The sequence below is a fragment of the Protomyctophum parallelum genome (assembly GCF_964188405.1).
Source record: "Protomyctophum parallelum genome assembly, chromosome: 18".
Taxonomy (NCBI): domain Eukaryota; kingdom Metazoa; phylum Chordata; class Actinopteri; order Myctophiformes; family Myctophidae; genus Protomyctophum; species Protomyctophum parallelum.
The window spans coordinates 36,084,461-36,228,639 of record NC_139716.1 but is presented as its reverse complement, the minus strand read 5'-3'; the positions used below and the strand labels follow the sequence as shown (position 1 = coordinate 36,228,639).

The 144,179-nt window shown below is 42.8% G+C and overlaps 9 protein-coding genes across 10 annotated transcripts; 7 read left to right on the top strand and 2 right to left on the bottom strand.

The window, feature by feature from the left end:
• Nucleotides 1-1,406: 1,406 nt before the first annotated feature.
• LOC310875844 (T-complex protein 1 subunit zeta-like) lies at nucleotides 1,407-3,002 on the top strand (the record flags this gene model as incomplete). The annotated part of the gene is made up of 1 exon (XM_083789243.1): nucleotides 1,407-3,002. The coding sequence occupies one exon, from the start codon at nucleotides 1,407-1,409 to the stop codon at nucleotides 3,000-3,002; it is 1,596 nt and encodes a 531-aa protein (XP_083645369.1).
• A 5,952-nt stretch (nucleotides 3,003-8,954) lies between these two features.
• Nucleotides 8,955-15,591, top strand: LOC310875567 (uncharacterized protein). Its single transcript, XM_083788847.1, has 3 exons — nucleotides 8,955-9,260; nucleotides 12,877-13,274; nucleotides 13,696-15,591. Exons 2-3 carry the CDS (start codon nucleotides 12,948-12,950, stop codon nucleotides 14,467-14,469), a joined length of 1,101 nt encoding a protein of 366 aa, XP_083644973.1. The 5' UTR covers nucleotides 8,955-9,260; nucleotides 12,877-12,947; the 3' UTR covers nucleotides 14,470-15,591.
• An 11,655-nt stretch (nucleotides 15,592-27,246) lies between these two features.
• On the bottom strand, nucleotides 27,247-82,175 carry ap1s1 (adaptor related protein complex 1 subunit sigma 1). The gene is made up of 7 exons (XM_083789324.1): nucleotides 81,973-82,175; nucleotides 74,371-74,510; nucleotides 73,539-73,717; nucleotides 67,589-67,697; nucleotides 66,646-66,783; nucleotides 65,403-65,449; nucleotides 27,247-27,317 (listed from the first exon to the last, which is right to left on the bottom strand). Coding segments are annotated over exons 3-7 (474 nt in total). The 5' UTR covers nucleotides 74,371-74,510; nucleotides 81,973-82,175; the 3' UTR covers nucleotides 27,247-27,316.
• On the top strand, nucleotides 46,235-49,751 carry vgf (VGF nerve growth factor inducible; the record flags this gene model as incomplete). The annotated part of the gene is made up of 1 exon (XM_083788914.1): nucleotides 46,235-49,751. One exon carries the CDS (start codon nucleotides 46,235-46,237, stop codon nucleotides 48,545-48,547), a length of 2,313 nt encoding a protein of 770 aa, XP_083645040.1. The 3' UTR covers nucleotides 48,548-49,751.
• Nucleotides 57,949-63,186, top strand: LOC310875893 (kinesin-like protein KIF11-A). Its single transcript, XM_083789325.1, has 3 exons — nucleotides 57,949-60,902; nucleotides 61,176-61,315; nucleotides 61,878-63,186. Exons 1-3 carry the CDS (start codon nucleotides 60,756-60,758, stop codon nucleotides 61,984-61,986), a joined length of 396 nt encoding a protein of 131 aa, XP_083645451.1. The 5' UTR covers nucleotides 57,949-60,755; the 3' UTR covers nucleotides 61,987-63,186.
• Nucleotides 82,176-84,070: 1,895 nt separating the features above from the next.
• On the bottom strand, nucleotides 84,071-90,459 carry serpine1 (serpin peptidase inhibitor, clade E (nexin, plasminogen activator inhibitor type 1), member 1). The gene is made up of 8 exons (XM_083788769.1): nucleotides 90,341-90,459; nucleotides 87,827-88,074; nucleotides 87,118-87,342; nucleotides 86,678-86,872; nucleotides 86,210-86,408; nucleotides 85,944-86,044; nucleotides 85,542-85,628; nucleotides 84,071-85,326 (listed from the first exon to the last, which is right to left on the bottom strand). Exons 2-8 carry the CDS (start codon nucleotides 88,071-88,073, stop codon nucleotides 85,196-85,198), a joined length of 1,185 nt encoding a protein of 394 aa, XP_083644895.1. The 5' UTR covers nucleotide 88,074; nucleotides 90,341-90,459; the 3' UTR covers nucleotides 84,071-85,195.
• Nucleotides 90,460-113,708: 23,249 nt separating this feature from the next.
• Nucleotides 113,709-115,678, top strand: LOC310875244 (metallo-beta-lactamase domain-containing protein 1-like). Of its 2 annotated transcripts, XM_083788423.1 has the most exons (4): nucleotides 113,709-113,912; nucleotides 114,345-114,665; nucleotides 114,970-115,210; nucleotides 115,544-115,678. In XM_083788423.1, exons 1-3 carry the CDS (start codon nucleotides 113,829-113,831, stop codon nucleotides 115,207-115,209), a joined length of 645 nt encoding a protein of 214 aa, XP_083644549.1. In that variant the 5' UTR covers nucleotides 113,709-113,828; the 3' UTR covers nucleotide 115,210; nucleotides 115,544-115,678. The 2 variants fall into 2 exon arrangements, with proteins under 2 accessions (XP_083644549.1, XP_083644548.1); XM_083788422.1 differs by having other exon boundaries at nucleotides 114,970-115,672.
• A 1,871-nt stretch (nucleotides 115,679-117,549) lies between these two features.
• On the top strand, nucleotides 117,550-122,859 carry LOC310875380 (metallo-beta-lactamase domain-containing protein 1-like). Its single transcript, XM_083788587.1, has 4 exons — nucleotides 117,550-117,629; nucleotides 121,211-121,531; nucleotides 121,847-122,087; nucleotides 122,839-122,859. The coding sequence occupies exons 1-3, from the start codon at nucleotides 117,552-117,554 to the stop codon at nucleotides 122,084-122,086; spliced, it is 639 nt and encodes a 212-aa protein (XP_083644713.1). The 5' UTR covers nucleotides 117,550-117,551; the 3' UTR covers nucleotide 122,087; nucleotides 122,839-122,859.
• A 13,616-nt stretch (nucleotides 122,860-136,475) lies between these two features.
• On the top strand, nucleotides 136,476-143,012 carry tm4sf21b (transmembrane 4 L six family member 21b; the record flags this gene model as incomplete). Its single annotated transcript, XM_083789563.1, has 6 exons — nucleotides 136,476-136,838; nucleotides 138,557-138,625; nucleotides 138,871-139,007; nucleotides 141,371-141,554; nucleotides 141,650-141,660; nucleotides 142,913-143,012. The coding sequence occupies exons 1-6, from the start codon at nucleotides 136,647-136,649 to the stop codon at nucleotides 143,010-143,012; spliced, it is 693 nt and encodes a 230-aa protein (XP_083645689.1). The 5' UTR covers nucleotides 136,476-136,646.
• Nucleotides 143,013-144,179: the final 1,167 nt, after the last annotated feature.

Genomic DNA, 144,179 nt, shown 5'->3' with positions numbered 1-144,179 from the left:
ACTCACAGTTGACAGTCTTTGTATTGAGTTTGTGCTTAAAATGTACTGTAAATTCTACAAACTGTTAATAAATATTTCAATCAATCAATCAATACCCTTGAATGGAACAAATTGAATTTCCCTCTGGGGATATAAAAAAGTACTCCGCTTCAAATTTTCATGTGTCCCTCTCTCTGTGGTCATTTGGCATCATGCTGTTATGAAAATCGATCAACCCTTCATATATTTCTACTTTAAAAAAAGAGATTACAACCTTTAACCTTACTACTACTTTGTACTACTACTACTTAGCAGAGGAAAATATGTAAAAAAAAAAAAAGTTTCATGCAAATTTCATGCACATTTATAATAATTATTACAATACATGAATAATTTACATTTCACAATAATAAATATATTACAGGCATTTACTTACTTTTTTTCAGGGTTGAAGGTCAAAGGTTAAAAATTGTTAAAAATGAGTCCAGGGATTTTTAAGTTGTGTGAATTACTGCCTCTGTGGGGGGGTAGTGTTTCTCTATCTTGTGAACAACATATTTCAACTCTGGATGACTAGTGTGTAGGCCTATGTCTGTACATCTGTAATCCACGTAACTCGAGAACCGTTAGCCCCACGGACTTCAAATTCGACACACACGCTCCACACCACCACAGGGAGTGCAGTGCCCGGTGTTGAGTCGGTTGGACCCACGGTTGTCCAGAACCGCCCCAAAAAGGCCTCTGCCCGGGCTCTGGACCGGGCCCCTGCCCATGGTCCATATATGGAGCTGGCCTGTTCTGACCTCACAGCACTCCATATTTGGGCATGCCTGCCACAGACCTCCATAAGCTGGCCTGTTCTGACATCCCAACACTCCATATTTGGGCATGGCTGACACAGAACTCAATAGGAATAAAGGGGTACAGAGAGACACATACAGAAATCTGACATCATTATGACGTTGGGCATAAAAGGGACAGACGTAATATCTGGGTGGGGCATTCATTTCCAACTTGCATCATTCCAAGAAGGCCAGTGCCCAACGGGTGCCGCTGTAGAGGCCCCACATGCACCTCTAGTTACTTGTGCAAGCAGAGCATGCAAGTATTGTGCGTGTATGCACGTGTATGCTCGGATATATACTGATGTCGATGGTGACGTAAAGATATGTTTCAATGTCGGTTATAACTGGCTGTCGATGGTGACGCAATTAATCTGAAACTTTATTACGTCACCATCGAAAGCCAGTTATACCCCGGCATTGATATATCTTAATTACGTCACCATCAACATCAGTATATATACCTCCGAGCATATGTACATAAAAAAGCCAACCGACTACACAGTATAGTACTTTCAACTTACATACATACTACGTTACCTGTTACCCAACCAATATTGAATAGTGGTCAGTTAATTATCTAATATGACTGCCGTAAAAGCTCTGAACCCAAAGGCCGAGGTGGCCAGGGCACGAGACGCGCTGGCCGTGAACATCAGCGCTGCCCGTGGACTTCAGGACGTGTTGAGAAGTAACCTGGGACCCAAAGGGACCTTGAAGATGCTCGTGTCAGGCTCCGGGGACATAAAGTTGACCAAAGACGGCAACGTCCTGTTGCAAGAGATGCAGATCAAGCATCCCACTGCGTCGCTCATCGCCAAAGTGGCCACGGCGCAGGATGACGTGGCGGGAGACGGGACCACCTCCACCGTTCTCCTCATCGGCGAACTCCTGAAGCAGGCCGACGTGTTTGTGTCGGAGGGCCTCCATCCCAGGATCATCGCTGAGGGCTTTGAGGCCGCGAAAGAGAAGGCCCTTGCCCTCCTGGAGGAGCTGAAGGTGACCAAGGAAATGGACAGGGAGACCCTCATCAACGTAGCACGCACCTCCCTTAGAACCAAGGTCCACGCAGAGCTGGCAGATCTCCTCACAGAAGCTGTTGTAGACGCTGTGCTGGCCATCACCAAACCCAACGAGCCCATCGACCTGTTCATGGTGGAGATTGCGGACATGAGGCACAAGACGGACAACGACACGCAGCTGGTCAGAGGTCTGGTCTTGGACCACGGCGCCAGGCACCCGAACATGAAGAAGAGGGTGGAGGACGCCTACATACTGACCTGCAATGTCTCCCTGGAGTACGAGAAGACGGAGGTCAACTCCGGGTTCTTCTACAACAGCGCAGTCGAGAGGGAGAAGCTGGTGGCCGCCGAGAAGAGGTTTATCCAAGACCGCGTGCAGAAGATTGTCGCCCTGAAGAACGGCGTCTGTCCCGATGGGGACAAGGGCTTTGTCGTCATCAACCAGAAGGGTATCGACCCAAACTCCCTGGACACGCTCGCTAAGGAAGGCATCGTTGCTCTGCGCAGGGCCAAGAGGAGGAACATGGAGCGTCTCACCTTGGCTTGTGGTGGCCATCCTATGAACTCTTTGGATGACCTGTCCCCAGACTGCCTGGGATACGCTGGGCTGGTGTACGAACAAACACTGGGAGAGGAGAAGTACACGTTCCTCGAGAATTGCAGGAACCCTCGCTCTGTGACACTGCTGGTAAAGGGACCCGACACGCACACCCTCACGCAGATCAAAGACGCTGTCAGGGACGGCCTGCGGGCGGTCAAGAACGCCATCGAAGATGGTAGTGTAGTGTCGGGAGCGGGGGCGTTCGAGGTGGCAGTAGCGGACGCTTTGGTCGCTTACAAGCCCAAGGTGAAGGGCAGGGCCCAGCTTGGCGTCCAAGCCTTCGCCGAAGCTCTCCTGATCATTCCCAAGGTGCTGGCCCAGAACGCAGGCTACGACCCGATGGAGACTCTGGTCAAGCTGCAGATTGAGCACAAAGAGTCGGGGCAGCTGGTGGGGGTCGACCTCGACACAGGCGAGCCTATGGTCTCAGGGGAGGCAGGCGTGTGGGACAACTATAACGTCAAGAGACAGCTCCTCCATTCATGCACTGTAATCGCTACCAATATCCTGCTAGTGGATGAGATCATGAGAGCCGGAATGTCGTCTCTCAGAGGTTAACGGTCGTTCTCGAAAGTTAACGGTCGTGAACCAAAAAAAATATTCTTGGAACTTATTGCTGAAGGACTTGCCCTATATCAATTAACTTAATGATTAAGGTGTCGGCAAGCCACACAAAAAAATAAAACAGATACTCGCCAAAACCGAGACCACCGAATGGCCTGCTCATTCCATTCAAGTGTACTCTCGGGACCTCTGACCAAGAAAGTGTAGAGGCCACTCACATGGGCGAGCGACAACTATAGAGGTCACATGGTTTTCACGCATCCGCTGTGTCGTGGCCTGCCCCCCTTCCTCCTTACCCGTGCCTCCCCTTCTCCCCCAGCGTATCCGGCACGTTGCCACACACAAATCTGTGGGTGGCCCCTAGGCCTCAAACCAGGGAGCCACTCCGTTCCCTTTTTTGTTTGTTTGTATATTTTATTCTGACAAAAAAAACCTCAAGCACAGAACACATATCTAACAATATAACAAGAAAATAAAACTGTTTTTAAAAGGAACACGTGGGGGGAACGAGCCATAGTGTCTTTTTTTTTTACACACCATTATAATGTTCTTATTTGTTCACAAGACCCAATCATTGAATGAAAAGTTCTCAAGACTCCAGGTTTTCTTCAGAATATGTATGACACTTTTGTACATACAATACAATACAATACATTTGTCACACTATGGCATATATTACGAGTCTGACTATTACTAGTGGTTCTCAAATGTTTTATTTTTGCAAGGACCCCCTTAACTCTGAGAGTGTCAAACTCACAGATTCATTTCCAAAGTGATCACATTATTTTGACACACACTACCTTGTGATTGTCCTCATCAGATATGAACTCAAAAGTGAGTTTCCGGAAGTAAAAAAAACCCAAATAAACAATTCCTTTTATTCATATGGCATTTTATTTTATTGTATTATCAGCTATGATGTTTCTACACTGGACTGCTAGTCCAGTGTAGAAAAGGTACTCAATTGTCACTAAAAATAACTACCAGTCACACTATGCCATACTTACTTTAATAAACATAACATAACATAAAATAATTTTCCAAATATTCTCATGAAAATAATCAGTTGTTTTATGGTATGAATAGAATAGAATGAATAGAATACAATAGGAGGATTAATCAGGAGCGTGGATTTGTTCCAGGTTTAGAACTCTCAATATAAACATTTTCTGAAACATCAATGAATGGGATTTGTGAAAAAAACATGGCAGGGACAGTTGCCAGAAAAATTGAATTATACATAAATAAAGTAATTCGTTAATTATGTTTTTATGCTGTTGTTTATTCTTCCTTTTTGACGGGCATATATTCAGCTATTAGTGTAGATTTCCATCTTACACAATGAATGGAGAATATACGTCATATGTGGACGAGCAAATCGGCTATTCCTGACCTACACAAAGTTTACACAAAGAATTGACATGTGTCTGAGCAAATGATAGCAATTCTTTCATAATTTATTCTTAGGCTATTGTTTTTGTAGGCCTTTTTTAATTTTGGGTGCAAAGCACTTTTAGTTTCACTTTATGTATGAAAAGGTGCTATAAGAAATAATAAAGATTATAATCTAGTAAATTGTCAATTGACACAGGGGTGAAAAATGGGTTACAAAATCGTGGGATAAAAAATATATTAAGAAAAAAAAAGCACACACAGTAAGCTTGCACTCGTATCAGGGACATCCAGCTTCCGCTGAATCACCTCCGTACTAATACAAGCTTACTATGCACACCTTTTTTGATGTGGTTGTGCAGCTGTGCCTGGTTGCCCTTCCGAAGCCTCGGCCATACAGCCTGAGCTATACAGCCTCTGGTCCGGCTAAACCACCATACAGAACTACACAACTGTAAGCCTGCAGAAACAGATATTTATGGGTCTCTATCTGGACAGTACTGTCGGTCATGGTGTCAATTGGGAAAACTAAATGTGAAAAGGATTTTGTGTAAATCCAGGCAAGATTTTCCACATTATTGCATTGTTGAGGAAACAGCATTTGATAATTAAAAAAAGTAAGAAAATACAAAAAAGTTAGTAATGCACAAATGCATGTTGGGTAACCGGGTAGGCATTGTGTGAGTGAGGATTGGTGGAACAGATTACAGCACTTCCTGCCTGGCTCCCCACCCACCTCTTGAAGAGTTTACTTTCGTTATTGGCCCAGTAACAGTTTTCTGACCGTTGGATGAAGTAATCTTTAAGATTACCCCACTTACATTGTTGTCGTTATCTACGCTGCTGCATTGTCTAAAGGAAGCCAAAAATGTACCTGCATGTACACAATAAAGTACAACCTTGAATCTTGAACCTTAAGTAAAAGTAGCAATAACACAGTACTTAAGTTAAAGTTCTGCATTCTACATTTCAAAAGTATTTAGCATTAGCCTATGCAGAATCATAACGAAGAGTCAGTGAGCACTTTGGGGGGAGAAGAGTGCGGGCACTGGGCACCAGCAGGAAGACCGTGCATCATAATGCATAAATGTTGGCAGTTGCTGGAGTGCTATTTTTATTTATTTATTTTTACCTGCAAGTGAGTCACACGTACACTCACTATAGTCCGATGTAGTATCCTATAGCATGCTGCTATGTTGTCGTTGGAAAGTGATTGATTGAACCAAATCAATGGACCATAATGGAAACAAGCTTCTGCTTTTTTGTGTATAGTCCATGTTGGCGTTTAAAAAAAGATTATGACACTGTAATTTCTTAAACTGCCAATAAAGTATTCTATCTATCTATCTATCTATTGAATACATTATTAACAGTTTGCATGGGCAGACAGACACACGGAAGTACAGTAGTCTGTGAAAAGGATGAATCCAAGTAAGCCCATTGGCTTGTTTCCATTGGGGTCCTCGACGTGTACTCAATTTATAAAAAGTCACACCCGTGTGAACAAAGTGAGTTGTGCAATTCCGTGTTGGGGTTCCCAGAAGTTCCAGACTCACAGGATCGTGGCCAGTGTGCCGGCCTGCTTTCCGGCGAGCCGCCCTGCGTCTGAAACGGCTGAGAAATGACAGAGTTACCGTGTGGGGGTTGAGGCCTTGTTCAACAGTCTAATGGTAGCCAGGCATGGAAACAGCATTGTGAGCTTGCTATTTTCGCCTTGTGTTCGTTCGACTATTATGACATGTCCAGAACAGGGAAGTTATAGGGTTCATGTGGTTGACCCAGATATGTCAAGTAGCTAAAGGCAAAGACCTGTGGTGGAAAGTAAGTACAGTACTCAAGTACAATATCAAGGTACTTACCATACTTGTACTTGTATCTACATCTATTAATTCAGCTCATGTGTTCCTTCACTGCTACCTACTGTCCGGTTATTGAGCCAACACTGCCACCTACTGGCTATTTTTCATTTGTAGTCACACCAGATTATCAAACATTTGAATAGAATAAATGTTCAAAAATAAATATTTAACTTCAATTTATACCGTATGCTATGTTGTATTTCAGTGTACATTTAACCACTTAAATGTGAAGCAACTGAAATATAAACTAGTGTGAGGGTAAAGTATTTCAGACCAAATTTAGACCTGGAACATCAAATGATTACAGTTGAATTCACCTGTAGAATAATAATAATATAATATAAGCCTTAGGCCTACATGTTTAAAGCAGCACTATGTAACTTTTTTCTTCTACCCCGGATTTAATAAAATACAACAACCACATAACTTATATTGTATTAACATACTCTACCATACCGATTGGACACAATTACATTACAGGTTAGTGAGGCTTAGGCAGTAGCACTACAGATTAGTGTTCCAGGAATTTAGAACCACTGAATAGCTACAATCAAATATTGGTAGTCTGGTAAAATAGTCTGGTCAAACAGAACATTTGCTAGTCATTCAGCCTCCACTGAACTTATTCACATATTCATTCAAACTTACTATGGGTGTGACATTTTTGGTGTAGGTTTGTGTTTCAAGCTGATTCAGGCTCACCACAGCGATACCACAACTGCTTCACATTTTATATTTTGTGTAGACAGTTATACAGTATATGGGTCTCTATCTGGACAGCACTGTCGGTTATGGTGTCAATTGGGAAAAGTAAATGTTAAAAGGATTTAGTTTAACACCAGGCAGATTTTTCACATTATTGCATTGTTTCATAAATTGACCGCAGATTGCTGGGCGAGCGCTGGCGTTTTGGCATGGGGGGGGTCAGATCAACATATGGAATGAATTTTGTATTGGCCATATATGGAGTGTGTTTTAAGTGTAGAGGGGTTTGATGAGGTCAGATCAACAAATGGATTGTCAGAACAGGTTAGCTCCATATATGGAGATCTAAGGATGGCAGCGGGGGAAGTGTATTGAGTGTACAGGGTTTGATGAGGTTTGATGCTGCCGGGCACGGCTGCACAAGGGGGCGGGCCCGTCTAGAGTTTAAATGGACAGGTATCAGTCAAAAGGGAGACATCGAAGAGGAAGGATGGATGGGGTTAAGATCAACATATGGAATGTCAGAACAGGTCAGCTCCATATATGGAGATCTAAGGGTTTGAGGTGAGATGTAGATATGCATATCTAGGTGATGATCCAGTCTTCTCCATGTACAGTATGGCTATCCAGGGTTTGATGAAGTCAGTGTCGTGATCTTCATATATGGAGACGGCCATATATAGTGCCGTATATAGAACGTCGCAGTCCCACCCCCTTTCAGAACGACGAGTGGCCCAGGAAATGAATCCCGATGCATTTTGCCCATAGGCTTTTCTTAAAGTATTTATTTAAAGACGGTTACGCCGCGGACAAAGCCAACTCGGATCGTGACAAATCATGACAATGAACACAATATTTTGGGCCGATCAAATCATTAGAAAGAAGAAAATAAAGACAGGAGACAACACTATTTGTTTTGTTTGGCTCAAAACATAGTGTCGTAACCGTCTTTAAATAAATACTTTAAGAAAAGCCTATGGGCAAAATGCATTGGGATTCATTTCCTGGGCCACTCGTCGTTCTGAAAGGGGATGGGACTGCGACACTCTATAGTGTGACCATATATGGAGGTGTGAGGTTTTCATAGTAAACTGCGACCTATGGTCGCAAAAAAAGATGTCCATTTAAACTCTAGACAGGCCTGCCCCAAAGTTATTAGTGCAGCCGTGCCTGTGCCCTGCAGCCGGCCGTGCAAACTAGAGTTCTTAACAGGCCCGAAAATTAAGATCTTACCCCTCATGCCCTGCATGCTCGCCCAGCAGTCTGCTGTCACCCAGGCAGATATGTTGATCTGAAACCCCATTCCAAAGTGCCAGCGCTCGCCCAGCAGTCTGCTGTCACCCAGGCGGATGCGTGCACGGCACGGTCGCTTCTCGCCCTCAGGCGTCTTACTGGTTAGTAAAAGTAGAAATAGCACAGTGTAACAATACACATATTAAAAGTAGCTTGTATAGCATTATGCAGAATCAATTGGATAGATAGTTAGAGATCATTTTAATGACTGTAGGTACTGATGGGTATATTAAAGTGCCACTATGTAACTTTAAATTAAAAGAAAGAAAGAAAGAAAGAAAGAAAGAAAGAAAGAAAGAAAGAAAGAAAGAAAGAAAGAAAGAAAGAAAGAAAGAAAGAAAGAAAGAAAGAGGGGGGAAAGTCATTCCAAACCTATATTGAAACCTACTATACATTCAATACTTCATCTCCAATCCATACTTCATCCAATTGAAACATCAAATAGTTACAGTTCACATAGAGAATATATATTATTTTTTAAATGAAACCACTAAACCTGTAACCTCGCGTCAGCAGGCTTTCCACCTCGGATGAAAACTAAACTGAACTGGGAACCACACACACAGGTGGCGATAGGCAACATTTCACAACCATGCCTAGAATGGATTCTCTGTTGAGCATGCGCGAAACACGCTGACCCGGAACTCTACTGATGGTTGTGTTTTGTTTACATTCTGGTCCATTCTATTCTGATGAAGACTGAGGAATACAAGTGAATACCTGTAGGCTGTACAAGTGAAACATCTAGAATGATACTAATAAATCACTTAAAATGTGTAAGATCGAGTCTCTTAAGTCGTCGGTAAATTAATAATTGGCGTCGGATCAGAGAGAATATGTGTTTTTTTGGGGAAAATACAGCTGAAGCTTGGTCAGTGTTTGTCTTTGTCAGACAGCGAGCGCCACCCGGCGGCTGCGGAGCGATGCAACCTGTTCCAGAGAGCTAGACGGGCTACAAACACAACAAACTGAATCCACACATCATTCAAACGACTTACAGCAGGTTGGTTAAATAAAACACACTGCCAGTGGACAGTGGTATTACGTATTACGCATTGTACATTTCATTTCACACAGTACATAATAATCTACACTGTTGCACGGTTGCACCACACATAACATAACCCAAACTAGAGTAGGACGTCTAAAAGATGAGACAGAAAGTCACAGAAAACGGAATGCGACATGAATGCCCTGCTGGATGTTTCTGTGTCTCTGTAAACCACCTACAGGGTGCCCAGTGCCCACATCTTTTTGACTTTGACCAGCTCAACAACATCTACCCCACCAGCCACCAGTAAACGTATCCCATTGCTGAAAATAGTTAAATATAAAAAGATATAGGCCTATAGTAATTTTTTACCTGAGGGGGCTTTAGAATAATGGTCTGTCTGTCCTACATGATACCATGGGCAGTGTTGCCAGATTTAGCGAGAGGAATAATCACCAGGTGTACTACAACAAGCCCAAAATAAGTGACTATAGGGCCATGCCATGATCATCAATATATATTGGATAAAATAAACATTTACATTATAGAAACAAGCCCCAAACTTCCAATTATATTTATATTATATTTATTATATAATATATTAATTATATAACAAGCATTGCTTATAATAAGCAGACTTGGCAACACTGGCCGTGGGTGATGACAATGATTCATATCTTTGAGCGGTGCAACCACTCCTACAACCAGCAAACCAGCAATGTCCGTATCTGTGTATCTGAGCACCAGTATATGACTAATTAGTACCAGTAGGGGGTGCCAGAAACAGAGAGAGAGATAGTGCTGCTCTGTTGCCAGCTAGAGAGAGAGAGAGAGAGAGAGAGAGGGAGGAGGGGGGGAGTTGCACCACTCAGTTCACACGGGTGTGATTTTATGTTTCAACACACTCTGTGGTCATGATGCCACAATGCATGGGACGCTAAATGCAACTTTGTTTTATTTCAAGGACCCCAAGTTCTGGTATGGATCCCAATAACTCTTGAGTGTGTACAAATGGAACCAACTGTATATTGTCCCATTTGATTCAATTTGTACTTTCTCAGCAATTTGAAAGGGTCCCATTTGGTTCCTAACTAGTCTCACGTAGGCAGACAACTATTCCATGAGCTCCGAATGCTAGAGTCTGGAGCCCCAAATTGTGGGAGGCAACAGTCTGGCCACACAAGACTAGTTAGTAGTTCCTAACTATCAATAATTTAGCTGGGAACATCTACAATGGTGACCAGTGGAGCGAGCCCTTCCGTGAGAGACTCCAGAGTGCAGCTTGATAACAATACGGCAGAAAACTGATTTTTTCAATTCAACAGTAAGACTTACAATACATTACATAATGGTAAAAGCTCCAGCAGCAGCAAACGGAGATTGCGTGCACGCGTCCGCCTGGGTGACGGCAGAGTGCTGGGCGAGCGCTGGCGCTTTGGCATGGGGGGGTCAGATCAACATATGATTGAATTCTGCATGTATGAATTCTGTACTGGCCATATATGGAGCATGTCTTGAGTGTACAGGGTTTGATGAGGTCAGATCAACATATGGAATGTCAGAACAGGTCAGCTGCATATGGAGATCTAAGGGTGGCAGCAGGGGCAGTGTCTTGACTATTGAGTGTACAGGGTTTGATGAGGTCTGGCCATATATGGAGCGTGTCTTGAGTGTACAGGTTTTGATGTCAGATCAACATAATATGGAATGTCAGAACAGGTCAGCTCCATATTTGGAGATCTAAGGGTTTGAGGTCAAATGTAGAGTTGCTGGCCGGCTCCATATATGCAGATCTAGGTGATCCAGTCTTCTCCATGTATGGCTATGCAGGGTTTGATGAGGTCAGTGTCGTGATCTTGCTACATGGAGAGGGCCATAATATGGTGGTCGTGTCATGACGTGTCATGAGCCGTGATACCATGGAGGCATGACTGACGGGCAATGCAGATTTTCATATTAACCTCCGACCTATGGCCGTAATATACATACTAGCATAGATAGATAAATAAATGTCAGCAGGCTATACAGCTTATTGTGTGTGTGTGTGTGTGTGTGTGTGTGTGTGTGTGCGCGCGCGCGCGTGTGTGTGTGTGTGCGAGAGCAGCATTATGGAGACAGCTTTTGTCATGGAGTGTGTGGAAGAGGAGCTGGAGCCAGTGCAACACGAAGATGAGCTCGAAGATGTTGATGAGCTCAATCCTGGTGCGTATGCATATCTCTGCTGTCTGGAAGAAACCACCTAACTCCAAAATGTTCATTTTTCAGGAAAAATAAAGAATAACAAAACATCCAGCTCAAGTTGACTTAGTTAGAAGGTTTTTGTGCTTTTTTAATACTTTTCATTAGTTGAATATATGTTTTAACCAACACACATACGTTAAGGGTGTTCACTTCAATAGCATCGATTTATGACAAAATAAAAATACAAAAAAATCAAAAAATGGAGTTAGGTGGTGTCTTCCGGACAGCAACGATATGTAGCTCACTATGGACACCGACTGAGTGTAGGGGTTGTAAGACTTAATTGAGCTAATCAATTATAATATGATGAAATTATTGATAGGCAACAATGTCTTATGCAGGGCTCAATGTACTCCGAAAAAATGCACACAAAGTGCACAAAGACCTGCACACCGTCTGCACTTGCAATACGAACTTTATTGAGGCAACATTTCGGTCAAAGACGCCTGAAGAACAAATTATTGATGAAAAAACTATTGATGAAAAAAATATATATAGCCTAATAGCAAAAATTGCAGATATACAAGCTCACAATGTTTTGCTGGTAGATCCTACACGAGGCCTACATGCGCCATCCAAGGTCAGAACTTTGTTCGGACCGGGTAGGTTATTAACTACAAAATGAGGTCAAGAAGAACTTCAGATGGGCGGTCGGTCTCAGAAGTTTCTTCCGATGCTCCTGCACACCTGACTGTCCATCAGTGTTGATTTCGTCGACTAAAACTATGACGAAAAATGTTTGTCGACTATTTTTTTCACTGACGAAAACTAAATACAATCTAAAGAAAACTAGGCTATGGTGACAATTTCGTCAACAAAACTAGACTAAAATGTTATAGGGAGGGACTAATGGAGAGAGTCATTTTGTTTGCGAGCTTGTAGATGTAAAGTGTAAAATCAGGCATTATGACGGCATCAAGGCCCGCCAAAACACATTTTAGTCGACAAAATCATCTGTAGATTTGGTCGACTAAAATTTTACGATATATAGTCAACTAAAACTAGACTAACAATAAAACATTTCATATGACTAAAACTAAATTAAATTTGTATACTACTTCAGTATACAAATATACTGAAGGGAAGAGACAGAGTGATTGGATTCCCCAAAATGTGCGGCAACAGGATAATTCATGTTCTTGCACCTAATGGTGCTGTGGTGCTCTGCTATACAAGGCTTTAAGTTAACGGGTAGTCATACCCACATATGCCTTGCCACACGGGCGTGTAAGTAACTAAATTACTACTTTTGTTGTACAGGTGATTACACCTCTGATGGGGATGACAAAATCAACACTACTGTCCGTACTAGTTCACACAGTGCGATTGGTCAGGCGTTGGGTTGGCCGTGTTATATTTATTTTTGTTTACGCATTCTTCCCCACAGCTTTCCTACCAGTGCAGACGCTGCGAAACGGCAGCAGAGAACAAACGGAACGAAGAACAAAGCTGAGCGCGATGGACGTGTTTGAAGTGGCATTATCCGAGGAGGTCAGGAAGTACAAACACCTCTACAATAGCTCCCTGAGGGACCACAAAGACAGCCGGGCGGTAAACAGTTCGTGGACGGAGATCGCGGACACTCTTTCCGCCGACGCAACGTATTGCAGGAAAAGGTGGCAAAACCTACGAGACAAATTCACCAAGGCGCGTCGGAGGATGATGACCTGGAGACGACGTCCAGGTGGCAGGAACAGGGTTCCAGTGCTGTACACAGTGCTCCGGTGGCTCGATTGTCACATCAAACCCAAACCATCAATGAAAATGACCATCTCCCAAGCCGAGGTAAGCCGTTTCTGTTATTAGGTCATGTTTAACAGACCGCCAAGTTAACCTGAGACTATTCTCATAAGATGTCATGTCAAGGACGTTTTCTTTTCTTTGTTTCTAAAATAGAATATCTACAAGCTCTTCTCTTATAGCTTCTCCATGTCAAGCTATATCTAAAAATTCATGTAGACAGGAAAATTACATCGGTTAAATTACACCACTATCCTTGGCTAAATGCTTGAAACACCTTTGCCACCTTGTGGGTGCATACAGACATACAGGCAAGAATTATTATTAACAAAAAAACATCACCACTGAGGGTGGATTAGTTAGAAACATTATGAAAAGATTGTGTTGTGTAGTAGTATCCTTTTAGGATCTTGAGGTTTTGTTAAAACACTCTTGTTTTTATTTTGCCCCCCCACACCACACACAGTTTGTCTTGAAGCAAGAGCAGCCGTCCCCAAGCTACCAGCCCATCTCCCCGTCCACCGATCTAGAGCTGGAGTTGTCTGCGGTGAACGAGGATGAATTTGACTACCCCGCAATGGACCCGCCGTGTCCAGCACCGTCTCCCGTCCCGACTCCAGCTCCATCGATCCCTATTCCTGATCCGCCCCCAACTGCTCCTCTGCGTCCACCTCCAACAACACCCACTCCCGCTGCAAGTTCTCGTCCTGTTCCTTCTCCACTCCCAGCTCCATCTCCGTCTCCAACTGATGACGCCGCTTCATGTCCCGGTCCTTCCACTACTTCATGTCCTGGTCCTTCCACTACTTTGTGTCCTGGTCCTTCCACTACTTCGTGTCCTGGTCCCTCCACTCCTTCATGTCGTGGTCCAAGTGCCGATCGTTCCGTTCCAAGGTCAAGGAAGCGGAAGAGGACCTCAGAGCCAGAAGGCCTCAATTACCAAAGTCTTTTTGCTGCTCTCGACCAAAGGAGGGCAGAAAGGGAGGCGACTATGGAAGCCGGACGGGAGAGAAGAACTGCCGTCATTGGAAGACTGCTGGAACAACGGGACGAATGTGACAGATACGTCCTTCACGTGGCGGACTTCATGAGGTCTCTGCCATCGGACCATCTGTCCGAGTTTAAGTTTAAACTACAGAACCTCATGCGTGAGACCGAACAGGCAGTGAAAAATGAAGTTGTGGAGAACGGATTCGCTGCAGTTAAAGGAAACGGGCATCAGAACGGGGAAGAAAGGTGATTTAACTGACTTTGAGCGTGGCGTGGTTGGTGTGGTGCGAGTATTTCAAAAACTGCTGATCTACTCGTATCTTTCACTCACAACCACTTCTAGGGTTTACAAAGAATGATGCAGTGAAAAACAAAACAAAAAAACAGTGAGCAGAAGTTCTGTTTTGGCAAAAATGCCTTGTCATTGATATTCTCTAACGGTGAGGCATTTATTGATCATATTAATGATAAAAGATGTTTTCAGTAAAGTCAACCTGTAACATGACAAGTACACATCAAGACTGGGTTTTGCTAGTGTGTGTGAGATGCCCCTTCTTTGTTATAGAAGAGTGCCAAGGTATGACAGGGGTTCCCAAATGTTTTAGCTTGAGACCCAAAGGAGAAATGTGTTGTCTCCTAAGGACCCAAACGAGTGAAAATAGCCGATCTACAAGTTCACAACGAGCTTGTAGATCTGCTAGTTTCACTCATTTTTAGTATAACATTTATGGAATTTCGTATGTATGAAAGATTTGTTGTTGAGGAGTTTTTAAATATTGAGATTTTCTTTTAAATCTTTTAAAATAACAATTTAAATATTTTCTTGTGACCCATAAAAATTGGTCTGCGACCCAAATGTGGGTCTGAACCCATTGGTTGGGAAACATCGAGTTAAGGTATTGAAAATAGCTGATCTACAAACTTGTAGATCGCCAATTTATGAAAGTTCTAGTTTTAGTTCAGTTTGTTCTGTGTTTTGGGAATACAAGGTTTCCACCCAACAGTAAATGATATATTTAACTGACATTGTATACTGACAGTTGGAGTTCTCAACCTTTTGGGCTGGGGACCCCCAAAAATAATGGCCACATGTCTTGCAGCAGGAGACAATTTGGACAAGTTAATTATACCATTACTCTACGTCTGATTGACGTAACATACTGCCTGCAGGTACAGTATAACTTGTCATTGCTCTCTGTCAGTGTGAAAGCCATACTGTAGCTATTTTGACTCTAGGATAAAGGAGGAGGTAAAGAGAAATGTAAACTGTGCCAAGTGGAAGTAAATAGTGTTTCTCCTTACATAACACATGGCTTGGTTGAGAGGGGGGAACAATATGTATTATTATAATATCTTTTTCTTATCCTGCAATATTTACACTACACCGGAATGTTGTTCATTTGTAAATAGTATATACTGTACCAATAAATTATTTTATGAAATGAACCGTTTTTTTTTTTGTTTTTTTTTAAATGTTATAAAATAAATACAGTATTTCTGTGCTGATGAGCCGAAGGAGACCAGGGAAGATCATTCAGCTTTAAACACAATGAATCAATGAATGAACATTGAGGAACAAATATTGCCATTGTGGCAAAAGCTTTGTTCTAAATGTTGCACTGAAGCAGCACATGAAGACCCGTACAGGGTAGCTGCACAGTTTGTGACAAAAGCTCTGCTCAAAGCAGAAGCCTGAACAATCACATTAAGAGCATTCACGTGAATAAATGACAAATTTCAGACACTAAAGCAGAGAAATCAAACAATGTAAGGAGATAGAAATTATGCATGCACATTAACAATGTAATATAAAGTAACTAAAAATCACACCTGTGTGAAGTGAGGGGCGCTAATATATTAAACTCATGTTGATTTGTGATGTTAAACAAACGGTGCCAACACAAACATTAAACGCCATTAACAATAAAGAGACAATCTGACGTAATGAGGCACATTATGACATAAAGTTTCCCTTCATTGTCAATGGCGTTTACAAACAAACTTTGAACTAAAGACAAACATTAAACCTGTGTAGGCCTATAGGAGGAAAGTAAGCCACTAAATAATAGGAATGTCATTTTTGTATCGGGATATGATGCAGTATAAAACAAAAAGGCTTTTAATTTCATGACAAAGCAATGTACGTAGATTCGACAGTTTGGTGTTTGCTCCATTGAAATTATTATCCGCTATCTTCGCTGAAGGTTCACCTCAGAATACAGACACTCTTGATCCAGAGCGACTTACATTAAGCAAAAACAAAAGCATGGCATACATCACATATATAAAAAGTAGTTATCATGAATCATGTATAAACTAAGAACGTAACAGTGTAGTATCTATGTCAACTATACTATACAATATTATATACAATATACATGTGTACTATAAAGTGCTATGACTACATAAAATGCAATTCTAGTGCTGTCTACGTAACAAGCTATAAGTCTGTCTAAAATACTATCTAAGTCTACATAAAGTGCTATCTAAGGGGCTAGGCTAGGGCAAGTGCCTAAACAACATCAAGTTCCCTAAACATTGAACTCCTTAGACTTGGCCGCCGGGGCTATAGCACCCTTCAAAAAGGTGAAATTTGTACAAAATCTCATTCACCCTGCAGCCATAGCATAGTTTGGGCTGAAACTATGATCGACAAGGAAGCATGCAGTCACTATATATGCACCACTATATCAAGACAACCACAACTTTACTGTTTGTAATATCGTTAGAATTGAAATAAATCACACTTGTGTAAAGTGAGCAGTGCCCTTCATCATGATGATGTGTGACACATGACGTCACAGCTGGGGGAAGGGCATTCTTTTAGTCAAGAATTTAAAACATTGAGGGTGTTACTATCAGTATGGTAATACAGCTCAAGGGTTACATAAGACAAAAAAGGTTGGGAACCACTTCTCTCGTTGACTCGGGAGCTGATGGTCCGTAATCGGGCGTTCTAGCTTCCTGGACATTTAGCCTTTAGTTTGAAATCTGACTGAGATGCTCTTTCCTGGGGAAGAACTCTCCAATCTGTACACATCATCCCACTTCCTCTATCTCGCACAAATACACTGAGGCGTCAGACGACCAGCACCTGAACCCAGGGTAGAAGGGTTCCAAGAATGTGGATTGTACATTGTAGAGGTGTGTCCACGTGGCAGGGGAAACTCTGTAGAAGGACATAGTGCCAGCGGGCATGTCCAGATACACTCCTACTCTGTTGGAGCCAGAGGGACAGACGGGAAGTTCAGTCATATTCCCGTTGTGATTGACTTTGTAAAAGTTCCCATGGGAACCATCATTACATAATAGATACCAGGACTTTGTCACCGATATAGAAACCACTCCGCTCCACTCTACCTCCCAGTAGCAGCGTCCAGTCAGACCCTCTCTACACCGAACCTCCGGCAAATAGACAAATCTGTGACAAGGATAAGACTGGTTGTTTGCCACACGTGTCACCTTTCTGTCACTCTCAGACAGAGCAAGGTAGGGGTTTACCGTTGCGGGGTCCAGCGTGAGTTTGTGCGCATGTGATGACAACAACTTCCTCTCTTCCTGCTTGATCTTCTGCTCTGCAGAGAGAAAACATTCTGCCATATGTTCCTTTCCTTTTACGAGTTGGAGTCTCTCCTCCTCCCATGTTGTGTCTTCCAAAGCTTCCTTTTCTTGAAGTAGATGGAGTCTCTCCTGCTCCGATTGGTCAGCCAAAGCTTCCTTTTCTTGAATAAGATGGAGTCTCTCCTCCTCCGATTGGTCAGCCAAAGCTTCCTTTTCTTGAAGTAGATGGAGTCTCTCCTGCTCTGATTGGTCAGCCAATGCTTCCTTTTCTTGAATAAGATGGAGTCTCTCCTGCTCCCATTGGTCAGCCAAAGCTTCCCTTTCTTGAATAAGATGGAGTCTCTCCTCCTCCCATTGGTCAGCCAAAGCTTCCTTTTCTTCAATAAGATGGAGTCTCTCCTGCCCCGATTGGTCAGCCAAAGCTTCCTTTTCTTGAAGTAGATGGAGTCTCTCCTCCTCCCATTGGTCAGCCAAAGCTTCCTTTTCTTGAATAAGATGGAGTCTCTCCTCCTCCCATTGGTCAGCAAAAGCTTCCCTTTCTTGAATAAGATGGAGTCTCTCCTCCTCCCATTGGTCAGCCAAAGCTTCCTTTTCTTGAATAAGACGGAGTCTCTCCTGCTCCGATTGGTCAGCCAAAGCTTCCTTATCCTGAATAAGATGGAGTCTCTCCTCCTCCCATTGGTCAGCCAAAGCTTCCTTATCCTGAATAAGACAGAGTCTCTCTTGCTCTGATTTGTCGGCCAAAGCTTCCTTATCCTGAATAAGATGGAGTCTCTCTTGCTCTGATTTGTCGGCCAAAGCTTCCTTTTCTCTAATCAACTGGAGTCTCTCCTCATCCCACGTGTTCTCCAACGCTTCCTTTTCTTGAATCAGTTGGAGTATCTCCTCTTGTTTTTTCCTCTTCTCCCTGCTCAGTTCCTCCTGGAGGGACACGATCACCTCGATTCTACACTTGCTCCGCAGCTGAACGTGCTCCATCTTCTCTTCCATTTTCAGGATCGCGTCCATCACGTCTTGGTTCTTCTGCTCTGCGGCGAGTAACTGCTGTGACAAACCCTCTTTCTCCCTAATGAGCTGGAGTCTCTCCTTCTCCCATTTGTTCCGCTCGTGGAGGAAGTGGAAGCAGAGGAGAAACGGATCTATCAGGAAGATGATCCTTTTCTCCCTAGCTTCCACTTCCAGGCTCTTGATCTCTACGGTCGTCCTCTCTCCCTCCATGCCTTTGAAGGCCTGGTTAATTCCATCTTCATCCACGGCCTTCTGGAGGGTGCTTGGTCTTATTGCTCTTTTCCGCATGTAAGAGTACCCGACCATAAGTGTTACCGCTGCAACACCGGCACTGAAAACCTTCACATTTAACATCTGTAATTAAATTTAGCTAGTTACTTTAATTACAGATGCAACTCTACTAATGGGATGGTGTAATTGTAATGAACCTTTGGTAGTTACTCTAATTATACGTGCAACTCTAACACTGGGTCAGGGCACCACGCTTATATCCTGTGCACTGAGTATTTTGACAACGTCATGATATGGTTTTATATACGATGTCATCATGATATGGCTTTATATCATGTCTTTTGAAATTACTCAGTGTGCCTATATCCGAACGTGCCTCAAGTCTATGGACTTTTAATGTTTGTTTAGAACACTTTTAACAAAACATTGACGTCATGTCATGTGGCAGCCACAGTAGGCACCCATCACTTCACACAAGTTTGATTTCTTTACACTGTCTGTGGCTCTGTAAATTACTGGCTGTGGTCCACTCATAATTCTGACAAACCCATTAATCCAACATCCCAATAGTCGGACAAACTGTACGTTAGTGTGAGGTTATATGGGTTACCGCCAAATGAATGTGTTTGGCCATGGACCCCCATCTGAAAATATTTTGTGCCAGGGACCCCATACAAGATGTGTGTCCCACTCCCAACACCTCGCTACACATTGTGAGCTTGAAGATCTGCTATTTTCAAATGGCGGATGCAGGGTTAAAGAGGTTAAAGTAAGACATGGTGACGTGGATGTGGTACATATGTTGTTTACATATTTTGGGGTGTTTTGGGGTGTTTTCGCTGGGGACCCCCCTGTAACTTCCTGCAGGACCCCCGGGGGTTCTTGTGACCCCACATTGAGAACCTTACTATTAACTATGGCAAATAGAACAATGATTATTTTAATGAGACGTATAGGCTAAGCTTTTATAGGCTTTTAACTTTATTATTTATTATTAACGTTTATTGTAGATATTGTGCAATGGTTTTGTTGTATTGCGTTAATGCCAGTACTTGATTGTTCAGCAACAATAAAGGATATGGTACCAATAAACTACTCACAATCACAATCGTAGGCTCCCCATGATTATTTTATTCAGTGAAAACCAGTGGTTCTAACTAACTCAATAAGCGACCTGTAAGGGTTTCTGTATGTTTTGCATTTTGCCACCAGGGGTCCCTATTGTGTCACATTTAGGTACCCGAGGCCTCCACAACAGTAACTGCCAACTGGACACAGTCAGTGGACAGTTCTCTGGATGGAGGTAAATGGAGTCCATTGATCATGAAAAGTTTTCAAGGGCAAAATCGAGGTGGTGAGGTGTTTATTCATGCAATGGATAAAGACTAGAGCATGCATTGATTAATTTGCCACCTTTAATTCACCAAACCTTTGTGTATGTATGTGGTGGTGATTTAAAATGTATGGCTACAATTACTTATAACAATATCATTCCTGGCAGACAATAACTAATTACTTTGTGGTCAGAGCAACTAATCCTTAGATACTTTTCTAAATTCTGCAGCTGAGAACATCTTCGGGTACCTTTGAAAGAGTGAAGCCATGAAATATTCCTTGTGGCTTTATTAAATTGGATTGGATTTAACACAGGTCTGGCAAGTTAATTGTGTTGTGAGCTGTTGACCAGCCACACTACACACTTTACTAAATGTTCAGCCTGTGTGTGTGTGTGTGTGTGTGTGTGTGTGTGTGTGTGTGTGTGTGTGTGTGTGTGTGTGTGTGTGTGTGTGTGTCGTCGACTCGTCGCACACAGGGGGCGGTGGAGGGGGATTAATGCATGGTAACGATGTTGTAATTCGGTGGTTTGGCTATATTTGGGCACGGTCTCAGCCCGGTTTGAGTGAAATAGACGTATGAAATTAAATCTGAATATTGCAAAAAATATAAAATGTTGAAAAAAGAGAATGGAGCTATTACCTTGGACTGCCGGAAAAGTTTGGCACTGATTGGGGTCCAGTGGTACGCAGGTAAGCCCTGGAGACAGATAAACAAACAAATGGCAGATGTAGATTGCTTCTTACAGAGCCCGCTCTTATCATCATACATCACATTCCGTGTTTAGCCAATCAAATCATCACAAATGTCATTCTGGCCAATCACTTTTGTCATCTTCACTTTTCATCTTCAATATTTACTTTGCTCAGCCAATCAAATCATCGCTATGGTGTGATCAGCCAATCATCAGCCAATGTTTGTGTTCACACATACCCGAAAAGCTGGGCATAGGAGGGGCTAACGCCCCTCAAAAGGATGTATCCTTTCCATGTGGCAAAGTACAGGACGTGCCACTGCTAAGTGCAATATTGTGTGAGCGGTATTGTAGGTTCCTCTGGACCATGGGATGCTACTGCACCTCCTCTATCCGACACAGATACACTGAGGAGTCATACCAGCACCAGAACCCAGGGTAGAGCGGTTCGGTGAATGTGGACTGGAAGGTGTACAGGTGTGTCTGAGCGCCAGAGGAGACTCTGTAGAAGGATAGAGTGCCGGCAGGACAGTCCAAATACACTCCTACTCTGTTGGAGCCAGAGGGACGGATGGGGAGGATGGTCGTCTTCTGATTGTGCCGGACAAAGTACCAGTTGCCCTGGTGGACTTCAAAACAATCCAGACACCAGGACATGCCATAGTATCCAAACAGACTATCATCACACTGTCCCCTCCTGTTGATTCCTCTGTATGTCACTGCTATAGATACCCCTCCACTCCACTCCACCTCCCAGTAACCACTCCCGGTCAGACCCTCTGTGCACAGAACCTGGTGCCAAATTTCAAATCTGTCCGGGTGAGCAGGATGCAACTGATTCTCTCTTGCGTGTGCCACCTTTCTGTAGTTCTCGGAGAGAGAAAGGTTTACATTTGCTGTGTTCGCGTCCAGTGCGAGTACACAAAACTGTGTTTTCCACTTGTCTGTTAATTGGAGGCTTGTAGTCTTCTCTTCCATCTTCTAGTGTGGCATAAGAGTGGCACTGGCACATTTATTCATATCCCAAAACTCTCCTAAGTTAGTGCATCACAGCTGCACGTTGATTGGACAGAGCATGTTCATGATGTCACGGAAGTGGTGGTAGCCTAGACAGATCACTGTTTCTCAATGTTGGGTCTGGGGACCACTAAGTGGATACTCTCTAACTTTGAGAGTGTACAGATGGAACCAAATAGACCCATAAGGTCCATCTGAGAGACACACAAAGCTGGGCATAGGATGGGGCTAGCTCCCCTCAAAAATCACACTTGTGTGAAGTGAGAGGCGCTCTTACATACATACATCATCGCATTCCGTGCTCAGCCAATCAAATCATCACATTCCGTGGTACAAACACACAAAGCTGTGCATATAGGAGGCTCCCCTCTGGGGTATTCACAAAGCCTGAGTAGATGACCAATATTTCTTTTTTTTTAAAGAAATAAACTAAGCAGCCTTTATAGAGCGCATCCCTTGTGCTTTCACTTATGCCCATAGTGGGTGCCACACATGTGAAATGTGTTGTGATGCTGTGAAATGTCCATATTTGTAGGGGGTCACTGTTCTAATAGTTTCTTACCGGTATCCGTCTATAATATGGAGTTTTCACACGCACGCACGCACAGTCACATAGAGGAACTGATGCTACGTGTGTGCAGTGCACGCACATGGAAACAAACACACATATCCACAACAGTAGCAGCAGCATGAGATGATTATTATGGGAAATGTCTCCATGATGAAACCCATTAGACAATGGGATGCTGGGAAGGAGGCTGCAATTATGATGCTGTTACATTAAGACTCGTCACAGAGAGACACAGAGAGACACAGAGAGAGAGAGAGAGAGAGAGAGAGAGAGAGAGAGAGAGAGTGTTACCGGTATGCAACTAAACCCTATTTCAAAACTAGCAAGAAGAGCAGATCTACAACTTCACAATGGGTAGCAGGCCCGGCTAAGCCATTTAAACCCCAGCATCCGTATTATGGGGAAAGCTTTCGCTGAAAATACCGGATTGATAAGCTCATGCACACACACACACACACACACACACACACACACACACAGGTCGACATAGCCTGGAAACCAGACAAATGTGCCTGTGCCGATGTGGTTGTGCCCCGCTCGCTGCCAGCCAGGCTAGGTCAACGTACCTCCCATCAGTTACTGCATTTCCCCGATGACACCTGAGTGCCTCAATGCCCAATGTGCCACTTTGTGTGCTTTGTGTGACACTTTGATGTCGGCTATTTGCGTCTGCTAAAGCTGGGAGATGAGGACTGAGGAATGGTATGTCATTGTGCACCAATACGTGGCCTTTGAACTAGATTACATCATATGGCAGCCAAGTCTATGGGTTGTTTAGAGTACTTGTGATGTAAATCGTTTGACAGTCAAGTCTATTTAATGACTTTAATGTTTGTTTAGGGCACTAAATGATGACGTAAAATATATATTTTATAAATTTTAAAACAAAAAAAGTAAAAAACACAAAACAAAAATAATTAAGAAGTAATCAAAACAGCTGATCGACAAGCTCACAACGTTTCTGCATGCGCTTGTAGATCTGCTATTTTCACTATAGTCTTGTGGGTCTCGAAATGAAAAGTCAAATCATTTGGGGACCCCAGAGGGGTTGACCTTTAACCCATTCTGACCGGGCACCCATTTTGGTGTTGGCATCATGTTATGCTTTAGCTATTTAAAAATAGCAGATCTACAAGCTCGTATCGCGCCACCGAGTGGCGCGATACGATCTTGTAGGTCTGCTATTTTTTGAAAAATCGAAGAGCGACTGACATTTTTTGAATCTGATCTCAGGTCAGAATGGGTTCATCAGACCAGTGTGTGTCCGGCGGAAACCTTGTATGAATCTGATCTCAGGTCAGAATGGGTTAATGACCCGTAATGTCATCATTATTTTAGATAGATAGACCTATTGATCCTGTCAGAGGCAGCACACCAGTTGAGATTATAGGCCTACAGTTAGACCCCATGCATGTCCATGCAAGCGCATGTTTAAAAAAAATAAAAAAATCCATTTGAATTATTTTTGTGTCGACTCGTTATCATTGATCAATTGTATAGCCTACTGTGTTATGGGTAAGAGCGTAATCTATAGTTAGGAGCAGTGCATGGCCCTGCTGACATTTGATGACATTTTTGGCAGCAGCCGATGCATTGATGTGTCCTGAGGGGCCTCTGTTGGATAATGGGCCCCTGACACTGAGGACTCCAGAGATCATGGCACTTTACTCAAGTACTGTACTTAAGTAACATTTTTAGGCATTTGTACTTTACTTGAGTGTTTCCAATTTCCAATACTTTTACTTCTACTCCACTACTATATAAATATAGTACAGATTTTGATCATAACTATACTTCAGCCCTACATAAAAATACGTATGAAGCAGTGGTTCCCAAAGTGGGGTCCTTCAGGGAGTTCCAGGGGTCCCCAGGTAATGAGTTAGGAACCAAATGGACCCTTATGGGTCTGTAACTCTGAGAGTGTACAAATCAGAGGTAAATTCATAATGATTTTACAATATAAATTGAGGTCTCAGAGATAGAAGTGCCATGAAATTAAACGGGTTGAGAATCACATATCTTTTCAAATGGGGGTCCGCGGGCTAATTGGTGTCAATTTGGAGGTCCTTGACAGGAAAACGTTTGGGAACCACTGGTATAAAGAATGTAAGTATACTTTAACCACTGGTATAAAGAATGTAAGTATACTTTTTCCTCCACAGGAAGTGCAGAGAATGTTAGAAAAAAGGAAAAGAGGCCGCACAGCTCGTAGTCACGATGCAAGAAACCTTTATCGAACCGACGTTTCAGGCAAACAAGATGCCTTCTTCAGGGGCTGAAATCCCCTAAAGGTACACTTTTGGCCAAAAATTGCAACAAAACAAATGCATTGAGAACCTGTATAGATCAGCTATTTTTTTGGACATGCTACTGGGGATGCAGCATACGACATTCAATTCTATACGCAAAAGGGTTAGGAAGGAGGGTTCGGGAAAAGGCAATTCTCCTGAATGCTGTCTTCAGGTATGACATGGAGAGGGGGCATTTGTAATTTCTTTCACCATAGTAAATGCTGCATTCATGGTCTGGTGTTCTGGCAGTTCTTTTTTTTTACAGGCGGGAAAAACAGCAGGGGCTCAAGCTCCCTTTGATGTGTGTGCACGACGTGCCTGCCTGCAGAGAGAGTATACAGAGTCAGTTTGTATTTTAAACCCACCCACGCACATACTGTACACACACTCATACAAGGGCATCGTTGACTTTATCAGCCACCCAAACATGATGACTCACACATTGTGAAAAGACTTAACCAGTGGTGGAAAAGGTCATCACATTTTCAATAATACTTACAAGTAAAAGTCCAGAATTCAGCATTGCACACACACACACACACACACAATATTTGAGTAAAAGTACAAAAGTCTTGGTATCAAAAAGTAAGCCTTTGCCTACAGTGAATCTGCGCGCACACACACACACACACACACACACACACACACACACACACACACACACACACACACACACAGAGTGAAGGAGAAGGAAACCAATGCAAGACACACCATGTGCTCACATGCATGTGTGGGCACCCTTGCGGTGAGTTCTCTGGGGTAACTGTGGAGTGCGGGACTCTGCTCCCCATTCATTCATTCATTGTCTGTGTTTTCATCCTAACTAAACCCACACCTGCTGCTGCTTGATCTGATGACTGTGACTATGGCAGAGAGAGAGAGAGAGAGAGAGAGAGAGAGAGAGAGAGAGAGAGAGAGAGAGAGAGAGAGAGATAATGATTGGTGATTGAGAATGAGAATGGTGATTACCAATTTTTTTTTAAAGCATCTTTTGTGTGTGTCTGACAGTGAGATGAGACAGAGAGAGAGAGAGTACAACAGACAGAAAAAGAGAAAGTGAGACAGTTGAGAGAGAGAAAGTGAGACGGTGAGAGAGGACAAAGACAGAATGTGAGACTGAGTCTCACTGTCTCACATTCTGTCTGTGAGAGAGAGCGATAGACTATGACAGACAGACAGACAGACAGACAGGAGACAATGAGAGAGGACGACATACGGAATGAGAGAATGAATGAGACAGTATGTGAATTGTCAAGCTGTAATTAACTGCATACAGCCCTCTTGACTATCTCCTCCTGCACAGCCCTGTGTGTGTGTGTGTGTGTGTGTGTGTGTGTGTGTGTGTGTGTGTCCTCCACCAGCGCCTGTGACGCACAAAGCTGCAGCGGTGAGTCATACACAACCCCCAGGAGCCTATACCCCTCCTCTCTCTCTCTAACACTCCCCCCCCTCCCTCTCCCTCTCTCTCTCTCTCTCTCTCTCTCTCTCCAATCTCGTTTGCTTTGTCCTGTTCTCCACTCTTTTGGGTCTCTCCTTTTAAAGCCAGATCACAACGTTGAATAAAGACATCTATGCTTTGCTTCATTTATGCTGCGTCGTACGACGGTGTCGTGTGCCTGTGCCGCACATAACCATATACACGATGTCATGGCAGGCTGACACACGTTATGCCTGTACGTCTGACACTTTCAGCGAACCACGACACTGGCACACAACACAGTTGTGCAACATACAACCGCTGAATGGTTTCTGAACTGCCCACAGCCCTCCTCCGAGAGACAAAGCAAGACAGAAATGTCGTATAATGACAGTATATAACTATATATATATAACTACAGTATATGAAGATAATGGTCAAAGGTAGCAACTTTTCCTCTCACCTCACCTCACCCCACCCAACATGCGCATGCACAACGTCGAACAAATGGACCCCAATTTGTACACTCTCAAAGTTAAATTAACATTTATTTTACAATATAAATTGGGGGTGCCAGAGATAGAAATGCCATTAAATGGGGGTCTGTATAGACTAATGCATGTCAAACTGGGGCCTTGAAAATGAACGGGTTGAGAATCACTGCTAGAGCCGTGAAAATCACTGGCACTGGCAATATCTTGGGGGGTCCGCAGGCTATAATTAATGTCAATTTGGGGGTTCTTGACATGAAAAAGTTTGGGAAAGAAACACTGCTTTACACCACTGCTCCTCAGTCCTCCTCCTTCTCCTCCTCCTCCACAGCCATGTCTCCGTCGTCCGTCCCTTCTCCTTGTTCCTCTTCTCCCTCCGTTCCGTCAGTCTCTCTGATGCGCCGCAGGGGGAAGCCGCGTGCACAGCCGCGTAGCTACAGTTCCCTGCATTGGGGACCATCGACGGATCCTCCATCCAGCTCCTGCAATATTAATCAGTGGTTGAAAGTACATTTACTTAAGCACTGTACAATTTTGTTGCATTTGTACTTTACTTGAGTATTTACAATTTCCAATACTTTTACTCTATACTGCATCTCAAAGGCAAATATTGTTATCCACTACATTTATTTGAAGACTTTAGTTACTATAGTTACTTTGCAGATTTTGATTATTATTACAAAACACATTAACAACTTCAGAATATACAGGTCAATGATTATTGTGCCTAAAATGTATGCTTCGTTGTGCGGGGAAATAGCCCCTCTCTCTCTCTCTCTCTCTCTCTGCATACATCCCACTCTGCGGGACATAATCCTACAAAGCTGACTCAACTACATCGGCAGCAGAAGTAAAGGGCTTTCCTCTCCCTCTCTCCCTCCTACGCTATAGGATGTTCAGGCATACCCCCCCCCCCCCCCCCCAACCCCCTCCCTCTCTGCCTCTCTCCCTCCTACGCTAAATAAAGTTCAGGCATACCCCCCCCCCAACCCCCTCCCTCTCTGCCTCTCTCCCTCCTACGCTAAATGATGTTCAGGCATACCCCCCCCCCCCCCCTCAGTCGCTCTCTCTCTCCCTCTGCCTCGCCCTCCTTCCAGAGGCTGCGGAGATGGAAAGAGTTGTATCATCTCTATTCACTTCCAGAGGCCAATTACTTTACTTTACTTTTTGGCTATGCTACTGTATATATATGCTCCGATACAATTGAATTTACGATACAATGTATTCCTTTTTAGTCTAATCATCATCTCTGGGGCACGGTGGAACAGTCTCTATAGTGCTGTTGCCTCACAGCTAGAAGGTCCTGGGTTCCATTCACACTGGGGACGCTGTGGGCGCGCTCGTCATCAGTGCCCATATACTGTACACCATATACCCGAGGCAGGGTTGGCGAAAGGGCCTTTCTGTGTGGAGTTTGCATGTTCGCCCCGTGTCCCCTATAGGGTAGGTAGCCAGCCAGGCAGGCACCCACACACAAGTCTGTAAGAGAGTGGCTTGCACCACTCAAAAAAAATATATAATCATCATCTCTAATCCAGCACCCCCAGGCCCATCAGTGTGTATTTAATTAGAGCAAGGGCACGTCCTGTAAACAAGGTTTTACGGTTTACAGTTCCTTGGAATTTGTTTGGGTGTGCTCAGAGATAACAAGAATGTGAAGAACGCAGAAGTAGTGCTTGCCATCAGGGTGATACATTTCAAATGTTGAATCCCAATAATGCGTGTTGATGAAAAAATACGACTTCAGCTACAAAAATACAAAGCTTCAAATATGCTGTGTATAGCTTTGCATCTTTGTATCTTTTGCATCTGCCAGTGTGAGTGCAGCATATGGTATGTCCCGTGGCTTTGTCCCTGCTGAGCTGTCCGCCTGGGAGGACATTCTTAATCGCATCGCTTCTCAACCAGGAACCCCTGCAGTTTGATATGCATTAGACGAGTGGTTCTCAAACTTTTCAGGGCGTGACCTCCAAAATAATAATATTTGAACTGTTTAACCACAATCTTCTGGGAAGCACACCTTGTTTAGAACTGCGGGTTCAGACAACCTCCGCCCTGACGCAGTTCTGATGCCGCAAGAAGCCAAAACAGTGTCCTTAAGCCAAGCGGTTGCCTCCTGGTCTGCTGTATGGAGGGTGATTAATCCTCCTTCCAGTCTTTGGAGAGGACAAACTTCTATGATGTGCTCCATAGTTTGTTCCTCACCACACGCACACAGTGGGCTTGGGCTACTGCCCCATTTGTGAAGGCTGGCCAAGCAGGGGCCATGTCCAGTCCTGAACCTATTGAGCGTACACCACTGTCTCCTTGGGAGGGGTGGTGCCAGGGACCTGTTGGTTGGGGTCTGACACCAGGTGTCTGTTTGGGACCTCTTTGGACTCCCATTCCCTTTTCCAAGCTGATTGGATGGTGAAGTCAGCTGGTGGGGGGTTCCTCCAAATAGGTCATCTCGATGGGAGTCGAGCAGTGGGTGGGTTGAATATGTCTGCATGGATTGGTAGATGGGGAGAGTCTTTGACCTTTTGAAGCATCCTTTGAGATTCTGCTGCTCGCCGGATGTGTGGGGGTGTCATGTTTGATAATACTAGGAGCCAGGGGAGTGGTGTGTAACAACTTTGATAGCCTATTATGGACTACGATTGAATGCTCATTAGTGTCTTGCCTTATTTCTCTCGTTATGTATAAACTTTATTTTATTATTATTATTATTATTATTATTATTAAACCATATAGAGCGCCGAAGTCCTGACGTCTCTCGCTCATCCCTTGGTTCCAAGGGGTTCGTGGAAGTTTTTCTCTAAGGAGAATAACATGGGGTCATCTTAAAATCGTCTGATATAAGAATTGTGGTCTAAAAATAAACAAACTGTCCTGGCGACATTGTCAAGAAGCTGTCTCTGTATCGTTTACGATAGTCAGTAAGTTATATTTGATACAGTCTGTTTCTAGCAAAATATTAACTAATTCAGCAGCAGTAACATTAGCGTTTTCTTGCAGTTAGTTGATTCTTCATATCCATATGAATAAAACGGCCTGGGCGATTTGTTTATTTTTCAAACAGTTCTTATATGAGGTGATCTAAAATCCCCCTGGGGATTACAATGCAAATAAAAAGTTCACGAACCCGTGGAACCCTCCGGTGCTCTATAATATAAATAATTGTTTGTCATTTCTATCTTTTAAGGTTTTTAGTACCTAAGGTTGTTAAGGGTATACATATTTTTCTTCAGCTTCCGAAACAATTGCTGCAGGGCCAGTGCTGAGGATATTTCGGAAAAAAGCAACAACATTATCAGACACAGTATATGAATTATGACACCAAATACATTTCCAGTAGATTTCCAGTGCCTGGGTCATGTGAGGGTGCGAGGGTGGGCATATTGTGTCTAGATAAGTTGTCAAAACAGTGCGTACATCCACACAGAACGTGAATAAAATAAAGAATAAAAAACAATTCAGGCATCGCCAAATGAATAGTTTGATGACCACCACTGACAATGACATATGAATCAGTCTTTTCTCTGTCTCGGTCACTTGTCCCTCATGTCTTGCTTCTCTCTCCCTCATTCAGCTTCCATCACGCTCCACAGAGCAGGTTTCCCATTTTAGACTTGACAACCCCCCCCCCCCCCCCCCCCCACACACACACACACACACACACACACCCCACATATCTGACTGCCGACTCCTAAAAACGCAGTCAGTCAGTGCTTGGAAGAAGTACTCGCGTGAAGGCTGAAGTGGTTAATGTAGGTTTTGTAATAATAACAATCAAAATCTACATTGACATTTTGGAGAGAGGATGGCCCGGAGAGACTGCGACCCGGGGTGGAGAGGGTTGGCAGCCCAAACCACTTCTTCCTTGATGAAGAACCCAAAAAGCTACAGAATGCGGTAAAACATGCAAGGAGGGCTTAAGAATCCATCAAGGCAGAATGAGCGCAGAAGCATGCTCACGTCTGGTCAGACAAAGGGGGAGCCAGGCCCGGAGGCAGGATGATATAGCAACGGGTGCTGCTATCATCCCAAGAGACAGTGGGGGCTGTAGCATGCCACTTGGACACAGGCCGGGGTCTGATCAGCCTTGGTCAGTACAGTACAGGTCGACTGTTGCAAGACCCGAAACAGCCAGTGACTACCAGGAAACAACACTAGTGGTGAGGTGTCCAAGTTTGTGCATCAGTAGAGTAGAAGTAAAAGTATTGAATTCCAGTGAAATAAAAATACCTCAAGTACAGCACTCGAGTAAATGTACTTACTGCTTAGTTACTTTGCACCTCTGCTCAGAGTTAAATAAAAAGCTTATTCCAGTGACCAGAAGCAAAGTTTGAGTGAAAAATGTTCACTTTCAAAAAATATATATTCAAAGATTTGCACAAAAAATAGCAGATCTACAAGCTCATAGCACATCGCAAAATATAACATGGTATAAAGTACAAATAAATGATTAAAGTGGTTAACATATAGCTACAAATCTAAAATTAACACAGATTCTTTCCCGGATGGACTGGGTTAAGACGGATGAGGCACAGACACAGAGAGTGCATGTAGTCAACACCCTCTCACTGGAGGGAGCGAGGTTAGCGTTATGAGTTATGACAGAGTGCAGTGGTAGGGCTGTCACCATTATGACATTTTATTTGGCTTGTTATTTATTGTCGCTCAAATCATGGTGTTTAACAATGCATTTCTGTATGTTACTTATGATGTTATGTTAATGGACATCACAATCACATTGGACGAACCAGATGCATTGCTTAAAGTGTTTATAGCGGCCGTGCTAATTCTTAACACTATACATTTCAATCCCGTTTTTACTTGTTGCCGAAATTGTCAATTACTTTATTTAGTCTTAGTTTTAGTCATCACAGCTTTAAGTTTTTAATTTGTTTTCCTCATGCAGTGAAAAAATGGCAGTCGATCAACATTTTTCGTCATAGTTTTATTCGACAAAATAAACACTGGGCACCGACCCACAGCTTGAGAGCCACTGGCATATAGAGTGCAGTCGTCATCCGTTGGGTGCAGGGAGTGAAGGTGTCTTCGTGACAGATTGCTCCTCTGCCCTCCTTTGACTTGCAGTAAATGATGCGGGCTTCGCTTGTTCTATGTCGGGGGCGTCGCACAATGATCAATGTGCCTTCGCTCGCCCTCTCTGCCTCCCTCTTCTCCAGTGGAGTATGTAAAGTATATTTACTCAAGTGCTTTTATTTTATTGAAGCAAAAAAGGAGGGCTGCAGTTTTTGTAAAGTCAACGGTGTAGGAAAATGAAGTTTAAAAAGCTTAACATGGGGCTAGTTCATCTTTGAACAAAGTTTAAAAAAAGGCAACATGTTTTGACTTTATGGCTTTCTTCCGGGCATGCAGAGGATTTGTCCATCTTTTTGAGTGGTGCAGCCATGTGTGTCCATGCCTGCCTGGGCCCCTGGCTGCCTGGGCCCCTGGCTGCCTGGGCCCCTGGCTGAGTGGTGCAACCACTCCTATAGACAGCTGTGTGTGTCCCTGGCTGGCTGGCTGTGTCCAAGCACGGAAGCCTATATATAACACACCACCAAGTCTCACTGCAGCCGCGCACTCACACACACGTGCACGCACACGTGCATGCACACACACAAGCCAGGGAGGAGAGCTTGTACAGTACAGTACAGTACAGTACAGTACAGTACAGTACACTACACTACACTACACTACACTACACTACACTACACTACACTACACTACACTACAGTACAGTACAGTACAGTACAGTACAGTACAGTACAGTACAGTACAGTACAGTACAGTACAGTACAGTACAGTACAGTACAGTACAGTACAGTACCACTGACTTCAGACTGGTCTGATTTTTCTTACTCTTTACTGTAATTATTCAAAAACCTTAGCTACAAGTATAGTATATTGTGTAGCTTGGATATTAACCCATTCTGAACGGGCACCCATTTTGGTGTCAGCATCATGTTATGCTTTACCTATTGAAAAATAGCAGACCTACAAGCTCGTATCGCGCCACCGAGTGGCGCGATACGAGCTTGTAGGTCTGCTATTTTTTTTTAAATCGAAGAACGACTGAATTTTTTTAGAATCTGATCTCAGGTCAGAATGGGTTCATCAGACCAGTGTGTGTCCGGCGGAAACCTCGTATGAATCTGATCTCAGGTCAGAATGGGTTAAAAAACAGCTGATCTACAAGCTCACAACACATCCCGATGTGACACATTGAGACACCTGCCGTTTTTGACAGATTTACTACTATACTTACTAAGATACTTTTGTGCTGTTCCTCAAGAAAAAGTTTGAATACAAGCGTGGTAGAGTATTTATAATATGTTGTGGTCTTTACTACTTTTACGTAAAAGATCAGAGTATTCCCACCACCAATGGCGTCATGTGATGATCAATTAGCCCTCCCTCCCCCTCTCTCTCAGTGTGCTTTCCTACCAGGCAACTGCAGCCCCCTCACGCCTAGCGAAGCAGATGCCGCTATCTATTAGTAATGGAGAGATAGGCCCGGATACAAAGCACACACACACACAGGAGTGTGTGGGTGGGATGAGATGCCAGCGGAGTTCCACCATCATAACGGCGGGGGGGAGAGGACATAGGGCGGGGGTGGGGTGTATGAACGATGAGAGAGGGGAGGACATGAGGTGAAGAGAGGAGATGTGGAGAGGAGGAGTCATGGGCGATGGGAGAGCAGAGAGGAGAGGAGAGATGAGGAGAGGAAAGGAGATGAGATGTGGAGAGGAAAGGAGATGAGATGTGATGTGGAGAGGAGAGCAGAGAGATGAGGAGAGGAAAGGAGATGAGATGTGGAGAGGAAAGGAGATGAGATGTGATGTGGAGAGGAGAGGAGATGAGGAGAGGAGAGGGGGAGTCATGGGCGATGGGAGAGCAGAGAGGAGAGGAGAGATGAGGAGATGAGATGTGGAGAGGAGAGGAGAGGAGAGGAGAGGAGAGGAGAGGAGAGGAGAGGAGAGGAGAGGAGAGGAGAGGAGAGGAGAGGAGAGGAGAGGAGAGGAGATTTGAGGGTTTTTTTGCAGTGTCTCCATACATACGTCATCCATACATGTCACAATGTTTGCTGTGCTAATGAAGCCAGCCGTGGTGATTATGGCTGATGATTAGAACAACATTAAACAGCCATAAGGAGTGTGGCCCCGCCCTAACTGCTGCATGTCTTAACAGCAAAACAACTCATCACTCATACACCCCCCACCCCCCCAGCTATACACATGAAACCCACATGACGGATAGATGTTTTCTGTAATTACAGCAATAATACGCACCAGCGACTTTCATAGTATACTATATCATAACTCAACAGCACTGCAATTCTGATTGCTTCACTATTATAGGCCTACTATAGTGCGGTAGATTGAGACGAAATTGTAAGTGAATCGTTCACTTTTTTATAAAAGAATGAAACTTGGTACACTTGTGGGGTAGAAACCCAAACTTTGGGGCCCTGAACACAGCCATCACAAAACGCCCCCCTTAATGGCCATTTTACTTCCAGCCATTATACAAATAATGTATTTTGCATCATAATTACATTATGTTGATCCTACCCCACCCGTGCTTCCTCTTCGATGTCTCCCTTTTGACTGATCCATTTAAACTGAAGACGGGCCCGCCCAAAGTTTTTAGTGCAGCCACGCCCGGCAGCCGGTGAAGACTAGAGTTCTTCACAGGCCCGAAAATTTACTAATTTACTACTAATTAGCACACATTTTATGCCCTACGTGGCCCGAAAACGTCAATTAAATAAAAGGTCCAAATGGGCATTCCCAGACCTGTTGTTTCAGCGCTAACATTTTACAGGTTTGTGACGTTTCGGCCATTGTCGGCCTTTATCAGAGTTCTGGAGATCACCACAGCAATAGGCAACCATGCGATTTAACAATATCACAGAGAGCAAGTGGTGTGCCCAGCGATGTTAAGAGAACGATTATTCACAATAGCAGCAGTAGACAACATAGGCCACAATCCCAGTTCTACATTGTCAACTGGCTCATGTCATGGCACAGGCATTTCACTATACAGAATACAACTATTATCCCCAAAGCAGAAATAGAAATGCAGACCCAATGTCCTATCATCTCACCCACAAGAAACAGATCTGATTGCCCATTACACACATGAAGAGACAGATGCAAGGTTGCTACTCCTTGCTGCAGATGCTGCAAAAGGACATTACACATGTGTCAGAGCTGAACACTGAGGAGCTATGGGTGGCATTTGGGACCGGCAAGAACTTGTGCAGCACCTCAAAATATAGCTGTTTTGGGTCAAGCACTTAAGGTGGCACTCCAACAGACTGGGGTTGGACTGACCCAAGTAATGGGTCAGAGTGAGTTAATGGCCAGCGTCCAGCGTCCTCACTTCACACGCCAATGGTGGCAAGCTATAGCACCGACCGACTCATTGGAGGCAATGTGGGGTTCAGTGTCTTGCCTAAGGCAAATGTTTCAGGTCGAGACCCAAAAGACAGATTAGACGTTTGCCCGGGACCCAAACTATATAGTGAAAATACAAGCTTGTCGTGGAATCATGCATTTCTTTGATTTGTTACATAATACAGTATATTATATTATATTATATTATTACTTTACATATTACTCCCTGCCAAAAGTAACTTGTTTCCCCTCGCTCCGAAGTATAGCATCTTTTGTCCCCAAAAGTATCACACTACCCAGTTTGTTCCAGATGGTTTAAGGCCCGCCCTTCTGCATCCGATAATTCACAACCCAGTCTACAATTTGAAATAAACACCACAGAGGCTCGTGAAAATATTAACTAGTTACTTTTGGAAAATAGTAAATGTATAATATCACTGTAAAAGGGTATATTACTTTAACCCATTCTGTACGGGAACCCCTTTTGGTGTTTTAACTATTGAAAAATAGCAGATCTACAAGCTCATAGCGCGCCACCGAGTGGCGCGCTACGAGCTTGTAGGTCTGCTATTTTTGAAAAATCGTGAAAATGCGGTTCAAATCTTTGAACATATATTCTTTCAGAAGACTTTTTTTTATTATTTCGACGTCAGGCCTAAATGGGTTAAGTAATATAAGTTGCTTTCTACTTTCCAACACTGATGATTAATCCCACAAGGATGAAAACTGTGCATATAAACGACCACATTAAACCAAACCAAAGTGCCTTTTAGAAGTGCGAGTCAGTTGAAAATGGCCTGTGTGTTTACGAGTGCGCTGGGAGCCAGCTGACTGCATCAGCACAGCAGCAGAGCCCCCCAGACAAACTCTAGTCATTTGGATGCTTCCCTATAAGTGCATCGCTTAACCGCTATGAGTCATCGGCGGCAGCTGCAACAGCACTGCACTCGTCCATACCAACAACCAGTCATATCCAGTCTCTAACGCACTAAGCGCTGCACAATTACGCCAGCGGTCACAGAAACAAACAACAGGCAATGTGCATGTTATTGTTAATGCATGATCACTGTCGCTGCGTTATGTGAATGCTGTGAATTTTACTGCATAGTATTTTAAATGCATTTATGTATTTTATATACTGTTGTATATACTGACTGCCAGTGTGCCAAAGGCAAATTTCAATTTCATATAAGATTTAAAGGACAATAAAGTTTTTATGTTAACCACTTACTATATTAGAGCACTGTTTCCCAAACAGTGGCTCGGGACCCATTTGTGTCACGACTCGAGAAAACAATAACGTTACCGCCGCCAAAATTAGTTACATTCTCGCCAGAAAGAGACTGCATCAAATATGAGTGACTATCGTAAACGATACGGAGCCACCTCCCTGACAATATCGCCGGGTTTGTTAATTGGCATGAAAAACACAAAAAAATATAATTTTATGTTTTATTGCGACTGTAGGTCGCAGTTTACTATGAAAACCTGCGTTTCATGTCGGTCAGTCACACCTCGGGATGCACTCATATATGGCCGTCTCCATAATTATATGAACATCACAACACTGAACTCATCAAACCCTGGATAGCCATACATGGAGAAGACTGGATCATCACCTAGATCTGCATATATGGAGCCGGCCAGCAACTCTACATCTGGCCTCACAGACACCATGTTGATCTGACCTCATCAAATCCTTAGATCTCCATATATAGAGCCGACCTGTTCTGACATTCCATGTTGATCCGATCCCCACCCGTCCTTCCTCTTTGATGTCTGAAAATCAAGGTTGGCCCTACCTGGGCCCTAACTGGACTGTCCTGAGGCGCCACCTGGCCTTACTAATTAATTAGCACACATTTTACGTTAAAAAAAGAAGAAGAAAAAAGGTCCATATATTATATGGGCAATCCCATGACCTGCCAAAATATTTTGAAAATGTGCTTGTGGTTATGGTTAGTTTAGGGATAGAGGTAGGTTGTCGGTCTAATGACCGTCGGACCAAAACACGTGTGGGAACTTAGTACTGCACCCGGATGACCCTCCCCATAAATCCCATCCACTCTGCACCATCTAGCTATAGCCCTATGGGGAAACACACACACGTTGGTTATTGCCATAAAAGGCTGCACAATATACATATAGGCAGCGGCTCAAATCACGACAACGGGGTGAGAAACATCCAGTTCTCTCATTCACCATACAGTAGGCCTGCCATAGTCAGATTCTCATTCACCATACAGTAGGCCTACCATAGTCAGACTCTCATTCACCATACAGTAGGCCTGCCATAGTCAGACTCTCATTCACCATACAGTAGGCCTGCCATAGTCAGACTCTCATTCACCATACAGTAGGCCTGCCATAGTCAGACTCCGCACCATAGTCATTATAGTCAGTTCCATTGATGATGGTACCGTTTATGACATGCAATACATCATCCTGCCAAACTTTAAAAACTCATTAGCAATTACCACACGTGCATGTGCAGCGCTCGCGCACACCACGTGTGCAGTACACACACACACACCACACACCACACACACAGTGTGCATCATGGCACAGGTTATAATGATTTATCTCTCTCCCTCCTGCTGTATTCCCATCTGTACTTGACTCAGTGAGAGGTTTGTCCTTCACCAAAAGTCTGTGTGTTCTTCACACATACCTGGACCCAACCTTTCACACACTGTGTGTGCAAACTGTGCATTCGTAATCTGTCCTTAGACTTTATTTGGAAACCATACAGCCTTGGACTACAGACTGGAGGTCAAAACAGCATCTGAACCCTCAAAGTCTACCGAGCTTGTAATACATTGTCTTAGCACAGTTGTTCTGTTGTTCACAGTTGTGACCCCCAAAATAAATCATATTATTTGAACTTGGGACATGCAAAATAATCATATTTGAACTGGGGACCCCCCCCCCCACCCTGATAAGCACTTGGAATTGTATTAGGAGTTGAACATTTAGTTTGAGTCGGTTCCACAGATAAGTATTGCGGAAAATGGCAGATCTTAACAAGATCTGTAGACAAAGTTCTCTTCACAAATTCTGCCTCTTTCTTATGTTATTTGACCAATGTTTGTAGGCCTATCATAGTCAACTCAGCACCATAGTCATTATAGTCAGTACCATCGATGACGGTACTGATTATGACATGCCATACTATATCTACAGTCTCACAGCGTGTCACAATGTGATGCATTGTGTGAGCTCGTACATCAGTTGTTTCCACTGCCGTGCTCCTTCTCTCTTCAAAATAATGTAATGAATTAGCTTGTCATCTTCCTTCTTAGAAAAGATACATCATACTGTATATTAGTGATAGTATCTTAGTGTCACTTAATAATAGATATGGCCTTCCGCCCTCCCCCATGATCCATCCATCTATCACTGCGGGCACAATGAGTAATGTATCTATCATCCATTAAGGAGGTGATGAAGCACTAACAACTTGACCCTATTCAGTATTTAAGTGCGACGTCATTTTGTAGTGCTACGTTACGTCCGGGTCCACGTGGCACCAGCTCCCGTCTGCATCTTATTGTAAGAATATCTAAACGCGTGAATCTTTTTACAATGACGTTATTTTTCAGAAAGGAAGCCATTGAGGGTTAAAATGGGTCTTAATGCTTCCAACTCAAGTAGAATTATTATGTGTCCATGACAAAGAAAATATATGATATATTATCATTCCAGTCCATTTGCTCAGTACAATATTTCGGGGGCATATTTAGAATGTGTGCTGTTGAATCTAGTTTGCAATTAATGAGGATTTAGTTGACACAATTAAATAAAATGGCGATAGTATTCCGTGTGAGGCAGACGGCCTGTCACAGCCAGATTTTGGAGAGCAGCAGCTTTGTTGTTGCGGGGAAAGCGGTAAAATGAGACTTTCGTGGTTGTTTTCGTCTCAGATTTAGTCTGACAGAATGTCACAGTATAATTCTATGGGGACAGAAAAGCGACACAAAGTCGGACCCGGAAGTATCTCTGGAGGGGGCGCTCACGTCACGGCTAAAATACTGAATCCCCACTAGTGTGTATTTCACTATCTATCAAATCATATCCACCCCCATTTCATACAATTTGTTTTATCACAGGGACCCCAATGTACACTGTGAAATCCTCAGTGTCTTTAAGAGTATACAAATGGACTCAAAATGGCGATCTGCTACTTTTGCATATTTTTTTAATTATTTTAATCCTGAAAAGATATTTGTATTTTCTCAATATATGCAGTTTCCACCCGACAAGAGACGAGATATAATATTTAGGAAGTGTTTTTAGAATCGGCCTCAGGTTTTAATACAAAGATCAAGACAACACATTGCAAACAGCTATCAAAGAGTCAAGACAGGACGGGAAGGAAATCATGCGTTAGTGTCAGATGCTGTTGAAAAGCAGACAGACAGACTCGACAGAGCCAACAAAAATGTCACGCTTTATAGATGCTTAATCGTTCATACATTTCATCTCTTTGATCGTTCAAGAGGATTTCATGTGATGTTTCAAAAGCATCAACCTGCTTTGAAGCACATGAAAGATGAGGGAGCTATTAACAGGGCAGTGCCCTTGGCCCAACAGAATGCAAGGAAAAGGTCATTTGAGGGAGCGTCTACGAGTGAAAGCAGTACTCGTGTTTCTTTTACTTAAAGGTTTCATGACATTCATTTTCTTTTTTTCTTTTTAGGTTTTATGACCTCAGTTACACCCAAAATACCTGAACTTTGAACATTCAGTGGAGTTTTCTCTGGGGTTTGGAAGCCTCAAAAGGCTGCAATGAAAGCAGGCAGTGAAAACATCTGCTTGCAAATCCCATTGACATATATGGGATTTGCTGGCTCTTACATCACAAACAGCAGGAAAATCAGAGCACTAGTTTGAGCCAGAAAACCCCAGACCACAGACAATCTACTGAATGTTAAAAGTTCAGGGTTTTTTGGGTGCAATTGAGCTCAGAAAACCTAAAGAAAATTACAAAAACTTTTTTCTTATGTCACAATCCCTTTAAATGCACTGTCGGGGCTTCTCAAAGTGGGTGCCGTGGCACCTTAGGGTGCCTTGACGCAAGTCCAGCGGCGCCTCAGAAAACTTTGATAATTTATCAATGTCACTTCAGGAAGTTCATTTTAACCAAAACGGACCCGAGTTAAAATATACTTGTGCGTTCATTAACAGCCAGTGAACCTCTTCACCAAATATAGCAGGTCTACAAGCTCACAACGTTTTTGGTGAATGTTCCCCCCAAAATAGGAATTCTGTGGTTTAAGTGGTTAAGTTACGTATAAAAGTCGTTTTCGGTCTGTCCTAATGCAAACAAAAATTATCTCCAGTTTTTGGTCTTTGGTCCATGTTTTACTAACTATAAATGCACCAAGTCTCTGTATGTACAGTACATACGTACGTATGTGTATACGTCTGAACAATGCTCAAAATAACAGATCTACAAGCTTATAGATCGTCTATTTTCAGCATGAAACCATGTCTAAAATCAGCATTACAACACCATCAAGGACTGTAAACCTATACAAAAGACTATGACTAAAACTAAATTAAATAAAAAAATGCTGTCAAAAACAACACTAGACCTGAGCCAAACCACTGCACTGCATGTAGTAATTTTCCGGTTTATCCCAGATTTGAATCCGGGCATCCTGCGAAATGCTGAATGTTTTACCATCGAGCCAATAGAGCCGTCTGATCTTGAATTTGAATCTTGACCTTCAGGTCAAATCAGAAACATGGATGGTGTCAAAGGTCACAATGTCCCATTTTACAATTTTCTAATTTTGCCTTTATTTAAAATGCCTTTAGATCAAGAGTTAAATTAGGCCTATTGTTAAACACCTACATTACTGAATTTACAAGAAGTCTACACAATTAGTGAATGTAGAAGAATTGTTATGATCAACGTTTGCCTGTTATCTCCCCTATGGTACCAACATCAATACAGCATTGAATCTTCAATCGATATAAAAAACAAATTATTTCGTTTTGGGTCTGAGAGGCTAAATGTCAGTAAATGGTGGTCCGTGCAGGCTCAAATACCCAATAAATAATTGTCCTTGATATGAAAAAGGTTGAAAACCACCGTATTAGAGCCAAATGAGTATCTGGCCCTTTAAAGAACCCCCCTTTCCTGACAGCCCATTCATTGTGTACAAGCATTTTTTGTGAATGGGATGCAGAGAGAGAAGGGAGGGGGGGGGGGGGGGGGAGTGAGGCAGACAGATAGAGAAAGATGGATGATGTGTAGGTGCAGGCTGAGGGGGAGGAATCCCCCTGCACCCGATATACCAACAGACATTTTGCTTGTTGCAGCGCAAGCGTGCAGAGCTGCAATTTTCACTATACTTTGTGTGACTTTTTGTTAAATAAGCTCTATAGTTGTGTGTGTTTGTTAAGAAAAAGGGGATCCCGTCAAGAAACTACATTGATGAATGAACGCAAGGATTTTGCTGTGGAAGATTACAACAGAAAGGGTCCCATTTGTACACCGACCATGTCTCTGAATGCCAACACATTCTGGCAACAGAAACAAACCGATGACTATTGAATTTCAGATTTTTCTCCCTTAAAGCAAGTCGGGCTATATTTGTGTTATTTTATTCTGCTTATGTGGATAAGGCAACTATGACAGTGCCTATAGATATTAATAGTAAAGAGCAAGGTTTCTTATTTTAGACATCTCACCATCAGCACTGACTATATTGTAGGTATAGGCAGGTGGGTGGGTGGGATGGACGACAGACAGACAGACAGACAGACAGACAGGGGCTTAATGCAGAGCAGCAGGTTTCCGCAGCCAGTCCCCTCCCTCCTCTCTCTCTCTGTCCTTGGACCGGTTCATGGTGGCCCAAAGCCAGAGCGACAGCCACCCCATAGACCAGACCAGACCAGACCAGACCCAGACCCAGATCAGAATGTGACGATAAGGCTACATCTGGTCCAGCCCGTGGCCCCGCGCCGCAACTTAATAACTCACATATTTCACATTTCACCTTTTTCTTCACGGCAGATGCATGGGGGAGAAAATAAATCGATCTGCCATTTTCTGCGAAAGCTTTCCCCACAATAACAGAAAACAGAGAATAACCACTAGTTGAGGGACTCCGCCGCACTCCGGTTACAAATATGATGTTTAAGTGGTTAAATGTGAATGCTATTATGGGGCTTCATCCATCATGACTGACTGAGACCCCATATGACGGCCCGTGGCCCTGCCTGTTGGATGTACAAGCAATAATGTCCAATTATGTATTTATTATGGAGGCCAAATACGAATGTGCGGCATGAACAATTTCATCTCGAGTACAGCCTATACCAAAAGGGGAAAAAAGCTGCAAAATCATCCCCCACCCCATTCCTCTCATTCTCTCTACCCCCCCAGAAATACTATTTCATTCACAGTTTCCCTTCATTCATCAGCTTGTGTGCACTGCAGCGTATCAGCAAAGAGCACGCCTCAGTTCGATCGAAGGGGTGGGGGAGGGGCGAGACAGAGAGAGAGAGAGAGAGAGAGAGAGAGAGAGGTGATGTGGTGTTTTGGAGCAGAGGAGAGGTGGGGAGGGGAGGGGGGGGGGGTGAATCTTATCAATGAAAATGCTCCCGGCTTACGTCAATGGGGGGCCACTGACGTATCAGGTCACGTGGCTCAGGGGAGGGAGGGGCGGACGCCGTTATAAGCATCCGGCGCTCTCCGAGGTTCTGAAAATACCCCGGACAAAAAGCAGCAGCCCGTGCATGCATGCATGCAGTCACCACAGAGCCACGGTGAACACCAGTCTAGAAGTACCGAAGCACGTCAGGCACAGAGAGAAGACTCTGCATCCACATGCAGAGACTGACTGCATGTAGACATATTGCTGAATGCTGACAGCTGTATGCTTGTCATCTCCCGTGCGTACAAACACACTTTAATGCGCTGAGCTTGACAGAAGGAAGAGCTTGGTCTGGTGGTCTGACAACAAGGAATCCCCCCCCCCCCCATCAGCTCTCTCACAAAAGGTATGTGCTATACGACATATTTATTATTAATTGTATTTTTCTTTTGTTTCTAGGCTAGTTTCCAGTTGTTTTGTTTCTCTGCTTGGTGCTTTCTTTATAACTTTCTTTATAACATAACTCAGTAGCCTATGACTGTAATGGGAACTGGGATATTTTACTTTTCTACATGTGGTTTTAGAAGCAATGCTTGATAAAGTCACTGGTTTAGTTGACACGAAACTATATCCTTAATTCCATAATCACCACCATGCATCATCATCAATCAACACCATCACTTTCATATGACAGTATGACATGTAGCCTATACGCCCCTTTAATGACAATAATAATAATAATCTCCCCATCTGGCATCAGTTTTGCCTTAAGCTCATGTAAAGTTTCATGCATAAAATCTTGGCTTCACAACTTATTTATATTGTATATCAAGTAGACTGTTTATCCACCTTCATCGTGTGTGTGTGTGTGTGTGTGTGTGTGTGTGTGTGTGTGTGTGTGTGTGTGTGTGTGTGTGTGCGCGCGTGCGTGCGTGCGTGCGTCAGGGGCGGATTTACTGTAGGCAAAGGCAGGCACATGCCTTACTTTACACTGTGCGTGGCGTTTTCAAAAGGTGCTGAAAATGTGTGTGATGCAAAAGTGTGAGGGGAAAAACTAAAAACCCAGATTTTCCCATAACAGAGATCATTATTGCAGCATGATTGCTCAAACAACATTCATGGCTCCGTTATAGCGCATCATTTGTCCGCACCCAGAGTTCATCATACACATCGCCATCTCTCTTTTGTCAATATATCTCTCTGTCTGTCGGGTGGAAACCTTGTATGTCCGAAAATGTTATACTTTTCAGGTTTCAAATTCAAAAGCAGCAAAAGCAGCAGATCTAAAAGCTCATATATAAGAGCGTGCAGATCTGCATTCTGCAACAATTGGGTACTTTTGAGCTTGTGTGTGATGCTGCATGATCACCACAGGGTTTTTATTTTACGGAGGAACACGAAAAACGACAAGCTAGAATATGGGGATTATAGGTTTCTGTCCGACAGCAATGATATGCAATGGCCACGGCATGAGGTCACTGCACTGTGCAGCGTTTAGACTATATGATGAGACAAGCCATCTGTGTCATTATGATAGGATAGACAGCGGGATCAGGATCTGTTAATCCCTCGAGGTTGGATGGGGCACAGTTGTATTAATGCAACATACAGATTAACGCCCACAGATCCCTCTGGGACAATTGTTATATCCGGATGATCATATTAAAAGGGTGAAATAGAGATGATTGCCGTGTCTGCCAATAAGCTGAGATGATATATCTGTGGTTAATTAAGGGTTTCTTCACTTTATATTAGAACAAATCTGCCGATGCACTTGTTACACCTAAAAACGTATAGTTTCAAGCAACTTGCTTTTTTTGTTGCACTGTGATCCAATGAACATTAATTAAAGTGGCTATGATAAGATTGTCGCTCCGGTGTGCACTCTTCATTAAAGATGGGCGGTCGGTGGCGGTCGGTCGCATGATTGGCTAATTACTATGTTGCTAGGGAGACAGAATTGTTGAAGTCTGCTCTGTGGATAGGATAAGAATAGGAATATAAGGAATAGGAATAGGAACCGGAATAATAATAGTTATAGCAATAGTTATGTAGCCTAGTATAGTTAATATTTATTTAGATAAGATATTTGAGAGGTAATCTTTGAGTAAGCGTGTGTGTGCGTGCGTGCGTGCGTGTGTATGTGTGCGTGCGTGCACTGCCAGTCAGATTGAAAAAGGAGTGTCGAGATACCACACGCTCACGCACTCGAGGGGACAATGATTTACGAAGGTTGTGGGTTCGAACCCTGCCTGGGGTCGACGTCAGCAAGGGCATGCGGTCGCAACGGGTTCCTAACGCCAAATGAAATGGGTTCAGACATGAGGAGGCATGTCTGAAGCCTGTCAGACATGAGGAGGCGTGTCTGAAGCCTGTCAGACATGAGGAGGCGTGTCTGAAGCCTGTCCTGGACGTGAAAACAAATCCATCCCCATCGGTATATAACTCAGACGGCACTGAGTCGACTGAAGGTGACATCGCAGCGCTCCGCAGCACAACTCGGTCGCTTTACAGGTCGCTCGGCAGTCGGCAGTGCCTCTCTGGACTCAAGTAACCTTCAGGCGGCGCGCCTACGATGCAACCCCACTGGTTTTCCAATTGTACAGTGACAGTTTGTTAGCATCGTCATATTTCAGTTATGAAAATGTACACATGGATTGCATGCTGTGAAGTTGATAGACAAGAAAAGTTCCAGATTGAAGTGAACTGCCTACCTTTAATAAAGATTTTCTTGACAGTGAATCCGCCCACATTAAATGGATATTGAAAGACTCAACCAAGCCCCAGGAATAGAACATGACATAACACTCCTTCTTAACATCTTTTCATCCTGATCACTATGTCATTATGGAGCTGCCTGATAAATATGTTTTAGGAGACAGGCTGTCTTACATCGACGAGGCATTGATGTAGTTTAGTTTGTGCCTACTCAACCCCATTAACCATGAACATATAATTCTATAACAATATTTTTTAGATCTCTCTGCTGTCTGGAAGAAACCACCTAACTCCAAAATGTATTTTAAAAACAAAACAATACTGCCTCATCAAAGTTGGTGTTGTGACTTTATATATTGTCAATTACTTGCATGAGAGGGGGAGAGGTGGTGGAATTAGTCGTTTCGCAGACAGTTTGTGGGTCCAATGGAGTTAAGAGGTTTTGTCCGAAGCACTTTTTACTACTTTTCATTGGTTTAGTATTGATTAGTTAGGTGGTTTCCTCCCGATAACAATATATTTTTATATTTTGAAAAGGTTTGGAAAAAAGAAAAGGGTTAAAAGTGATTAAAAGCAGATATGTTTTCTATATTATTGCTACGTTTGAAAGTGCTTTAACATGTTTTCCTCTTTTGTTTTTTCCACCACCAGCTGTGTGCCCCATCCTGAGCGACCATGCTCGGGTGCCACCATGCCTCTAGTGCCCTTACGCTCTTGGTCCTCCTGGTCGGGGCGTCCTTCATCCCCCTTTCCACGCAGATCCCCATCAACGCCCCCGGATTTGACGGCAGCCGGCACAGGACTGCCACTCCTGGGCTGGCGGAGGGCGCGGGGGACACGGCGGGGCGGGACGATGAGATGAGCTCCTTGCCAAAAGGAGGGGCGACAGGAGAGGAAGGGGAGGAGGACGACGATGAGCTCTTCAAAGACATGGATCCCAAGACATTAGCGGCGCTCTTACTGGAGGCGCTAAATAAGCCCCAGGCAGAGAGGAGGACGGATGGGGGAGAGCAGGAGCGCACAGAGGAAGCGAAAACGGAGCCCGCAGAGGCGACAAAGGAGGAAGGGGAGGCAGCGAGAGCAGCGGAGAGAGAAAACCGCGACAAAGATCGCGACGGACGACACAAGCTGGAGCTGGTGATGGCCGCCGCCGCCGCACAGGGGAAAGAGGAGCGGGAGAGACAGGAGGAGGAGGAGAGGAAGAAAAAGCAGGAGGAAGAGGAGAGAATGACAGAGAGAGTGACGAGCCGCACCACGAGTCAGACGGTGCCCGTGAAAACAGAGCAAGCTTCCAACCCTTCCGATGGGGGCGGGGAGGAGGTGGGAGCTAGAGAGCTAGCGCCGGGAGCTCCCCCCGCACGCCCACGCACGCCAGCAGCCACAGGCGATCCCCGGCAGAGCAACGAAGAGGAGGAGCAGCTGAGCCCGGAGGAAGTGCAGAACCTGGAGAGGATGATGAAGAAGTTTCAGAGTTACAGTTCCGCCACCAAGAGGGAGAGAGATTCCCAGATTGGCGAGAGGGAGAGCAGGGGGGGCTTCAGCCCCTACAATGAAATCCAAGCCGCGCACAAAGGGGCTATGTCTAAGAAGAAGCTGAAATGGCAGGAGGAGACGCAGAAGGCCATGCACGTCCCGACGTTCAAGGGAGGCAATTTCATGGACGACTTCCAAGACAACAACCTTGACGACAACACCAACGACGTGGCGCAGAGCCCCCCTCTGCCGGAGAACGACGTGATGGAACAGGACGAGCCTGAGGGAGAGGATGAGGACGACGAGGAAGAGGAGGAGGAGGAGGTATTGAGCCCCGCAGAGGAGGAGGCGAGGGCCAAAGCCGAGCAGGAGGAGGTGCGGAGGCAGGCCGCCGAGGCGCAGAGGGCCAAGATGGAGGAGGAGAAGTTGGCCGACATCGCCTCGGACATGCTCCTCCAGTACATGGTCAAGCAAAATGGCGGCAGGAACAGGAAGTACGGAAAGTACTCCTCACCTCAGTCCAACGCAGCAGAGGACAAGCGCTCCGACGAGGAGCAGGAGGCGACGGACGAGGACGACGACATTGACCCCCAGACCATCGACAAGCTGATCGAGATCTCCAGCAAGCTCCACCTCCCCGCCGATGACGTCGTCGACATCATCAGCGACGTGGAGAAAAAGAAGAAGAAGGACGTGGCGCTTGAGATGGGGTCACCGCCCCCTCGGCCACGGCCCCTAATGCCCATGTCGTCTTCTCAATCATCCTCGTCGTCCATCAACGGCATTTCGGCATCACAGATGGCAGCCGCTCTTAATAGCGTGCCGTCGTCTAAGCAAGACCATCTGGCTGTTAACCCTCTCAAGGCCTGGTTTCTGGAGCCACCGCCCAGCAAACCGTCACTGGACAGCGAGGAATTCTGGACCAGACCCCAGAAGCCACTGTCAACCGCTCAGGATTTCTGGCTCAAACCACAGAAGTCTTTTCGGGCCAGTTATACGCCTTACACCCCTTACTCATCCTACTACCAACAGAAACCCTATCGCGGCTACTATCCCATTTACTTCCCTCCTCCTCCTCCTCAAAATGCCAAACCGCGCTACTACGACCCCAGACCTGCCCTCACCCTCAACAACCTCCTGGGCAGTTCGGCGTCAGACTACGACTACAATTTCGGCCCAAAGCGGCGCTTCCGCAACTGGGTCCAAGTTAGGCCCAGGAAACCTCCGGCGAGCCTTCGGCGAAACCCCTACTACGCAGACTACGTCTACTCGTCGTACCCGAGGTCATTCCAGCAGGCGGCGCCCCTCCCCAAGCTACGCTCGCCTCCCCGGCTGGCCGGAGGCGCTCCTCGCCGGCGGAGCGGGTTCTACTACCGGCCCCCGGCGCCCGCCATGACCAGAGGCGGTGATTACTACAACGGACAGAGAGGGAACCAGGCGGAGGGCGTCGACGACGCCAGCCTAGAGAACTACATTCAGCAGATCCTCATGAAACGGCCGCAGCTGGTCCAGTGAAGGACCGATTGAGGTGCATGTGGGAGAGCAGAGAACGAAAGACTTTTGAGATTTAGTTTGGTTTCGTTTTAGTTCAGTTTACGTTCACTTTTCTGGTGGCCCATTTTGATTTAGTTTTGCCCTGTGTATTTCCTGTGTTCTTGGTCCGTTTTTTATAGTGTACACAGTTTGGCGTGCAAACTACTTTCGTTTCAAGATTGCTCTTTGATTCAAATGAGACTGTGGTTCTAAAGAGCAGAGCATGGGACGACCAACAAAAAGTCTCCCCCTTGGAGGAACAGACAGACAGACATGGTCACACTACAGTCTAGAACCCTCCATTGGACCACCCAGCGTAATGGCCTTCTCGTTCGCCATGTTTGGACATTCGGAAATGACTGAAATGGCAGATTGTCAAACATGTCGTCGTCTGTGCTGTCAAAGAGCCGTTATACTATGTTGAGTGTGACTGTGGAGCATTGAAAATAGCCGATCAACACGCAACTACGCGTAGGGTTTAAACAGGCTTTAAGAATCTGTCAATTATTCATTCAAAGAGAGAGGAGTAAAAAGGTTACTCGTACACGGACGGAAACGTTATTTCAAATGCTTGAAGTGCTTAAGTCTTAAGGGGTGCCTAAACCAAACGGCCTTGGTAAATGATTCGCAAATATTAAAGAACAAATTCAAACCCAGAAACGGTCAACAATCATACAGTACCATACAGGCGTATGACATGCATTCGGCTTTTGGTAAACATTTTGAGACCGGATGTAAAAGCCTTATCTCATGTTTTTTAAAGGGCAGGGAATTTATAATCGTTAATTGTTTGTAGAAAAATGAACTAGCTATATATATATACTGTATATATATACTATTGCACCTTTTCATATAATACATATCATTAGTGTGCCCACCAAAGCTCTTTATAATGAAATATTACATGGAAAAAGCATATTTCATACAAAGGGCACAGCCACACTGCGACTATTAAAGGTTCGGATGACTCATACCTTTACATAACTCCAATTACCTTGTTGCCATGGTGTCATTCGCTGGGTCAGAATGGGTATGGAATCCTTTACAGTCCGAGCTTTCTTCCACAGAGTCCAGCCAACTGTAACCTTGTATGTCCAAAGCAGTGGTGGAAAAAGTACTCCAATGTTTTACTCAAGTAAAAGTATCAATACTTTGCTAGGTCTGCTAGTATCAATACTAGCAGACCTACAAGCTCGCAATTCATTGCATACAGTACTAAGTAAATTTACTTACGGTAGTTACTTTACACCACTGGTCCAAAGCCATTACTTCTCAGTAGAAAGGGAAACAAAGAACCTGTGGAACACTATATTAATATATTAAGTCACACAAACAGTACATGGGTAATTCATTGCTAATTTTGTACGACACTCTCACACAAGAGAGTATAAAATAGGGCATCAATTAATGAAAATAAACGTACAAAAATGAAGTACGGCAATACAAGGTTTTTGACCAGTTGGGACTCTGCGGACAACAGGGCCAAGGAAAGGTTTTCTATCGTGCCAACAAATGCCCTGCCATCAGACTGGAAGAGTGTCCTGTACAATTTGACCCAAGACCCGTCAAAAGCAGTGTCTCATTTCCCTATAAATTTTCATTACTTACTGTACAGTATTGTCCATCTGTTATTTACATTACAATGTCGTCTTGGCTTTTATACCGCATGGTCATCCTTTTTTGACATTTGAATTGAATGTTTTTATACTTTTCTACACAACAATTGTAAATGTAACGCGTATACATTCCATACATTTAAAGGATGCGGTTTAAAATGTCGTTGCCTTATTGTTGGGTGCATTTTCTCTGTAAAGCATTCTATTACATCTTTGGTTATCCACGAACAGATCGAATGGGTTCATGAATCGGTTTATTTCTGGAATGTAGGTAAATAACCAATTATTTCTGATAGACTGTTCTAAACCAATGATTTTTCAACTTCAAGGACCCCCCAGCTTTGTATGCATTTGTATGCACCAAGGGTTCCCAAATCTTTCAGGCTGTGACCTCCCGAAATAATCATATTTGAACTGGGGACCCCCCCACCCTGATAAGCAATTGTAGGCATTGCATTTAGTTTGACTTGGTTCCACAGATAAATAGTGAAAATAGCCAAACTAAAAGCTCACAACGCCTCACGCTTGCACGCATTGTGAGCTTGTAGATCGTCTATTTTCATTATAGTATTTGCCTCTTTCTTACTAATGTTTGCCAATTTGGTATTCAAATTAAATTCCTTAATTTATGACTTTATAAATGTGCAGAAGGTTTGTTTACCTTTTAGCTAGAAAACAATCTTAAGCTAATCATCTGGGGACCCCCCCTAAAGTCCCCCAATTTGGGAACCACCGCATTGACTAACATATACTCTTGCAGTTACAGATCTTTAAGGGTCCATTTGATTCCCATCTGTCAATCATTTAGCTGGGGGACCCCAAGGAACACCCTCAAGGACCCCTGGGGGTCCCTGAACCTCACTTTGAGAACCACTGACTGTTCTAAACAATAAAGAGGAGATTATAATATTGCTGTTCATTTGCCCGGCTATCTGGCGTTCACAAACTGAAACGTACTTCTAATGGTAGAAGGCTCCGAGATTCCACTTCTAAATGACTAGTGCTGTGATGATGTGATTATCAACCTTATTTGTTAAGTGCCCAAGAATAATTGGGTTGGTACCAATCTTGGATCAGGAATCAAATTCAGGGAAGAAAATCAATAAATAAGCATAGCTAAGCTTCCCTTTTTCAATGGCATCTGTGATGAGAATCAACATTTATTGTTAAATCTTATTACCTGGCGAACTGATTCCTTTTAATTGTTAATTCATCTCTTTGTAACCGTGAGTGTACAAATGCACATCTCTTCCTTTGTAATACAAAGAATTAGCAGAAGCGAGATGTTTACCAACATGAACCCCAAGTCACTTTCGCTGAAGGGTTTCGGTCAACAACATAGTTTTTTTTTGTTTAGTTTAGTTTAAGAAATGGAGCGGATCGAGTAATGGGGAGAAAAGCATTTTCTCATTCTTTATAGAAACGTGTTTTTATAGTGAAAGAATGGGGCGAGACAGATGAAAATGGTGATGGCGAGAGGAGACAAGGGGGAGGGTAGTGTCTGCACGTTTATCTGTACTTGCATTCTAAAATGTATTGCTTCTTCCGAAGACTTAACAAAGCATCCCGAAAAAAGTATAAAAAAAAAGAAATCTAAAAGATAACAGAAAACAATGACGTATAGCGAACCTGCCGAGTCCCTGTGTTGAGTCTTGTAATGAGAAACTGTCGTCCATGGTCTTTCTAGGTGTACTTTGTTGTATGGTACGGTGATAGAACATGCGTCCGCAGGATATGTACTGTAAATATGCTGCATGTCCAACGACTAGTTTTGCTACACAGAGAGAAACAAATAAAGTAAACTATTTTTTATTAAGAAAAGGTTTGTTTGTTTGTTTGTTTGTTTGAGAGTGTTTGCAATTATTCCATTCAGCACATTTAACCAGTGGTGGAAAAACTACTCAATTGTTTTACTTAAGTAAAAGTATCAATATTGCAAAGCAGAAATACTCTGTTACAAGTACAAGTCTGGAATTAAAAACTTACTTGAGTAAAGCAATGGTATCAAAATGTACTTAAAAGTACCAAAAGTAGATGGTACTCATTATGCAGAATTTCCCACTTGGCCATTTCACAAGTTTTCAAAATGTATAAAATGTCTACAAATAATTTGAAAATAACAAATCTACTTGTAGATTGGCTATTTTCAAATGGCCGAAATGTATATAACTAAAGTTTTCAAATAAATGTAGTGGAGTAAAAGTATTAGAAATTGGATCCGAGATGTAGTGCAGTAGAAGTAAAAGTATTAGAAATTGGAAATACTCAAGTAAAGTACAAATACCTCAAAACAGTACTTAAGTACAGTACCATTGCACCCTTATGTTGGGCACGTCATTATAGACCTTTATTTTTAAATCATTACGATTCAAAGCATTATTTACAAGCTCACAACATGGACTAAATCGACAGTTGATTTTGTCGACAAAAAAATGTATTTTGGCGGGCTTGATGGCGTTGAAAATAGTGCTTGATTTTACACTTGGCTGCATGCTAGTGCATCAGTGAAAAAAAGGTAGTCGGCGAACATTTTTCATCATAGTTTTAGTCTGCGAAAATCAACACTGCTCAGTAACTATAGCTTTGGGGCTATATAGGGTCACGTTATTTGTATCCTATCCTGTCATAGATGTGCATGAATCCAACCTTTGCATTTGAGGCTTAGATTAGGTGATGGGAGGATCAACCTAAGATCAGGGTCTTCTCAGAGGTTTAGCGAGACAAATTACCCCACAGGATTCATTATCGTAGACCTGCTGTTCACGTAGCAAACCCCACTGGCTTAGCAGGATGAGGAGATCAGAGGACGCCACCGAGTCAAGTGACCTCATTAAGCTGCAGTGGTGGAAAGTAACTAAATACATTTACTTTAAGCACTACTGTAATTTTGAGGCATTTCTTTTTTACTTTGAGTATTTCCAATTTCCAATACTTTTACTTACCCACTACATCTCAGAGGCAAATATTGTAGGCCTACTTTTACTCCACTACAATTATTAGAAAACTTGAGTTACTAGTTACTTTGTAGATTTTGTTCATTATGACAAAACATACATTAACCACTTCGGCCCTATACTGGCCATTTGAAAATAGCCGATCTACAAGCTCACAATGCGTGAGTGTCTAAATGGGGTAAATAGTAAACACTAGCCTTTTTACTTTGACGACAAATTGTTTCAACCTCCGTTTCACTGCCCCTCGTCCCCCGTCAGCCAGAGTTTGGGAGGATGTGGCTTTTAGGTTTTATGCTCCATCCGTGGTCCTGGAACCAGCTCAACAATGACATTAAACCGGAGCACTTTAATCCCCTTTGGACGATTTAAAAAAAGTTTACGTCATACACTAAAAGCTGCAGGTCTGCAGCTCTTTTACTTGAGTTGGATTTAAACCCATTTAAACTGTGTTTTGCGGGCTTGTACATACAGTACATACATAGTTAATTTCCACCACTCATGTCACAAACAAATAAAAGGTGACAGCCTGCCCTACATATAACTATACCTCTTTCCCCATTTCCTGTCAGACTATTGTGTACTGTAGTGTGTACCTAAAAAATAATAAAAAAGAAAAAGGTAGAGCCATCAATGAATAGATGAGAACGGATCCTTGACCTGACCTTGGCCGGCCTCTTAATTAACACAGTGGTTCTCAAAGTGGGGTTGCCGAGGAGAGGGTTCCAGGGGGTTCTCCAGCAAAACTATTCTAACCACTTTTACCCTATTTTATACTTTGGTTAACTTATAATAAACCGAATCTACAAACTCACTTGAGAAAAAAAACAACAACAATTGACCCATTGTCAACCTTCTGATTGGTTCCTGACCGACTATAACCAGCAGGCTCTTTCAGCCTTGTTCTACCCTGGTTCCACCCTGGTTCCGCCTTATGGCTGTGCATGTTGAGATCTCCCTTTTTGCTGGGACAGAGTTTAAAATAAGAATTGAATACACTGAATATCAATACGAAGCAACTGAAAAACAAACGGTAGACTAGTGGATGGGGAGAAAGGATTTTTGTTCAACCAAGAAACAGCAACCAATGGGTGCGAAGAGAGGTCCAAAACCACGACTTGACAAAGGGTCAATTTGGAATAATCTTAACAAATGGGTAAATGGCTAAAGAAATAATAGCATCCCTGTCTGACAAAAGAGTCCACCAGAGAGGGACAGACAGACAGGGGAGAAGAAAAAGACAGATATAAGCAAGGGGAGATGGAATGAGATGGAGGGATGGGTGATGGGGGCAGTGCCAGTGATTCATGATGTCACGTGGCGCTGGGTGGGTGACTCACTCACCAGCATGCAGCCATCTACTGCAGAACACCCTGCCTGCCTCCCCCACACACACACACACACACACACACAACCACATGCGCATACAGTGATTTAGCAGATGTGTCAATATATGTAGGCCTACATATCAACGCACGCGTATGTGCATGAACTTGTACACTGATGCAGAATAGACGCGCACACCCCCGTCTATAACTGGGTTTGTGGACAGGTGGGTCTTCACAGCAACTCTTCAAAGACACAGGGGAACAGTGAAGAGTCACGTTAAGCATCTTTTGTTCCCTTTCTTACATTTTTGTCTCAAATTCCATTTACAGCCGGCAGCCTTACGTGAAAACACAGAGAAATGCCTTTGATACGGCATTCAAGGGTAAACCCCCTCAATAGGTTATGCAAAAAATAAAAAAGCACCTCTTTTAGCTGAAACCTTGAAAAAAAAAAACATTCAAGAGCATATACTGTATAGCAGCATGTCAAAAGACAACACGGTCATTTACTTTAAAATGGTATTTAATGTCATTATAAAATTACATTCACACATTGAGTCCCTTTTGATGAACAAAAACAAATAAACATACAACAGTGTTCAACATGCCTCCGCTAGCCTGCATGTTATAGAGCCGTGTACCAACCTTAGAGTATATATCTAACCTTAGAGTATATATACTCTAAGGTACCAACACTTAAACACACACCCTGTCCTCAGTGGTGGAAAGTGACTACAGCGAGTACATTCTCACTTATAGGTACACTTTTGAGGTATTTGTACTTTACTTGAGTATTTTTAATGTCCAATACTTTTACTTCTACTCAAAATATAATATAATATATATAAATAAACTTTAGTTACTTTGATTATTATTACAAAACATACAGTAACCACTTCAGCCCTATATACATTTCGGCCATTTGAAAATCAATCTACCAGCTCACAATGCGTCGCAATGTACATTTTGAGTACATTTTGAGTTCTGAATTTTTATGCTTTTCTATATTGCAGTATTGATACTTTTCCTTAAGTAAAACAAGCAAGTAGTTTTTTCCACCACTGGTCGTCCCCCTCCCTCCCTCCCTCCCTCCCTCCCTCCCTCCCTCCCTCCCTCCCTTCCACCAGGCAGTCAAAGACCTTGTCAAAGATTATTACCTACAGTACAGTATGCTTTATACCAGTGTATTAACTCACGAGAGCCCTAAAGCGGAACGATCTCTTTAGATAGAATCATCTGAATCTCAATTACCATTTCGATTTTTCTTTCCTTTCTTTTAAGCAGAAAAGGAAGAAAGGAAAAGGAGACGGGTCACAAGTACTCAAAGAGGGGCATGGATATAACATGGATGTCACATTTAACCCTGGCATCCACGTTTTGCCAATATACATGCTTGTAGATTGGCTATTTTTGCCATCTGTAGTTTAAAGTAACTAGGTTGAAACAAACCCTCAGGAAGGGGGGGGGCTATAATAATGGAAATGTGCCTTTTTTAAAACAAAATAAGTTGAAGCAAGGCCAGCAGAAGTCAGTCAGGGACACAATCACAAAGCAAAACAGCCCTCAAAATAAAACAAAATACCTACGCAAGTTGTTCCCTCGATGCAGACAAAACACTTTTTTGGAAAAGTAAATGACCAAATGTACGAGGAATGTGTGAGCATTTACGCATTTGCATGCACGCATGTACATCATAGACTATCTGAAATGTCTTAAAGCTAATTTATACTTCATTGAAAAGTACTGTACATACAGTACTTTCAACTGAATAAATTGTAGACGCGGAATGTGTCAACGTTTCTTTCCATTCTTTTACGAATCAAAGTAATGCTGTTTTTGTTGTACGATAGTCAAGTTGTTTAAGTATAAATGTACTTTTAGTTTGCAGGAGCTACTTGCATAATTTAAATGAGTTTACTCCCATTCAAAACTATTTTGATTTCCTTACATGTCGGCATGTTGGACCCGACGCCTCAACAATCACAATCACAGATCGCACATTTCATTGAGCCCTTACTCGTGAAACATGAGTAAAAAATTACAGTATATTATCTCACACAAAATAAAAATAAAATAAAAGCTCTGAGCCTCTGCCTGAAGACCAAAAAGCGTATTATTATCTCCCCTGGGCAAGAGAGATTCCACTCCACGTGGGAGATCAGATCGGGCCACTTTGATTTAACACATTAAAACTAAAAAGGAAAGCATCCGTGTCTTTTGAGATTTAAGATCTCTTAAGATGCGTTGGATATTAAATTGTGAAAATGTATGCAAATCTTTAAATGGAGTATACTATATGTATGACCAGATTTGACTGAGGGGCACACACACACACACACACGTTGATAATGTTGCTCGGGGGAGGGAACACTGGAAATCTGTTACCCCCGCAACCCGATATCAGATAAGCTGTTGAAGATGGATGGATGGATGTTAGGATTTAGAAGACATTTGACAATCAGCCTCATGTCTTAATGGGTTAAAACGGTCCCACGACTACAGAAATGGCATGTCCATCCAAACATGTGTTAATCAAGGCGAGCGAAGACTGAGCTGTAATAAAAAATAAAGAAACGCCTTGGGGGTTTTAAATTCCGTCATTTACAATTATAGGAACAGCACGCACCTCATGCTGCGCACCGAAATAAGTAATGTACAAGCTCACAACAAAACATGGGTAGGCCTGTCACCATAATTAGCCTACAGAATGGCATGATTAGTTACTAGTCATATATCTGCCCTGTGTTTGCAATTTGTTTGTAGCCTCAAAACCAAACAGAATTGAAATTTGTATTCATATATGTTCCAATGTTCAATGCCAAATCGTTAATAGCAATTATATGTGACAATTTAAAAGTTGTGACAGCCCTATACAGTACATGGGTTATTTTCAGTGCTGCAACAGAGCTTAAACACTCCCCCAGGCACACACACACACACACACAAACACACCCTGTGTACACAGTCAAAACCATTCCGTTCCCAACACCCACACCCTTGCCTATTAATTATATCACACTTCAAAGCCCATGACAAAAGCTGTGATCAGGATGGAAGTACACACAAACACAAAAATAGATACAAAATACCCACCCCAGGACCATGAAATCCTGTATTAATTTGAAAGATTACTTCATAACAAAAGCAGCTGACGTTTTGAGGCAGCAGAGACTTTCACCATGACTGAAAACAGTGACTCACAGTAGACAGACGTTCTACACAGGGAATACAATTATAAATTAAGAGCAGCTTTTGGTTGCATTCGTTTGCCTCAGAATGTTTCCCGTATGTCAACACCAAAAAACGAAATAACGGATATTCTCTCACACACACACACACACACACACACACACACACACACACACACACACACACACACACACACACACACACACACACACACACACACACACACACACACACACACACACACACACACACACACACACACACACACACACACACACACACACACACACACACACACACGTAGCTCATGAGAAGTACTGATGTGGTTTATAGACAAAGAACAACTTTCATGTAGGAATATGGTGTTGTTCAAATGTCACAGGGTCCTGGCTTCGTGTTGGGGACAACATTGGGGTCTATGAAATACACCGAGAATGGAAATATAAACTCTGACTATAGAGCAGGCCTTTCAACGTTTAACCCATTCTGGGCGGGAAACACTTTTGGTGTTTACCCCTTCATGGACGGAAACCCCTTTTGGGGATATTTTGGGATTTTTTTTGAAAATGTTGATTTTAATTTTCAGAAAACATAGGTCAGAATTTAGAAGGCGTTTTTAAGAATCGGCCTCAGTCCTAAATGGGTTAACTACTAAAGCCGTATATGGAAACCTCTTATATCCATATTTTAATTAAATATTATTTTCGTAAATTATCACCCTACAGCACCAGACAAAAGCATCAAAGGGAGTAGATCTGAAAGCTTGAGGTTGTCGATCTGTCATCTTTTCGAATTTTAATCCTGATTAGTAACTGTTTTGGACATCGGAGGTTTACATCCGACGGTATAGTTGGTTGACTGGTGGTCCATCAGGGGTCTGTACTTTTTTCCCCCTCAAAACCAAATGCCATCATAGAAAATAGCAGATCTACTGTACAAGTTCACAATGCGACGCAACTACGCATCGAGTGAGCTCGTAGATTGGCTATTTTCTCAGTTCGCCCATTATGACATGCACAGAATAGGGACGCAAGGGTTTGTGTGGTTCACACTGTAAATCAATGTGTGGCACACGCACCGAGAAAAACGTTTGTTTCTCAATGCAGTACAATTTGAATGTCTTTGTTTTATCAAACCACTGTGTGTGATAATTAGCATATTTATTAAGTATGAACTAAAACAGCTTGCCGGGAACTTTTCCTGGCTCCAAATGAGGTTCATGTTAAATGAAGAACATTTATTAGAACTGTTCAAACTCTGCAATTGTAGATCGCAGTAAAAAAATAGCACTTGATAGCATAGCAACTACACACATCCTCTTAGTTATACACCATATAATAGTATGAAGCAATTAGATCATAAATAAGTCAAACACAGCAGTAGAATATGCCAGTACTTGGATAAAATACATAAAATAAAAAGCTGCAGATGTCAAGGTCAATCGGCAGATCAACTATGTGACGAGCGTTATTCGTTTACCGTGGTTAAAAAAAAACAGTAAAAAACTGGGCATTGCATAAAATGGACAACCCTCTGAATCAGTGGTTCTCAACTAGCAAGTAGCCTCACAGACTGTTGGAAAAGGCCGTAGACGCCAGTGCCCCCGTGTGGTGGAAGACCGCCGCTGCGCTGCTGAGCACATGAGGTATCCATAATATTGACAGCTGGGGAAGCAATTAAGGCACATGAAGTGAACTTTACTGCATCCAAGCGGTGTGATATGTGTGTATGTCTGACAGACTGTGAATATGATTAGTTGTGAAAGTTATTAGTAGTTGTTAGGTAGATATTAACTGAAGAATGGTAGGTTTATAACCTCCTGCAAATCTACAAGCTTATAAGATCAGCTATTTCTACATGTATACTAGCTTACTAGTATACATGTAAGTATTACATAATTATATCAATTACTTTGTACATTTCAGTTATTTGTCATATCTAAGCCTAAAAGGCTTCATATGTTCCAATGTCCAATGCCAGTAGTTAATCATGACCATTTTGAGTGACAATTAATCGTCAACTTAAAACTGTAATTGTGACAGCCCTACTAGTGCCGCCGGCCCGGATATGGTTTCCGGTGTGCTGCGGGAGATTTGTGACAGTTTGTGTGTTTAATAGCATGGTCACTAGAGAGGACTTTGAGGTGTTTATATGGACTAGAACGAAGCCTGGTCTGAATGCGGGAGCACATATAAATGAGTCACCACCCACCCAACTTCTGAACAATCACATGAACATCTACAGTAGGGGGTGCAGGATTGTCCGCAAAGAAGTCCTGAGACCTGAACGTAAACATCTCTATATAATCTTGTCTCTTAATCTACATATGCATACATTACGTATGTACAGTACAGTATGTCTGCTCAATAATAACTGAGCATTTTGTGACACTCCAGTCACCTTTCATGGTGGACAATGAGGCCTTGATATGGATGTTGTTGTGTCCTTGGTTGTCTGCCTTTCTAAAAACGGTAGGCATCCCAAATGGCATTCTTGTCTGTGAATACGTTTTAATTATTCTAATTATTTATTATTATTATTATGATGAATTAATTATTATTTAATAATTTAATTGATGTACAATGTACCTCAAGTGTAGGTGTGCCACAATGAGCCAATATAACGAGCTCTTGTGATCAGACAGACAGCTGTGATTATTCTAATATATAGTAGCGTGCTTTTATTCTTATGCATTTGTACACCGAGTGGACAAACGGATACATTTAACACTGAGGATTTCACTGTGTGAGGTATGACACCAGCCAGGCTTAAATTGCATGTGAAAACGGCAACCCAGGGTATACTGGTTGCGTATGTTCTCCCACCCAGCAGGCAGTGGTTGAGGCTAATAGTCTTGAAAGAGCAGTCTGAGAGAGCAAACAAAATGGAGAACGCAGATCCACCAAAGTCGGTCTCTCCCTTGCCCGTGATCTCCACAGACAATAATGAAAGCCAGCCTGCCACAGAAAAGGCAGCGTAAAGGCAGAAAAGGCAGTGTAAGGAAAAAAAACAAAACAAAGGCCCTCGAGGAGACCGCACAACACAACTATTTTTCACAACTATTGATGTCTGGCTTCACTCCCTGTCATCCAATCAGGTGGAGGCAATGAAGGAGGTCAATATGTTTCTGACCAGTCATGTTCAGGCACTGGCTGAGCTGAGGACATCCTCCCTGGATGCGCTCTGTTCATTGGAGGCCGAACATGACAGTCTGTCTCAACGGATCCAACAAGAGTCAGAAACCCAACAGCTGGTATGCCACACACATTTTCTAATGTCCCTTTTTTGTAAAGCCTTCTCATTTTCTATGAATGCCTTTTTTTAGGGCGCCCAACACCCACAGCCAATTAAATCGGGCATTACTCAAACCCCAACCCCGGCCTAAACTTAACCTCTACATAACTACAAACTGAATATTTTCCTAATTGTAAGCCTAACCGATATGCAAGTTATGGGACTCGTTATCAGGAAATAAACTGGTATTGGTATCTATTTGTAAATGAAGCCCTTGTTCTGCTCCCAAAAGGAGACGGATCAAATGATCCAGTGTCTCCAAAGCCAGCTCAGCCTGCTGACCATTAACAACAAGACGCGCTTTGGCGGTCTGGCTACAGCCAGCAGAGCTCTGCAGGCGCCTGTGCAAAGCATGAAGGAAGCTATTTCAACGTGAGTAGACCACTACCTTCACTCCAACCATACAATCGCACTACACAGGGTTGCCAGTGTCATGAAATTCATGGAAATATATTGAAATGAGAAACCTTTTCCAGTCTATTTTCTTTTTCAAAAGATGTAAAAAAGAATCACAACTTTTCATCTATTTCAGCAATTTCATTTAGTTTGAATATTTCCATAAATTCATTAAAAAAAAACTCAAGGCAGATCTAAAAGGAGGAGGACACGTGATCCAATCTGTGGTGACGAACCGGCTCTTTCGGCTTCAGCCATTGGCTGGCGTGGATTTTAAAGCGAGGTTTGAATTTGCCCACTTCTTCTCTTCTTCTCTCTAGCCGAGTCCTAGCAGGCGGCTAATACAAAACACACATCGCAACGGACGGGCGTTCTCAAGTTCACAATGCTTCGTTTGTGAGCCTGTTGATGCCATTTTCACTCTTTGGTCCCGGGAAGACTTCTTGAGTCTTGTCTTGAGCTATAAATGTTTGGCAACCACTGGATGCCATGCTTATTATCAATCCAAGCCCAAACGCAATCGACCCTCTCTGTCCAGATGTTGCAGTGAAGCGGAGAAGCGTGTAGTGGTCCAGGCAGACCTCCTGTCCTCCACCGTCCCCTCCCTGGCCAACACTATCCGCCACACTGCCCAGGTGTTATCTTGATATGGATGTTGTTGTGTCCTACTGTCCTTGGTTGTCTGCCTTTCTAAAACGGTAGTCATCCCAAATGGCATCCTTGTCTGTGAATATGTTTTAATTATTCTAATTATAATTTATTATTATTAATAATTTATAATAATTTATTATTTCATAATTAAATTGATGTACAATGTACCTCAAGTGTAGGTGTGCCACAATGAGCCAATATGACGAGCTCTTGTGATCAGACAGACAGCTGTGATTATTCTAATATATAGTAGCATGCTTTTATTCTTATGCATTTGTACACCGAGTGGACAAACGGATACATTTAATGCTGAGGATTTCACTGTGTGAGGTATGACACCAGCCAGGCTTAAATTGCATGTGAAAACGGCAACCCAGGGTATACTGGTTGCGTATGTTCTCCCACCCAGCAGGCAGTGGTTGAGGCTAATAGTCTTGAAAGAGCAGTCTGAGAGAGCAAACAAAATGGAGAACGCAGATCCACCAAAGTCGGTCTCTCCCTTGCCCGTGATCTCCACAGACAATAATGAAAGCCAGCCTGCCACAGAAAAGGCAGCGTAAGGAGCTAGAGGTGGTGGTCAGACCAAAAGGTAGCAGCCACCGTCATAGGCATCTACTGACTACTGTATCTCAGCCACCGTTCCAAAAGCAGGCGTGTCCCGGCTGGGACGTAAAAGGCAAGGTCTGACATGCCAGTGCACATGCCAGACCAAATTCAAATGTTACAACCAAGACAACATGCCGCGTTGAAGGCAGCAGTAACCGAGAGGGTCAGCGAGATTAGGGCACTGCAGAGTCAGCTCGGCGAGTGTGAGGCGGAGCTATGGGTCCAATCTGGGGTCAAAACTAAAAAGCTGATCTCAAAAAGCATGATTAGCAACAACAATGAGCTACAGAGACGGATGTTGCACAAGGCCATAGAGAATGGTCTCTCTGACTCCCTCTGAGAAAATCAGGAAAGAAAGTTGCAATCTCTAAAGCTGTCGGCGCCGGCGGCCAAGTGCAGTCTGACTCAGGCTCAGTTGTGCCCGGATGAAGCTGGGCGCTCACCAGGAGACTGTAGCATGCCAGAAGGGATGAGCTCCACTTTGGAGAGAACCTGCACAACATCATCCAGGAACTCAAGGGGCAACATCAGGGTTTTCTGTAGAGTTCGACGTTCTGGTGGCCACATCCAGCACCCCGCTCGTGACAACAAGGCCCTGATTCTGGCCAGGAGTTAGGAGTCCCATACACGCCGAACAGAAGATACACTAATGTTTTGACCAGGTCTTTGCCAATGCCCTACTAGCCTCGGAAACCCAGACGCTTTTATTTCCAGGGAGAGAAAAAAAGTCTGGGTCCGAGTCCACTTCAATTCGGCATAGAGTAGTGCAAACGTCGATCACTCTCTGCTGATTTCTGATCGTCTGCACCATTGTTAAATTGACGCACACACACACACACACACACACACACACACACACACACACACACACACACACACACACACACACACACACACACACACACACACACACACACACACACACACACACACACACACACACACACACACACACACACACACACACACACACACACACACACACACACTCCTCTCTCTCTGTCGCTCTAATTCATTGGGTAATTAATTCATTACCCAACTTCAAGACCACCATAAAAGGACACGGAGGCCGACAAGCAGACGCAGAAGAAGAGGCTTGCACTCAAAGAGCAACTTTGACAGGTTAATAAAGTAATATTGTGTCAAATAATACATATACTGCGGGGACGGTTGACTGCATGTCCAACGCAAAATGCGAAGCCTTTGTACAAAGCCAGTTGGGAACCACTGGGGGGCGTCTTATTCCAACAATGCATCTCATCCCGTATCAAACATAGCTCTAGATCTAACCTCAGGTTCCACTAACTAAAGAGGTTTTGACAGTCTGCGCTTACGCAACCCTTTGTGTCCGTAGTACCGATGGTTTAAAAGCAAAACAAAGCAGTGATAAAAAAATGACGCATTTCCATTGCATTGAACCGGCTCAAATCGACTGGCTTTGTTCTCCACCGCATGTAGTAGTGCACCCTCAGCGTAGCCGTTGGTCACTGCAACGACCAACCCTCTGCTGAACCAGTGATTCTCAAGCTACCTGGCTTTTGAAGATTACGTCGTATGGTTGGCAGCCAAGTCTATGGGATTTTTAATGTGTGTTTAGAGCACTTATGACGTAAATGTTCTGTCACCCAATTCACCCAAAACATACATGTTGTAACCGGGGGTCATATCGATTACAGAAATGAAAATCAACATTGATTTAAAAAAAAGAGCGTTCCCATAGACGGCATAAGCCAGCGAAATTTCCGTAATCAATTCTTATTAAAATAGGCATCAGAGGGAGGGTGTACGGGAGAGAGAGGGCGTATGATGATAAGAGTGCCCCGCACTTACACGGGTGTGATTTTCTTTAATTAGATGCGTTTAGAACGAAGCCATGCCATTCTTTCGAATTAATGTGTTGTAAATGTTATTGGAAAGTCGAGTCGGTTCTATGCAATGGACCACAATGGAAATTAGCTCTCAAGCCATGTAGTGTTTTATCCTGTTGACAGATATGTACAAATATATGGTCATATATATATATATATATGTATTTTTTTCTTAATAAAAACATCAATCAAAAAGCGCCATAATAAGTGTGGACCTGCCAGTATCCATGGTTAAAATGTTTACCTCACTTAAAAGTAGCTGTAGCTGGACTCATCCATCCATCCCTAAAAACCAGCACATACCAATGACGCACAACTCCATGAGTTACAACTTGCAACCAGGCACAGCGGTCTAAATGGACCTGTTGCAGGTCGTTGCGGTTTTGGGATTCTGTTCCAACCGGTTGCGAATTTCAACTTGTTGCGTTGCGAATCATCGTTGTGGACTGGGCTTAAATCCCCCGCCCCCAAATCATGAGAATCAGTCCCTCCCCTCCCCACAACCAAACAGCACACAAAAAAGGCCATTTCGCAGCCTGTACAGTGTACAGGGACGTGCACAGTCACACATGTACAGTACAGTGCGAAACTGGCTGGCTTTGCCGGTCCTATTGTTCCTCTTCATCAAGTAGAAAGTGTCTCGTCTCCTGCTAAGACTTTGCATCTAGACACACGCACAAAGTCTGAACCGTCTGGAAGGCTCTACAGTCCTGAATTCTTGTCTGCCCCCCCGTCCCCCCTCCCCCTCCCACGCAGTACCAAGAGCCGCAGATAAAGCTGCGTTTGATTCAATATATGCCTCCCCTCCCAGCCATCCACCTCCGTGTGCGTGGTTTCTGTCTCAGGTTAAAAGGTGTAACTGCTGTCTGTGTGTGTGTGTGTGTGTGTGTGTGTGTGTGTGTGTGTGTGTGTGTGTGTGTGTGTGTGTGTGTGTGTACTATGCCAGCCCCATCTCCTCCAGCACACTCCTTGGTGACTCGTCTTCCTGTAGGGGAGACAGAGACACAGGACAAAGTAAGAGAGGGAGGCAGACAGGGAAGATTGAATACAGAAATGAAGAACAGCAGGGAGACTGAGTGAGCGCAGCATGTCTGTCAAGAGACCTATGCGTTTCTGGGCATAGAGGGGGCGGAAAAAACTTGTGCGGGAAACAAAACGCAGACTTCCTATTGGTTCACCAACTTATGAGGCCGCCTCCCCTGTAGAACGCAGCAGTATCACCAAATCGGTCTTTTATTTCTGGATAATGACCGCTCCGCTCTATAACAGACTTATCAAACCCTTTAGAGCACCTGCTGTGCCCCGCTGATTTACTGCCGTTTCCAACATGACAGCGCCACACACACACACACACACACACACACACACACACACACACACACACACACACACACACACACACACACACACACACACACACACACACACACACACACACACACACACACACACACACACACACACACACACACACACACACACACACACACACACACACACACACACACACACACACACACCAAAACATTGCTCTCAAAAAAAATATTGAAAACATTTGAGCGAGAAATAGACTGTGCTGCAGCTGGGCAGACGGAGGCCAGCACGACACTTATGGAAATACTTTCATTAACAAGCAAGGAAATATGAGTTGTTTTGTTGTGTTTTGGGTCAATTTATTAATTGATGTATTAAGTAGCCGTGTATATAAATCACCTTCCGGCTGATTAACCACCTACGCTGCCACACCGGTGGTTAGTCGGTGAGGGGCGCTCTCATCATCGTACATCATCATCATCTCATTCCGGCCAAAAACAATTTGCGTCCTCACCTTCGTCATCAAGGTTTGTGTCACGCAATGTTTACACTCAAAATTGTCCATTCGTTGACAATGGCATTTAATGTTTGCGTTTACATACACCAAAAGCTGGACATAGGAGGGGCTAGAAATTATTGTTCATTTGCAGGAATATAGAGCTATTTAACACATTAACCAACCAATATTGCTTTCATCACTCCTAAAAAGACAGGTGGAGAAAGGTAAATTCATGAGAAACTTAAAGACAATGGTTACAGTATGACATATTTGTAATTGTGAATTCTCACAGGAATTGGAAATGACCTCAGGAACTGGGTGGTTTTGGCCGTGTGTGTGTGTGTGTGTGTGTGTGTGTGTGTGTGTACCTCTTGCAGCAGGTCAGCTTGTTCGATGGCTTTGAGGACGCTCTTCTTGGACGTGTCTTGGATCTCTCCTCCCATGAGGAACTCGTCCAGGATGAAGTAGGCCTTCTCAAAGTTAAAGATGATGTCCAACTCGCACACCTACGGCAACAGGACACACACAGTGCATATAGCGTCAGGGCTGAAGCCTCTTTCCAACTTGAATAAGCATAAGCACGCGCACGCGCTTATGTGAGAGTTCTCAAATTCTACCCGACCTGCCGTTTTTCCAGGTAGGTGACAATTTCGCCAACAAATACAAACGAAACTAAAATGTTAGGGAGGGACTAATGGAGAAGAGATCCAGTATAACTAAGTCATATTATGCTCGGTTGTATGCAGGTGTCACATTCCAAAAAAAGCAGATCTACAAGCTCACAACGCGCCGTTGTAGATCTGCTATTTTCGGCATGCAGATAAGTTAAAATCAGACTAAATTCACTGTAGATTTTTTACACTAAAATCTTATGATATTGAGTCAATTTAAACTAGACTAAAATGTGACTAAAACGAAATGACATTTTATTCAAAAGACGATGACTAACTAAATTAAAATTAGCTGTCAAAATCAACACTACTTTAGTGGTGAAACAGAGATGCAGCAGGTGCCTGCAGCAGTGAAGAGGAGGTTGAATGGGTTAGTGGTGGTGAAACAGAGATACAGCAGGTGCCTGCAGCAGTGGAGAGGAGGAGGTTGAATGGGTTAGTGGTGGTGAAACAGAGATACAGCAGGTGCCTGCAGCAGTGGAGAGGAGGAGGTTGAATGGGTTAGTGGTGGTGAAACAGAGATACAGCAGGTGCCTGCAGCAGTGGAGAGGACGAGGTTGAATGGGTTAGTGGTGGTGAAACGGAGATTCAGCAGGTGCATGCAGGAGTGAAGAAGAGAGGAGGAGGTTGAATGACTCACGCTGCCAAAGTATTTGTCCAGGAGCTCCACAAAGCGATGGATGACCTCCAGGGTGATCAGCTCGTTGTCCTGTTCCTCCACCGCACAGCAGAAATACAGACTGGCATACCTGCACGCACACACGCACACACACACACATTATTAGTACACGATCCATATCTATCGTCATCTATATTCTAATCTACATCACCGTTTCCCATACAGTGGGTCGGGGCGCATGTTTGGGTCCATGGACCAACGCTGCAGGGCGTTGTGGGCTTGTAGATAGGCTATTTTCAAAATGTTTGCTTCTTTCTTATATTAAGCGACAATTTTGGCCAATGTCTGTTTTTGAGTGGTGCAACCACTCCTACAACCAGCAATGTCCGTGCCCATGTGTATCCGAGCACGAGTATATGACTTATTAGTACCAGTAGGGGGCGCCAGAAACAGAGAGATAGTGCTGCTCTGTTGCCTGCTAATGAGAGAGAGAGAGAGAGGTGAGGTGGGGGGGATTGTACCACTCAGTTCACACGGGTGTGATTTTTATAGTATAGTTTGTTGATTACTTTTGATACAGTAATGTTTTTATATTATCCCCCCCCCCCCCCCCCAGGTATTAAAAAGGTCTTAAAAGTCTATCACTTTAACTGTCATCTGGGGACCCCCAAAGTTATTGTGGACCACCCCGACCCACAGAGTTTCAGAACGGAGAGACTGATGAATCACTGGATCGCTTCACAACACTCCGCCTACGCCACCCTGTACACTGTGTACAGGGAATCCCTCTGTACTCTACTAACAACCCACACTCAGAGTGTGAAAGGCTTGCCGTCTTGTTTGCCTGCCTCTGCATTCTGCTGACAATAATGAGCAATGGCACAGAGAGCGAGAGAGAGAGAGAGAGACAGAGAGAGTGGCGTTCCTTTCTACAAACAGCAGTTATGGTAGAATAGATCAATGCTGGAGGCTGGAATAGTGGGGTTTCACACCCTGTGTGTCCGCCCACATTCATTACACAGCTGTATACTGTATACAATACATAGTTTTATTGATGTCTGGGAGGGTGACATGAAGACTAAAGTAACACAGGCTTTTATGAGCATGGGGGCAAACAAGCTTACACTAAATCTACTAAATACACACTCACATACTTTACTGAGGGTCTTTAGTCAATGCTCTGGTGCCCCCCAGTGGTCAAATATACTAATCAAATTACTAAAAGAAATTGCTTGTTTAATACTTGTGCTTAATTATACTGCTTAAAATATACTCAGCTATTAATAAATCTTTTGATCAACCCCATTAAATAAAACTATTTTTACCAATGAATGTCCAAAACTGTTCCAAACATTCCAGGACTCCTTGATAAATTCCAGGACTGGAAAATGTTTTTTTAAATTTCAAAGTATTGCCAGGAATTTCATGACGAATCCTGTAAAATGATAATCTGAAACGTGACCCAGATTTGGTATTACAAACGATATCCTTTCACACATTGAAGCCCATTGACCATGTATATGCAGGCCGCGTCCATCTTGCCAGCAAGGTGCAATTTCCCATTGACAGCCCATTCATCCAACCAAATCTGATTGTATTAAACGTCAAACTCACCAACATTGCAGTGAGCTAGAATCAAAAGCATGAGTTCTCGTTTTTGCAACTACGCCTAAACCTAACCTCAGTAAAACAATGCCTAAACCTAACCTCAGTAAAACTATGCCTAAACCCAACGTTAACCCTAACCTCAGTAAAACTATGCCAATCAGACGTGTCTATCTTAGAGGTGTGGTGGGATTCATAATCAAGCATGGCTGACTCATCTACGGGCCCTTGTGAAATTTCCATTTAACCCATTAAAACCGGGAAAGCATCCCGCAGCAAAGTGTAATTTTACATTACATTTTATACTTTGGCTATTCTTGAAAGGAATAGAATACACCCGCACACTGTGTATTTGCTCGGTACATGAGTATTTTCTTTTTAATGCAATGTTTCGGTCCCTCCGGACCTTCTTCAGGCATACTTTGGCTATTCAAAAATCTAGAAAAACAGTGCAAATCTTTGAATATGTAACAAAATATGTTGAGATTGGGTTGGTGGCCAAATGCATATAATTTCTGGGGTCCTTGACATGAAAAAGGTTGACCCGCCCCTGGGGGCACGGTCGGTAGTGCTATTGCCTCACAGCTAAAAGGTCCTGGGTTCGAGTCCCGCTGTGGGTGCTGGGGGCGTGCTCTCTCCTCCAGGCTCCACGTCATCAGTGCCCATACCCGAGGCGGGGTTGGCGAAAAGGCCTTTCTGTGTGGAGTTTGCATGTTCTCCCCGTGTACCCTCACAAAAACATGCAGTAATCCTAGTCTCTGAACTACCTCCCCCAGTCAGCCGGGGCGCCTGATGGAGGGGAAAGGAACTGGTCGGAATAACGTGTTCCTTCCACACGCTATGTCCGGAAGCGGAATCTCTCCCCTGTCAAGTGAAAAGAAGCAGCTTGGACTCCTCATGCATACAGTATGAGGAACCATGAGGTCAGTCCGCTCCCCCCTCAGGTTGGCAGAGGAAGTGCTATAGCGCCCAGGATTACATTAGATAATTGACAGTGGGTGAACAAAATGGGTTGCAAAAAAAGGAAAAAGGTTGACCTAGTTATCAGGCTAAATAATAGACTGTCAGCTTTTAACTATGAGTCACTGTCATTAGGACCCATCATACGAGCTCAAAAAACAGATTATTTCACCGTTCAAATTTGTGCAGTGCAGATGTGGGTTGGACACGTGGGTTGGAAAGTGGGCGAAAGCTGAGTCATTTCCCCGAATGACTCATTGAGACAGTAGAACACAGAGTTATACTTTGCTGCACACCGGTGTTGTGCACGCAAAATAGCCGACGGACAAGCTCACGGCGCATTGCAGTGAGACACATTGTGAGCTTGTAGGTCAGCTATTTTCAGAGCAGGGCCGGATGCAGCTCATGCTACTAGGAGAGCATGAGAGCTCTGTGTGAGATACATGACTCTCCTCTGGGGGAGATGCAAGAAGGATGAGATAATCATCTGTTAGATCAGTCTGCCCCAGAATGCTCCCTGAGGTTTGACATTAACATTAATGAGCTAAATGGACTCACGCTTCAGTGCAGTCAGCACAATGAAAAACACAATAAAAAGGCTTTGGAACTTTTGAACCTCAGTACCACTATCATCTGAGGTAAATGATAAGAATTATATGATTTTAAAAGGGAGAACTAACAAGTATTTCCATGACTAAATTAAAGTTTGGGCCGCTACATCATCAGTACGCCTACACTACTATGTCATCAGTATATGCTTGTATATAGGAATGCCCATATATGGGCATGTTGGTTGGATCGGCGGTTCTGGACAACTGGATATCCAAAGTACATTCATTCCCTTGAGTCCTTGCAGCTGTGCACGGCCAGTTTAAAGTCGGTTGGTCTCATATATATTATGCACAGTAAAGAGTAATGAAGTAAATGTCTTACTTTAACCACTTGAACCCTACAGTATATACTTGGGGTCCCCCAGGGCTCTATACTTGGCCTCATTCACTTTTCCCTCTACATATCTCATTGCTGGAAATTGCTGGAAAAATCTACAAAGCAACGCAAACAAACCATTGTCACTACTTAGAGGCTAAGATAAATGTGGCTTTTTGTGCACTCCCAAGTTCACCCAGAGCATAGTGCTCTCTGGTCTGTATTGTAGAACATTTTCATGTCAAGGACCCCCAATGTATTTGGGCACGGACCCCCATCAGGAAATATTTTGTGCCAATGACACCCATAACAAGACTTGTTGTGAAAAAACAGTAGATCTACGAGTTCACAACACATCGCAATGTGACGCCATTTGATCGGCTGTGATCAAATAGCCATATAATAGTTACTGATTTTGATACTAACAAATGCTGCTGGGGAGCCCCTGGAAAGCCTTCAAGGACCCCTAGGGGACCCCACTGCCCTTAGAACAACCAGACAGCACTCTGGGCATGGCTCCGGTGGCTCTCAGAGATTATTTATGATGATCACATCCTAATTTATTGGCTCCACCTCTTCAGGCCTTTTGGTGACAATCAATCCACCTGCACCCAAACACACCTCCCTCTTATAGGCTTTCATCTGTCACAGCCCCACCCCAAAACTGCAAAATGCAGATGATTTAACCTTAACCTTGCACACACACACACACACACACACACACACACACACACACACACACACACACACACACACACACACACACACACACACACACACACACACACACACACACACACACACACACACACACACACACACACACACACACACACACACACACACACACGCACACACACAGTAGTGTCATATTAACCATGATATTTATAAGCTAAACACTGTTGAAATCCAATCTGTACTGATATCATATGTCACGTTTCCTCTAAACCTCCTAAATTACACAACTGAACAACAATGTTTTACATGTCTATCTATATACACCACAATCCTCTTGGTAAATGAGAAGCAACCGAAAGGTTACATTTATTAAGCATTTATTAGCATTTATGTTGGCTTAGATAGCATTTTATACAGACTTATAGCATGTTATGTAGACAGCACTATAATTGTATTGTATTTAGTCATAGCACGCCATAGTACATATGTATAGCATAGTAGTAAATATGTATAGTTTATATGTATAGTGTATGTATAGTTTCATTATATAGATATTCCACTGTTACTTTCTTAGCTTACGCATGTTTCATGATAAATACTTTTATGTGATGTATTCCCATGCTTTTGTTCTTGCTTAAATGTAAGTCGCTCTGGATTAAGAGCGTCTGCTAAATGCCTAAATTGTAAATTGTAAATTGATTAACAGTATTTTTTTATAAGTTGCAAAAATATATCTGTCACAATAGACAAATGGATATAATGAGAAGCCCTACAAGGGGATAATATAGTGAGTGAATGTGGCCATCTATTAAACCGTGGGTCTTTGAATGTCTTTGGTCTATGGTCCCAGGTGCGCACGCGGGACCATACCATAGTGTGAATAGTCTGAAGTGGGCTGCTAATCATATACAAGTTATTACTTGCGCAAGCAGAGCGCACAAGTACTGTCGTCTGCTAAACTGTTCTGTCTGTCTGCACCACAGACAGAGTAGACACAGCTTGTCTATTGATTACTCCTCTGTTGGGGCGGGGGATGAGCAACCGAGGCAGGAGCTGACTTGTAAATGTTGCAGCTATCGGTGATCTCCAATTATTTTGTTGTTATTATTGTTATTTTTTAGATATGTAGAGTTGATAACATTGAGTCGTAGAGAGAGCCCACAGGGAGGGGGGGGGGAATTAGAGAAATAAAATGAGACAGGGGATAAGAGAAGGAAGGAGAGACAGGAGACATGATAAGAGAATAATGCACATAGGCCTAGAGGAAGTCTGGCATCAGAGTAGAGGTTGACAGTCAGCGACATATAGGACACACTTACAAATCACCACATTCATTACAACAGTCAACTACTTTGCCTTAAAAGAAAAGTACAACAAAGCGGAATGAACCTTGCACAAACAAGCCTTTCTCTCCCCCTCGCCCTCATTCTCCCTCGCACACACCAAACATTTTTTAACTGAATAATCGTGAAGCAATTTGTTTAACATTTCAGTCAACAAATCAATTCAATACTTCAGCGTTTTATACTTCAACGCCCAAGGGTGACATACAAATAGTGAAAATAGCACATCTACAAGATCGCACTGAAATATTTCAATGGGTTCTGAATAGCTTATTTTATTAAATTTCCAATTATGTTTTTATAATGGATTAAATGTAATGTAAGGGGGGGGGAGGGGGAGTACAGGGAGACTGTTATTAGACCCTTGTTTAGCACATTAAGACTGTACAAGCTCACATTTACTACTGATTTGTACAATCGACCTCAGGTCTTGACGGTTGGTATATTTTCATGTTTACCTTTTATATACAATCTTGAGGTCCCGCCACTCAAGGAAGCTGCACATCTTGGGTTTGCGTGCGAGCACCACCTGCATGAGTTCTCTCACCATCTTCTTCTTGTCTCTCTCCGCTGTGGCCGTGTACCACTTCTGGAGCCTCAGCTTCCCCTGTCGACTGAACAGCAACATGAAACGCATCTGCAACAAAACACACACGCCATGGATTAAATCAAAAATAAAATCCCAAGACTAATGTGTGATTTGGGAAACGGTGTGAAACAACTGGCACTGTAATATTATATATTATTATGTTTTACTTAATATTGTTCCTGCTGTACTTACTACCAAACAGGTGAAGAAATCCCTCACAGATTGTGGCTTTGCTATTATGAGCTATCCCAGACCGTTACTGAACATACTGCTAGTTTTGACCACGTCAAATGCTCTAATCTTAATCTTAACCCATTTTGACCTGACATCAGATTCTAAAAATGTCTTCTACATCCTGACAGTTCTCAAAAAGCTATATTTCTATGTCAGTCGTTATTCGATTTTTCAAAAATAGCAGACCTACAAGCTCATAAACTTGTAGATCTGCTATTTTTCCATAGCTAAAGCATAGCATAATGCTAACACCAAAAGGGGTTCCCGCAAGCTGCCTATGACGCATTGATAGCTTATAGATTGGCTATTTGCGCTGCGCAACATGCTTCCACAGAAGACATGCTGGCTTCTATGGAATCCAAATGGCTGAAATCAATTGTGGCGAGACTGGCGACTGAGAACTGAAAATTAATGCACACGGGTCAGGTAAGGACAGATATAAAGACAGTGAGAGTTGTTGCCGTTACATTAAATTGTGATGGAGGGTGATGATGATACGTTGGTTATGACTCGAGAGGGGCTCCGAAGATGGATCGATGAGAAGATGAAGGAGAAAGGGAAGGAGCTGTTGGACTCGTCAGTGGGGCAGGGTAGCCGGCTACAACCCCTGTTGGACAGGACAGAGAAAGAATATGAGGATGTCCGAAAGTGAGTGCCATGACTGACACACACTCTCACGCATATCTATTCATCCATCTATAATAAAAATCATTATAGGTCATTGTCTCCACCAGGCCGAAGGCATGGGGAGAGAGTATGTTTTGCACTCCGTCCGTCCATCTGTGTACAGCTCATCTCCGGCACTGTTAACCTGGTCGACGCTACATTGCACATAGGCCTAGAGGAAGTCTGGCATCAGAGTAGAGGTTGACAGTCAGCGACATATAGGACACACTTACAAATCACCACATTCATTACAACAGTCAACTACTTTGCCTTAAAAGAAAAGTACAACAACAAAGCGGAATGAACCTTGCACAAACAAGCCTTTCTCTCCCCCTCGCCCTCATTCTCCCTCGCACACACCAAACGCTGGAAAACTATGAATACCACTCAACACCGTTCCCAAAGGACTGTCTGTCCTAGTTAAAGACCCAGAGTTACATTAAAACACAGTTAGATCAAAGTATATTTAAATCACTGTCAGACATTGTTGGAAGATCTTTTGACCCGGATCCACTGACAGCAGTTCTGGGGGTCAGGGGGCCCGGGGTCAAACTGTCTACTTTCCAATATAACATGGTAAAATATGTGACTCTACTGGCTCGCAGACCGATACTGTTGAATTGGAAACAAGCACAGGTTCCCACTCACACTACACTTATGAAAGATGTTATGCACTACTTGCAATTGGAAAAGATAAAGTTTGAATTGAGAGGGAGTGAAGATAGATTTTACCAGACATGGCAACCCTTCATTGACCATTTCAATAGGTGCACGCTAACCCCTCCTACACAATAGATAACATATTAGAAAATTGGAAAGAAAAGTATTTTTTCTTTATTTTATTTTTTCTCATTTAAAAATAAATGTCTGTAATTCAGTTAATTTACAACAACGTGTTGGGAAAGTTTGAGAGCAAGAGTGTCTTTGTTGTTTGTCTGTTCACATTTGTCATTGTTTAACTGTTTTTTGTTTTTTCGTGTTCATCACATTTATATATCTTTTTTATTATGTATTGTATGTGGAATTTACATTACCTGTCATTATCTTGCATTTTATATAACTGAATAACTCATTATCATTGTCAAGGATATTCTGAAGTTGTCATATACAAAAAATGCCTAATAAAAACAGTATTAAAAAAAAAAAAAAAAAAAAGAAACACAGTTAGATCATCAGAACTAATCCGCAGTGCTTTTTTTAAACGGTGGTGTCACTCTCCTCCACACAAGGTAACTTGCCAGAAACCTACACTACAGTATGTAGCCCATGCTGAGCTTTAATGCAGGAATAATTTCACAGCTGATATACTGAAGCATGATGAAGTAGGCTCTTCACAATTATTACATAAATACCTGATAACAATTATTTGAGATAATTGCACAAAATCATTATTAATCTGTAACAGCTGCAACAATGTTGTCCATGCTCTTTTAATCACCTTTCAACTTCAGTGTGAAAACGTCCAACCATTTTGGGGCATTTAGGGCAAACAGCCCTTAATGTTTTTAACACCTTAATCACCAACTAAAATATGATGATCAATTCAGCCCCAGCATGAAGCAGCACGACAGGATAACAGATCAAAAGTGCCATTTCTAAAAACCGAGGGGATTAGCTGTGCAATATTGCATGTCTGCCAAGTAACAAAAGCAACGTTTGTGTCATGCTTCCCCAGTACAGTACTGTATGTTGTTAAAGTAGACGTTCTGCCAAACTGTGTGACAGCCATTTCCTCCGTTACCTACTACTACTTTAGAGCACAGCTAGTGCAGTTAAAGTTCAGTTAAATATTATGGCTGAAGCCTGCTGCTGGCTTACAAACTCAATGACAACAATGTGACGTTTGTATCGTCTATGCGCTTGTTCTGTTTCTGATAAGGTTTACAACATTGGGGGTTTATAATACAGTAGAGCTTAAAGTTACTACATCTGTATTCTCAATTCAGGGTTTGCAGCAGAGAAACATTGTTTTATTAAGAACCGGTCCGGTAGTGAGAGACAGTGCTGGGAGAGAAGACACTTGGGTGACGTGGTGTAGTAGGTCTTAACGGACGACTCAAACCTTTAACCGATTAAGACCTGATTCTACAACTGTCCTGTAGATGCGGACCCGCATGTCAAAATATTGTGAGATGCCTCCATTGCCTCCAGAGTCCAGAAGCAAAGATTTGAGTTAAATATATTTTTTGCATTATGGATTTGAGGTGACAGGCGCATTTTGATGTCAATCAATCAAGTCGCCTTTAATTCAAGTGGCAGATGCCAAGAATATTGTCTTTTATATATTTAATTTAAATATTCTTTAGGGGCATGTCATGTGATCTACCTGCACAGCCTTTGTGATCTACCTTTTGGGCACCCCTGATACAGTATGGTGCTGGATTTCTCACAGAAGATCTGATCGCTATCAATTATTCGTGTCCATCCCTCAATATCTTTCTAAAGGAAAAAGAGGAAGGTGTTAAATCCTGGCACTTTAATCAGCTAGCTATGATCACACTTGAAGCACACACTCAACTCCTGGGTGCAATGACGATGGCCTGGTCAAAGCAAACATTGACAGTCCATTTTTATTACACTGCAGGAAAACATCTCCAAAACTTTTCCTCCCTTGTGAATGGGTAGCTACTCTAGTACTGAAATACGTGTTCCACATGATAAGAGTGGAAATCTTCCCTTTGCACACTTTGCTAGCGAGCAAGCTCAGCTGTGAACTGTGTATCCCACGCTGTTCCATGCAGACGTTGCGCAGACAACAGGTGACTCGGATTCGGGATCACGTAACGCTTTTGTTTTAGCGGTAATAACCGAAACGATTTCACAGAAATAATTACAAAACCGTACCACATCGGATGAAATTAGACTTTAGTTATTATTATTATTTCATTCTCAAGCCATTTTTTGTATGGAACCATCTAGTGACCGGGCGTTCTGAAAAGTACATCCGGGCCACGCTTATCGTCGACCCCTGCAGCTTATCGATCAATTAAACGGTTAGTTGATAAGCAGCGTTTAAAAAAAAAGGGGAGAATCTTCATTTCCCTCAATGTCCAACATAAAAATCTACGCTTTGCTGATATACAGAGAGAATACAAAAGGCATATTATATTGCTTAATCAAATACTTATTTGACCATTTGCGATACATTGCCATCTTTGTATGATTAATAGAATCAAATGAAAAGTGCACTGTCTTGTCTGTCACATTGCATGACGTTTTGATTCATTAAATTAGTTATTAAGTTAAGTTTCTTAACGGCGATTAATCGATTAACTATTAACATTCCATAGTGACAATTATTTGGAGATAAGTTGACCAGTACTGCCTCAATTTTGTTTATTCACTCAAACAACTCTTATTTCACCCTACAATGTTTTTTTAAACACTAAATAATTCAACATTTAACATGACCTGATGAAAATAAGTCTATTTTGGAAGATGTGGGCCGTGTTAATGCATCTGAAATGTCAGACGCTTTTTAGACAAATGAGCTGATATTGTCACGCTGCCAACTGCTCCCTGTGGCTGTGGGAGTCGAAGTAGAGAGTAAATGCTGGCGCGGTGACTCCATTAACCTTGGCTGACATCCCCCCTCTCCGTGTCTGAGGCTGTTGTTCTTGGGGCTTGAGCTCGACTGTGAAAGTCACCTTCCAAAATAACTTTTTGACTGATTGTGTGAAAGAGCGAGTGTGTGTGTGTGTGTGTGTGTGTGTGTGAGAGAGAGAGAGAGGCTCAGAGAAAACAGTGAGGCATGATGTCAGATCGCTGATGGGAGGCTGGATGAGCTGTTTGGTGTGTGTGTGTGGATATACCATCATCCACAAGAATGGCTTCTTTCGGAAAAATGTGCCTATTCTTAGTCTAGTTGACAATTACAGTACAGCGTTTAATCTTGCAATGCAAAGCTCTGTAACACTTTTGAGGTCAATTTAATTAAAGCACAATGAGTGAATAGGTAGGTTGAAGGCACTCAGTTTCCGCATCTCACACACATATCAGCTTTTAATTGCTTTACTTTTCTCAGACCATGACTATGACAAAAACACACTAGTCTAGTTCACAGCAAGAAGTATTCAAGTCAACTAGTCAAGAGAAGCTACACAAGCTGAAAGTTATAATAATATTTGCAAAAAGGTGACTTAACTGCAGTGTTGCCAGCTTTTGCAAGAGAAACCGTGTGCAAAAACAAGCCCAAAAGAATAAAAGAAACTAGGCCACCATAAACCTATATATTGTATACATTGTCCTTAGTCTAACAGAGAAAAAGGAGAGGTGTGTTTTATGTTTGTTTTACAACAGCAGGATTCTTGGATGTTTGTGTTGGGCATATTTACATTACGCCTCAGGTAATGCAGACAAACTATAGTCCAAGGATTGTGAATTCCACGACTCCACTGACACTCCAAAGCTAACCTTTAACAAAACACGCCAGGCTAGTGCGGCTCATTGGCCAATATGTTAATGCAGTTTATACACAGAACAGAAAGTGTAAAGTCTATCTGTGACTCATGTAAACAAGTTGTATTTAATAGCCAAGTAAAGCTATAAAAGGTCAATTTGGGATCTCTCATAATGTTCAATGCACGGAGTTCAACTCTGTTGTGCCTTAACCAGGCGGCACCGTCAACCAATACGAGACAAGTGTGTGGTTGTGGTTGACCCCACTTGCTTGCAGTTTTCTTTCACTGAGCCCAAGTCAAACAAACGTACACACAAGCAAATCAGCACTGCGCAAAATCGGCAAGACAACCGGGTAACTCAATGCTTGACGTCTCTGCCATGCATTGGTTGGCTATTCAATGGAGCAATTCAATCAATGCACCTCAAGTGTAGTTACAAGTGACTAGGTTATGAGTTGCGCCCAAAGCAGTTATAATAGCGTCACTGTCAAGTGAAAATCCATGTCCAAAACTGTTCCTTTTTTTTATTTTTCTAAAGCATTTTAAAACAGTGATAATAGCCGATATGCAAGCTTCACACCGCATTGCAGGGTGTGAGTTTGTAGATCAGCCAGTCACTCATTATGATTATTAGGTTACAGTAGGTACTGTAAAAAATAATTATATGTCACTGTGTGTGGTGACTCACTGTATCCTACTATAAATGTGCTACGTCGCTGTGTGTGTGTACTGTTGTAATACACGTAACTCGAGGACCGTTTGACCCACCGACTTCACATTCGACACACACGTTCCACACCCCCACAGCGAGTGCAGAGCCTATCGAGTCGGTCGGACCCACGGTTCTCCAGAACCACCACAAAATGCTCTGGTCAGGCTCTGCCAGTGGGCCTAATGAGGCCAACTCCTTTCACCTGTGCAATTTCCAGCCTCTGCCTCAGCCAATTGAGGCCCAACCAATCAGGCTCTGCCAGTGGGCCGAATTGATTGCCAAGTACACTTTTCAGTTTGCAGTCTTCACACACACACACACACATATCTCCATGTGGGACACCGGCTGACAGTTAAGTCAAGTCAAGCCATTTCAGTCACATCCCTACATCAAGGTCCCTACATCAGGTTCTCAAATAGCCCTCCAAGCAGAACCCAATGGTACTGAAGTTTCTGACATTTTGTTCGACCCAGACCATGGGGTCCTGTTCCACTGCTACCATGCCACCTGGGACGCACCCATTTAAAAACATAAACAACATGTTTCGTGGCTCCCCGCGCTCTATGACGATATTATTCAGTGTGAGGCTTTCTGAATATGTGAAGTATAAGTATCCATACATGCCGCTGCGAATATCTCCTGTGGCGCGGAAGCCGTTATTGTTTATTGACACCTCATTGTACCGCCTATCTGGCTAGCTAGTGGCGCTATAGCTATGACAGAGCAGATCAGAGGCAGGGACGTAGCCGCACAAGCCAACCGCACACCGGGAGGCGGTACAATAAACGGTAAACAAACAAGAAGAAATAAAGCGACCAAATCGGTCAAACAAAGATTAAAAATACTTAGCGGCTTCCGCGCCACAGGAGATATTCGCAGCGGGATGTATAGCTACTTAAAGTTCCCGAATTCAGAATAACTCAAGTAAAATAACGCCGTCTTTTGGCGCAGATCCTATTTTAGAGAGAATTTCTACATCCGTGTCCAGGGATTTCCATACGAAAATATAGTCATGAACAGGGACCCTACGTAAAACTCATAAAAATTTCAGAAAAGCTTTACGTAGGGTCCCGAGAGGGGCTAGTTCTCAAAGTGGGCCAGCAAATGTATATAGCATAAAAATCAGTTTAACTGACTTAATCACCCATTTGTATTTTTAAATAGCAGACACCAACACATCGCGATGCAAAGCGTTGTGTGAGCCATCTATATCTGCTACAACACAAACATATCTGTAAAATATATCTGGTATTGACAAGATATTTTCAGTTGGGGGTCTGCAGACAAATACATATTAATTTCGTGGTCATTGACAGGAAATGTTTGAGAACTACTGCCCTATATTTGCCACAAGCAAAACTCTAGCCCATTTCGGGACCTGCATTTTGGACGGCGGACAGCTAAGCAACTCTGGAATCTATCGTTGCAATACCAACCCTTGACAGCCCATTCATCCAAACAGAAAAGTCCTACTCCCATTTAATTTTCTGTTGGTATTGCAACTTTGGATGCCACATAGCATTTAAGCATTATAGCATGGATTTAGCTCTCTCCATTACCTGCCGCCTAACAGCCTCTCGACTTCTGCAAAAAATATATACATTTTATATATTTATAAATATAAATATAAATAACGAATTCGCTACTCACCAATACAAAGACAGGTTTTGTGATGAAAAGGCCTACTTTTCCAGTTTGCCCGGTGGACGCACTCTGAGCCCCCATCACACGTATACAATGCACTTTTTGACTAGAAAATGAAGATCTTTCACCCGGAACGAAAAAGTGCACAGTGCACTCAGTACAGTGAACAAAAACATCTGGTCAAAACCAGGTAAACCAGATAAGGTATGTGCAATTGGAGGGAATAAATACACAGCATTGTGTTAAAGCTATGTTACATACTGTAGCAACTTGGAAAACTTGGCTTATATAATATATAACACAACAGTCCCCCCTGAACTAAACAGCAAGCTTACTCGCGTGCAATGCCCATTACCGCAACTTTCTTTCCTCCGATTCCAACTTTGCCCATATTACGATGCGATATAATATTATGGAATACAAGAGTGCACAGCTACACAACAGGTGGCTGTCAATGTCATTAGAATGCATTCTGTGTCCCTAAAATGGCCTGGTAGCATGGAAGCTAGCGTGTCTTCTCATCCAGGTGGAGGAGGAAGGGAACACACAGGTGTCCTCTTCCTGAAACCTGAAACACCTTGCATGCTAACGTTAGCAGAGACTAGCTTCCGTTCCATTCCAACGTACAGTAAAACAGTGGTACTTACCATGGTATGCCGTCCGTACCCCCCAACGATGAAAAGCTTCGTAGGAAGAAAACAAAAAGGAGGGGTGTTTTCTATTTAAAAACCGGGTCGTATTAACGCACAAAACGCTAACATTGTTCAAATGAGTCCATTAAAAAAAAGAAAAGAAAGCACCCGGTGAGGTGACAGCACAGCAGCGCGAGCGTCAGCTGTTCTCAAATCCACCTCTGTCTTGTGTGTGTGTGTGTGACACATGCGCATTGCGCATTCTAGACGTGCGTGACCGTGGGACGTACGTCCCATAGCCCGGGGGGAGAGATGCCAGCTAGCCCTGTGATTGGGCAAGTCGGGTCGTCAAGGGCGACCGCTGCATTCACGTTTCGGCCGAGTGGGTCACCCTGACAACCAATTAAGCCAATATAGCGCTACAAACCCTCCAGGCAATGGGATCATAAAGTCTCTGAAAACAGCAGATCCACAAGCTCACAGCTTATTGAGGATGCGACGCTCTGTGAGCTTGTAGATCTGCTGTTTATAGCATAAATTATTCTGGGCATTACTGTCTGTATCTTGTATTGTTGCTATTTAATTATAAAGTACAGTAGGCCTTTCCAATACAGGGTGAAGAAAGGTGAACTTGAGCATCACAACGACTAAAACATTTTAGACAGGATCGAGGGAATTGTATTTTTAATTTCAAAGAACATATGGTAGATTGATGTTTCAGTTCAGTGAGTAAGCTGCTGAGTTCAAATTGTTTCCAAATGTTGTTGCCATGACAAAATGAAACGGTGATGTAGTTACCATGGAAACGGTAGCAATTGGAAGGGTGAAGGCAACAAATGTGTAAGACGTGCTGTAGCCTACTGTACAATATATGAGTCAATTACACTACTACACACTTCTGAACTGTCATGAAAATTTAATAGCACACGTTTTTGTGACAGCTTGCACTGTAGACTATACCGTATGTTGCTCTTTAGAATGCCCTTATAATTCTCTTATAATGCTCATTATTGTATCATGGCTTTGCCCTTTTGTGTGAACCATGTTCTGCATGAACACTAGAGGTCAGAATGCTTCTAGATACCTATACTTACAAGAGACAGTCACATTTAATGTTGGCTTACATTTATCTTTCTTTCTTTCTTTCTTTCTTTCTTTCTTTCTTTCTTTCTTTCTTTCTTTCTTTCTTTGCTAGCTATACTACTTGTCTTTGTATTTGAGGAAACATGGAGGCTGAATAAGAATAAGCTAAATAAAAAAGAACATGCCTCCAAAATCACCAAATCTGTATAGTATGTTAATCATCCTACGACTATCACATTCTGCTGTATTTGGAGGTTGTCTCCCTTCTCTTCAAATGAAACATTTCAACACCCACTCATGGACAATGGCAATACGTTATCTGAATAGTGTCAATCTGACACTATTGTAGTAGTGTACAATTCCACAAGCTGCAGGTTCACCGGGTTACAGCAGCAAAATACAGCAATATTCTCATGCAGGGTTAGTGACAGGTACCATGGTTTATTGTTTCAGGTACTGTAGGTACATTTGTGGTCATATGTATTCAATTCATCAACAAGGATGGTCGGTAGCACGGTACAGTATGTGGCCTACCATTGTACTAGTATGGTAGGCTACCAGTGGTTCCCAAACCTTTTCATGTCAAGGTCCCCTAAATTGACACTAATGAGCCTGCGGACGCCCATTTGAAAAATATATGCCAGGGACCCCCCATAAGAGAAGATTTTGACTGCTCTAGCAGTGATTCTCAACCTGTTTAATTTCAAGGACCCCCAGTTTGACATGCATACTAGTCTACAGACCCCCATTTCATGTCATTTCTATCTCTGAGACCCCCAATTCATATTGTAAAATCAATGTTAATGAAACACTGAGAGTGTACAAATGTCTACACTCTCAGAGCTACAGACCCATAAGGGTCCATTTGGTTACAAACTATCATTTAGCTGGGTACCCCCTGGAACTCCCTCAAGGACCCCTGGGGGGTCCCTAGACGGCCGGACCCCACTTTGGGAACCACTGAGCTATACTACATACTGTATGTACTACAGTTTGATAGGTTATTATCATGTAATTAATCACAAGAGTATGGCTTTGTAAAAACATATTTATTTTTTTATATAAATATATAAATATTGTAAAAAATACAACTGTATATTTGCAACGATAAAGAAATAATGAAATAGCCATTACAAACATTGTAAAAATAGAAAACAAAATACATCAACCTGCAAAGTTTTTTTAACAGTCAAGCAGCCATAAAGGTGCATTTTACAAGTGTTTTTCCTCGTTAAAGAATGACCTGTATTTACATACTGTCAAATGTATCAGTGCCTCCGAGTTTAGAAAATGGTAAACGATGACATTTCCTTTCTTTCGAATTTCTTCATATAATTTCCATCTAGTCAACCATACCCATCAAAAGAAATAAATTAGTAACATACAAACAACCAAGAAATACTGTATAATAACTCTGTTATTCTCTCATGTCAAACACACTTTATCTCTTTAAAGGTATATTCAGTGATTTCACTTAATTCAAAAATCACTTATTGTTTTGTTTTGTTGTGATAATCATCACTACTATAGAGTGTGCTGACCATATAAGGAGTTCCTCCCTGTCCCCAGCTAACCCCTGGGGGTCAAAAAAACCTTAGGTTTGTTTTTGGCTAGGTGGCCCAGCCTTCATCCAATTAGAATAGAGAGGGGCCTCCCACCAATCATGATTGAGCGGGGGCGGGCCTTGGTGTGTGTGCTGTTGGCCTGTCGCGTGTCCCCCCACTGTAGTGCTTGTTACCGGGGCGGACCAGGTTTTTTTTTCCAAATCACTGAATGCTCCTTTAAAGCTGCAACCCGGAACTTATTTAAATTAATACATTAATACAGTATACTGTTATACTGTTCCATTGAGACATTTAGACCCTGGTTCTGGGAGGGACATCATAGTACTGCCTGAAGCTCACAAGTGCAGAGCAGTACAAATGTAGTCTTCCGTGCGGGAGAACAGTGATTACAGCTTTAACATAAAGGGGGACAAAGCATTATACATACACTCTCGAGTCAGTCAGGGACATATTTGTTGTATAACTGTGGACATATCTGCTTTGTCACGTTCAAGTCTCAGTAGCAAGTTTGACTGGCAGTAGACACCGCCAATGGAATGATTAGGAGTCGGTATAGTTTGTTGTGTGTCGAGTGGCTGGGCGATTGGCCACTAGTGTGTCTGTGGCTGGTTGACCTGGCCCATGAACAGAACAGCACCTGTGGCTTTGTGCTGGATGAGGAACAGGAAAGGTCTGTCCATGGTTAGACTCTCCACAGCCATGCGGGAGAACATGATGGCACCTATAGCAGAGAGACAATTACGAACTAAAGTTAAAAATAATAAAAAACAACTAAATAGAATAGAATAGAATCCTTTTTCAGTTTCTATAAATCATTGCAAATACCTGAAAAACTAGTGAAATAGTCAAATAGTAATAGTCAGTTAGGAGATCTCCTAACTCGTCATGATAAAGCAGATGAGAGAGGATGAAAGAGAGGGTGAGTTCATATCGTACTTGTTGCGGCAGCTCCCTTGGTGCCCTCCTCGTTCACCTCGATCTTCACTCTCTGCAGAACCTTGGAGACGCACAGCCTTTCCTCCACTATAGAAACAACAAGCAAAGCTACTTTAGACACACAGCAGCCCAAACGTGCACACACTGACCGCTCTGACCGTCTGAACGGCATAAACATACACGTACACTGCACAAAGTCTTTCTTTGTAGTGTGTAACATTGACCCATACATCAATGCAATACGGCGTTATTTGAAGAAGAGGTCGCACTCTATTGGACACGATTAGATATGCCGCCATCTTTATTTTAGTTTGCACATCGTCCAATTAGCTCTCTCAATCGGGAGAGGGAGTCAATGCACACTTGTTGAAGCTTTAAGTTACAGATTATATAATAACTTACAGGTGATCCGTGTGAAGTCAGCGGTAGCCAGGTTGAACATGCCTCCCAGGCCCAAGTTGGTGAGAGCGGCCTTCAGATTCACATCAGTGTCCAGGGTGAACCTACAGTAACACAAACACAAGCTGTTAATTATCATATAGGTGACACACATACTGCAAATAGCATTCCTCTTAACAGTCCAAAGAATTCCTTTCCTCATCTTCTACTCATGCCATTTTTCACTAAAGGAACTCAAAAGTATCAACGTGTGTCGATCTCTCTCTCACCTGGGCAGGGCCAGCTGGCGTTTGAGGTTCCTGAACTCGGCCCTCCACTGCTGTATCCTCTTGACGCTCAGCTCCTTGATGAGTGCGCTCGCCGGCACCGAGGGCTCGAAGGGAGACACCAGGAGCATGCTCAGAGAGTCACCTTCATAGGGAACCTCGATGACATCATAGTCCAGACCGTCGGCAGAAACAAACTCACCTGTTGATTGTGGAAAACCCAGATAGAGAGAGTTTAGAATGGAGTTACAGTGCACACTGTATTATATTTGTTGACCCTGAGATACATGAGAAATTGAGCACATTTTGTACAAGCTACAAGCTCACAACGCCTCGCACAACAACCCCTCTTGAAGACCCCTGCTCTAATGAATATATATCGTATTTTCTGTACATTTGTATTTCGGGCTATGTCTTGCCCGTTGGCATAAAAAAGTGCTTGCTTGACTTGGAGGGAGTCGGTTGACATACCGACATTGAAGCGGTTGGTAAGACTCATCATGGGAACGGGCACAGAGCTGCCGTTGGCACAGTGGAACATCCTCTCCTGGGTCAACCTGGGGTCAAAGGGCACCTTCCACAGGCCCTGGAAGTGGAGGGCGTTCAGGATGACCAGGCGGGTCTGGTCAGTCAGGGATCCAGAGGTCAGGAATTCTGGGATGATACCTGCAAAGACGCAAAGAAAACGGAAGATTAGTGAGGGAATTCTAACAAACAATTTAAACTTGAACTCTGTGAGATTAAACTATTTATCGATAAGTGTGTTTTTTTATAGACACATTTTATACAGGCAGCTGGTTCACGGCAGGAAAGAAATATGCGTCTGCTATGAAATCAGGAACCAGCAAGTTCTTCCATCATTGTTAATGGGTTAACCAGGGAAAGGTCACCACGGTCATGTGGCCAAGTACCTGCGGTGTGGTCAGAGACCCAGCCGTTGATGACGGCGAGGGCCTGCTCTGGCTTGGTGAAGTCCACCTGGTGCGGCTCGCTCTGGAAGGCCTTCATCAGCGACCGGCGGTAGCTCTTCTCCAGGCTCATCTTCCTCTCCACCATCACGCCGCTCGCCACCTCCACGCCGTCCTCGCTGGACACGTCACGCTGGAGCAGGCGCTGCTGCCGAGACATCCCGCGCTCTGGACGAGAGAGAAAGACATAAGAACCATGTAAGTGTAAAATGTAAGTGTGCAATTTTACCACTTAAGCCCTTACATAATCAGGCATATACGTACAACCGGCGGAACTAAGCTCACAACAGTAGGCTCGACATCTTGTAGCCTAGATCTCCTATTTTTGACACTTTTTGATACTTTTTTGCATTATTTACAAGATTTTGGGAAGTTTCTGGAAAGTGTTTTAAAATGTTCTCCTATAATGAAATGTGAAGTGTTTAACCCAGAATCCATATTGTGGGGAAAACCTTTGCAGAAAATTAGCCAATGCACAAGCTCACAATGCTTGAAACATAAAAGTCACTAGTTTCTATCCCTGAGGGTCAACCAAGTATAGGAGTTCTGCTGTTAATGGTATAATACTGTCAAAAAGGAAATCTGGAACATGCCATGTGTATCTTTTGGATCATGGATGTACACAAGTTACGATCAGGAGCCGTCGTGGTACCTTGCAGAGTGAAGCCCATTGCGGCGGTCAAGGCCCTGCGGGTGTTTCCGCCGGCGCCCAGCTGGGCCATGCCCATGACGGAGGCCACTCCGTAGGGGGAGAAGGCCAGGTTCTCTCCCTTGGGCGCCGAGAGCTGGGCCAGCTCCGAGAACACCCTCAGTCCGAAGTCTGTCTGCCTGTCCTGCAGGAGGCCGCCGAGACTCGCACCGCTCAGGGACAGGAAGAGGAACGCGCACACGCAAAGCATCCTGGGAAAGAGAGAATGGTGTTATGTTGAGGTTAGTATTCTTTCGAGAGCAACGATTCAACAACAACCTGTGGGCCGCGGGGGGCCCGAAACCACGAAGATTTTAACCTGTGTTTTAATCTGTGTTATTTTAGATTTCAGCATTGGCTAATCAAAAATAGCAGATGTACAAGCTCAAAGTGTACGTGGCACGAATCTTGTAGGCTATACATCTGCTATTTTTAAACATGTTTTAAAGATATTAAGTGTGAAAACTACCGGTTTAGAAGGCAATTGTAGAATTGGCCTCAGGTCTTGATAACATTCAAAAACATTATGTAAAAAAACATACAGTACAGTTTTACATACAGTACAGTTTTCTTCAAAACATTGACTTAACACTGATTAAATCACTAAAATCGCAGCCCATTCGGCTGACCGTGTTAAGGTCAGATGGGTGGGCTGATAAAAACCCTTCTGGGTTTTTCAAGTGGACGCTGATCCACAAAATGTTGAGAAGCACTGGTATATCAATGTTAAGCTTGGTATTCTTTATAGAGTCACAAGGAGGCACAGTGAGATATCTGAGTAGAACCACACAAAGCTTCCTGTTCAATTTGCCTCTATCTCTGCTAAAACATGGAAAAACACATCAGCCATAAACATCTAAATATAGTTTTTAACAGACGGCTGTGCAAATATGCAGTAGATGAGTATAATCTACTGTGCAAGGAAACCGTTAACCCAAGAAGTTATTCTAAGAACTACAATTTTCACAGAAATAGTACTTGGGTTGGTTTGCTGACTTGTTAAGTTTGGTAACAAGAGCTAGCACATTTTCTGCTGTGCTCGCCAACAAAAATGCTTAAAACTTTCTAAAATTATAAACAAAACCTTATGATGGAAAAATAATGTTCCTTGTGTCATTTAGATTTTGAGTTGCTCAATACTGTGACATTATTTGGCACCAGAGAATACTGACTCACAGTGCAATAGGCCATCATACTCAGTTAGTGTCAGTGTCAATCTAACTCCTAATGTTTTTAAATGGAAACAAATGGACCTGTAAGGTCGGTCAATTATTTTCCATTTTGTAGCCCTACAGTCTTAAAAAATTAACAATTCTAGCTTAGCTCTTAAACTATATGAAGCTTACATAATACAAGTTAGACTTTGCATTGGTTCTGCAATGCTGTGATTAATTCGAAATTTCAGAATTGTTTCTGTCCAGTTTTAGTCCATTCATTGAATTTATAGATGTCACCAGACGTGGCCTATCAGTAGTTGTAGATCTCAGATTGTCTGGTTACACAAGACTACAGGCCTTAGAACTGAATGGAGACCTTGGCACTGATATAAGATCTCGGCACTGTAGTATAAGACTAAATGCCCCAAATTGTAGACAGTTACAGCTACAAGTAGAGGGGGGGGGGGGCTGGACATAACAAGCACCATGCAGCTGCCAACTTTGAACCAACTCAGAGAAGGTGTGTGTGCGTACATAGCCTGTGTGCTTTACTGGAAGTGAGTCACTAACCATACGTTCCTAGTTTTCCACTGCATAACATATACATACTGTACAGTGTACATCAGTAGCGTATCCATGCTAAATCAAACTCTGTGACCACAGGGCTCTGTATAACCTATAGCTCACACACCCATCATGGTGGTAGCCTACAAACCCCCTTTCACTGCCACCACTAACTACACAGGAGCTGGACACTGCTGTTTCTGAGCTGAAGTTAACCACTTTCAAACCAGCATCCCTGAGTCTATATGAGCATGTCATTATAGGGGAAAGGAATACACACGCATGTCAATATAAACTATGTAAAATGAATCCAAGGCAATTCAGACATTAACAAAATAGCAAATCATAGTAAAAATAATGCATAATTTAAAAGGTATCATGTAATATTATACAGCACATTCAACAGATGTGATTCTTCAGTAGCATTATGTTGCATCACAATTTCCATTCACTCCTGTATATTAACTGTATGACTCTTTTAAAACAAATACCAAACCTGTGATATTACAGTATGAATCATGGAAATAGGTTTTATGCAACTAATCAACTCACGCCTGCACTTATTCACACTGACATTCAAGGATAGCCTGCCCTATACTGTGTCTTCCAACATTTCTGTAGCTCTGACAAGTTCTAAAACATATTTACAGAGAGCTTTCTTGTCATTTGCATCCTAAGAGTATATTTTGAGCATTTTCTATTCATGTAAAACCGGCATGTATGTTAAGAGAAGTTCAGTTCAGAAATAAATTATTACCTTGTAGGTTGAAGTGTTTGAAGTCAGGTGTTTTAAAGTTTTTGAAAATAAAGGAGTTCTCGTAGTTGACGTGTTGGCAGTTGAGTGTCTCTCCTGTTGCTCCTGGTCTTACACCGGTTTAATGTGAGGAACTAATGGAGCTCCTCTCTTTATATAGAGGTGGGGACACATGGTTGGAGAGCATGTTGTTCTACTGCCCCTCCCACTACTCACTCACTCTCTCCACCCTCACTTTCTTCACACATATGCCGCACACACACACTCACGTACGACTACGTACACACGCACGCGTGTGCGCACACATACGGAAGTCATTACTGGGTATGAGGTCACCCGACTGTCTGGACAGGCACCCTTTCTCTTGAGTACACACACACTCTCCTCTGACACATTCTCTCTCTCTCTCTCTCTCTCTCTCTCTCTCTCTCCCTCTCTCTCTCTGTTGCCCATACACACACAAAATTTTCCATTATTGATCAGTGCTGCTCATATCAAATTTTTTGTCATGCCCTCAAGGAAAAACAGGCTTGATTTGAACAAGTTTGCATTCATGCATGTGTGCATAGGTGCGCGCACACACACACACAGACAGACAGACAGACAGACAGACAGACAAGTCTACACCATTCTCCTTTGGTGTGCATGGCACAGGTTATTCTCTTACAGAACCCTTATTTCTGTCAATTTAATTTCTTATTCATTGAATTATCTTTATTTTGTTGTTTTGTGTCAGCGTGATGGCTCTACACCAAAAACTAAATACTGCCTTTAATGTGTCTGAATAATTGGCGTAAGTGGCCAGACACAAAAACAATTAATTCACTCACTCATGCACACGAGCAAGTTCGTACGCATGGTGCACAGACATGCACGCAAACATGCACACGCACCCACACACACATTGTGTTGGTATGTTTGACTATAGCAGTTCTCTCAGAGGAGAAAGTCCAGTCATGCTGTTTAGTCAAGGGATCCCCCATCATGCACCACTGTCCTCCAGGGGGTGACGGGTCACTAACGGGGTGAAATCATTGGCCACTGTTTGTTGACACACTGACTATGACACATTCCAGCAGCTCATCAGCTGGCTGACAGCCTTGGCACTGTGCCAGTATACATGGACAGTGCAAACAAACTGACAGAATATAGGACAGACACATACAGCACGTATTGTACGTGTGACGAATGTAGAATAAAAGTCAACTTCTGGTTTCTTGTGAACGTGCCGGTCATGACAGTGTTGCGCATCCTCACAAAGATGTCCACTTGTCACATGTGGCGAACTGATAACACTGCAGTATGACGAGCCGGCGCTGAGAGCAGAAATTATGTCGTGTCTTTGAAATAGTGACCCACACACACACACAGCGTGACAAATTGATGAAGACTCACATTTGCAGGATGTATAGCTTTTTAATACTTGGATTCCACACCACTGGGCGGGGTTTACGCTCTAAAAACACAAAAATAGTCTATACTAACTAGATAAAGTGCCCCTCGGGGCACATAGGTCTCCACCAGGGCAAGTCATGTTGTGGCCTCCTGGTGGCGTATAATAGGCCAATATGAAAAGGGTTCCATTTCTTCTTACACCTTGGATGGCAATTGGATTATTTGAGGCATTTTGTTCAAAAAATGTGTTTTGCAAAAATCCACCTGTTGGTGGCGCTATAACAGGCCAATGTGAAAAGGGTGGGATATATTCCTCAGCCTAGTAGGAAAGTCTGTGAAAGATTTCAAGTAAATTGCACGCTGCGTTCATGATTTGAGGCTTTTTGTTCTAAACGGACCAATCCTGCAAACTTTGAAAGCCAATTTTAGCCAATTAGGATGGAATATGAAATATCGAACAGATCCGTCTTGAACACATGACTATAGAGATACTGTGTAACAATTTGCGGGATTTTTGGACAGAATCGGCCTCCTGGTGGCACTATAACAGGCCGTTCTGGAAAGTTTGGGGCAGAGGTTCATAGTTTGGCTACTTGTTTTCCTACAGTAGTTTTTCCTCTTCCTTCGCTTGCCAAACTCACCTACTCTCTCTTTCCAACTTTGACTTGCTGGGGTTAAGGGGTGAGGGTAGGGGGTGTGAGAGTGATGCAGCAAAAAGTCCAAATTTGGTTCAGTGGTCGGCCGGCATTCCATGTCCCACTACTCATGATGCCTCTCTAGCAGACGTGAGCGCGAGGGACAGCTCACACACTCACCGTTTCCAAATATCTCTGGTATGAAGGCATTGTCAGGGTTGTCTAGAGTCTAGACTGCTTGTCCGCTTATCTTCCCTGTAGGAAGTTCCAGAAAAGAGAGCTTCCTTGAGTGGGTGTCTTCTGCACAAAGCCTTGTTTATTTTTCATTTCAACAGTGTCGCTCGCCTCAATAATAGCAAACGTCCAACTGAAAACAGTGATGTGTGTCTTTTTGATAGCATGGCTGTAGAACAGTGGTCCTCAAACATTGTCATGTAAATAGGATCCAGTAGGCATAAGCCATGGACCTCCAAGTCCACAATTTTAAAAGATCTTGTGCCAGGGACCCCCACAAGAGAATATTGTTGTCATTATATTTGATTTAGTATAGATACTTATCCAGGTGACTTACTGCCCAGCACACACTTTGGGTGTATACAGAGATTTAATGGGGTGCATACTTAGTTTAGACTAGTCAAGGACCCCCTGAACCAGAATCCCCGCAGCACCTCCCACAGTATCTCCTGAGGTCATATGCCTTCTCCAAATCCACAAAGCACATGTAAACCGCATATACATACTCCCAGGCCCTCTCCAGGATCCCTGCAAGAGTGAAGTGCTGGTCAGTTGTTCCATAGCCTCGGTACTGCAGGCGTTTTGTAAAAAAAAAAAGCCTGTGCAAATGAGCCACGAAAAGTGGCATAGGACAAATTTGGTGACATCAGTGTCCTCTGCTGTGTTCAACTGGGTAGGGGAGGGGAGGATCGAGGAGGGAGGCGGGCGCACTGTTTTCGCCACCATATTTGAATCCGCCCCTCTAGACTAGAAATCATACAACCTGGACGGGGAGGCCATGCTGTCATTGCCTTGTTCATTTTATTCTCTGACTGTGATCTCATAGTCTGCGGGCAGCTTTTTAATCACTTTCCTTTTGTGAACTTATCTACAGTAGAGTATGTCTAATTTATTTTACAGTCAAGGACAGACTTGTTTCCTTTGACTGAGAACGAGAGTTGAATTTTTATTTTGATATTTACTTACTTGTAACAGAATGTTTTGTCATTGCAGTATTGAAAAGTTTTGCAGTATTTGGTTTTTCCACCACTGAAAAACAGCAGACGTCTCGCCAAAATCCCTCACGTCCCTTCTTCCCGTCACATCTCACTCTGTTACCATGGCAATAAAGACATGGGTGAAACAACGTTGTAACTTAACCATAGACCGTAGAACTAAAAGATGACTTGGATGCTCGTTAAAGTTGAGAGTCTCGTCAAGACCGTGATGTCATTGTCTACGGAGGCCCCTTTTTGGGGTGTCACAGTGATGGCGTGTTTTATAGTCCTCTGGTTTTTGAGCTTAGCTTCTGTTTCTGTGTACCTCAGGTTTGTTACGGCGTTAAACGAGCTATCTTGTTAAAATACATCAAGCGGCACAATTTAACACATGAGGTGTTCACCACTAATGAACTTGGAAACACGCTCAAAACTGCTCACACGTACATGCGCAGATGCACTCAGTGCCGCTCACTCACGTGTGCTTACTCTCACACACGCACGCATGCACGCCCACAGACACGCACGCACGCACACGCACACGCACACACACACACACACACACACACACACACACACACACACACACACACACACACACACACACACACACACACACACACACACACACACACACACACACACACACACACACAAATAACAACAAAGGGACACAGGAATCTCTCTGGGGATAAAGATGAGCTCATGTGTCAGTTATTTTTGTGGATAGGAAACTGCAATTCTAAAAAGGCATGTCATGGTGTTTGTTTACACAGTAATACTGGATTCAATATCATGTATATTTAGACCATATTTTGACCCCCCCACCCCCATTGAGGATTTGGTACATACTGTTCCATATACGGTTCTGAGAGGAAATGTGGTCCGTACCACCCACTCAGATCTGTCTGAGGAGGGGGGGGGGGGGGGGATGCTGGGAACAATGACGGCTCTGTTACCATAGCAACAGTCTGTAATGTTGTTGCTGTTGTTGTTATAAACTACAACAGACATATGGCAAGACCATTAAGTGGGCTTCACCTAACTGGTTTCACATAATGTATACAGTACATACATTGCAGATGAAAAGAGCGCACCAGTGTCGCACACCAAAAATAGCAGATCTACAATCTCACATCGCCAACACCTAAACCTAACCTCTAAAGGCCTATTTGTACTCATACATTTTAGGTGATAAGGTGACCACCAAAAACTACAACATGACATCACGCCGCGGAGTCACCACTCACTAAAACGCAGACCGCCGTTTAGTTGGTCACCTTATCACCTAAAACTGGAGTATGAATAAGTCTTTAATGCCAGTCCCCGCAATCGCCTCGTCCGCGCCGCTCGATGCAACGTCATACCAAGTTATATCGTTGCATGGCAATTGTGCCCCTCGAACACACACACACACACACACACTCTCATGCACTCTCACTCTCTCTCACACACACACACACACACACACACACACACACACACACACACACACACACACACACACACACACACACACACACACACACACACACACACACACACGTACAGTGCAGATACAAACCAAACGAAAGAGAAAAACTGCTCTGGCAGGCTAATTGATTAGACATTTGTCTCAGTGTCTGCTAAACAGCCCCTGTGGTCAAAGTGATTAGTAGGTGTTGTTGGGTGAAAGAAGCTTAACACATGCCAAGAAACCATCTGTCCGACATGAACGTTTCTTGTCTAGTCGTATTAAACCAGAAAAAACAGCTGCCACAGGGAAGCTGTTTTCACAGCGTAAACAAGCACCAAATGATTTTGACATCCAGCATCTTCTAGTCGTGACTTCTAGAAGTACTCAAATGGTCTACTTAAGTAAACGTATTAATACAACATTATAGAAATGCTGTATTAATTGTGACCAAAGGTAATTATGGAATTGTGCATTTCCCGTCAGTGTGTTGGTTGGTTGGGCATGTGACATCACGTGACATCAGGAGGATGGAGCATGTGACATGACTGACATCACGTGACATCATCAGGGATGGAGATCCCTGATGTCATCAATATTAAGCCTATATATGGAGATCCCTATTTCATCAATATTGGCCAGCAACTCTACATCTGACCTCAAACCTCAAATCCTTAGATCTCCATATATGTAGCTGACCTGTTCTGACATATTCCATATGTTGATCCTTCCCCATCCATCCACACACGCACGCACGCACGCACACACACACACACACACACACACACACACACACACACACACACACACACACACACACACACACACACACACACACACACACACACACACACACACACACACACACACAAACAGGAATTTTCACACTCAGGTTAGGCAATATCATAGCATCCTACCGTACAGTAAGTGCTTTAGTGAAACGCAAGCCCTTTCTCCTATGACTGGAAGCTGACATGACACATGGCCACACACTGTGCCTGTTGGGATGGTTTATACAGGGCTTTACATGATTTATGTACTACTGTAACTGAATCAGCTAGTCCGCTATTGAACAAGTTCTTGAGCATTACCCATCGGTATGTAATTGAGCAATGTGGCAGTGAGTGGCCTTGGGATACCAACGGTTCCATGTGGCCCATAGGGCAGGAGTCAGGTGAGCAATGAGTGTTGCTCACACATTCTGTGAAACTATTTATGAAGAAACAAATATTCTCTGTATATAAACACCCAATAGATTGCATTTGAAAATACATTTAGCTAAGCGGCTGCAAGGATTGTGCAAATGTAAAAACTCTTGTATAATGAAGTGTAATAACTTAAATAAATAACTCATAATAACAGTCGTAGCAAAGACAGACAGAGACTGGATTCTAATAGGTGGTGGCAAGAGGCTCGACACAAGTTTAAATCAAATTTAAATTAAAACAATCACACGATTGAGCCCAGCTGCAAGTATTTTGTTACAGATACTTCATTAACAATGAGGAAAGAAAGTGCCCCCTTCAAAACCACATGACAGAGAGAGACATCTGCATTCAATTAAGTCATATATTCTGTCAAATATTATTTTCTCAAAAATCGTATTCCATGCAGTTCTATAACACATGATGATCTGATACTATGGCGCCATCGGGGACAGCAATTAAATTGGAAATGCTTGTGAAACAAAAACATTAAAAAGCCTACTGTATGTGACCAACCCTCAGAGGCCGTTGCTTTCACCATGAAAACCCAGGTTCAAATCCAACCCCACCTTGTGTAGTAGTAGGTCTTTCCTGTGTCCCTCTGTCCTTTGTTTCCTGTCTCTCTATATTAAAGCATAATCTCATGATTCATAATCTAATATGACCCAGATGCTTTCTCGGTTATAATGGGGTTTTAGAGAAAGAAAGAAAGAAAGAAAGAAAAGAGTTTAGCCACTTTAGGAATGTCTTAGGGCTTAGGCAAATAGGTTGTGATGCAACTCGTTGTGAACTTGTAGATCAATATCCTTTTTTGTAATCATACGATGAAGTAATATCACCAATTGACTGTGTTTGAGGTCTGTATTTTAAAAAGTAAGCATTTTCCCTGAAAAACTCTGTTTTCACTTATAACAACACCTACTGTATAACTTCAGCTGGATGACATGACATCGCAACACTAACATAGAAATCCTTTTAAATATTTTGACCCTCATGAACATTGCGTTGTATTGAGACCAGGTGTTGGAAAACCCCATTCTACGTCTACATCAGTTTGGTGCGAAGCTGCTATCATACCACTATAAACCAAATTGAAGCCAGTGACTCAAGACACAAGGGGATTGGATAGTCTAATTATAGGTATGTATTTATGTGAGCCTATAGTTGCCAAGATAACCCTAATACACATAATGTGTGCCTGCTAGTGCTCACAAATAATTACAAGCAATTCTAGCATTTGTTATTGTTGTTGTGGCCATGGCAATAAAAGGACAACGGAAAATCTGAACGCTGACAGTGGGTTAAAAGGTGGCGGGGGAAGGACTGAAGGAATGAGGAGGACTCATCGAAGGAAAGCGATTTACGAGTGGGAAGAGATGAGGGAAGACATGGTGCGTAGGAGGAGAGGAGAGGGGATTCCCTTCACCCAGGGCAGGCGGGGCTCGACCTTTGGCTTTGTGGTTCAGCTGACTCTGAGTGTACAGACTGACCCCATGCACACACTGGACCGCTGGCCGTTTCTCCAGTGTTGACATGGAGATGTTACATGGAGATGTTACATCTCATGACGTGTGTTGACTGGAAAACATTTTGTGTGTGAACTGCGCCATTTGCACAAGCAACAAGGCTCTAGCAGAGTGGTGTTTCTTCCTTAACAACTTAACTAACTAAAATGTTATATACTTCGTCATACAAAGAAAAGTGAATTTTGCTTCGTTTCGTTTAAACAGAAATAAATTAAGTTTGAAATATATTGCCCAAAATAGGGAGGCTTGCAAGGCTAATTAAAAATGTTAAATCATGCTGGCATAATATGTTATGTCTCTCTTCATTCACCAGCAAGGACCACACGAACAAGATCAGTTTTAAAACGGCAAGCCGGAATTTTTTTTACCATTGAGCTAATAGAGCTGGTCTGCTTGCTCAGGGGATAAATACAATCAGGTCAACATTTGTGTCAGATCCTGTGCCTAGGTGAGACACAATATGATTGTCTCAATTGAAGAGCAGGGAGACAATACAACCACCCATGGAGCATACAGATTGGACAAAATTCCATTTTAGTCATTAAAAAAGGTGACATAGTGCTGCTTTGACCCAGTAGAGCAGCGGTTCCCAAACTTTTTTGGCCATGCACCCCCTGTTACCTCCCGACCTAGCTGAAAACCTAGGACGTCTGTGGACGTCTTGGGCACAAAATGTGTTAAAATAAAGCTATAGCACCACCATCATGTTGCGCACCCCCTAGAAGGCGCTTGCGCACCACAAGGGGTGCACGCCACGCACCACAGTTTCTACTGCAGTAGAGGGTAGGAGTAGAAGAAACAGGAAGAGAAGCAGGATGGGTGGGAGGAGGTGCAGAGTACAAGAGCGAAAGAGATGCTCATTATTAGTTTGTTTGTATTTAATTTCTTGAAATTTAACTCATCTACAGTTGGAGGAGTGAGGGATAGCGTGTTCCTCTGCACGCATTGCGTACTCCCGGATAGTGAAACTATCTATGAATTGACGCTTTCTGTGGGCCTTTACATGTTTATTTATGGGAATGTGGAAGTAGTGTGATTTAGGTGTGGTATTAAATCACATTAGCTTTAACTGTGGCGAGAAGGTCAAATGTGCAGGAAACTCCATCTGGCCTCTTGCAGAAGGTCAAACTTTTTTTTTTCTTTTTTAAGATTTGTTTTTTCTGCCTGAATTGATCAAGTGAAGATGGACAGGAAAGAGGGAGAGAGAAGGGGAGAGACATGCAGCAAAGGTCGTGATGAACGGGACTCGAAAGCCTATAATTATGTGGCATGCGCCGCCCAGCTGGCCCGCTTGGCCAGCAGGCGACCAGAATGTCAAACTTTTGAGCAGTGGTGGAAAATGTACTCACATTTTTTAATACCACATTTTTAGAAGTATCAATGTAGATTAGTACTCTGTTACAAGTAAACGTCTGGAACTATAAATGTACTCATGTAATGTAATGTAAAAGTACAAAAGAAAGGCATCAAAATGTAGGCTATAGTACAACAAGTAAAATTACTCATTATGCAGAATGTCCCATGTCAAGTTTTCAAAATTCAAATGTATAAACACAAGTTCACAATGCGTTGCAATGTTGATTCGGATTTGTCTGTGTTTTTCTCAAAATAATTATTCGATTAAGCAGAGAGAGGCTGCATGATGGATGGGAAGTGGAAACATCAAACTACAGCAATGAGCTGACTTTCCTTTGAAACTGAGAGGACATGACGTGACCACAAGTAAAACATGAGGAAGCATGATGGATGGTGTGAGGGCGTGAGAAGAGAGAGATTGAGGTAACCAATGTGTTTATTCTGAACCCACCCAGCAGCAGGCATCTGCAATCAAAGAGTTGAACAACATGACTATGCAGTCGACTGCAGTGACCTCAAAAACCAGCCTTCTGTGATTTATTCACAAGAAGGCACAAGAAGACATTCAAGTACGCAACCCCAGTACTTGAGTCAATTTATAGACACTCCTGGTCAAATATACAGTGAGAGTAAGTTAAAGTACTGGAGTACTTACGTTTTTAAAAAACTAAAAAAGTGCAAATTACAAAGTAGGCCTACATTTTATTTTTTTTAATATTCATGCATTGCTGTTTTGAAGTAGGCCTATAGACATTTTCCCCATGAAAGTCAAGTAGGCTATACAAAAATATAAGTATACGGATACTCAATTTTGTACTGTGAATGTACTTTGTTATTACCTTGTTATTTGTCCACCACTGCTATAGTTGCCCAATGGCAACTACAAAACAGGAAGTGAATCAAGGAGCGTGTGGGGAAACACAGCTTCCTGGATGTTGCCTCCACAGAGGCAGTTAAATGGCCACACTTCTTCCCAATTTGACAATTTCAAGGAAAATGTAAAACAAAACCAAAGAAAGTAATTATTTGCAGTAAATTGCAGTCAGAATGAGAGCTGGAGGAGGAGGGGGGTGGGGGGGTGTGTTGTGTTCCTCTCTGCATGTGTCACATCCTCACTTTCAGGGGAAAATAAGTTGTAAAACAATGTTTTTATCTATTTTCAGGCCAATAGGACCCCTTAGCTGAGAGAGAGATGAAGCAGGGACTACATGCTGTATAAAATTGTGTCGCAGAAACTTTTACATAGATTTCATAGACTAGTTTGACAGCACTATCATCAGTGTCGTGACATGATTTATCTTCTCTATTAATATGCTGGATTCATGTTAATGTATACTTTCAGACAGTTAACCTTTCAAACCCTCAATACTCAACTGGTCAAGTCGACTAAGTATTGAGGGTTTTGAAGGTTGGCTCTGTAGTCTGTACTGGTCTGCTATTTTTCCCTCTACACTAAAATACGAATGGAACATGTGTGGGGGGTACTTCTGTGACCTAATGGGTACCTGAGACAGACAGACAGACAGACAGACAGACAGACAGACAGACAGACAGACAGACAGGCAGACAGGCAGGCAGGCAGGCAGGCAGGCAGGCAGGCAGGCAGGCAGGCAGACAGACAGACAGACAGACAGACAGACAGACAGACAGACAGACAGACAGACAGACAGACAGACAGACAGACAGACAGACAGACAGACAGACAACCAGTCTCTTCATTGTCCTCTCTTATCTTAAGCAGAAACAGGGGTGTCATGTCATGTTACTGGAAGGGATTGGCAACTAAACCAAAGCCATTATGATTTCATTAAGGTTCGTTGCAGATGACAGTGCAGGCACAAAAGGAAAGACTGCTGCTTTGACAGTGATAATTCCATGTGTGCATCACATGTGGAGAATTTGGCAAGGTGAAACACTCATGCCTAATAGCATGACCAACTCAATGAACAACGACCTCCGTCATATTTATTTTAGTGAGTAAAGGTGATTAGGATCCTCCTTATCTGTCGTGGCAAATATGAATACAGAATTAACATTTTCCAATCAACTTTGAGGCCAATTCTAAAAATTACAAATTTAATAGCAAAAATACAACCTGTCGTATATTTTGATCAATTGAAAATGGAGTATCCCAATGTAAACAAGTCTTATGCTTTCTGGTGTTTATCCTCCTAACAGACTTTGTATTTGAACTGTATAGGCTACTTTCCTCGAACTGTGTTCATTGTACAAACTGTAAAAGTATCAATCAATCAATCGCACACATAAGTGGTTAATTACTGGGTTTAAGTTGTATGTAAAATTGAGGTACCTGTATTTATTTAGACTGTCCATAAGCTCTAGGGATGATCACGGTCTATAGCGGTCAAAGCCTGATCACCTTCAGTCCTACACCGCCCAGTTCCCACGTCTCGATTCTAGCCTGCTGATGATATAAAATCTTCTCCCAAATTGGGTCATTATGCCAATTCTCCATGATGAATAATACACAGGCTTACTACATGGTCCCTGTCACTGCAAAGACTTGTTTTGTCTTGGAGAGGGTGTAAACCTAACCCACATGATGTGATCAACCAAACCAGACAAGGCAAGGCAAGTTGATTTGTACATCACATTTCAACGAGGCACTTCAATGTGCGTTCCATAAAATATTATGCAAAAGAAATGTATGTAATCAAAAATAGTTTCCAAAACGTCAGTACAACCCAAAACCATTCAATATGTCTTAATAATAATAATAATAATTCCACTGCATTCGGGTCATCCTGAAGGAATGTAGGATGCAACTGGCCAGTGAGATGTGTGGTGTGGTCTAAAGTGGTTAACCACAAGAGGAAGTACGGTATACATAAAAAGTGAAAAATGACAAAGAATGGAAACGAAAGATGACATGAGAACTGGTAAGTTTTCGCCTGCTGAGGACCTGCGGTTTTGGTGAGTAACAGTGTGAGGTTGTGGTGAAGCAGGCCTAATGTGGACACATGCCAGCTGGTACAGTTTGTACCAACAGAACACATGCACGCATGCACAGTTGCACACACGTACGCTGCACGCACACATGCACAAAGTGAGGGAACTGAATTTGAAACATCTGGATGCTAGCCTTGCACCACTCTGGCAGTGGAGTGAAGTTCTGGAATGTTTTACCGGAGGATGTCCAGCATTGTAAAAATGTAATTTAAAAAAAAACGTTCAAGCTGATTATTTTGGAGAAATACAGACATGATATATGGACAATAGTAAGTATATACAATATACTAATTATATAGCGTATAGAGTATAACTGATTTTAGGGCGAGGTCACGTGCACACAGAGGGTCAGATCAACATATGAAATGAATTCTGTACTGAAAAGGAGGAAAACGATATGCACTATACTGTACGTGCAGTGAAATGTTGAGAAGGGAATCCTGTAGTGTGCAATGCAACCAGATATCCAAATGGTTTAATTAAATGGTTGTGTAAATAAGGCATAACACCATAACCATTCCAGCAACCAGCCTTAAACCTAAACACTAATCCTAACCCTATAAAGCAACCATGTTCCTTGTAAGCTTCAATTGTAAGCAACTGCACCAATCCTTTTGGTGTTTTTTCTTTTTACCAGAACTTGTTTTTAGGACCAGGAAGAAAATCCTACCACGGACTACTTGAGGGAACATGTTGCAAGTATAGTAATGCACGCGCGCACACGCACACAGCAATCGCATGTGGGCACGTATCAAGCAATTGTACCTGCACATCTAACACATCAAATAAATGCACAGTCACCCAACCTCACGCACGCACGCACGCACGCACGCACGCACACACACACACACACACACACACACACACACACACACACACACACACACACACACACACACACACACACACACACACACACACACACACACACACACACACACACACACACACACACACACACACACACACACACACACACACACACACACACACACACACACACACACACACACACACAGTTACATAACCTTCCCAGTGCTCAAGTCTAGCTTGATTCATGTCAAGCTGGAACAGGACATGTTCTGTTGTCGCTCCTTCCATCTATAAAAACATTAGCAGAGCATCATTAACTCAGTAACAGTGTCTTTCCACACAGTACCAGTCAAGTTGAAGCACTGACGCACCCATATAATGGACCACACAATGTTATTGTATATCATCGCTGTCTGGTGGAAATGTATGTCCAAAAACTGTCAACCTCTGTTCCAATGGATGCAAGTTACGGTAATTATTATTATAGGCAAAAACCATACAAAATATTTGACCTATACCACAAAAGGATTTACTATTTTTGCGAATCACTGTCATACAACAAAGTATAGGACAATATTATTATTAACTATGGGAGAAATAAAACTTGAAATATGACAATACAAGGTTTCTGCACTACAGTGACGATGTAATTCTGTACAGTATATTGTGTATATTGTTGTGTATTGTATATACACAACATAAATTGTGTACAAATATGACTCCATTTTGTAGGCTACACAGTCTATTAATGTCTGTGTTTATGTTGGTTTTATGGACGCTCTGTTATTTTATGTTGTGTTAAGGCAGAGAAAGCCAGAGTAATTCATTAACATTATAATACACGTGACGATGAAGAACTGACAGAATCAACCATATTGTTATAGCTAACAACCAGACAAAGCACATTCCAAAAAGGCAACTGAACGGTTTCTCCATCTTCCTTCTTCTTTGTGCTAGTAAACAGCAGTCTGGAAACGCCCTGCACGGCAGATGAGATGAGAGATTTGGCAAACACTGCATCTTCCCTGCCTCGACCCAGCTTGGTGACAACAACATGTCAAAACATTTAGTTCTGTTGCAAAGTCACTGGCTTTAGTTAATGACTTTGCTTGTACAAATCAATGTGTGTATTTATGCCATTGTAACGTATTATTTTACACCTCGCCGTGAACTGAAGAGGAATACCTGTCAGCCACATTGCATCATGAATACGTTTATCAAGAGAATCACTGCTTTATTTGCCATATTATGGCTTCATTAGTGATTCTCTTGAACTGTACAAGTTAATATATTATATTATTTAGTTAATATATTATATTAACTTGTACAGTTCAGCAGAATAGTGGTTGAGACATGTTCCATAACATGACAATACAAATTTAAAAAAGTAATAATATTGGATTTAACAACACTATGATAGGGATAAAGTTAAAGCATGCCATACAGGTAGAGTAACGGTGCAGTATAATCTAGCAGCCGTGCCAAATGTGCAAGAAGCAAAAGGCATATATCTTGCCTTGTGACTTTCAGCCGCTGTCTTCTACTTTCCCTCCTTTTCTCGCACCCTCTCTCGATTCACCTCTATCACAAACAAACACTCACATTCCACCTGTAGGAGACTCCCGCCTCTCTGAGTCAACGTCTCTTCTGACTTCGCATATTGCCCCAGTGGGACGCTTGAGTCACCTCTGGTTATGGTGTGTGTGTGTGTGTGTGTGTGTGTGTGTGTGTGTGTGTGTATGGCTGTCTGCCTATGAGTGTGTATGCGTGTCCCCTCGTCTGTCAACGCCTTGCTAGCAGCTGTCTGAAGATAATAGGACAGACAAAGGCCAGTGTCTGGACAGCCGAGACAAAACACATTGCTGTCCCTTGACTTCTGTTAGCCTTTGACCCATAGGGTGGAGAACACAGCGCCCAGCCAGAATAAATACAGTAAGTAATTTCAGTATTCTGCATGCCAACCACCTAAACCTTACATTCTTCATTGACCTTATATACTGTTGATGTATAGACCCCTCGGCCCCCCAGACCAGGGTTCTGTACTTGGTTCTCGGGATTCGGCAGCAGCGCAGACTTGAGTCCTGTGCGGCACACATGCATCTTCTAATAATGAACCTGCCTTGTTTTCAATGTTTTTAACTTGTTTTCAATGTTTGTAACTTGTGTGCAGTGCTTTTAATGGCAACATTTCCCTTTCCTCAATCATGTCCGCATTCTTTCGTCAGCCACGTAACAGCGTAGGACTACCCTGCATGTTCCGAAATGATGCTAAAGGGGGGAACCCATGGCCATGGGCATTTAAAACTGATGCCAAGGTAGTTTAGGAGTCAGTCAAATATAAACATGACTGACAGTTCAAAGCATCTGCCCTGGGGACCCAGATTTCCAAGCAGTGCTTGGCAGAAGAAAAACACTCCCAGTTTCCAATATGGTAGGTGTGTATTTGCTTGTTCATTCGCGCAAACACTCATCGCACACATGAACACACACACACGTCCCTTGCAGTGACTCACTCTTTGCCGTGTGAAAAACACGCCAATCTAACGTCGGTCGACAACATTTCCAAGCACTCCTCCCTCACCTGCGGAGTTCATTACCGTATCACACATACACAATTCAACCTGCATGCTGCGACATGCCGCAACCTGACCCCGACTGCAATGTGTCTGGCACTCAAATTGTAGCTAGGTTCATTTACCGGCGCAGACACAGTCGTTTTCAATGGGGGAAAAGTACAGCCACATACTGTACTGAAATTGAGACACCCGGACTGGAGTGCAGGGCCATAAAAGAATGCCACCGCAGGTCCCTGTTTATGACTTTGACAGTGGAGCTTGTTGCGTGTCTCGTACATACATGTTAACTGAGCCCAGCCTAACCGAGCCCCACTTAACAGTAAAGCCTCAGTTGTCCGTCTGTTCTCTAGCTGTGGCTGTTGTGTGGAAAAACACGGTGTACTAGCCAACAACCCCTGGGTCACTAGTGTGAATACACAGAGGCGCTGCTCTTCTCCTTCATAAATCGCCTTGTCAAGTTTTCCCCTGGAATCTTTTTTCTGCTTAAGCCCGATTTGTACTCCGTCATACATCAGTGTTGGTTGCTGAGAACGCAGTATACAATCACATAACTTGTCGCATGCGATTAGAGATTGGAAATACTCAAGTAAAGTACAAATAGCTCCAAATTGTACTTATGTACAGTACTTAAGTAAATGTACTTAGTTACTTTACACCACTGGTGTTGAGATTGTGTATTGGCTAATTTCAGTTCGCATAATTCAGGCATTAATAAGGAGTGATGACAGCGATGTAAAATAACCACTAATGTTTCCCCCAGAAACTATTTCTGCATGACTTACGATGTATCACGATTCACACAGAAGGTAAGCTGAGTGGATATGGTAGCTATACATGGAGAAAACATTTCCACCGTCCGAAAAGAAAACAAAATGAAAAGAGAAAGAATGTGATGGTTTGAGATAGAAATACTTTACGTTCCATGAATGATGTTTTCGACTACAATCTTGAAAGATCCAAAACTACGTCAGACAGTTGTACTTCATTCATTCACTCTCTCATGTATTCTAAAGGTTTACCCATTTCAAAATATCCTATTGGATTTTCCACTATTCCTACTAGTAGGCTAAGAATGCTGAATTGAAACATACTGTATATAGTGATATTCTGCAATATATTCTGTTAATATAATATATTGTTGCATTTCATGTGCATTTGGTTCCAAATGTAGCTACTAGACTTTTAACTGGAAGTAAGAGACAATTAAGACCACATCAACCTCAACTTCATCCGTCATAGAGTACTGAAGTCCTTACGTCGTTCATCCCCTGGGTTGACGTTTTTTCTCTATGGAGTATAACATGGGGTCACCTTAAAATCTTATTATTATTATAAGCATTGTGGTCCAAAAACTGTTTTGGGGAGGTGGTTCTGTATCGTTTATACATATTTCGATAGTCTTTTTCTGGCGAAGATGCAGCTAGTTTGGCCAGAGGGAGAGGAGATTACAGGATAGGAGGCGAAACCAATGACTTTGTGACCACAAAGTACACAGCAGTGCTAGTTGTTTAGTCATTTGTCGACACAGTTATCAGACTTGTCTGAACTCCTAATCTCTACATTCACACCCACATGATACCCTCATGTGGGCCGACAGCTGTGTGATGGATGGACAATTGGACATGGCCAGCTGTTTTCAATAAGAGTTTTCAACTAAATTTTGCTTTCCTTTTCAAAGAAGTCTGCATTCCTCATCCTAACAATGCAATCCCACTGAATCGAGGAGTGTGGGCTGATCCTTGATCAGATCAGGAGCCGACATCAGGCGCCGACATCCTACCTATAGTGTACACTGTACAGGGACAAAATCTGACCACCTACATATTTTCCATGCACTTTCCCTAGTTCAAAATGTCTCTCTCACTCACTCTCTCTCTCTCTCTCTCTCTCTCTCTCTCACCAACACCTACGATTATTTCCTGTACCATCTCCTCCTCCGTCTCCCTTTCACCTCCTTGCATGTGTGTTGGCTTGATTCTCATATTACATAACTCTGTATTGTCCCACTGTGTGTGTGTGTGTGTGTGTGTGTATGTGTGTCCATTAACAGCTACTCCCTATTAACATGGCTTTACTGTGCACTTAACCTCTTCTAGATTACTTCATCATCATGTGGATTCTTTATTTAACCCAGTGTTTATTGGGTCCCGGGCAAACATCTAATCTCTCTTTTGGGTCTCGACTCCCTCTCGAGCTGAAAAGTTTGGGAACTACTGCTTTAACCCATTAAAACCCGCAAATCGTTACACACTATCGTCATTTGTTCAAGACAGATCTGTCCACTATTTCATATTCCTAATTGGCCAACATTGGCTTGCAAAGTTTGAAGGATTGGCCCGTTTTGAACAAAAAGCCTCACATTATGAACACGGCGTGCAATTTACGTGAAATCTTTCACAGACTTTCCTTCTAGGCTGAGGGATATATCCCACCCTTTTTCTCATTGGCCTGTTACAGCGCCACCAACAGGTGGATTTTTGCAAAACACATTTTTGGAACGAAATGCCTCAAATCAAATTGCCATCCAAGGCGTAAGAAGAAATGGCAGCCTTTTCACATTGGCCTATTATAGCGCCACCAGGAGGCCACAACCTGACCTGCCCTGGTGGAGACCTGTGCACCGAGGGGCACTTTATCTAGTTATAAAATGAGACACAGCTGGAGCAAACAGACATAGAACCATGAAAACTAGACCAGGGAACAATACATAGAAATAAAAGACCTAGACTCTACAAAGAATGACAGGGACCCCCTGGAAATACCCCCCCCCCCTCTTCAACAGACCTGGATGAGACCTGTGTTGAGCCAGGCAACAACGCCTGTGTTCCTCGCTTCACGTTTGCAAGGACCTTTAGGGTGTCTGCCCTGAGATTGGGAGGTCAGGGCTTCACTCCCCGGTCCCCGTGGCATACTATAGCGTCATGTTGAGGGGGTGTACGTGTACTTCAAACTGCATCACGCAATGGAAACAGGAGTTAATCTACAGACCTAGGGGCCACGTGGCTCGGGAACTGTTTGTTCCCATGCAAGGCTACTGAGAGATCCTACACTCTGTCATTTATTCACCGAGTTATGGACATTATATACACTTATTCCATTTGTGAAGTGAAAATCTGAATCGTGTTTTCTGTGAAGAGAAACCGCTCAGTAAGTATGTTCTTTCGGAGATTCTTTTGGGATATGAATAAGCCTCATAAAGCCTCATAAGCCTCATAAAACATTTATATTTATTTTGCAACGAGTTGACAGCGGCTCGAGCCAGGAGGAGAAAGGGTGAGTGGTGGGGAAGTGAAATGAAAAGAAAGGGAAAGAAGGAAAGAATTTGCGCTTAAACTGAAATGGAAACATGTAGGTCAGAAGTCATAAGGATGAGTCAGCAGCTGGATGCGTGACTTCAGTTGTCTTCCCCCTGGCTACATTTAAACTGATGAATAGTTCCATGGGGTCTCACATTAGTCTCTTAGGTCTGACTCACCAGGGCTAAGTATAGACCCTGAGGAGGGTCATTAATTGGCGCTTTTCCACTATGCGTGGTCCCGGCTCAACTTGGGTTTTTTTTTGGTTTTTAATGGTACTCCAACTTTCAACCCTTGAATGTACCATGATCCACAATTTATATAATACTCTTTTTTTCTTCCCGAGAGGGCGTCAACATTTGTAGGTGAGAATGAGGAGTTTGTAATTGATGCGGAACACCAAACACCACATTTTGGTGTCCAAATAGATGTCCAAGTAGAGCGTTCTTCCGGGTGCTTCAAAACGCCACTGAGCAACTTCCACACGAGGCTATCGCTCTGGTTCAGTCTCTATCCTTTTAATACTCTATGAGTAACAAAGGCATGAATGATATAATCACATTAAAGGTTTTAATGGGTTAGGTTAGGCATAAGTACCTAGTACCCGTTACCTTTTTTATCACCTCTGCCAATTGTTCCAAGCAAGCTGTGGCGATACCGAAAGTAAAGTATATACACTTCTGTTTCTACCGGTGGCCAGTGAGTATTTGACATAGGGAGTAAAGTTCTTGTATCTTTATAAGGGCTTTAATATTGTCATTAGCAGATGAGGAAACAGCCTGGCCTTTGTGGGCACATTTAGCCAATCCTCATATACAGTACTGTACATGCGGCTATTTCTGTGTTAGGGAAAGGTTAGATTTGGGGTTTAGAATGTATGTGAGGTCATGTTAGGTCAGCTGGTTAGGTAAGCATGTGGTTCATCGCAAAACACAAGGTGTTAATCAAACCCAGAGATACGCTAAGACTATGAAGATACAGGTTGTGGGTTTGGAGTCCAAATTGGAAAAGGAACAATTAAAGTGGCAACTGGCAAGTACAAGTGGCATGTACAAATGGAATTTTAGTAAGATGGTACTGTGTGTGCGTGCGTGCGTGTGTTGGGATTTCTATACAGGCCTGTGAAAGCGCATGAAAAACAAGGGTGCAAATGCTCAGGAAATGACGTGCCCTCTGCACACAAGAGATTAGGGACAATTTTGCTGACACAAGTTGCGAAGCACAAAGGACACACGCACTGTCACACGTACACATCTGGAAGTGAGTTCTTTAGTCTTCCCGGAAATATGCTCTGGAATCTGCCAAATAGACTATGTACATTCCGAAAGGAATATTTTAGGAATCCTGTGTCAGTTGTTACATAAACAAACAGGCACAAGACTGATGTAGACTAAGTCCACACAGCCATAACAATATTGTCTATACTGTTTTGTAAAATTACAATTCAAGTAAAGTATAGCCTTTCCTCAGAAGCGGACCGAAATGGAATATGGCTATTGAAATGTAAATTCCTGCATGTACAGTGGAATGGTGGGTGGGTAATAATCTTTATTCGCTGACCTTTGATAAAGTTTCAAATATGATTGAAAGAAGAAAGCGAGAGCAAGCACTCTGTTGAATAATTCCACGTAATGGTGTAACGGGTGCAACGTTTCGGCCGTGTGGCCTTCTTCAACTCTAAATTACTTCAACTCTAGATTTAGAGTTGAAGAAGTTTAGCCACACGGACGAAACGCCCATCTGTCTGTTTGTTGCCTGCTGGGGAAAAACGAAAAATAAAACAAGAATCCTAAAAGGATACAACGTGAGTGCTGGTATTTATTCTCACATCAAATATGATTGAAACATCAACCTCTCTCCAGTTTGGCCCTCAAGAGCTGATTGGCTCTTTTGCCCCCATATTAAGAGTGTTGTAGCCTACGGACCTGTTGGGTGTCGTTACGAAGCATTAGGCAGTCCATTCACCGACAGTAGAAGGCCTATATAATAGGTAAATCTTTTTCAATTCTAAACTAATTCACATGCATGTATGTTGTATATCAGCGTTAAATGAATGAATAAACAATGAGGATTTTACAATATCAAATATGTTGTCTGACGGGTCATGATGACAGGTCTCATGATCAAATTGTTTCTATTGTAAAGGATAGGTATTGGACTGTCATTTCACTGATGACAGAATTAGCATATTGTTCATTCCTGAAGGTGACTGTCAGAGATGAGGAAAAGGTTACTTGATGGTCTGGCGGATTAGTAAGAGGAACTAGCTCATGGATAATGTGGAAATGGGGAAAGTGTGTATTGTTACATAGAATGTAGGCATTTCTGGTAGATGCCTAAGTTGAAAGGAGGGAAGTGGTCAGAGATAAAAGAGCGAGTGAGCGCGTGCCTATGTACGTGCGTCAGCTAATTGATGCTGTGCTTCAATGGGTACCTCATGCTCAATTATAATAAAAGGTTTGGCTATCAATAAACCAGTCAAGCACTATGCTTTTTGTTTAATTAAACAACATATTGATTGCCTGGTAGATCTGTTCTTAATGGGAACAAATGGAGTGGATTGTGTGTTAGTCCACTTATCTTTTTGTGGACTTGAACCAATACCGATCCACAACAGAGGGGGTTCCAAATGGACCCTTAAAGGCCTAACTCTTAAGTGCTTTACAGCGTTGAACGTAATCAAATTTAAATGGAACCACAATATTTCACCTTAATTGGCCCCTTTCCAGCTGGGTGCTAATTGTTGAGTCAGTGTGTCCATGGTTTGTTCCAACTGAAATGTATATAGGCCTACACCATGATTAAAATTACATTCCACCTAATGCCTTGTAGATCTGAATTTTTACAACTATCATTAAGGTTACTCACTTCTCATTTATGTTTGTACGTGCCATCGCCTTTCTGTCCTTTGTCCTTCTTTTCCAGTTATATTCAACAAACGTTTGCCCTTGTGTTTTAACCCAGTCGCCACCTCCACAGTTGAGCTACCTGGGTCCCAATCATCAATTATCCTTGGCTGCCTGGCACCATGTCAAATTAAAGGGCCAGCACGTCAACACTTTCTGCACATCACAATATAAGGTCCGTTACACAGGGATTCATGAGGCTACCACTGCTGCACAGAATTTACAGAAATTTGACATTTCTGATGGTAAGATTAATAGGCAACCATGCTATTAGGGCTATTATGCAAGGCATCTATTGTATCCTGTGGTCGTGAGAAATAATGTCACAGTCAGGTAGGATTAGGAATCAATGCAGATTATCATAGTCTAGTGATTTAAATCACTGAGTTTTGGCGTATGAATAGCCTTCATGCGTGTGACTCTACAGCGGCACCCAGTGCTTATTTAATGTTACTTGATAGTCCATTGTTTTCAAGCGAACAGCTCTGGCCTTCCTTGGTGGCGTGATCTATGTAAGAATGTACAATTCACAGATTCAGTTTAACGAATGTTATTAAACCAACTAAATGTTCTTAAAGTTTGAATTTGAACCACGGAACTGCACGTTAATTAAATGCTTAATTGTGCCCACATGACACACAACGGCGCCGTGGCTTAGTTGGTTAAAGCGCCTGTCTAGTAAACAGGAGATCCTGAGTTCGAATCTCAGCGGTGCCTTTTACCCACAGGCCATTTTTTGATTTTGCGCCAGTTACTGTAGAATTTAGGACTCGTTCACTGTTCATTAAGTGTGTATTTAAGTGTGTATTTGCATTATGTCCTGGATTGTTCCAATATGGTATTATGGCATGAGCTCAGACCAAGAAAGATGACTTTCTAGTCCTTACTAGTTAACGTAACGTACACGGTGGCTAGGACCGTGATCTTATAAATCAAATAAAACATATTTAGATTTATATAATATAAATCTCAAAACGTTGCCAATTCGCTGCGAGCAGGGTTCGAACCTGCGCGGGAAGATCCCATTGGATTTCAAGTCCAACGCCTTAACCACTCGGCCATCGCAGCTTGTACCCCTTAGCATTCCCAATGGCGTAGAAGAAGAGGAGAAACGAAGAAATATGCCAGGGAAATGTCGATATGGTGAAATGTTGTTAGGAAGTGTTAGGACCTCGTTAGGAAGTGTTAGGAGTGGATCTTGTTAGGATATGTTGTTATGAAGTGTTAGGATGCTGTTATGAAGTGTTAGGACCTTGTTAGGATGCTGTTATGAAGTGTTAGGACCTTGTTAGGAAGTGTTAGGACACAAACAATGTGACTCCCATTGGAATTGCATCGTGGCAGCCATTAATCAGAGACAGAGCACAGCACATTCGTTTGATATGCGTGCCAAATTGATTGATTGATTGATTGATTGATTGATTGTTGAATACTTTATTTATTAACAGTTTGCAAAATTAAAGCACAGGAAAGTATAGTTCGATACAAGGTCTGCTCAGAGGTTTTAAACCCAAGAAAGCTTATAATTGTTCATCATTCTAAAAGGTCCGTCTGTACGTGATCAATTGCTGGCAAGACAGTAGCCAAATACAATCAAAACAGAATGTTATTTTGTCATGTATAATTCAAACAAAACACAACACAGCGAACAACACAACACAGAGAAATGTCTATTTGTATGTCTCTAAATGTTTGTATGTCTTTAAATGTTTTGATGGATTGAACAATGTGGACCCTGTTGTAAACAAGTGTAATGCTTAATTGGGTCGTCCACTCACAGTTGACAGTCTTTGTATTGAGTTCGTGCTTAAAATGTACTGTAAATTCTACAAACTGTTAATAAAGATTTCAATCAATCAATCAATCACAAATGCACAATAATGTTTTTATTTTATTTTTTGCTCTTTCAAAAAAAAAGAAGTTACAAGCTTGTCATCATTCCACTAGATGGCGGAGATGTGTAGTTGATCACAGCGCAAGTGATGATGCCAGAGGTTTTGTGTGTTCCTTCTGACTTGCCATACAAACCGGTTCCTGTGTTGTTGTCCATGCTGGTGTTCTATTCATATCATCATATGTATGGAGTTATTATCATGTCTCTATGAATCATAGCGTCTCTATCTCTATTGTTGTGTATAATGTGTTGTGAATGATCATGGACCCTAAACGGACCGCCCTGACGGAGGAGCAGTTGGACATCGCCGGTCAGCCGTACTCCGTGTCGGTCCTCAAGGTGGGCAGTACTCGTATAAAAATATACTTTGAAAATAGGTGATCTAGACTAGAGCCTGCGCAAGGCAACGCGTTGTGTTCTAGATCGGCTATTTTGAAATGTCCAAAGTATACATAGGTCTGAACTAAGTGGTTTTGCACTAATGATAATCAATAAAGTCTCTAATACAATAACTAGAAACTAAAGTTTTCAAATAAGTTGCAGTAGAGGAAAAATACAACATTTGCCTCTGAGAAGTAGTGGAGTAGAAGTAAAAGTGATGTAGTGACCATATAGTGTTTTATATTTGTTTAATGGTAGTATTTTGGAAAGAAGTCCCCAGAACCCAGATCCTTTAGCCCTAATGTATGACTGTGCCTCCTGCTGTTTGCATTTCTGTCTAATAAAGTATCCAATCAATCAATCAATCGAGTTACTTTCCACCACTGATAGGTGGGCTACTGCGAGCCGCAGCCTGACGGGACTTTCCGGGCGGACGGGACCATCTCCCTCGTAACGGGACCCTCCAGGACGGTGCTGGTGGACACCGGGGGGCCCTGGGACAGAGACCTCCTCCTGCAGAGGCTGAAGGAGAGAGGCCTGGAGCCGGCAGACGTGCACTGGGTGGTGGGGACCCACGGCCACTCGGACCACATCGGGAACCTGGGTCTCTTCCAGGCCGCCACGGTGGCTGTGAGCTGCGACATCAGCGAAGGGGACAGGTACCTTCCCAACCAGCTGGCACAGGGACAACCTTATCACATAGATGAACATGTAAGTGAGAGCCACGGGACAACCTTATCACATAAATGAACATGTACAATACAATACTCAAGGAAATTCAAAGTACATCAATACTGCAGGCCACATCACGATCTGCTTTTCACGTACATATAAATTGAGAACAAAACAAACAAACAAAAAAGATATATCCTTTATTCCAATTTCAATTTAGTTCTTGTGTCTTGTATTTTGTTAAGAAACCACAATGAAGGCAAAGAGATGTTTTCACATGTTGGCAGCAATGATTCAGAACTATTCTCTTCTATTCTCTGCTCTCCCGTGTCTTGTCCTCCAGATATCTCTTGTCCCCACACCGGGTCACACAGGACGGGACATCAGTGTGCAAGTGACGGGAACCTCCGTGGGCACGGTGCTGGTTGCCGGGGACCTGTTTGAGTGCTGCGACGACGAGGACAGCTGGCGCGAGCTGAGCGAGAACCCCGCAGTCCAGGAGGTCCACCGACAGGTGGCGCTGCGGACTGCCGACGTCATCATACCTGGACATGGACTCCCATTCAGGGTCACTAGGAGCTGAGGTCAATATTTAACTCAAAGCCTATTCAGCTCACCCTGAACTGAAGCATAACGTCTGATACCAGTTGTTGAAAAACGTACATATTTTGTTTTACAACAAGTATCGATACTGAAATATAGAAATGCTCTGTGAGAGAAAGTACAAAAGTATTGGCAAGGCATCAAAGTGTACTTAAAGTACGAAAGGTAAAATAACTCATTATACAGAATGTCCCATTTCAAGTTATCAAATGTATAACATGTTTTGAAAATAAGAGTTGTTGGGAGAGTTCTGGCGTCTCCAATTCTTTTTGGGGGGGTCCCCCGACTGATGATGTATTTTCTTAATACTATAGGTCTGGAGAGATGGAGAACCCCCTGTTTTGAATCTGGGGGTACAGATAACATCAAGGTAGTAGCTCGCACAACTCCAACTCGTCTCAAACTCTCTGAGCATTTTTCCGGGTGTGCGGTCGGGTACAGATAACGACAACATAAAATATGAGTGAATAATCTAACGACTTTGTAACTGAATCTGTGCCCATCTCACGTTAAATGAGCACAATCAAATGTTTTCAGTTCTGCCGCTATAAAGGCCTCTATAGGAATGGGTCATTCATTTTTATTTAAAGATTGTGAGGGAACCGTTCCAGGGTCTAGACCTCTAGTAGGGCTAAATTAGAGGACCTCAGGCAACGGACAAGCACACAGGGTTCCAAGAGGTCAGATATGTATTGGGTTGCCAGGCCATTAAGAGCTTTAAAAGTCAACAATAAAATCTTAAAATCAACTTTAAAAGTTACAGGCAGTGAGTGCAGTGTCACTGAAACTGGGGTTATATACTCTGTCATCCTGGTGCTCGCAGAGTGGGACCAGTACGTAGGCCTAGTGTATGCTAATTAACTTTTACTTGACCACCCCCCTCCCCTGGTGGTATAAAACCAGGCTCCACCCATTGTCCTCACTTGACACTTTTGTGAAACTTCTCATGCGAGAACACACGGCATTACTGTGTGACGAAGCACATTTTAATGTTTTTCTACTTTGTTTTCCTTATACATGTTGGTATTTATGAAAAGAAATATAACGTGTGATGCATAGTATGTTCTCCTATTCATAAGAATGGTAATGGGCCTTGGACAGTGATGAGTGACAGGTGACAGAGACTGATGTCACCACCCACACAAGGTGACATAGGGAGGAAGTGACACACGGGGAACGGGGAAAAAAAGCTGAATGAATGTGTAGGCCTACACGGGGGAAGAGGAGCGCCAGGTAGCAGTCGGATGAAAGTATTAAGTTTGATCTCGCTATCTGCAGCCGTTATAGCAACTGAACTGTCGGGACCGTCGGGGAATTAAGCAACCGCTTAATTGCTGCCGCCGTCGGGTGATCAGCGTTTGGACTGGAGTCCGGTCGGGGGTTTTCTGCCATTGGAGATTGAACAATCTACATACCGGTGAGATCGAGCCAAAGGCTTTCTGTTGGATTACAAACTTTAAGGGGTACCCCATTTGTTTTTTGTTTAGTTCAGAGCGGAGGAGCTCTTTTCTTTGGAACTTTCTTTGGAACTACTAAAGACTGTCGCGGGCGTGCCGCATTCAATTAAGGAAGAGGACGAACGTGGACTTTATTTATTTATTTATTTAATACTTAGCGCGGTTGCGCGCACTTGACTTTGGGCGGGTTGTGGATTGTTTTGTGGGTTATACACGTTGTAGCAGGACGCGACAGAGAGCGTCGGGGCTTGTTTGGGGCGAGAGGGGATTTGAAAGAATTGTTTGTTGATTTCAGTTTGTCTGCCTGTTTATTCTTTTTATGTTGTAGGGAGAGCGACAGGGACAGGCGCACTTTGCCAAGTGCTTGGTTTGGTGGTATACCGTTTTGTTTGACCATATACGTTTACAGCATCTCTATATAAATAATTTGAACTATATCCCTACGAATCTGTTGTTTAATTTTCCTTAGTTAATAATTTGCCTTAAGACACAAGGGGCGATTGTTACAACTGGTGCAAAGTCCTAGTTGAGTCAACGGACAGGAGCGGATCCTGGCACCCCGACTGCACTTGGATATTTGTTTTTCTAACCAGAAAATTTCACGTAAGTGTTCTTCATTAGTTGACCGGTGAACGGCCCTAATTTTTACACTGTACTTTATTCTCTGTTTGTTTAGCACGTGTCCTGCAGAAGGACGCGACCGCGCTCTTGTTAGCGCTCGCTAAACTGAGCTACTCTGAACACAGCGAACGTGTTTCCTTTTTAGTTTCCTAAACTCTGCTCTACTGTATACACAGCGGACGTGTCGACAGTTAGCACAGTTTAGCTAATGTGTTGTGAATGATCCACAGTCTATGGAATGATCATGGACCCTAAACAGACCGCCCTGACGGAGGAGCAGTTGGACATCGCCGGTCAGCCGTACTCCGTGTCGGTCCTCAAGGTGGGCAGTGATGGAAGAAGTACTCGTATAAAAATATACTTTGAAAATAGGTGATCTAGAGCCTGCGCAAGGCAACGCGTTGTGTTCTAGATCGGCTATCTTGAAATGTCCAAAGTATACATAGGTCTGAAGTGGTTTTGCACTAATGATAATCAATAAAGTCTACAATACAATAACTAGAAACTATTGTTTTCAAATATGTTGCAGTAGAGGAAAAATACAATATTTGCCTCTGAGATGTAGTGGAGTAGAAGTAAAAGTGATCTTCTTCTTCTTTCGTGTATCATCCTCAAATGTCCAAATCAGTATCGAGTAGCCACGCCCTTGTCTCTGGTCCCACGTGGAAGAGGCCGGCCTCCGAAGGAGGTCTGTACAGGGGGCAGGTGTTGATTATGTGCTCGGCAGATTGCTCGGGCTCGCCGCATTCGCATGCTGCACTGTCCGCCAAGCCCCACCTCTTCATTGCTGATTTGAAGCAGCCGACTCCAGTGCGCAGGCGGTTCAGTAGGGTCCACTGCCGGCGCGGCAGGTCCTCTCCTTCAACGCCATCACCCGGGTCAAAGATGTAGTGGTGCATACGGGAGGGCCCTGCAGACTCCCACTCCTGCTTCCAAGATGCCGCCAGCCATGCGCTGGTGGATAAGTCCTCCGGGATGGAACGCAACATGTCTTGCGCCGCCTTGTTGTAAGGGTGGCGGGACCTGAGTCTGTTTGGGGGCTCTACCTCCACTGTAGTGCTGTGTAGGATGTGCCAGTCGTTTATTTTGGCTTTCCTTGCCAGCTTGATGGTAGCAGCCTCTCGTCGGAGGCCGGCCGGGGCAATTCCTGCAAGAACTGGCAGGTAGGAAACAGGGGTGGGCTTCAGGCAGCCAGTTATGGTTCGGAGCGAGTTGTTAATGACTGTGTCCAACTTTTGGACATGTGGGCTCCTACACCAGACTGGGGCACAGTATTCAGCTGCAGAGAAGACCAGGGCTTGGGTGGAGATCCGCAATGTGTTGGCGGAAGCTCCCCAGGTCGTACCAGCAAGGCGACGGATAAGTGAGACCCTTGATGTGACCTTGGCCCTCACGTCTTCAAGGTGTTGCTTGAATGATAGAGTTCTATCCAAGCGCACCCCGAGGTATTTTGGGGCTTGTTGGAACTCAAGGCGCTTGCTGTCAACAAACACATTGATTTCCCTCTTGGCCTCCCTGTTGTTGAGGTGGTATGCCGCCGACACTGTCTTGCCTGTGCTGAGCTGCAGGCGCCACCTAAGGAGGTAGGAAGCCAAGATGTCCATGTCCTGGTTGAGACCATCTTCCATTGCCTTCCAGGTCGGTCGTCGTAGCATGATGGCCAGGTCATCTGCGTACCCGTACTTCCTTGATGTTATCTCTGGAAGGTCGTAGATGTATATGTTGAACAACATCGGGGAAAGGACAGAGCCCTGGGGGACGCCGTTCCTCAATCTTCTCAGCCTGCTTTGTTGACCATCGCTGGTCCGCAGGATGAAGCTGCGGTTTGACAGCATCTCTATGATGAAGTTCACCATATGGCGATCTGGAATTGTCCTCAGAAGCTTGAGATGGAGTCCGCGGTGCCAGACGGTGTCATACGCGGCTGTCAGGTCGAGTAGCACCACCCCAGCTTTCTCGTTGGCCTGGAAGCTGTCCTCGATGTCCTGTGTGAGCAGTGTGACCTGGTCCACAGTTGACCTGCCCCAACGGAAACCAGCCTGTTCCCTCGGGAGCTGGGGGTCCACCACCGGTTCAATGCGGATGTGGATCATCCTCTCCAGTATCTTAAATGGGACGCAGAGCAGTGAGATGGGTCTGTAGGCCTTGGGGTCTTCTGCAGGTTTGTTAGGCTTCAGCAGGGCTATGACAGAAGAGCGACGCCAGGTCTTGGGGAGCTTGGACCTCTGGAAACACGACGAGAAGAATGCACAGAGCCAGGCAGATGTAGTTGCACTTTGGTGGATCACAAACTCCGGGTGTATGTTGTCGTGTCCTGGTGACTTGCCTTGCTTCATCTTGCTGATGGCCTCTCTGAGCTCAGCTGTTGAGAAGTCTCCTTAAAGGTTGGCATTGGCACTAGCCGCCCTGGAGAGGGAAGAAACCTCTCTCGATGTCAGGCGGGCGAAGTTCTTGTCTGCTCCAGGGAACCGGCCGTTCTTGAGGAGCTGGGACGCGATGGCATCTGCTGTCACCGGACATGTGGGAGGTGATGTTTTTCTACCAGTCAGCTGGTTAATGGTCTGCCACGCTTTGCGGCTAGAGTGGGTGAAATCGACTGACTCGACGGTTTCAGTCCATCTGGCTTTACGGGTGGTGTCCAGCTTTTGTAAAAGTGCCGATGCTGTCACATCCACTTCTTCCCTCGAGCTAGCTTGTTGGTGGTCACGCAAGAGGTGGCAGCATTCTTCATCCCATCCTGGGATATAGCTCTTGTTGAATCCTCGTGGGATGGCTTTCTTAGCTGCCCTCAGGAGGACGTTGCAGTAGGCAGTGTATGCACCATCCACATCAGGAGAGTCTGGGTCCGGGAGTCTGACTGTACGGTTTTGTGTCTCTGCTGTGAATGCCTGCCAGTTGGCCTTCCTAAAGTTCCATCTCCTGACCGGTTTACCCGCTACTGGTTGCACCAGTGAAGGGACCTGGATGACGGACGGTCGGTGGTGGGATCGGGGGAACCGGTCAAGGACGCGTCTCTCTGGTGTGGGGTCAGCACTGCGACACATGGCGAAGGCCAGATCAGGGTTGGTGTGGGTGTTCCATCTGGAAGAATAGAAGCTTGGGTGTTCTTTAGGGTCATAGAGGAGCAAGGCATTTGCGTTTGACGCCCATTCGCTTAGCGCCTCCCCATCTGCAGATGTGTGGCTGTATCCCCAATCAGTATGCTGGCAGTTGAAGTCCCCAGCGTAGATGGCGGGTGCCAGGACCAGCGGGAGTGCAGATGCAGTCAACGGTGATGGTGGAGGTTTATATATGTTGACCACCGATGTTTCCTGGATTTTGGTTACCAGCCACTCGACGCTGGAGTCAAGCGGGGACTGGCCACCATCTGTCCAGCTGATGTCAGCCCTCACAAAGGTTGCCAGACCATGCCGTCTACTGAAGATGGACCCAGATAGATGGAATCCGGGTATCCTGAGCTTTTCCTCATCCGTACAATGGGTCTCCTGGAGCAGCTACTTTATTGGACTCGGCCAGATTATGTACGACCTCCAATTTGGCTGGGGTAAGGCCCTCAATGTTGAGTTGGAGCACTGAAAGACCTTGGTGCTCGACAGTCGGGATGGACGCCCGTCCTGGTGTGGACCTGCGCCCCCCCGGCCTCTTACGCCTTGGTCTTCCAGCTGGGTGATTGGTTGGCGACATTAGTTTCACAAGCTGGTCTTGCACCATTTCTTGTTACTTAAAAGTGATGTAGTGACCATATAGTGTTTTATATTTGTTTAATGGTAGTATTTTGGAAAGAAGTCCCCAGAACCCAGATCCTTTAGCCCTAATGTATGACTGTGCCTCCTGCTGTTTGCATTTCTGTCTAATAAAGTATCCAATCAATCAATCAATCGAGTTACTTTCCACCACTGATAGGTGGGCTACTACGAGCCGCAGCCTGACGGGACGTTCCGGGCGGACGGGACCATCTCCCTCGTAACGGGACCCTCCAGGACGGTGCTGGTGGACACCGGGGGGCCCTGGGACAGAGACCTCCTCCTGCAGAGGCTGAAGGAGAGAGGCCTGGAGCCGGCAGATGTGCACTGGGTGGTGGGGACCCACGGCCACTCGGACCACATCGGGAACCTGGGTCTCTTCCAGGCCGCCACGGTGGCTGTGAGCTGCCACATCAGCGAAGGGGACAGGTACCTTCCCAACCAGCTGGCACAGGGACAACCTTATCACATAGATGAACATGTAAGTGAGAGCCACGGGACAACCTTATCACATAAATGAACATGTACAATACAATACTCAAGGAAATTCAAAGTACATCAATACTGCAGGCCACATCACGATCTGCTTTTCACGTACATATATTGAGAACAAAACAAACAAACAAAAAAGATATATCCTTTATTCCAATTTCAATTTAGTTCTTGTGTCTTGTATTTTGTGGTCATATTTTGTTAAGAAACCACAATGAAGGCAAAGAAATGTTTTCACATGTTGGCAGTAATGATTCAGAACTATTCTCTTCTATTCTCTGCTCTCCCGTGTCTTGTCCACCAGATATCTCTTGTCCCCACACCGGGTCACACAGAACAGGACATCAGTGTGCAAGTGACGGGAACCTCCATGGGCACGGTGCTGGTTGCCGGGGACCTGTTTGAGTGCTGCGAGGACGAGGACTGCTGGCGCGAGCAGAGCAAGAACCCCGCAGTCCAGGAGGTCCACCGACAGGTGGCGCTGCGGACTGCCGACGTCATCATACCTGGACATGGACTCCCATTCAGGGTCACTAGGAGCTGAGGTCAATATTTAACTCAAAGCCAGGGGGGCAGTCAGACAGATATTTTGTGAAGCTACTAAGGAAATCGGGATTTCCTGAAAGTTCATATAATGGCCTGTTGTGGCGCTGTCATTGGGCCCAAAAAACCCCATAGCCCCATAGAAGTCCATGTATTTGGGCCCAACTTCACCTAGACTGTATTACCTTAATAAACATGCTCATGAATACTTTCTGCTTCCAGTCACTAGTTTAAAGTCTCATTTCTAATGTCATAATATTCTTTTTGGAAAATTATGGTCCCATTTATAAAAAAAATGACCATAAAGTCGCGTATGTTCTGAGGGGCGTGGCTACCGTTACAGTCTATGATCGGGATTCCCCACCCACTCGAGTCAAAATAAAAACCAACGGAGAAGAAGGGGGGAAGTCCCGCCTCGTTGTCTGGGCCAGCCAATGGCCAGCTGGGCTCAAACGGATCTAGAAAGATGGCGATGTACAATTCAAGGACTGACAGTCTTCATTTTACGTTCATGTTAGACCCGCGGAACGCTTTGTCCATATTTTTTACAGTCTATGCTCAAAGCCTATTCAGCTCACCCTGAACTGAAGCATAAAGTCTGATACCAGCTGTTGATAAACGTACATATTTTGTTTTACAACAAGTATCATGTAACATGTTTTGAAAATAAGAGATGTTGGGAGAGTTCTGGCGTCTCCAAATTTTTTTTGGGGGGGGTCCCCCGACTGATGATGTATTTTCTTAATACTATAGGTCTGGAGAGATGGAGAACCCCCTGATTTGAATCTGGGGCTACAGATAACAGCTAACATCAAGGTAGTAGCTCGCACAACTCCAATTTTTCGTCTCAAACTGTCTGAGCATTTTTCCGGGTGTGCGGTCGGGTACAGATAACGACAACATCAAATATGAGTGAATAATGTAACGACTTTGTAACTGAATCTGTGGCCATCTCACGTTAAATGAGCACAATCAAATGTCATCAAATATTGTTTTCCATATGGACATTTGATACACTGGCGCCAGATAGAGATGGTTGTAGGCTCTAGGGCAGGGGTTCTCAACATATTCAGGCTGTGACCCCACAAAATAATCATATTTGAACTGGGGACCCCCCACCCTGACAAGCATGGAATTTTAGCAGTTGAGGCATTCAATTTAGTTTGAAACAAAGTTCCAATATAACAAAAATGTTCTGGTTAGGCTCTCGCAAGCGTTCTTGTCATCAATCCACTAGATGGCGTCTAAACATCATGTTTAGTTGATCACAGCACAAGTCATGATACCAGCAGAGGTTTTGTGCGTTCCTTCTGACTTATCGGTTCTCAAGGTGATGGAAGAAGTACTCACTTTATTTCCCCCTTTTTTCTCTCTTTTTTCAAACTGTTAAGTATCATTTAAGCATCAATACCCTATTGTAGAAATACTCAAAATACTGTTACAAGTAGCCTACAAGTTCTGTGGTAAAAAATTACTTGAATAAAAATACAAAAAGATTGGCATCAAAATGTACTTATAGTACCAAAAGTAATAAGTAGTTAGGCTACTCATTATGCAGAAGTACCATTTCACAAGTTTCTTTTCTTTTTAGGTATTAAAAAGTTCTTAAAAGTCCCTTGCATTCTCTCTCTCTCTCTCTCTCTCTCTCTCTCTCTCTCCACACGCACGCGCACATATATTGTACACAGGAGGATCTCTGTGGGACGCTATTAATTATGATACGTGGTTATGATGGTGGTATCCCATTCCCATACTTATCTTTCTATCATAACTTTTATTTGAAATACATCTAATCTGTGGTGGCAAGTTGCACTTTGAAACATGAGTAATCACCAAAGCTGTGAGGGTTCTTTGTGTCTTCAGCGTCAGAGACACGGTGTGGGGCTGGGACTTCCTATATTATATAACCATCATCCCTTTATGACGCTTGCGGTGCCATGGACACTGGTCTGGTGTGGCACACTGCAGTAAGTGAATCTATGAAACATTAAGCACTTTGGTGTCATGCCAGTACTTGAATGGCCCTTTACGACATGAGGTTGTTCAGCAGTGCTGCCATGAGCAATGAGCAACCAAATCCATGAAAACAAGCCCAAAGCAACCAGGACTGAGCACCTATATTATAGAGCATCACAGTCCTGCAGTGCCCCCTTTCATGACGACGAGCGCCCCGGGAAGACAATTTCCAATTCATTTTGTATTTATTTAAAGACCCGTACGCCTCGGTCAAAGCCAACTCTGACGCTCTATAGGCCCTCATTTATCAATCGAGTGTAAAATCTGCCCTATGAAATCAAGCCTCGCCCTCGTTTTTGCGACATGAACGTTCTGCAATACGACCAAACAACGCACCTAGTTACACAATGGAAAAAGCAAATAAAAAAGTTTCCCCTTGCTGCCCGCCTCACCCCCCTCTCATTGATTGATTGATTGATGAATGTATTAACAGTTTGTAGAATTACAGTACATTTCAAGCACAAACTCAAATACAAAGACTGTTAACTGTGAGTGGACGACCCAATTAAGCATTACACTTGTTTACAACAGGGTCCACATTGTTCAATTCATCAAAACATTTAGAGACATACAAATAGACACTTCTATGCAGTTAAAGAACAGAACAGGAATTCATAATAAAACATACACACACACACACACAGGCGCACGCACGCACACGCAACTTGCAAGCCCAACTGGTGTTATTGTATCTTAAATATATAAAGAACGAATTAAATAAAGGCATACAATTTACAATTTAGGCATTTAGCAGACGCTCTTAATCCAGAGCGACTTACATTAAGCAAGAACAAAAAAAAGCATGGGAATAGATCACCCTACCCTGTCTGTTTCTCCTCTCACCTCGCTTGCCTTTCTGGTTAGTAAACCACAGCATGCAAGCCGCCTTTGTTTTAAATGGTCCCCCAAACCGCCCACACTTCGGCCGGCCATGCTAATTTGCCCAGTCAATCATTTGATCCACGCTACGCGCCTGCTGTGTGTTGTTAATGTTAGTTGTAGGCTACTGTTGTAGCCTAAATTATTAAAGTCTTCATTCATTTAATATACAACAAAATATATTAGTGAACGAAACCTGAACCTCTGAACCATATATGAATTAAATAACAATGAAATAGGCGCGCACACACGCTGCTGTTTTAGGTGCATCTCCTCCCTCCTGTCTGTCTGTCTCTAAACCGTGACCTTGCACGTTTATGACAATCTATTTAGATTGCCTTGCGAGTCGCTGCAGTGGCTGGGCAGTGTCAATTATATGAATGTGCTGCCTAAACCAGCCTCATGTACATGGCACTGGCACTGGTGGGCTGGCTGGGTTAGCCTATCTCCTAGCTCCCGACCAGACGTGACCTTTTGTCCTACTCAAGTTCAATTTCAAGCTTTGGCGGAAATGGGAAATGCCGAAAATGTCGGTAATTTTGGCGTGCACCCATATTTTGGCGCACGCACGGTTGATAAATGAGGGCCTATATGCAGATATTTTATTGGTGAGTCCATTGGCTCTCAATGTGGGTCGGAGGTACAAATGGACTCTTACGGTTCTGTAACTCTGAGTGTACATTTGTACAGAGATTCCCAGAGATTAAAAATAAATGGTGATATGAACCATAATTACACACACACATACACACACACACGTTCACATGGTCAAAGTGGGGTCCAGGGAAACCCAGAGGTCCTTGAGGGATTTCCACGGGCTCCTCAGCAAAATTAGTTTAATGAATCAAGTGTAATCTTTCCAATCTGTATTAGTAATAATAAAATAATTGTTAATAAAAGATAACTTGTATTGTCTCCCTGCTCTTCTATTGAGACATTTAGATCGTGTCAAAGGTCATGTCTCACCTAGAGACAGGGAGGGTCTGGCATGAATATTTACCTGATGGTCAAGAATCAATTCATTCCCTGGGCAAGAAGTGCATTGTGCTTAGCAGAGTGTTATTAGTGCAATGGTTTAGGAAAGAGGAAAGTTACATAGTGCAGCTTTAACATAGCATCACAAATCAGTTTAACCACTTACACACACACAAGTTACATACTTACTGCTATTTTCAAAATATTTTGAAAATTGTGGAAAACAATGTTAATCATTCTGATTTATATTTCAATCTTCCATTGTGAGGGTCCCTTGCACAAAATCTTTTCTGATTACTGCTGTCAAATAGCCTAAATATAAATTTGAGGGATCCTTGACATGAAAATGCTTGAGAACTACTTCTTGGATTAAAGTTTCCGATTTGATAACCTTGTCCTAAATAGATTATATGGTGTGTGAACTGCCCAATAAATCAAAGGGCATTATTATTTTCCTATAATAATTAAATCTTTATTTCCACACTCCATTGATCTGCATGCGTCATGATATCGGAGTTCTCAGTGGCGTTAATAACCAAACTGAACATGCTGAACTTGAGATAATGATTTATGGGCTGAAAAATACATCGCACGACACACTTAATTAGTTTCGTAACTTAAGATATTAATACATTTAAATGTTCTGTTGAATGTCAGAGTGATATCGTTTCTGTCGGGTGGGAAACCTCATATGTCCAAAACGTACTTTTCAGGTTTCAAAATCTAAAGTAGCAGATCCACAAGCTTTTGTGAGGGACTCTGTAGTAGGATCAAGTAGGCCTAGGGCCTAGGCCGTTAATTTACGGGGGAAAAAAATAAAAATGTGGAGATGAGGTTTCTGTCCAACAGCGACGATATGTTTGTCATGTGTTTCTTTCAACTCTATTTTTCTTGTCTCTCTACAACTCTAAAAGCTGACAGATATTATCATCTGGGGAATTCACAGTTAATTAGAGGAAGGCCTGGCCTTACAAAGTGCTTAACAATATAAAATCAAACAATCATATCAACAACAATTACAGCCAAAAATACACAAGAACACTATCAGTGTGAATAAAGGCATTCAGTTCTGCCGCTATAAAGGCCTCTATAGGAATGGGTCATTCATTTTTATTTAAAGATTGTGAGGGAACCGTTCCAGGGTCTGGGGGCCCTGGCTGCAAAGGCCCTGTCACCCTTGGTCACCAGGTTGGTCTTAGGGACCTCTAGTAGGGCTAAATTAGAGGACCTCAGGCAACGGACAAGCACACAGGGTTCCAAGAGGTCAGATATGTATTGGGGTGCCAGGCCATTAAGAGCTTTAAAAGTCAACAATAAAATCTTAAAATCAACTTTAAAAGTTACAGGCAGTGAGTGCAGTGTCACTGAAACTGAAAGTTGGACCAGTACGTAGTGTATGCTAATTAACTTTACTTGTACAATTGGGGTGGCTGTATTTTGTCTGGTCATTTAGACTGAGTCAAAGGTCATTCTCACCTTGATCTGACACAAATGTTGACCTGATAGTCCAGATTCTACAGTATGTATCCCCCAAGCAAGCAGGCACTAGGCAGGCTCTATTAACTCAATGGTAAAGATGTCAGCACGTTTGCGCTTTAGCTTTCGCTGATTGGTCATCTTCAACATATAATGGACAATATTGATGTCCATTCAGGGTGAAGTGTTGAGAATTTATTATGAAGAACAGCATACAGATCATAAGGAACAAGCCTCCTGGCCTGTTCTGGCAGCCCCACCGGGCACAAGCCTCCCCAACCCCAATCTGAGACCATCCTTAATTTATAGTCAAATCTTAACAGAGATGCTATACTAAATGGTCATATAACGATATATATATACTCTAAAGATAAGGGAGACACACAAATAGTTACACATTAGCTGACAGTTTGGAGGATCGAGTCAGGTCAGCTGCTATTTTCGACAGCTGAAGTTGAGTTAGAATTGGCACATTGTAAACAAAAAATGCATAGGACAGATACAGTATAGTCTAGTAGCCAGAATGTGAACCCGGACATGTTGAGTACACCAATGTTTAGTATGGGTCCCCAGCATGTAGAAACGGCTGGATGCTAACTTGCATATGTTGGGCAATTTTCATAATTTGCATAATCTGTGACCATACCATTAACAACCTATAGAAGGCAACATATTCAAAATGTCATCATGCTTTATGTAGCATGTGACATTTCAAACTAGGGGGTTTTCATGATGCTGAATCCATTCCAAGCATTAGTTTTGCAAAAAATCACTCATTGAGCTAAAACGGCCATTGCCGTCATCATGTGATGATGTCAGCACAATTGGGGGTGGTGATGGGTGGTGATCCACCTGAACTGAAGCCGCACACACAGCTGTAGTTGTATGATAAAGAGGGAGGGGTTAGGGGAGGGGCTGATAGTGTGATGTCACTATATTACTAATATAGTCATTGGACCGTTTGACTGTCAAGGGTTCAGCCTCCAGAAAGAAACCCTGAATACAAAGTTAATATACCATTGCACATAAATGGTATATGAAATGGTAATGAAGTATTGTCACCTCATAGACACATGGAAAACTGGAAAAATACAAAAAACGTGGCACTCCATCTTTAAATTCACAAATACATGGCTGGCAATGACTGGTAATCCAATATACTATGGCCAAAAAAGGCTATGTCCTTAATAATATTTAAAAGACAAAACAATGTATTTGCAAACTCACTATTGCAGTGAGCTTTTTGTCGTCTTCTTAATAAGAAGAAGAGATAATGATGGAAATATGAAGTTTTTGTTTCCTCCAGATGTCCTACAGATTCATGGAAACTATCCTAAATTAGCTGAAATAATTGCAATCAGGAGATTATCTAACAATGGTGACAGGTCGACCCTCACCTAGGTTCAGGGCAAATAAAGGCTGGGCACTCGATCGATAATAGTACATGATAGGCACGCCTTAAGAACATTCTTCAAACCATAAAAGCGTTAGCTACAACATGAGAGGCCTGTCACACGGCCATTAAGGGAGGGGGACTCGTTTTGTATCGGGTCAAAGACCCAGAGGTGTAGTGGCATGTTGACTCTGTGTCATTCTCAGTGTACACACAGGGTTCCCCCACCCACACACCCACGCGCACGCACACACCCCACCCACCCACGCGCACGCACACACCTCACTCATTTTGCAGTGATGTCACCGCTGCCGGGTGTCCTTGACAATGGATTCCGTCACAGAAGTTTCCATCACTATAACCACTGAGGTTAATCATCACCTTATTAGCCACTAATGGATGACGGTCTGTCTGTCATCCTTTTTTCCTTTTTTTGAACTTGTGAAATGGGACATTTTTCATAATGAGTACTTTTTTTTTTCTTTTTTTTAAGATATTTTTTTGCGGCTTACGCCTTTTTATTGATTTTTGAAGGGACAGACAGTAGGCTGACAGGAAACGGGAGAGAGATGGGGGGATGACATGCAGTAAAGGCCGTGTCGGGTCCGGGAGTCGAACCCGCGGCACACTGCGACTGGATTACCAGTCCGGTGCCCAGACCGTTACGCTACGGCCTGGGCCGAGTACTTTTATATAGGTACATTTTAATGCCAATACTTTTGTACTATTACAAAAGTATTGGCAAGTACATTTGAATTCCGGACTTTTACTTGTAAACAGGGTATTTCTATATTGCAGTAGCCTATTGATATTTTTACTTACCGTAAGTAAAAACAATTGGTGTCTGTCCGTGGCCATAACACATTCATTTGGGGGTCCTTTGCATGAAAAGGTTTGAGAACCACTGGTTTAATGTGTGCGCAACCCTGTGCACTTCGCATTTTGGACACCAGATTTTGGTGTCCAAATAAATTCCAGGTGCTTGACAACTCCACTGAGCAACTTCCATTGAAATGAATAGCTGTGGGTGGGGCTGTCCTTTATAACCCTATGGAAACACATGGGGAAGTACCGGTTTACAGCTAGGCCAAAGGGTGGGTGGGTGGGTGTGTGTGTACTACTACTACTCCCTCACAACACATGCGTGTATAGTTTAGTGTGTGTGTGTGTGTGTGTGTGTGTGTGCTCCCTCACATGCGTGTATAGTTTGTTTAATGTCTCACAACACAATAAGGAGGGTGGTACCAGGTACAGGCTGGTACCGTAGATTAGTGAAGTTTATGAAAGCTGTCTGTCGCTATAAAACTGAATTGATATCCGGCTCCATGCAGTGCAAATAGACTACAATAAACTGTTGTAAATTGCAAACGTAACACCATAAATATCAACTGAGATCCGTAAAAGAATGTGTTGTTCCCTAAAAGACTTCCGCAAAGTTATGTTTAAATCCTAAATTATACTGCAAATATACTAAGTAAAAGGAAGCTTAAAAAGTGCTCCTTCTCATATAAGCCCATGTATGTGTACTTTAAAATATATATACTTAATGAATAAAAGGAAGATGTTTCCTATTATTATATAGAAATAAGGGCAGGTTACAAGTTACAACACACGTGATTTGTCACGATCCGAGTTGGCTTTGTTCAAGGCTTTACAGATCTTTAAATAAATACTTTTTGAAATGTCTATGGGAAAAAATGCATTATTTCCTGGGCCTGTCGTCGTCATGAAAGGGGGCGGGACTGCATCATAGACTGGCCACATGGAGCCACGCTGTTGTTAGACTTTCTTTTTTGCTTTCTTTTTTACATTATGAAAATCTTCACCTATAATAATTGCATGCCCAAAAGCCTTTGAAGGTGTTTCAAATAAATGTGATTTCCTTGTTGGACCTTTAGTCTAAATGATAAGAGGAGGGAGGGGTAGAACGAAGAGAGGCTAAACTCTAGAGTCCATGTCATTGATGGAGGGACTTCATCTATCTACCTCCTCTTTCCACATCGTATATGATACTACACTGATAAAAGACATCCACACTTAGTGGAAATATCTTTGTCACGTGTGAGTTCTCTATCAGAGTTTTAGGGTTTTCAGTGGGCTGGGAGTCCCTCATGATTATAAAGGTTATGATTTTACAATACAATATAACTTATACAATTGGGGAGGCTGTATTTAGTCTCCCTGCTCTGAGAAACAGGATCTGACACGAATTTTGACCTGATAGTCAAGATTCAATTGAACCCCCAAGCATGCAGGCCGGATCTATTAGCTCAATGGTAAAACATTTTAGCACTTACTACTAGAAAAGGAAACATGCATAAGCCCCTATTTCAAAAGTGAAAATAGCCTATCGACAAAGCTCACAGCACGTTCGCGCTGCGACACGAGAGCTTGTACTGGTAGCTGCTATTTTCACTATTTAACCTGTTTTATGTGCTAAATGGCAAAACATCTTTCAAAACGATATCTATGCTCTGGTGCAGGACAAGACCACTTGTTGGTCTTCCTCAGGTGAGGCAGAGTGGTAAACCACTTGTTGTGAAAACAGTCTGAGTTTACTTATTTGGAGCAGCAGCTGTTGTGCGGACTTATTTTATTCATACTACATTTCAATACAGCAAATGCAATGCATTGATATTGACAAGAACGTGTGTACTTTTGAATGCATGCTTGAATATTTACTTGAGTATGTACTTTGTCCACCATTGGTTTTCATTGGAAGACATAGAGACCTGGGAGACAGGTCTCTACGATGGGAGATCCCTAATGATAACACTGCAATTTTTTACGACCGACAGACATACTGTCTGACTGACTAGGGTTACTAAGGTTCAAGTGGCTAAAATTCAAGTATAAAGTTATTTTAAATCTTTCATAATGGAAACAGATACGTTTTCCTTGTGACATGTTGTATTTTAGGGTCAAATATTTACCTCTTCACGTACTGTAATACGACATGAATGTCATAGGTGCTGTAAAGTAACAATGTCATTCAGAGGGCGGGGGCGCATGCATGAAAACATTATTTACAGGGTTTCCCTGAGCCAAACATGTTTTAGAACCAGTGTTGATTTTGTCGACTAAAACTATGACGAAAAACGTTCGTCGACTACCTTTTTTTTGTGGACGAAAACTAAATAAAAACTAAGCTATGATGATTGATATTGACAATTTCGTCAACAAATAAAAACTAGGCTAAAATATTAGGGAGGGACTAGTGGAGAAGAGATCCAGTAGATCTAAAAGAGAAGTCGTTTGGGTTTCTGTCGTTTTGGGGATCTGAAAATATAAGATCTATAAGCTCACAACATGTCACGCTGCGACACGTTGTGAGCTCGTAGATCGGCTATTTTCAGCATGCAACCACGTGTAAAATCTGCCATTAAGATACAGTATGATGGCAGATTGGCAGTGTTGGCAGTGCAGAACATGGACGTGGCTGTTCAGGGATCAGTACTATATCAGTATTATATCATATTATATTATATTATGCTATATTACATTGCACATTATGACTCATGGTTTCATGATAAGCCGCTGGTTGCGTGGATACATCGTAAAACCTGCCAGAACAAGGGTGATCCTTCTCTGGCATAATCAATTTGTGTTTTTTATGATCCTCATCACGGCCGTGCCCGTGCATGGTGCTTATAGTGTTTATAGGGTCGATATAAGTAAAATAATATAGCCTTTCTACAGGAGTATCTTTTATATATTTTTCCAAAAAGAATAAAACAGCCAATAGCATATTACAAAGTTATCCCCCTCACTGGTGACAATTCCGGGAGGAAAAACGAGCAAGCACCGGGGCGAGTCTTCCGGTATTCCTCATTATAGCTATAATAAGCTACACAACACAACAAACACAAAGAGGCTTTTCACTTTTCACAACGGAAACCCTATAGGCTTGATTCTAGGCTCAGAATAATTGATATAAATATTTTTGTAAATCTCTATGGGAAAAGGAATGGCAGTTTTTTCAGTGGAACCAGAAAACCACGCTCACTGCTATGCCCTATAAACCGGGGACTCCGGACTGTGACTTTATGCAATATAAACAGACGGTAGCATAGAATACCAATAAAAATAGAAACATAACAGAACATTATCACCAGTAAAGAAAAACATATATAGAGTCTTATCTTTTATAATAACTGGTAGGTGCTTTTTTTTTGTCTTTTATCTTTTATAATAATTGAATTGGACAGCTCTGATGTGTAGAAGTAAGCTGGCCTGAAGGCTCTGTCACCTCTGGTTTCTAGCAGTGTTGCCAGATTTTGCTAGAGGAATAAGCAACCAGGTATATGAAAACAAGCTCAAAAGAAGCGACTGATAGGCCACATGAGAACTTATACATCAGATAATTGAAAATAGACGATCTATAAGATCACAATGTGTTGCATCGTGAGACCTCGTAGATTGCGTCTGTCCATCTGTCTGTCGGTCCGTCCGTCCGACCGACTCGACACCGGGCACTGCTCTCCCTGTGGGGGTGTGGAACGCTAGGGTTGAATTTGCAATTGGCGTGACAAACAGTTCTTGAGTTACGTGGATTACAGACGTACGCACATACAGAGACTTGGTGCATTTTAGAGAGATTAATATTTATATACATATTATTATATTATTTATATATTCATATTTTACATGAATCTTCTCTTCTGGCAGTCAAATACATTACATTTTGGGGGCCCCTGAGATGAAAGGCTTTGACAATGATAGGGTCCGACTGCCTATACAGCTCTACCCAGATAAAGCAACGACTTGTTCTTTGAATTAAGGGAACGGCAATGGAAACCATTTTTTTATGACCCAACAAGCTTTAGCCTTTACTGATAATCATACCTGTTGGGCGGAGGGAGGGGGTTTATGGGTGGGTGTGTGGCGTGCGCGCGCGTGTGTGTGTGTGTGTGTGTGTATGTGTGTGTGTGTGTGTGTGTGTGTGTGTGTGTGTGTGTCACAGATGTCCACTGTTGCTGCTGACTGCAGAGTTAGAGTGGGGTCATAATTCACTGATAGTGTAGTCAACCCTCCTTACCAACCGTACTGTTTGGACACATTACAGTATCCAATGTCCACGAGTCTGTCACCCCACAAGCTATACTTTATTTACCATTGTATAATTATTGTTAACCCTTACCCGATTAAGGCCTGATTCTAAAAATGTCTTCTAAATCCTAACAGTTTTCTGAAAAACGTACATTGCTATCAGTGCATGGTACTCAAACTTTTTAATTGGCCGTTGACCAGAAAATATTATGTTCCAAGGACCGGCAGAAGCAAAGATTGGAGTTTGTATAATTATATTCAAAGATTTTGCCAATTTTCACAATAAAAAAGCAGATCTATACAAGCTCATAGCGTGGCATGAAGTGATTCATTATGAGCGTGAATAGAACATTTTAATATATTTTTTGTATAGAAAATTATAAAATAATGCTTTTAAGCTGAAATCTAAAATGACACAGGCTTGTAGATCTTCTATTTCGGGAAAATGTTTGCCTAAGTTGTTGTTGGCTATTTATGACCAGGCCAAATACGAACGCTAGTTTAGGAGCTCAGATACGTCTTTGACTATTCACACAAACACATCATTTGACTCTCATGTAAAACATCATGCAAAAATGAGTCTGTCTCAGACGAGTTTGGTCATTTATTAATTATAATGTAATGATGTATTACATTGTATTTGCACAAAGAGATTCTGTGACTTACGTGAAACATCCATGCAATACATAAATAAAGGTCATAAGATTAGATGAGATAAACCTTTATTAATAATTTCAGGGGGGGGACAGAAGAGATACATTAATGTTTATTTATTTATTTTACTCGGGGCACTCCTGTAATTGTATACCCTTTTCATCCAAAGCATCCCTGAATTCCACTGTTTATTTAATTTTTTAATCTGATGTCATTTTACAGGCGGTACGTAAATATGCAAACATTTCCCCCTACAAGATAGATTATGTCAAGAGGAGAACTATGTAAGCTAATATCTGTTCCCATTATAGGACAGATTGCAACTAACGAATGTTACGTAGGTAACCATGGTTATGTGAGCGATTGGATCACTCCAATATATGATAGTTCCTCCACTAGGCGGAGCCATCGAGCAGACTTACCGATGATTTCCCGTGCTATACACGGCCTTAGCTTCCAAAAACACTGAGACAGACCCCGGGTCGAAAAGGCACAGAAGCCAATCGAGTCGGGGCGACAAAGAAGGCAACTCAATGAGGGGCTAGCAAGCTAGCTACTCAGAGCTAGCTACTCGCACGTCACTTCCCGTGTATAGCACGGGAAATCATCGGTAAGCCCGCTCGATGGCTCCGCCTAGCGGAGGAACTATCATATATTGTGTGAATGTACTGCTTCAACAATGAATTACGAATTGTTGTCAACAGTCTGTCAACAGTGACTAAGAATTCATATAGACCTACTACAGCATACATACGTTCTGTCAACACGACACACCTTCAACACTCAACAGTGAGTGTCTGGGTGAATTCTATAAGAGAATATTTCTTATGAAATGTCTTTGTCAAAATTGGTCAGTCTACAAGCTCACGACGCGTTGCCAGTTTGTAGATTAGCTATTCTCGCTGACCGTTAAAGCTCTCACATGGGGGTCAGGCTTCACCCTACAATATCCATACAGTAGGGCGAAAGGACTTGAACTTTAGCATCCCTATTCTGAGCGGAACATCAACCAAAAATCACACCCGTGTAAAGTGAGGGGTGCTAATATATTAAAGTCTAACTCATGTTGATTAGGTGATGCGGGTGATGTAAAACAAACGGACCCTCGAAATGTCTGCTAAAGCAACTAACTCCACCACCTCTCCCCCTCTCATGGAAGTAATTGACAATATATAAAGTTACAACGGCAACTTTGATGAGGCTGTTTGTTTTAAAAATATAAGGTTTTCTTAATTTCCTGAAAAATGTATCTTTTTCATTTCCTGAAAAATGAACATTTTGGAGTTATAAGGTTTCCTCCCGACAGCAGAGATATACAATATGTAGTGGGGTCCCTGCTTTGTCTCTCTCTCAGCTAAGGGGTCCTAGGCTTGAAAAACTTGAAACCCCCTGCCATACAGTGTCCAAAAAAAAAGAAGAATCATAAAGATAATGAAACCTACCATTGATGCACTGTTTGGGACCAACTGCTATGGAGCAGTGTTGTTGACAGAAGCATGAAAAGCAGTGAAACGCCAGTGTGCTCTTTGCACTGAGCTAGCTCTTATCTGGCTTTGCCATGGTAGTGTGTTTAAAAAAAGAAATGAAAGAAAGAGAAGAAAAAAAATCAATGGACCCGAGGTTTCCAGTGTGCTTTCCCCTCCAGGAGAGGTCAAGGGGTCAAAAGGGTTTGTTTGACTATAGCTAAAATCACCTTGTAAAAACAAGAAAAAAGAAAAGCAAAGTGTTAATGTGTGCATCTGGAAACGGGTGGGGTTGGGATGTGTTGAAAATCATGTTTTATGACTTTGTTAGGTGGAAGTGCATCAGAGTTGAGATAGAAAGGGAGGTGGAGATAACAGAGGTGCATGCATGGACTACCCTACAGAATGACTCCACCTCTCCGCCTCTCCATCCCATTTTGAAAACCACCACTCGATATTTAAGCACAAACCCCCACACTGTCCACCTCACACAAGGCTCTGGGGGTTGAGGCTCGAAAGCCCAAACGGGAATATCTTTGAAACAAACCAACGCAGGAGCCAAAACACGGATTCTACCTAGAGTACTTGTGCCAAGACAAATACAGCGTTTCACATCGAAAGTTTCTTTGATCCATCACCCACGACCTCGAGGCATCATGTGTACGGGAAAGTGCTCCAAGTTCATCGCTGTCACTCTGTACGTGCTGGCCGCCGTGTCGATCTTCTGCAATCTCATGCTGTTCTTCCCTGGCTTTAAGACCAACTATGTGTCGGATGACACCGAAGACCATCCCAGGCTCACGCCGGAGGTCAAGTACATGGGAGGCATTCTGGGAGGAGGAATCATCGTGAGTTGTTCTATAGTGGCTGTGTTTTTAAACCTTTTACCTGATGTCAAGGATGCCCAAATTAATATGTATTTTGCCACAGACTACCATCTGAAAAGATTGTGTGCCAAGGACCCCCATACAAGATTTTGTATTGTTAAAATGTTTCAACAAAAATATTCACTATTTTTTTCCCCAAGATTTTCTTTTGAAAATAGCACATGGACAAGCTCACAGCGCTTTGCATCACGACACCCTGTGAGCTTTTCAAATAGCAACCACAAACAGGGTTAAAGAGTTTAAACTGATTTTGATGCTGTATTATCTACTAATTTAGCTGGAGACCCCCTGGAACCACATCAAGGACCACTGGGGGTCCCTGGACCCCACTTTGAGAAACACTGGACTTGAACTCTATAGTCCCAGTGGGACTATACCAAGCTTCCCCTCTAATTCTCCCCGGATAATTATGTCATATAATAGAAAAACAATCCAACACTAATCAAACCTAATTCAAATGAAGACTTTTCAATAATAACAAATAATAATATATAAATAAACTAGCAAACAAACTACTTACCCCATTTAGAACTGACTTCAAAATTTAGAAAATCAATATTTCACGTCAAGGACGAGGATATGTTGTTCCAGTGACCCCCCCTAGAAACAAAGATTTGAGTTAAAATGTTCACCCTGTAATAATAATATATATTCAAAGATTTGAGTGCTATGAGCTTGTAGATCTGCTATTCTTCAGTGGCTAAAGTATAACATAAATGCTTTAAAACACCAAAATGGGTTAAAAACGTATAAACTAAACTGGGAATTGAAAACAAAAATTCATAATGATATAAATGTGAAATAAATTATACACAAACCTAATGAAAAATGCAGACAATAATGATAACGTTGGCTTGGTGCTAGCTCAAAGGCACTCACAGTTTCAGGGTTAAGGGTTACGTGCCCTGTGTTGCTCAATGGCTGCACAGGAAAACTGGGAGTGTAAATTTAACTCCAAAGAGTAACTCTGGGAGTTACAAATGGATACATTCCAGAATTATAATACTATATTATAATTATGTATTATTTGGCCACAGACTCCCACCTGACAATATTTTGTGCTGGGGAGCCATCACAGACAAGATTTCCATTGTTGAAATCTATCAATCATCCAGCAGACCTACAAGTTAGTAGATCAGCTATTTTGAAATAGTTCATGTATATAGAGGTTAAAGTGGTTCAAATTAAACAGTAAAACTGTATCATTTTGCTGAGAACGCCCTGGAAACCCCCTCAAGGACCCGTGGGGGTATACCCGGACACTGAGAACCACTGCTGGTGTACTAACCGTTTCAGTCCCTCATGAGCAGTTTGATCAGTATCAGCATTACTCTATTTATTTTTACTATTGCGGTATTTGTCTTTCTATTTGTAACATTTATATTGTGTTGCAATATCCTCTTGGTTTTTATTTAGTCTTGCATTCTGTGCAATTTATTTAATTTTAGCTGCCATTTATTTTACTGTTATTTTTTTATTTAGTGCTGCTATATTTCAATTCATACAGACATGCTTGTTTGGTACATGCTGATGCAAAACGATTGTCATGTTTTTAAATCTTAAGTTAGTTAAGTTTTTAGGAAACAGTTTCAAAAGGCTATAGGCCTACAGATAAAGTTACATGTATTCTAACTCTCCCTCAATTGTTCTCTCTCTCTCTCTCTCTCTCTCTCTCTCAGATCCTCATTCCTGCCATTCACATTCACCTGACCAGCACCAGAGATGGGTGCTGTGCCAACCGTTGTGGGGTAGGTGTCAAACAGGCATCAAAGGGGCTTTTGTGACTGACTGGGGACCAGTCACACACTGGTTCACAGTGGTTATAGTGTGTAGGCTACTAGGGCTGCAACTATCGTAGAAGTAATAAGTAATTGGAAATTGGAAATATGTAAATTACAAATACCTCAAAATTGTACTTAAGTACAGTACTTATTTACTTTCCACCACTGCCCAAGATGTGAGGTTTTGACACTGTGTTCTGTGCACCCCGCAGATGTTCCTGTCCATCGGCTTTGCTGCATGTGGCGTAGCGGGAGCCATCTACAGTGTGGCCGTGGCAAGCTTGGGCCTGGCTAATGGACCTGTATGCAAATATTTAGGGCTGATATGGTCGCGTCCTTTCGCTAACACGTAAGACAATGGCGGAAAATGAGTTGCTGTGTTCATTTAACTCTCAGCATGTATGCTGTACAACAGGGGTGGCCCAAAAGGTACATCATGACATCATGACATGCCCCTAAAATTTTAATATAATTACAAAAAAACATCAAAAGGGGCCTGTCAGCTCAAACTCACAATGCAATACTTTGTTTTCAAGAGTGTTGCACACAAGTGTGGGCACCCCTGCTGTAGACTACAATCTTTGAGACCCATTTTTGACTGATTAATTGAATACTTTATTAGTCAGAAATGTAAACAGCACAAGGTACAGTCAGACATTTAAGGCTAAAAGGATAACTCAGAAAGTCCTGGGGACTTGTTTCCATTGTGGTCCTACTGTATGTATTGAATTCATCATAGCACACAAAAATAACAATAATGTCATCAGCAAATACAAAATACTAGGTGGGAAAGGAAAACAGCAGAGAATTACACCTACTTTCTATTGGAATTTGCATTTACCTCCCATTATGGTCTAGATGTTTGTTATCAGGACAGATTTGAAAGAAGCTATGAGCACTCATTGTGGGCATAGATGTGTCTGATAAAAGTAGATCTATAAATGAAATCATGAAAGCCATGAATCATGGTTAACTAATGATAGTAGCCTCATCATGAATTATGATGAAGTAATGCTTAACTAATGTTTAACTAATGTATTACTTACTGTAAGGGTTAGTTAATCATTACTTCCGTTACCTTTAAAGTAACTGAAGTAATGATTAACTAGCCCTTACACATCAGCAAGTGTCACCCACATCTTTGAATGATGGTGTCAGGGCATTCACATTCCACATTGTGGTGGCAGAGTCTAGCAGAAAGAGAATTTCTCCATGTTTCTTCAATATGTGGAAAGTAGGCAAAGCAAAGTTACCATGTTTACCCAGGGTACCTGGACTAAGCTCAAGAACTTGTTTACAGCCAGGCCCTGCTCATAGAACATTTCATGGTAGGGGTTCAATGCCTTGCTCAAGGGCACTTCAGCGGTGGTAATTTAACGTGCCGGTCCGGGGATACGAACTAGCGACCTTCCGATATCAAGACCGTTGGGCCAACGCTGCCACAGCTGCCCTACCCGATCGTTGTTGCTGCCTCTAGTATTGTGGTTGTGGGTGTCCCTCACTTTGGACACATACAGTATGGGCATTTGGGGACCATGGCCAAATCCAACGCATAATTATGTATTAATCACTTTCAACCTCTGTTGGGAGTATATGTCATTAATTTTAAAAGGCCACTTCACCCCTTTTGCAACCAGATCTTATTTTAATTATGTTTCGGAGACAAGAAACACTTTCCTGGGGGGTTTTATGTGGGTAATATGTGTTTTTAGATATTTTAGTATTTGAAAGTGCCATTGTGAAATACTAAATCACAGTGATGTCATGGACAATGGTCTCACTGCTGGATTACTACAATTACCATAATACTTTGCTGCACTCACCCCGCCTTGTGGATAGGGTGAAGGCTGTCTTACTGACCCTGTGGGCACACTGTGAGGCGTGAAGGCGTCAGAAGGATCTGAAGCCCTTCTTCGTGGGGTTTTTAGACAGCTGGTGGATGGAAAAGATGCTCCACCTCCGTGCCCGACGGACGCGGAGGAGAGTGTGTCCGTGAAGCTGTCCGTCGCGTCCGTCGGGCGCGGAGGTGGAGCTTCTTTTCCATCCACCAGCTGTCTAAAAACCCCACGAAGAAGAAAAGTTCAGCTTCATCTGACGCTCCTGACGCGTCAAGTGTGCCCACGGGGTGAGACAACATGTAGTCCAGGAAGGAAGTGAGACCAGTGTTCATGACATCAGACACTTTGAAATACTAAAATATCTAAAATCACATATTACCCACATAAAAACCACAGGAAAGTGTTTATTGTCTCCCAAACATCATTCAAATAAGATCTGGTTGCAAAAGGGGTGAAGTGGCCCTTTAAGTATTATTATTTTTTAATAATTTTAATAATATTTCAAAAATAAATAAATTGGCTCTTATAAAAGCTATTTAAAAAGGTGATCACGAAAGAATACCACTTGTTTTCTGGTGAAATTGGTGCAGTGAACAATTAGCACCATAATGTAACGTGTTGCATGTTTTAGTTTTTGTCAGTGGTTTTCAAATGGGGTCCAGGGACTCTCAGGGTTCCTTAGGGGGTTCTAAATTAATTAAAATTAAGTAACTGTTAATTAAAATACTAACACTATACATATATGTAGGCCCTACACGTGTTTTTTTTTAATCAAATGTATAGGCCTACTGTCAGAGTTAAACGTAAAAGTTTGAGAACCACTTCCAAGTTCCTGCAGACTGCAATAACAGCACTTCTCCGTTTGTCTCCCCAGATCCTACCTAGAGAACACAAATGTGTGGGACCTCTGTACAGAACCCGAGAACGTGGTGCAGTTCAACGTGGCTCTCTTCTCCACCCTGCTGGTGACCGGTTGCATTGCAATTTTGCTCTGCGGCATCCAGATGGTCAATGGCCTATTCGGCTGCATATGCGGCACATGTGGCAAGGACTCGGAGGTGAGTTGAATGGTGCCATGGTGGTTCTCAAACAACCACCCAATTCTACAAATGCCCTCTAAACCATTAGTTCTCAAACTTTCATGATCTTTCAGTGCAGCAAGAAGTGAGCTTGCTATTTTTGAATGGCCAGCACAAAATATAAAATGACACAGACACTTTCCCTGTTTGAATGGGTTTTAATAAATTGATTGGTATAACTATAGATAATTGTTTTCTGGGTACCACCTGGAACCACCTCAAGGACCCCTGGGGGTCCCTGGCCGGACCCCAACCACTGGAATTATTCACATAGCGTCCCTATTCTGAGCATGTCACGAAAATAGCCGATCTACAAGCTCACAGAGATATTACCGTTGCGTTGAGAGCTACAGATACTTACTTACTTCACCACCCTGAAAAGGCTGCTTTGTGCATGGTTGCATGCAGCAAACACAATTTTACAGATCTGTTGATGAAATTAACTATTAATCGATTTGTGGACACATTCTTATGACTATAGGCCTATTTGTCGACTACTTTCTTTAGTCAAGGACATCCTTAATCTAGAGAAAGATTTATGGGACTAAAATCAGCCAAGCAACAAGTTCCCATCAGCTCATGAAAGATAATTCAAATCGACCTGTGTGTGTGTGTGTGTGTGTGTGTGTGTGTGTGTGTGTGTGTGTGTGTGTGTGTGTGTGTGTGTGTGTGTGCGTGTGCGTGTGCGTGTGCGTGTGTGTGTGACTTGATCAACAGAGTGTGGAAAGAAAGATAACATTATTACGATAAGAACATATTATGACCTTGGATTTATTGGGCCGTTGGTCAAACATGGCATTTATGCAGGGCCCACGTGGTTATCAAACGGGAAACCTTTGTCATGCGATCTTAGGGATTGAAATTGAAGTGTCGAAGGTGTTTGCAACAACAACAAAAAAGTCAGGTTGACAACACATTTTGGTCATGTAGGCCTATCTGAAACACGTGATGATATATTTCTCTTATAGAGTTAATAATATTTATTGGAGGAATACCAAAGTGACACTAAACCATTTTTATGGTATCTGTATGGTATGGCTGTCCAGTCTGTATATGTATGAAGTACTTCTTAAACATTTGTTTTCTAATGAATGGAATTTGTTTTTAATAAAAACAAATCCTTAATAAAGATTTTCTCTTTTCTTTTTCTTTTCCTTTTTTTTTGCTTGCAAAAATTAAAATTAAAAATAAAATGTAAGAAACAAATATATAATTTACTCACCTCGACCCATACAAAATGTGTCTGTAACACATAGTTTGGGAACCAGTGATTGAAGGTTTGCAGTGTGAAACATCAGTGTTCTAAACTGGCAACCTTTGTGCTTTGTGTTAAACAGTAAAACAGAGCAGCTAGAAGATAAAGGGACCATGACCGCCTGGAGACACCGCCTGGAGACACCTGGAGGCACTTGCATGTGCAACAACACCGTCAACTGATCGACTGATGAAGAAAAAAGAAGACAGTGCAGTAACCACATTTTTGGTCACATCCCAGTAAGACCTATATAGGCTGATTCTACAAATGCCTTCTAAATCAGTAGTTCTCACACTTTCAAAAAATGTCTAAAATATATGTAGGTATATCTGCTATTCTTTGAATAGCCAATGAAAAATAAATCTGAAATGAGTGACACAGCTGGTCACAGCTTTCCTGGTTTAATTGTGTCTCACAGTTCAAATCAGCCTTCATGGCTTTGGGGGATAAACCATTACCTCGTGAACAGATATAATTAGTGCCATACCAATATCGATAACCCATTCTTTCTGTGGTTACTGCTCTTTGGCTTTTTTGTAGGGCAGTATATCTATTCAAGAAGTACACTGCACAATCATCAGTGTCAATTTTACTCTGAGAGTGCACAAATGTAACCAAATGGGTCTATTTGGTTAGCTCTCAGGGTTGCATATGGATACAATAAAAGTGAGCCACAGGAGGTAATTGCATTGAAACTATAGCTACAGTTAAACGTCGGCTAAAACACACTTTATGGTATGCATTTCTGAGCATAGTGGCTTCAAATGGAATGAATGGTTCTGTTGAGACATTTGTACTGTTTTTTAGCTATTTTATTTCAAAGCCCTCGGGATTATGTCTGTATGTATAAGCCTATTATGCATATTATCCTATTACGATGTTATAATAAAAGGGCAGAATTACCTCGTGCCTAATCACTGGAATACATTGAATTATATGTTGGAATGTTGAACAGAATTAATTTATAGATTTGTTCAAATATTTGCGCCTGTAAATGTGTAAGCTTAACCATATTTTGTAATAAAAAACTGAACCAAACATTTGTTTAAATGAATTATTATTATTTTTGTTGTTGTTGTTGTTGTTGTTAAAGTATTAACATAATGAAATGTCAGAACAGGTCAGCTCCATATATGGAGATCTAAGGGTTTGAGGATTGAGGTCAGATGTAAAGTTCTTGGCCAGTAGCCAATATTGATGACATCAGGGATGGAGATCCCTGATGTCATCAATATTGAGCAGTTGCCTTGGTCTTCTAGTAGTAGTATTTCTGAAATGAGCCCAAACGCCTATTTATACATGTGGGCTATACATTAACATTATAATAATATGAAATAAATAAATGGATC

Bases quoted from the DNA above. Each gene is read 5' to 3' on its own strand.
- LOC310875567 (XM_083788847.1), top strand. From the start codon at position 12,948: ATGGACGTGTTTGAAGTGGCATTATCCGAGGAGGTCAGGAAGTACAAA. The intron at 13,275-13,695 runs GTAAGCCGTTTC...CACCACACACAG, and splicing joins TGACCATCTCCCAAGCCGAG to TTTGTCTTGAAGCAAGAGCA.
- LOC310875893 (XM_083789325.1), top strand. From the start codon at position 60,756: ATGAAGGAGGTCAATATGTTTCTGACCAGTCATGTTCAGGCACTGGCT. The intron at 60,903-61,175 runs GTATGCCACACA...TGCTCCCAAAAG, and splicing joins AGTCAGAAACCCAACAGCTG to GAGACGGATCAAATGATCCA. The intron at 61,316-61,877 runs GTGAGTAGACCA...CTCTCTGTCCAG, and splicing joins ATGAAGGAAGCTATTTCAAC to ATGTTGCAGTGAAGCGGAGA.
- ap1s1 (XM_083789324.1), bottom strand. From the start codon at position 73,717: ATGCGTTTCATGTTGCTGTTCAGTCGACAGGGGAAGCTGAGGCTCCAG. The intron at 67,698-73,538 runs GTAAACATGAAA...GTGTGCGTGCAG, and splicing joins CTCAAGATTGTATATAAAAG to GTATGCCAGTCTGTATTTCT. The intron at 66,784-67,588 runs GTGAGTCATTCA...CTGTTGCCGTAG, and splicing joins TGGACAAATACTTTGGCAGC to GTGTGCGAGTTGGACATCAT.
- serpine1 (XM_083788769.1), bottom strand. From the start codon at position 88,073: ATGCTTTGCGTGTGCGCGTTCCTCTTCCTGTCCCTGAGCGGTGCGAGT. The intron at 86,873-87,117 runs GTACTTGGCCAC...GCGTCTTTGCAG, and splicing joins GGTCTCTGACCACACCGCAG to GTATCATCCCAGAATTCCTG. The intron at 85,327-85,541 runs GTACGATATGAA...TCTCTGCTATAG, and splicing joins CAAGGGAGCTGCCGCAACAA to GTGCCATCATGTTCTCCCGC.
- LOC310875244 (XM_083788423.1), top strand. From the start codon at position 113,829: ATGATCATGGACCCTAAACGGACCGCCCTGACGGAGGAGCAGTTGGAC. The intron at 113,913-114,344 runs GTGGGCAGTACT...CACCACTGATAG, and splicing joins ACTCCGTGTCGGTCCTCAAG to GTGGGCTACTGCGAGCCGCA. The intron at 114,666-114,969 runs GTAAGTGAGAGC...CTTGTCCTCCAG, and splicing joins CTTATCACATAGATGAACAT to ATATCTCTTGTCCCCACACC.
- LOC310875380 (XM_083788587.1), top strand. From the start codon at position 117,552: ATGGACCCTAAACAGACCGCCCTGACGGAGGAGCAGTTGGACATCGCC. The intron at 117,630-121,210 runs GTGGGCAGTGAT...CACCACTGATAG, and splicing joins ACTCCGTGTCGGTCCTCAAG to GTGGGCTACTACGAGCCGCA. The intron at 121,532-121,846 runs GTAAGTGAGAGC...CTTGTCCACCAG, and splicing joins CTTATCACATAGATGAACAT to ATATCTCTTGTCCCCACACC.